The sequence below is a fragment of the Talpa europaea genome, assembly GCF_964194135.1.
Source record: "Talpa europaea genome assembly, chromosome: 10".
In the NCBI taxonomy this organism is placed as follows: Eukaryota; Metazoa; Chordata; class Mammalia; order Eulipotyphla; family Talpidae; genus Talpa; species Talpa europaea.
Genome location: NC_140077.1, coordinates 24377648 through 24521826, shown reverse-complemented (window position 1 = coordinate 24521826; position 144179 = coordinate 24377648). Strand labels below are relative to the sequence as shown.

At 42.3% G+C, this 144179-nt stretch overlaps 3 protein-coding genes and 2 pseudogenes across 6 annotated transcripts; 2 read left to right on the top strand and 3 right to left on the bottom strand.

The window, feature by feature from the left end:
• Nucleotides 1-30320: 30320 nt before the first annotated feature.
• Nucleotides 30321-44235, top strand: LOC311179108 (cytochrome P450 2C18-like; the record flags this gene model as incomplete). Of its 2 annotated transcripts, XM_084246038.1 has the most annotated exons (9): nt 30321-30488; nt 31656-31818; nt 31982-32131; nt 35456-35616; nt 36778-36954; nt 37471-37612; nt 39959-40146; nt 42886-43027; nt 44025-44235. In XM_084246038.1, the coding sequence occupies 9 exons, from the start codon at nt 30321-30323 to the stop codon at nt 44204-44206; spliced, it is 1473 nt and encodes a 490-aa protein (XP_084102164.1). In that variant the 3' UTR covers nt 44207-44235. The 2 variants fall into 2 exon arrangements, with proteins under 2 accessions (XP_084102164.1, XP_084102165.1); XM_084246039.1 differs by lacking the exon at nt 36778-36954.
• Nucleotides 44236-46754: 2519 nt separating this feature from the next.
• Nucleotides 46755-61718, top strand: LOC311178680 (cytochrome P450 2C9-like; annotated as a pseudogene). Its single transcript has 8 exons — nt 46755-46920; nt 48091-48253; nt 48423-48562; nt 52261-52431; nt 52548-52689; nt 55553-55608; nt 60658-60798; nt 61537-61718. The product of its transcript is annotated as a cytochrome P450 2C9-like (transcript).
• A 2068-nt stretch (nt 61719-63786) lies between these two features.
• On the bottom strand, nt 63787-89724 carry LOC311179134 (cytochrome P450 2C21-like; the record flags this gene model as incomplete). Its single annotated transcript, XM_084246101.1, has 9 exons — nt 63787-63968; nt 65537-65678; nt 68393-68580; nt 73694-73835; nt 75776-75952; nt 78373-78533; nt 81774-81923; nt 84211-84373; nt 89557-89724. The coding sequence occupies 9 exons, from the start codon at nt 89722-89724 to the stop codon at nt 63787-63789; spliced, it is 1473 nt and encodes a 490-aa protein (XP_084102227.1).
• LOC311179135 (small ribosomal subunit protein uS8-like) lies at nt 66648-67166 on the bottom strand (annotated as a pseudogene). The gene has a single exon. The product of its transcript is annotated as a small ribosomal subunit protein uS8-like (transcript).
• Nucleotides 89725-101166: 11442 nt separating the features above from the next.
• Nucleotides 101167-143713, bottom strand: PDLIM1 (PDZ and LIM domain 1; the record flags this gene model as incomplete). The annotated part of the gene is made up of 7 exons (XM_084246100.1): nt 101167-101353; nt 101715-101832; nt 109372-109523; nt 119111-119310; nt 123211-123295; nt 125461-125612; nt 143618-143713. The coding sequence occupies 7 exons, from the start codon at nt 143711-143713 to the stop codon at nt 101167-101169; spliced, it is 990 nt and encodes a 329-aa protein (XP_084102226.1).
• Nucleotides 143714-144179: the final 466 nt, after the last annotated feature.

The window sequence follows — 144179 nt, the reverse complement described above, 5'->3', positions numbered from 1 at the left end:
TTCACCAGAGACAAATAGGGAACACAACAGGCAGACAGACCGAAGAATACTGCTGAGGGGAGCAGCGGGTGAGACAGGAGAGGTCTGCCTCCCATGTGGGTATCTCCCTGACCGAGCGGGAATCGAACCGGCGCTGCAGGGCTGCAGACAGCTTCACAGTGCTGCACTGGGTGGCCCGAATTTGGATTTTTCTATGCCTTGCTCTGACTGGTTTCTTAGGCGTCGGTGTTTGAGTATGATGTGAGCTGTAGTTCTGTCTGAATCACTGATCAGTGGTTGTCAGAGTGAGATAGAGGAATGGTGAGAAATGGAGCCCAGGATTATTAGGACAGTGAACGTATTCTGTGTGATACTATAATGTTGGATACATGCCCTCCTATATTATCAAAATCCATAGAATATACAACACTTGAGGGAACACTATGCACTTTATATAAGGTCAGTGTTGTTACATCAGTTGTAACAAATGCATCACTCTGGAGGTGATCTTCCTAACGTTGGGAAGACGCATGTTGGTGGGGAGGGGTATGTGGGAACTGTACTTAATGTTTAGTTGTGCTTTGAAATTAAAACTTTAAAAAATATATAGTCCTTTTACAAAAAGAAAACCCTACATGACAAGTCTAAGCCAAGGTGAGGTTTACATTACTCTGTGACCACAGAAAGCTTAATGTCCTCTCGGTCATTGGATAGAGATGGGATGGCTATTTCATATGAGATGTCACTGAACTGGTAGGGGAAATCTGAAATTAGAAGAAAAGGTCTTGTACTGATAAAATGGTGATTCTTTTTTTCCTTTTATTTATTCACACGTACAAGAACTGGGGTATAGGCATGAGGTGCTGGGGGGTGAGAAGATTCACCAGAGACAGAGTGGGGAGCAGAACAGGAGAATGGACTGAAAGTCACTGCTGACAGGAACAGCAGGTGAGACAGGAGAGCTCTGCTGCGCCATGTGTTTCAGGTCCCTGGCTGGGATCAAACTCCTGCTGCAGCGGATTGCTTTATCCTGCTGAGACTTAAGCCCTGTGCCACCAGGGAGGCTCACAATGGTAATTCTTTATATCACTGTGTCTCCAAATGCTCATTTTAAAAAATAAAAGGTTAGGAGATTATAGAGATCCCCTGTATGTTTAAATTATGAATGACTCTCACTCAGTAAAATGAAGTGGTCAGTCAGGAGCTCCAGCAGAAGGTAAGTGGAATAGAGGAGGGAGCACTATGAGAAGAAGTCAGCAAATTGCTGATTTCCTAAGTTTTGGGCAAGATATGTTGAGTCTTAGACTTTCCCAGGTGAGCTGGGAAGTTCGCCCAGGCCCGGCCCCTTCTGGCCAGCAATCTGAGCCCAGAGAAGGAGCGGGCACCCACGGCTAGGGCCAACCGGGCACACAGGAGAGTGTGCCTGTCGCCAAATCGCCATTTTAGAATAGGGACCTTTCTTCAATTAAGACTCCCGGAAGAGCCAGAGGTGAGCTGGGAAGTTTGCCCACACCAGGACCCTTCTGACCAGCAGTCCAAGCCCAGAGGGGGAGTGGGCACCCAGGGCCGAGGCAGACCTGACACATGGAAGAGTGTGCCTATATCCAAATCGCCATTTTAGAACAGGGACCTTTCTTCAGTAAAGACTGCTTGAACTTGCAGAAGGCTCCGGGAGGAGTCAGAGGTGAGCTGGGAAGTTCGCCCAAGCCAGGCTCCTTCTGGCCAGCAATTCAAGCCCAGAGTGGGAGCAGGCACCTACGGCCAGGGCAGATCCAGCATGCTGGAAAGTGTGCCTGTCTCTGAATTACCATTTGAGAACAGGGACCTGTGGGGAATTGGGTACCCAAGGCCGGGGCAGACCGGGCACGCAGGGGAGAGCGTACCCACATCCCCTTTTTGGAACAGAGAACTTTCTTCAATAAAGACTACTTGAAACCAGCAGAAGGCTCCAGGAGGAGATGATATGATAATATACATAGAGAACCCCAAAAACTCCACAGAAAACCTAATTCGACTAATCAATATGTTCAGTAAAGTGGCAGGATACAAAATGAACATGCAAAAATCAGTGCCTTCCTATACACAAACACTAAATCTGAAGAAGAAGAAATGAAAAACCATCCCTTTTATTATCAAAACAAAAAATATCAAATACTCGGGAATAAATCTAACAAAAGAGGTAAAGGTAAAGGGCCTATACAAAGAAAACTATTAAACACTGTTAAAAGAAATAGAAGAAGACACAAAGAAATGGAAAGACATCTACTGCTCATGGATTGGAAGAAAAAACATTATTAAAATGGCCATACTACCAAAAGCAATATACAGGTTCAATGCTATTCCAATCAAAATCTCAATGTCATTCTTCAAAGAAATAGTACAATTATTGATGAAATTCATATGGAATCACAAAAAACCCCGAGTAGCCAAAGCTCTCCTGAAAAAAAAAGAAGGGAATGGAGGCATCACACTCCCAGAATTCAAACTGTACTACAAAGCCATAATCATCAAAACTGCATGGTATTGGAACAAGAACAGACACACAGACCAATGGAATGGAATAGAAAATCCAGAAATAAATCCACAGACTTATGGTCAACTAATCTTTGACAAAAGAGCAAAAACTATGCATTGGAGCAATAAAACTTTGTTCAATAAATGGTGCTGGGAAAATTGGGTCGCTACATGCAAAAGAATGAAGCTTGACTACTACCTTATACCATGCACAAACCAACACAAAATGGATTAAAGAACTAGATATAACACCTGAAACCATGAAATACATAGAAGGAAATATAGGCAAAACACTACATGACATGCACATCAAAGACATCTTTACAGACACATCACCCAAAGCAGTGATAGTGAAGGCAAAGATAGACAGCTGGGACTATATCAAACTAAATAGCTTCTGCACAGCAAAAGAGACAATAACCAAAACAAGAGAAACCCCACCGACTGGGAGAACATTTTTGCACACAACACTAATGATAAAGGACTGATCACAAAAATCTACAAAGAGCTGATGAGACTCAACAACAACAAAGAAAATAATCCAATCAAATAATGGGCAGAAGAGCTAAAAAGAAACTTCTCTGAAGAGGAAATGCAAATGGCCAACAGGCATATGAAAAAATGTTCAACATCACTTGTAATCAGGGAAATGCAAATCAAAACTACCATGAGATACCATCTTACACCAGTGAGAATGGCACATATTAAAAAAACTAGCCACAACAAATGTTGGCGAGGTTGTGGAGAAAAAGGAACTCTCCTGCACTGTTGGTGGGAGTGCAAACTGGTCCAACCACTATGGAGAGCTGTATGGAGATTTCTGGACCTACTGACCATAGAGCTTCCATATGATCCAGCAATTCCACTCCTAGGTATTTACCCAAAGGACACAGAAACATCTGTGTATAGTGCTGTATAGCAGCACTGTATAGCATAGCAGTGCTGTATAGCAGCACTGTTTACAATAGCTAAGCTTTGGAAACAACCCAAATGCCCAAAAATAGATGACTGGCTCAAGAAGATGTGCTACATATACACCATGGAATATTACTCAGCATTCAAAAAAGATAAACACATGCAATTTGCAAAACATGGATGGAGCTGGAAGGGATCATGCTCAGTGAAATAAGCCAGAAAGAAAAAGAAAAATACCAGATGGTCTCACTTATAGCAGGAATCTAGAAAACTGAAATAAGGGACCAGGGAAAAGAATAACTATAAGAAAGAAAAAATCAAAATCAACAAACAACTATGAACCAGAGACACTCTATTGGGTGGGGGGTGGGGAAAGGAGGTCTTGGGGTCAAAATAAGGGTGTTGTAATTGTATGGGGAGTGTAAAATATAAAATTTAAATAAAATGTGAAAAAAATAAATAAAATCAGACATAGAAACAAAAAAAAAATGAAAAGAAAATCTTACAGACATTAGTACATCGATTTGTTACCCTGAATATAAAGATCTTCCTCATTCATCATCCATGTAGAAGCTATTAACAAATCTGATGGAGGAGATGCTTTCTACACTCCTGTGTAATTTACACATGGAGAATGGGGAACCAGTGGTATAGTAGTACACAAATTAAGTCAGCTGGCATCACATTAGAAAGCGGACAAGGAAAATATTCTACTTGGTCAGATTTAAGAATCAAACATGACAGAACTGTGTACAAGACCAAGTCAGTAACTTTAGGACACTACAGATTATAATGGAGTAACAGGTTTGGGAGGCTGTCGTGCGGAGTACAATAAAATGGCAAGGAAGCGCTAACTATCTAGAAAGGCTGGAATGAGGGATTTTCACCAAAGGAAGTTAAATTCTTCACAACTTCCAAACAAAACAGCTTATGACAATAAATTGTAGACATGTTATGCCAGTTTTGATTTGAGATCCAAAAATGAAAAATAGCCATTTCTGTCAGTCTCTATGGGTTGATTCTGTGAAAGGCAATAGCCTCAGCATTCATCCTGTCTTGAGATTCTGGGAACTCTAAACCATTTTTCTTTTGGTGGATGCAATTTCTTTGCATCTGTGCATATGTTTTTATAATTAGTGAAGCTACTAGTTTATCAGGTGCTTATGATCTTCTGTTCTTTGTTATCTGGCTGCAGCACTGTAAGTTCAGATTACCCATGAATGAAATCATCCAGTATTTGTCTTTCTACTTACTTTGCGCAGCCCAGTCCCCTTTAGTTCTGTTCATATTGTTGCAGAATTTCAGCATTTTTTTTGTAGCTGAATATTATTCCATCATCACTTCTTTATCCATTGCTTTGTTGGCTTCCACTGTTGTTTTTATGTCTTGGTTACTATAAATTCTGCTGCAATGAACATAGCAGTGCATAATATCCCTTTAAATTAGTTTTCTTGCATTCTACGGGTAGATACCTAGGAGATACAATGCTGGATCATATGGTAGGTCTATTTTTTTAATAGAAACCTTTATACTATTTTACATGGAAGCTGTGTTAATCTACATCCCCTGATATGTTAATTTTATACATTTTGAATATACTGCTATTGGAGGAATTAATATGCTAGATATTGCTTTATTTTTTTCCTTGAATATAAATTTATTTTATTATTTTTTTAATTAATAAATTTTATTTTTATATTCCCCATACAATTGCAATCCTCCCATTCTGACCCCAATCCCTCCCCTCCCGCCCCCCACCCCCCAAAAAGTGTCTCTGGTTCATAGTTTTTGTTGATTTTGATTTTCACTTTCTTATAGTTATTCATTTTCCTGGTCCCTTATTTAAGTTTTCTAGATCCCTGCTATGAGTGAGACCATCCGGTATTTTTCTTTTTCTTTTTGGCTTATTTCACTGAGCATGATCCCTTCCAGCGCCATCCATGTTGCTGCAAATTGCATGTATTTATCTTTTTTGAATGCTGAGTAATATTCCATGGTATATATGTACCACATCTTCTTGATCCAGTCATCTATTTTTGGGCATTTGGGCTGTTTCCAAAGCTTAGCTATTGTAAACAGTGCTGCTATAAACATAGGGGTGCAGGTGTTCTTTGGAATTGATGTTTCTGTGTCCTTTGGGTAAATACCTAGGAGTGGAATTGCTGGATCCTGTGGAAGCTCTATGTTTAGTAGGTCCAGAAATCTCCACACAGCTTTCCATAGTGGTTGGACCAGTTTGCACTCCCACCAACAGTGCAGAAGAGTTCCTTTTTCTCCACAACCTCGCCAAGATTTGTTGTTGCTAGTTTTTTTAATATGTGCCATTCTCACTGGTGTAAGATGGTATCTCATGGTAGTTTTGATTTGCATTTCCCTGATTGCAAGTGATGTTGAACATTTTTTCATATGCCTGTTGGCCATTCGCATTTCCTCTCCAGAGAAGTTTCTTTTTAGTTCCTCTGTCCATTTTTTGACTGGATTATTTTCTTTGTTGTTGTTGAGTCTCATCAGCTCTTTGCAGATTTTTGTGATCAGTCCTTTATCATTAGTGTTGTGTGCAAAAATTTTCTCCCAGTTGGTGGGGTTTCTCTTTGTTTTTGTTATTGTCTCTTTTGCTGTGCAGAAGCTCTTTAATTTGATGTAGTCCCAGCTGTTGATCTTTGCCTTCACTATTACTGCTTTGGGTGATGTGTCTGTAAAGATGTCTTTGATATGCAAATCACGTAGTGTTTCGCCTATATTTCCTTCTATGTATTTTATGGTTTCAGGTCTTATGTCTAGTTCTTTAATCCATTTTGAGTTGATTTTTGTATATGGTGTGAGGTAGTGGTCAAGCTTCATTCTTTTGCATGTAGCGACCCAGTTTTCCCAGCACCATTTATTGAACAAACTTTCTTTGCTGCAATGCATAGCCTTTGCTCCTTTGTCAAAGATTAGTTGACCATAAATCTGTGGGTTTATTTCTGGATTTTCTATTCGATTCCATTGGTCTGTATGTCTGTTCTTGTTCCAATACCATGCAGTTTTGATGATTATGGCTTTGTAGTAGAGTTTGAAGTCTGGGAGTGTGATGCCTCCATTCCCTTCTTTTTTTTCAGGAGAGCTTTGGCTATTCGGGGTTTTTTGTGATTCCATATGAATTTCATCAATAATTGTTCTATTTCTTTGAAGAATGACATTGAAATTTTGATTGGAATAACATTGAATCTGTATATTGCTTTTGGTAGGATGGTCATTTTAATAATGATGGCCATTTTAATAATGTTTATTCTCCCAATCCATGAGCAGGGGATGTCTTTCCATTTCTTTGTGTCTTCTTCTATTTCTTTTAACAGTGTTTTATAGTTTTCTTTGTATAGGTCCTTTACCTCTTTTGTTAGATTTATTCCCAAATATTTGATTATTTTTGTTTCAATAATAAAAGGGATGGTTTTTTTGATTTCTTCTTCTTCAGATTTATTGTTTGTGTATAGGAAGGCTACTGACTTTTGCGTGTTGATTTTGTATCCTGCCACTTTACTGAACTGAATGATGAGTTGAATTAGTTTTTTGTGGAGTTTTTGGGGTTCTCTATGTATATTATCATATCATCTGCAAAGAGTGATAGTTTGACTTCTTCTTTTCCTATTTGGATTCCTTGGATGTCTTTCTCTTGTCTTATTGCTCTGGCTAGGACTTCCAGTATTATATTGAAAAGCAGTGGTGAGAGTGGACATCCTTGTCTTGTTCCAGATCTTAATGGAAATGCTTTCAGCTTTTCACCATTGAGAATGATACTGGCTGTTGGCTTGACATATATGGCCTTTATGATGTTGAGGTACGTTCCTTGTATCCCAAGAATTTCAAGGGCTTTTATCATGAATGGGTGTTGCACTTTGTCGAAAGCTTTCTCAGCATCTATTGATATTATCATATGGTTTTTATATTTCTTTTTGTTGATGTGTTGGATAACGTTGATTGATTTTCGGATGTTAAACCGTCCTTGTGTCCCTGGAATGAATCCTACTTGGTCGTGGTTAATTACCTTATGGATACACTGTTGGATTCTGATAGTTAAAATTTTATTGAGGATTTTTGCATCAGTGTTCATTAGGAAGATTGGCCTATAGTTTTCTTTTTTTGTGTTGTCCTTGTTCGGTTTTGGTATTAGTGTAATGTTGGCTTCATAGAACGTGTTAGGTATTATACCTTCCTTCTCAATTTTTTGGAAGAGTTTGTGAAGGATAGGTACCAATTCGTCTCTGAATGTTTGGTAGAATTCATTTGTAAATCCATCAGGTCCTGGGCTTTTGTTTTTGGGGAGGTTTTTGATTACCATTTCAATTTCGCTAATTGTAATTGGTCTGTTTAGGTGTTCTATTTCTTCTTTATCTAGCTTTGGGTGATTGTAGAGTTGTAGGAATTTGTCCATCTCCTCTAGATTGTTAAACTTGTTTCTATATAACTGTTCATAGTAGTTATTAATAATTCTTTTGATTTCTGCTGTGTCCGTTGTGATTTCTCTTCTTTCATTTATTATCCTATTTATTTGTGCTTTCTCCCTTTTTGCCCTTGTGAGCCTGGCTAGGGGTTTATCTATTTTATTTATTTTTTCGAAGAACCAGCTCTTGGTTTCATTGATCTTTTGGATTGTTTTTTTACTTTCGATTTCATTTATTTCTGCTTTGGTTTTTATTATTTCTTTTCTTCTACTGGTTTTGGGGCTTTTTTGTTGTTCTTTTTCTAGATCTTTGAGTTTCGAGATTAGGTTGTTTCTTTGAGTTCTTTCTTGTTTCTTGATGTGAGCATCTATTGCTATATATTTTCCTCTTATTACTGCTTTTGCTGCATCCCATACAGTTAGGATATTGGTGTCCTCTTTGTCATTCAATTCAAAGAATTTTTTAATTTCTTCTTTTATCTCCTCGTTAGTCCAGTGGACGTCCAGTAGTGTGGGTTTCAATCTCCACGAGGTAGGAGAATACCTTGCCTTCTCTTTATGGTTTATTTCTAGTTTGATGCCTTCATGGTCAGAAAAGATGGTTGGTATGATTTCAATCTTGGTGTATCTGTTGATGTTTGTCTTGTGCCCCAGTATATGATCGATCCTAGAGAATGATCCGTGTGCGCTTGAGAATAATGTATACTCAGATTTTTTTGGGTTTAGTGTTCTATATATGTCTGTTAAGCCCAAGCACTCTAGATCTTTATTTAGAGCTTTAGTGTCTTTACTTATTTTTTGTCTTGTTGATCTATCCATTGTTGATAGTGGTGTGTTGAAGTCTCCCACTACGTATGTGTTTTCTCTGATGTCTGTTTTCAGAGATGCCAATAGTTTTCTGATATATTTTGGTGCTCCTTCGTTTGGTGAATATATGTTAATGAGTGTTATTTCTTCTTGAAGTATTATCCCCTTGATCATAATGTAATGACCACTGGGGTCTCTTTTTATCTTTTTAAGTTTGAAATCTATTTTATCTGATATGAGTATAGCTGTTCCTGCCTTCTTTTTTGGTCCATTTGCTTGTAGAATTGTTTTCCATTAAATTTATATCTAAATTTAATCCATTTAGAGTTTTTTTTGGTGAAGTTATGTAATGAATGCAACTTCATCTTTTTTTTTAATATGGCTTTCCAGTTTTCTCATCACCATTTGTTCAAAAGCTGTCTTGTCCCTGTTTTATGGTCATGAGTGCTGAATCATAGATGTGGTGCTTGTTCCTCTATGGATTTATTTCTGGGCTTCCAAGTCTGTCTCATCAGTCTGTGTATCTGTTTTTGTACCAGTAACATCTTGTTTTTTGTTTGTTCGTTTTTAAGATTTATTTATTTATAGAAGCACTGGGTACAGTCAGAAGTACGGGAGGGTGAGAGAATTCACCAGAGCCAGAGTAGGGAACAGAACAGGCAGACTGATGAAAAACACAGCTGAGGGGTGCAGCGGGCATGGCAGGAGAGGTCTGTCGCGCCATGTGGGACTCTCGCTGGTGGCTGGGATTGAACCTGCGCTGCAGAGGCTGCAGGCAGCTTCGCACACCTGGAGCTCAACCACGGCACAATGGTGGGGAGGCACCAGTAACATCTTGTTTTTAATACTGTTGCTTTGTAGTATAGTTTGAAGTCAGAGAATGTGATGTCTCGATTTCGATCCTTTATTCTTAGGGTTACTTTTGACCTTTAGTGGTTACTTTAAGTTACTTTAGATTACTTTAGGTTACTTAGGGTTACTTTAGACCTTTCATGGTTCCACATAAATTTCACTATTTTTTGTTCCATTTCTTTGAGAAGTATTTCTGGTATTTTTATGGGGATTTCATTGAGTTTGTGTATCATTTTAGACATGACAGTCGCTTTGAATCTATTGATTGTCCCCATCCATAAGCATGGGGTATCCTTCTATATCCTTTTGTTGTTCTCTAAGTGCTTTAATAACATTTTCTCCTTCTCATTGTATTGGTCTTTTACCGCCTTTGTTAGGGTGATTCTGAGTTATTTTATTCTTTTTGAAGCAACTGTAAATGGAGTTATTGTCTTAGTTTCTTTTGCTACTCATTAATTATATATAAAAGGCCATTGTTTGTATATGTTGATTTCGTAACAGGTCACTTTGCTGTATTCACTTCATTGTTTCTAATAACTTTTTGATGGAGTTTTTTGAAGCTTTTATTTGTACATATATATAATAGTGTATATATATCATCTCCAAAAACTAATAATTTCACTTATTCTTTTCTGACTTGGATTCCTTTTGTTTCTTGTGCCTGATAGCTCTGACCAAAACCTTTTGTACCAAGTGAAACGGAAATGGTGACAATGGGCATCTTTGGCTTGTGCCAGAACTTATAGGGAAATCTTTCACATTTTCACCATTGATTTTTATATTGGCTGTTGATTTGTGATATATGTCCTTCAATATTGTTTTTAAAGATTTATGTCATTTATTTATGTATACAAGAACTGGGATGTAAGCCAGAGGTGTGGGGAGCATTGGGAGGAATCACCAGAGACAGAGTGGGGAGCAGAACAGGGGCTCTACTGAAATACACTGCTGAGGGGAACAGCAGGCTAGACTGGAGAGCAAACTCACACGCAATGGCTGGCTGACATAGCTTGATAGTGCTGACACTTTAATCTGTGCACCACCAGGGAGGCCCCATGGCCTTGGCTATTAAGAGTGTTTTCTCCTTGTTGTATTAGACCTTTTGTCACAATATAGTGACTATCTCTATCTCTTATTGCCTTAATGGAAGTATTTTATTGGGTGTAGGTATAGCTGCTCCTGAGTTAGTCTGCGACCACTTGCTTGTATAATTGCCTTCTAGTCTTTAACTCTGAAGTCTTTTCTTGTCTGTGTTATTAAGATGAATTTCCTGTAAAAGCAGAAGGTTGGTCTTTGTTTTGAAGTGACCCATTCAGCTCACCTTTTGCCTGGTATTGTTCAGGCCATTTACATTTAAGGTGATTATTGAGACTTAAGTGCCATTTTGTTGTGTTTGATTTTTGTTCTGGCTTATCTTGTCATTCTTATTTCTGAAGGATTCCTGTTGTATTTTCTTTAAGTTCCACTTCTCTGTCTTTATGTGTTACTCCTATTATTATTATTTTTTTTTTTTGAAGCTTCTACTGGGGAGAGTATATGACTGGCTATTTGTGTAACCCACTGGATGGTGGGAACTCTGGCTTGTTCTGATGGACCACGTTGTTGCTTTCCTTTTCCTCCTCCAGTGAAGTGACTAGGTGTCTCTTGCCTCAGTATTCATTGTTCTATTGCTGTATAATAATGCCTTTAGGCTTTCCTTCATTTGTAGCTTGGTGTTGATGAATTCTTTTAGTTTTTGCTTTTCAATGAAGCTCCTATCTCTTCCTTCTATCATGATTTTAATCTTGCTGAGAAAAAGATTTCGGCTGGCAATCTCTCTTTAAGCACTTTTTAGAAAAGATTTTATTTATTCATTTTTGTGTAGATGAACTCGGGTGTACACCAGAGGTGCAGGGAGTGAGAAGATACACCAGAGACAGAGTGGGGAACAGAGCAGGCCGATCTACTGAAATACACTGTTGAGGGGAGAAATGGGCCTAACACCGGGGATTGAAATCAGCCACCAGGGAGGCCCACTTTTCAGTCCTTTAATGCTTGTAATGTTACTGCTGACATCCAATGGCTGCTAACCTCCTATGTTACCCTCTTTCTCTTCAAGTTTTTAATATTTTGTCTTTGTCATTGGTTCTCAACAGGTTATTATTATGTGTCTTGTGGATGTAGGACTGGTATTATTTTGTTTGTAGTTCTTTGGCCTCTTGGATTACAGTGTCTGGTTCATTTCACAGGTTTAGATGGTTTTTTTGAGATTACTTCTTTAAGTATATTTTCTATGCCTTTCTGAAATGCGGCCATTGTAACAAATAGAGAGAAATCTTAAAGGATTTAATGCAGCAAAGAAAGTCAAAGTGATAAAAACAAATACTGGGCATTTACAAACCTGACAATTTGACAGCATAAAATACTCAAAAATCAGTGGCACTGATACACATTCTGAGGGCTCTGAAGGATGGGGTAGGGAAAGGGACAAGGCGACATGTGCAATGGTGGTAGGGGAATTAAAAAAGGAAAAAAATCACTTTTTTAAATTACAGAAAAATAAAGATGTATAATTATATTTTTTAAATGAGAATTAATAAGCTAGCCTGTATGAGTGCACCATATGTAAATGTTATAGGTTTAACTAGTTAAAGAAATAGGTATTAGTATGGGAAATGCGGTAGACATAAACTCATGAACTTCAATTGTCATGTTGGATTGTTTCTCCCAAAACAAATAGAAAAATGGTCTAACTACATAATTATTTCTCTGTATTTGAGGGTATTGTTACATACACTGTATGTGATTCAGAGGTATAGCATCTCAGCTTCTCAGATGCCTGTCCTCACACATACTGTGATATTGTTTGAACATTTCATCATTTCTCTTTGTATATCATGTATGCTAATTAATAGGTACATATAGATACACATTAATCCTAGCTTATGTGAGAGTTGTGTGTGTGTGTGTGTGTGTGTGTGTGTATATATATGTGATGCAATTACCTCTTTAGGTGTATTTCTTGGTACATATTGATGCTAATAATGATGTCGGGGGGACTGACATAATAGGTGTTCTCTTTTCTCATCAGTCTTACTTGTGTTTTGTCAGCTAAGGCGCAGGAGGAGATAGAACGAGTGATTTGCAGACACCGGAGCCCCAGCATGCAGGACAAGAGCCACATGCCCTACATGGAAGCCTTGGTGCACAAGGTGCAGAGATACACTGACCTGTTCCCCGGGAACCTGCCTCATGCAGTGAACCTTGACACCAGATTCAGGAACTATCTCATCCCCAAGGTAGGTTGGTTGTACCTTTACTGACATCATGTTTCTACTCAAAAGTTCCTCTTTTCACAGCATGGGTCCAGTCCTCCAGGCAAGTTGAGCAAAATACAAAAATCATGTATGTGACAAGTTGATGAGTTTTGTGTTGTTTCCACTTGAGACCACGAAGTTTGATATTACTTTTTGGGCACCGGCACTGTAAGTCTTTCACATTTGTTCTGTCTCTTTAATGAGTGGCTAATCTTACTATTTATATTACCAAATAATGTTAGCACCACTGAGTCAATATTCCAAAAGAGAGTTCTGGATTATATTAGATCAATTCAGAAAGAGTTAACATCTTGATATATTGAATTTTTTTTAATATTTTCTCTTTTTTTTTTTAGTACATTGGCTTTCAAATTTTGTGTTTGATTTTTCCTAAGTACTTAATGTTATTGTTGTCACAATAATCTTTAAGTGCCTTTTACATTACTTTTATCTGTCATATTGAAGTAAAATCACTTTCAAATTTTGATGACCTTACACGGAGAACCTTCTTTTTTTTTTTTTTAAAGATTTATTTATTTTTGCATACAAGAACTAGGGTATAGGCCAGAGGTGCAGGGGGTGAGAAGATTCACCAGAGATAGAGTGGGGAGCAGAACAGGCAGATTGACTGAAATGCACTGCTGAGGGGAGCAGCAGGTGAGACAGGAGAGGTCTGCTGTGCCATGGGGGTCACCTCCCTGGCCAGGGATCAAACTCATGCTGCAGAACTCGTGCTGCAGTAGCTGTGGATTGCTTCATTGTGCTGACACTTAACCACTTGCGCCACCAGGGAGGCCCAAGAACCTTTTGACTTTAGAGCCATTACTAATAATTTGTTTCTAGACGCTGCTATCTTTATTTCTTTTCTGATATGTAGGAGAGTGGAAGATTATCATCTCACTCTTGGAAAGACGGTCTTATGTATATCTTGGAAGAAACCCTTCATCAGATTAGGAACTGTATCCTCTTATTTTTTATCATTTTTTGTCAGAATGTATATCAAGTTTATCATATCAATTTCTGTCTCTATTGGTATAGCTTTCCATATTAGCTTCACTTTTCCTGGTAGATATCCTTCTTTTAAGTATACACATGGCTTGATTTGAGTTGCTACATTTTGTTCAGGACTTTCCTTTTTCCATTAGTAAGAGACTTCTGTGAGATGGTGGTCTACTTTCATTATTTTGCAGGGGGCTGTCCAGTGTTCCCAGGATTATTTACTGGAGAAATTTTGCTTGTTCTGTCATTTACTATTGGCTCCTTGGTCTTGATTAATTCTCCCTATGTGTTGGGGTGTATTTCAGGATTCTCAGTTTTCTCCCATTGGTCTGTGTGTTTTTGTTCCATCCAGTGCTTTCTAACACGTCATTTCTGTGTCTATTCACACCTCCCACTTGGTATTCTGCAAGCTACTGTTTAATTTGAAACCAGGATATTTGCTATTAAAATTTAAAAATCAGATAAATTGTAATTAGTATTTTGTTGGGGAAAGAATATAACAAGATGCAAGACTAATGCTCATCTTTGGAGAAGAGAGAATTAATGGCTTTGCTAGGAGGTCATGGGGCTTGCCTGATGATTGCAGCTTTGTTTCAAGGATTAGGATCACATTCACTGTTTTCACCAAAGGACATAATGAGGAAAATGCTTCCTGTGTTTATAGTTGGGTCAAAGAGTAATTGAACTCATTCTCCTATTTCAAGGTCAATAATAATAGGGCCTGGGGGTAAGTAGGATTGTCCATCTTTCCCATTTGCTCTGATTAGGAATGATCATTCCCCTCTGCTTGGGATACACTGACATAGAATATGCAATACTGCGCAGCTGAGTGTGCCTTCTACCATTACATAATGATTTCTGCTCTCAAACCTGGATCCGTGGACCAAGGTATGGTCTAAGACAGAAGTTGTTAAAAACTTTCTCTAGTGGGCCAGACTGTAACCATTTTAAATTTTATGGTGGTTGGAGCGTCTGACTCCAGTGTTGAAATCTGCCATTGTAGCGTGGAATCCATCAACATTTTAGCTCCTTTGTTTAGTATTGATCCGTTCAAGTAATTTTTACTTTGGTAAAAGTAGTGTTGAAACAGTGGTCATGATTCTGTATGAATAGCCATTGTTTGAACAACAGTTGATGAGAATATATTTGCTGTATCTTTTTTTTTTTTGAGGGAGAAAAGGTCTTTTTATTTAATGGGTATAGAATGTGTTTTACAAGATGAAAGAATTCTGGAGATGTTTTTCACAACAATGACATATTTTACACTACTGAACTGTACACTTACAGATGGCTAAGGTGGTAAGTTTTATGTTTTATGTGTATTATCATAATAAAAATAAAGTGCACTCAAAAAACATTTTTCATTGCTGATATGTTGATAGTAAATTTGGTGTTGTCCACAAATATGTTGACCTTGATCTGCAAAGATAGCAGGGACACTGATTATCTCTCACTTCCTCCCTGTCTTGTTTTTTTTTTTTTTTTTTTTTTTTTTTTTTTGGATAAGACAGTATAACTGTCTTTAATCTGCCAGGGGTTATTTTGCTGGCTTTTTAATTTTTTTTTTTAAATTTTCTTACATTGTTCTATTTTGTACCACTTTTTTTAAAAAGGGTTTATTTATTTATGCATACAAGAACTGGGGTACAGGCCAGAGAAGTGGGGAGGGAGGGTGTGTGTGAGAGGATTCACCAGAAACAGAACAGGGAACAGAACAGGCAGATTGACTGAAATAAACTGCTGAGGGGAGCAGTGGGCGAGACAGGAGAGGTCTGCCTCCCCATGTGGGTTGCTCCCTGTCTGGCCAGTGATCGAATTCATGCTGCAGAGGCTGCAGATTGCTTCTTAGTGTGGTGCTTAACCACTTGCGCCACCAGGGAGGCCCCGTACTGCATATTTTTATATTCCTACATTATTCATTTTCATACTATATTTGATTTCTCAGCTCAGGCCTAGTCCCCATAAATCTCCCACCACCACACCACCCATGAACCATCACTATAGTCCGTTGTGCTCTCCCCTCCCCTTATCTGAGCCATCTCTCTCCCCCTCCCTTGCTGCATCCCTAGATCTATAGTTTGCCTGCAAATTTTGCCTTTCTCTTTTTTCTGACCCTTAGTTTGGTTTCCCTATATTCTTCCTATAAATTGAAACTATCTGGTATTTTTCTTTTTCCTTCTTACTCATTTCACTGAGTATAATCCCTTCTTGTGCCATCCATGTTGCTGTGAATGGCATGAGTTTATCATTTTTGATTACTGAAAAGTATTCCATTGTATATACAGACCACATCTTGTTAATCCAGGAATCTGTTTGTGGCATTTAGGTTGTTTCCTATCTTACCTATTATAAATAATGCTGCAATAAACATAGGAATGCAGGGTTCCTTTTCAGTTAATGTTTAATGTTTTTGCATCCTTTGGTTAGATTCCTAGCAGTGGAATCTCTGGGTCATATGGTAGATTGATTGTTAGTAATTTGAGGAGCCTCCACACAGTTTTCTATAGCGATTGGACCAGTTTACATTTGCGCCAGCAGTGTAAGAGGGTTGCTTTTCTCCACATCCTTGCCAGCATTTGTTGTTGCCAGTTTTTTAATATAGGTCTTTGTCACTGGTGTGAGATGGTATTTCATTGTGGTTTTGATTTGCATATTCCTGATTATAAGTAATGTTGAGCATGTTTTCATGTATCTTTTGGCCATTTGCATTTCTTCTTTGGAGAATTGCCTTTTTAGTTGCCAAACCCATTTTTTTATTTATTTATTTTTAATGTGAAACATCCCAATTTTTATTTTAATAATTTATTTTTTTATATATTTTTTACATCTTTTTCATTTTTGCACAGTATGCAATATGCATTTTCATTGTGTTTATAGTCTCCATACAGTTCCCGCCCACCCTATTTTGACCATAATCCTTCCTACCACTGCAATCCCCCCACGTAGTGTGTCTCTGGTTTGTAGTTGCTTGTTGATTTTGATTTTTTTCTTTATTATAATTAGTCTTTTTCCTGGTCCCTTATTTAGGTTTTCTAAATTCCTGCTATGAGTGAGACCATTGGTATTTTTCTTTTTCTTTCTGGCTTATTTCGCTGAGCATGATCTCTTCCGCTCCATCCATGTCGCTGCAAATTGCATGCGCTTATCTTTTTTGATTGCTATATTCCATTGTGTATATGTACCACATCTCTTCATCAGTCATCTATTTTTGGGCATTTGGGTTTTTTCCATAGCTTAGCTACTGTAAATAGTGCTGCAATAAACATAGGGGTGCAGGTGCCCTTTTGAATGAATGATTCTGTGTCCTTTAGATAAATACCTAGAAGTGGAATTGCTGGATCATATGGAAGCTCCATCTTTAGCAGGTTGAGGAATCTCCACACAGCTTTCCATACTGGTTGGACCATTTTGCACTCACACCAACAGTGCAGGAGTGTTCCTTTTTTTCCGCATCCTCACCAACATTTTTTAACTAGGTTGTTTGCTTTGTTTTCCTAAGTTTTGTAAGCTCTTTGTAGATGTTTGATTTAAGTCCTTTATCGATTGTGTGGAGTACAGATATTTTGTAAAAATCTGTGGATTGTCTTTTTGTTTTGATATTGTCTCTTTTGCTGTACAGAAGTTTTTAATATGTAGTAGTCCCAGCTGTTTATCTTTTCCTTCATATTCTGTGCTTCTGGGATGAGTTCTGAAAGATGTTTCTGAGATGTATGTTGTGGAGTATTGTGCCTTTGTGTTTTATTCCATATATTTTTCTGGTTTCAGGTCTTACATTAAAGCCTTTTTTATAAAGAATTATTCCTTTATTGTAAGATTTTTATTTATTATATTTATTATGTGTAGAAGAACTGGGCTGTAGGCCAGAGGTTCGGTGGGGAGGGTGAGAGGATTCACCAGAAAGAGTGGCGAACAGAAAAGGGAGATCTACTAAGGGGAGCACTGGGTAAAACAGGAGATTTCTGCTGCTCCATGTGGGTTAGTTCCCTAGCTGGGGATCAAATTCAGGCTCTCTCCGTGGGCCTTCATGGTGGTAACGCTGAGACTTAACCACTAGGCCACCGTGGAGGACACTTTTCTCCAGTTTGAGTTGATTTTTTTTTATACCTTTTTTTCATGCATGTAAGAACAGGGCCATAGGCTAATGGGCAAGCAGATTAAGTAGAGTCATAGCAGGGAGCAGAGCAGGCAGATCTATTGAGGTACACTGCTGAGGGGAGCAGTGGGCGAGACAGGAGAGGTCTGCTGCAGGATGTGGGTTAGCTCCATGGCTGGGGATCAAGCTCACGCTGCAGTGGCTGGCAATAGCTTGATAGTCCTGAAACTTAAACCTCTACGCCACTGGGAGGCCCCATTTTAAGTAGAATTTTGTGTGTGTTGAGTGGTAATAATCTTGTTTCATTCTTTTGAATTTAGCGGTCCAGTTTTCCCAGCACTGTTCATTTAAAAGATTTTCCTTTTTCCACAGCGTAATCTTTGTTCTTTTGTCACAGATTAGTTGGCCATATATGTGTGGCTTTATTTCTGGGTTTTCAATTCAGTGCTATGTTTTCTAGATACTAGATTCCCATTATGATTTTGCCAAGAGAAGCACGTAAGTGCTCTGTATGGCTCACTGAAACCCAGTGAGGTAGCTGCGGGCACCTGAAGTCACTTATTCCATGATGGCCATGCTACGTTCCCCTCATGATAACATGGTGCTTTTCAGATCTCTCCTTGGCAACAGCTGTGGATTTTACATTCATTCATCAAAATCTATGTTGTGGTGCTTTAGGAATATGTGAGTATCGTGCTGCCTAACCGTTCCTCTAATACTAGAATCCCTTGATCACACTCGATTCAATTAGTGATCCTAATAGAATTGTTCAAAATGACTATATTTGTAATTTTGTCATTCTTTCAGCATTTGTGGCTGGGATCAATCTGTGATGAAATCTATGTCATATATTTTTTAAAGTTTTACTTATTCATACAAGAACTGGGGTACAGGCCAGAGATGTGGGGGGTGAGAGGATTCACCAGAGATACAGTGGGGAACAGAACGGGCAGATTGATACTGCTGAGGGGAGCAGCGGGTGAGTCAGGAGAGGTCTGCAGCACCATGTGGATTGCTCCCTGGCTAGGGATCAAACTTGTGCTGCAGTGGCTGCAGATAGCTTCATAGATTGCATCTTAACCCCTTGTGCCACCAGGGAGGTCCTATGCCATATTTTTGAATTAATACAAACAGCTTGCTGGGGCCATGATAAAAAAAGCAACGAGTTGTTACTGTACTTACTTTATTATCACATAAGTTATTTTTAATTTGATTGTCTATTTACAAAAGGTCTTCAACTCCAAACATTTCAAACTTGTATAAAGATTTCCATTTGCGAGCCTAATCCATATATGAGATGAGTAAACACTGAAATGATACAATCAAGGTACTGGCAAGGAAATACCCCCAGGTCTAAATGTGATGAGCAGGATGGCTTCAGAGGCCTGGCACCTGAGGGTCCGGGTACTCACTACTTCAGGTGCCACTTAGCAGCATCAATGCCACTGGTCATATGCTCGTTCTTGTTTATTACTTGTTCTTTCTGACTCAGAATGCCCTTTCCTTCGTGGTTAGGTTTTTTCATCTTTAAATGGTAAGATTTGACTGACTGATTTACACCTTTTTGTGGGCACAGTTTAAATAATTTTTTCCAGGGCACGACCATATTGACATCGCTGACTTCTGTGCTGCATAAGAACGAAGAATTCCCCAACCCAGAGGTGTTTGACCCTGGCGACTCCCTTGTCGAAAGTGGCAACTTTAAGAAGAGTGACTACTTCATGGCTTTCATGGCAGGTAGTGTAGCTTTTGTATTCTTTTGCATCAGAGGACAAAATACCTTGTGAGGATTGTTTGGAACTTCCATAGAACCCTCTCCAAGGCTGGTGCAGGTGCTCTTGTCCATCAGCAGGAGCACCGATCCCTGTGTCCATGCTCTTACCCTCCTCATGATGCAGTCTTCTTATTGGGCCAGATCACTACAGAACTGGGGAATTGGTCCATTTCTTCTAATTCATAACTGATTTAGAACGAAGTCCTGAAAATATAAGATTAGTGCATCTTGCGCAATGGAGCAGCATTACAGTATAAAACCTGAAATTTCACGGTGCGTTGGAGATTGCTAAAGAGCAGGTCTACTTGGAGTGGTGAACTGAGACTATGAAGACGAGGAAGATCATGAACACCAGATCCATGCAGCACAAAACAAAACAAAGTATGTGTTTCTAGAAAAATATTGATGGAAAATTGAAGTGTTCAACAGGTGATTGTAATGTGAGAACACTTAAGTGTTTGGCACAGGACTGATAATAAGTAAACATTTGTTGAAAGGAGGATACCTATTCATTAACTTTAGATGGATTGCATTCCTGTCCACCCTTTGTCCATCTATCTATCCAACCATCCTGCCTTCCATCATACCTCAGCTTTCATCAAATAGTTATTGCATATTCTCTCTTTTTTTTTTAAGATTTATCCATTTATTTGTACAACTGGGGTTCAGGCCAGATGCACAGGAAGGTGAGAGGATTCACCAGAGACAGAGCAGGGATCAGAACAGGTTGACTGAAGAAACACATTGCTTAAGGGAGCAGAGGGCGCAACAGGAGAGGTCCGCTGCACTATGTGGGATTCTCGCCCAGCCGGCCTGGATGGAACCAGCGTTACAGAGGCTGCAGCCAGCTTCACAGCCTGTGCTCAACCGTCTGCGCCACCAAGGCAGGCCCTGCATATTCTCTATCTGAGGCCAGAAACCAGTGTTCAAGGATCATCTCCTCTGTGTGCTTGTTATTTTCAGGAAAACGGGCATTGCAGGAGAGAGCCTGGCCCTCATGGAGCTGTTTTTATTCCTGACCACCATCTTCCAGAAGTTTACCTTGAAATCTGCCATTGACTCCAAGGACATTGACACCACCGCAGTTGTCAATGGATTTGTTTCTGTGCCTCCTCCTTACCAGATCTGCTTCATTCCTTTGTGAGGAAGGACAGACCATCAGGCTTCTGCTGTGATGTCCACAAGTCCCATTCACCTGACGCCCCTGTCATCTCCTTTTCTCTTCCTTCCCTTTCCGGGAAAGTCATCTCTGACCTCTCCTCTACTCATCGCCCCATTCTGTCAAGATCCAGGCAGGAACATCCCATCTCCACTAAAGGAGGATTTCCAGTTTCACTAAACAAATATATGTATAGCTTCTCCTCACTCTGTAACATTGTATTGGGTAGCTCATATGCCAATACTTATCTGGTATTGAGCAGTTAGTTCTGTGTCATCAGTGTGACAGAGTGAGATGGTTGGTGTATGTAATACAGACATTTCTCCTCTGCATGTTCTAAATAAAACTCACAATCTGATGAACCATTTCTCATGCTTTCATCCTTTGTGTGTAATGCAGATAACAAATGGAAGAAAATATTATAAATGGAGGCCCTGCACAGACAAAGACAAAAGGCTTGAGGGCAGACCAGCATGTGACCTAGAATTACTTGGGGTTTGGATTTGCAAGTGAGAGAAGTTGTGTTCGGGAGCAGCTTCATGTGAAGAAAAATACGACATCAGCGATTCAAAAGTGTCTATTTCTATTGCATTCTAGAAGAGGCAAAAGTAATCCGTCGTTCTAGAATCCAGAGCTGTGTTGATTCAGAGGACGGTGATTCTAGGCAAAGATCTGGGGCGCTTGTCGGGGTATTGTGATTTTTCTGTGCCTTGATATGATTCGTTACTTGATCGTTGGTGCTTTAGTATTATGTTAGCTGTAGTTTTGTCTCAACCGTTGATCAGTTGTCAGCGGTGAGATAGAAGAGATGAGAAATGGAGCACCGATTTTTAGGACAGTGAAATTATTCTTGTGATACTATGTTAAATGCGTGTCCTCCTCTATTTGTCTCTCACCCTCCCACATGTCTGGCCTGTACCCCAGCTATTGTATAAATACAAACTAAATCTTAAAAAAATAATCCATAGAATGTGCAACACTTGAGGGAATACTGATGTAATCTATGCACTTTATATATAAGGTCAGTGTTGTTACATCAGTTGTAACGAATGGAACACAACAGAAGGAGAGGTTCCTAATGGTAGTAGAGACTGCATGTGGGTGGGGAGGGGACACGTGGCAACATGTACTTAATGTTTAGTTTTTCTTTGACCCTAAAACTTAAAAAAAACTCAAAAACCTATTAACAAGAAGAAAACCCTTAAATCACAAGTCTAGCCAAGGTGAGGTTTACATTACTCTGTGACACCAGAAAGCTTAATGCCCTCTTGGTCATAGGATAGGGATTGGATGGCTATTTGATATGAGATATCACTGAACTGGGAGGGAAATCTGAGATTAGAAGAATAGGGTTTTTTTTTTTTTTTAGTAAATACGTTTATATATATATATATATATAGTTTATTTTTTATTTATTATTTTTTAAATTTTATTTTTATATTCCCCATACAATTGCAACCCCCTTATTTTAACCCCAATACCACCTTTCCCCGCACCACCCCCCCCAATAGTGTGTCTCTGCTTCATAGTTGTTGATTATGATATTTTCTTTCTTATAGCTATTCTTTTTCCTGGTCCCTTATTTAGGTTTTCTAGATTCCTGCTATGAGTGAGACCGTCCGTTATTTGTCTTTTTCTTTCTGGCTTATTTCTCTGAGCATGATCCCTTCCAGCTCCATCCATGGTGCTGCAAATTGCATGTGCTTATCTTTTTTGAATGCTGAGTAATATTCCATAGTGTGTATGTATCACATCTTCTTGATCCAGTCATCTATTTTTAGGCATTTGGGTCGTTTCCATAGCTTAGCTATTGAAAATAGTGCTCTATAAACATAAGGGTGCAGGTGCTCTTTGGAATAAATGTTTCTGTGTCCTGTAGGTAAATACCTAGGAGTGGAATTGCTGGATTATATGGAAGCTCTATCTTTAGTAGGTTGAGGAATCTCCACACAGCTCTCCATAGTGGTTGGACAAGTTTGCACTCCCACCAGCAGCCCAGGAGAGTTCATTTTTCTCCACATCCTCGCCAACATTTCTTGTTGTTAGTTTTTTTAATATGTGCCATTCTCATTGGTGTGAGATGGTATCTCATTGTAGTTTTGATCTGCATTTTCTGATTGCAAGTCATGTTGAATATTTTTTTCATATGCCTGTTGGCCTTTTGTATTTCCTCTTTGGAGAAGTTTCTTTTTAGCTCTTCTGCCCATTTTTTGACTGGATTATTTTCTTTGTTTTTGTTGAGTCTCATCAGCTCTTGGTAGATTTTTATGATCAGTCCTTTCTCATAAGTGTTGTGTGCAAAAATGTTCTCCCAGTCGGTGGGGTTTCTCTTTGTTTTGGTTATTGTCTCTTTTGCTGTGCAGAAGCTCTTTAATTTGATGTAGTCCCAGCTGTTTATCTTTGCCTTCACTATCACTGCTTTGGGTGATATGTCTGTAATGATGTCTTTGAGGTACATGTCATGTATTGTTTTGCCTATATTTCCTTCTATATATTTTATGGTTTCAGGTCTTATGTCTGGTTCTTTAATCCATTTTGAGTTGATTTTTGTGTATGGTGTGAGGTAGTTGTCAAGCTTCATTCTTTTGCATGTAGCGACCCAGTTTTCCCAGCACCATTTATTGAACAAACGTTCTTTGTTCCAATACATAGTCTTTGCTCTTTTGTCAAAGATTAGTTGACCATAGATCTGTGGGTTTATTTCTGGATTTTCTATTCGATTCTTTTTGTGTTGTGTCCTCCTGCTGGCTTGTTTGGTTATTTGTATTTTTTCTTCTCCCTGTTGTTTGCTTTCTAATTCGTTCTATGCGTTGGGACAGGACGTTGTGCCACTGGTGTTGGCGGGCATCTCTTTGGAGTGCTCCTTTAGGGGTGTCAGAAACTGTTTACCAGACTGAGACTGGCACTGGTAGGCCAAAACTCCACCAGGGTGTTGATGCTGTGTTGCTGGGCTCTGTCCCTTACAATTCCCTCCCTCTGTGTTTACTCAGTTCCAACAGGGAATCAGCTATTTGGTGATTTAGCTCTGGTCACGAGGTGGCGCCAGAGACCTGTACTTGCTGATCTGTGCTTTTTCCCAGTGGTTCTCTGAGTGTCGGAGGCGGGGAAAAGGAGAGCACCTCAACACAGGGGCTCTTATTCAAGCCTGGTGCTGAGTCTGCCCGTGTTCACCCAGTGTTGTGCCCGCAGCTGTATGGATCCCACACCCTGAATTCTGCACTCTAGGTCTCAGTTCCAGGGCTATCAGATCCAAAACACTGGCTGTCACCCTGTGCAGCGCCCGCTGTTATGGTGAGTCCCACGCCCCAGATCCTGTGCCTGGCTCTCAGTTCCAGGATTGGGTCTTGCTCCACGCCTTATTTTCCCCCTCACCTCCCTTTTGTGTGGCCCACCCTCTCTCAGCACCTGAGGGTGTTTTTGGGATCCCTGGTTTCCAACTACAGGGTGTTGGTGATTTTCTTCTGGTCGCTAGGTAGCGCCAGAGAACTTTCCTCTGTCCTTCGGGAACTGTTTTATTGTTTTAACCCTGTGGGTCGGGGTAAAAGAGTGGGAGTGACATAGAGAGCCTCAACGGTGTGGGGGTGCTGTGTCTGCCCTGTGCCCCTCCGTTGTGGGGATCCTACGTCCTGAATTTGGTACCCTGGGTCACAGTTCCAAAGCCCTAAGTTCCAAAGCAGGCTGTAGCCCAGTTCAGAGTCCGCAGAAATGGCGCCTTTTGCACCCTGCTCCCCTGTCCAGGTGCCTGATTTCTGATTACTCAGTAAGGGACATTCACCCCAGTCAGGGCCCCCGCACATCTCCCCGCAAGCCTAGGTCCCAGGTGCGGGGACCTGGGCAGCCACGATCCGCGTATGCTTTTCAAGCGCACTGCATTTCAGCACAAGCTTACCAGCTGGCCTTGGGCTGTTTGTAGGTATCCTGGGATCTTTGTTTTTCTCTATATATAATTTATTTATGTATAGTTTACATCATTCTTCATCTGTACAATGTTTGCTTTCTCCTCTCATTGTAGTCCCCGTATTCACCCACGCAACAGCACTATAGTCCTGTGTGCCTGACCTCCTCTGTTTTATTCCCTCTGCCTTCCCCTCCCCTGAAGAATGTCTGATTTATCATTGCCTATTAATTTTTTTAATTTATTGTTATGTTTTCCCCTGATCCATTACTTGGTTCCCCTATATTCTTCCTATATGCAAAACCATCCTATATTTTTCTTTTTCCTTCTGATTTATTTCACTGAATATAATACCTTCTAGCTCCATCCATGTTGCTGCGAATGGCATTAGTTTATGGTTTTTTATTACTGAATAGTATTCCATCATGTATGTATACCACGTCCTTGTGATCCAGCCATCTATTTTTGGGCATTTGGATGGTTTCCATATCTTTCCTATTATAGACAGTGGTGCGGTAAACAGGTGTGCAGGTATCCTTTTGAATTAATATTTTTGTGTTGTTTTGTTAGACTTCTAATAGTGGAATTGCTGGGTCATATGGTAGCTCCATTTTTAATAGTTTGATGAACCTCCACACAGCTTTCCCTAGTGGTGGACAAGTTTGTATTACCACCAGCAGTGTAGGAGAGGTCCTTTTTCCCCACATCCTCACCAACATTTACTGTTTCCTGTTTTTTTAATATATACCATTCTTACTGGTGTAAGGCGGTATCTCATTGTATTTTGATCTGTATTTCGCTTATTATAAGGGATGTTGAACACTTTTTTCACATACTTGGCCATTTGCATTTCCTCTTTGGGAAATTGTCCTTTTTGCTCTTCTGCCCATTTTTTTGACTGGATTGTTTACTTTGTTTTGGGTGAGTCATGTGAGTTCTTTGTAGATCTTTGTGATCAGTCCCTTTTCAGTGGTATAGAGTGCAAAATTTTCTCCCAAACAGTAGGCTGTTTCTTTGTTTCGGTTAAAGTCTCTTTTGTTGTACAGAGCTTTTTAGTTTGATGTACTCCCAACTGTTCATCTTTTTCTTCACTTTCTTTGTTTTGGGGGATAAGTCTTTAAAGATGTTACTGAGATGTATTCATGTAGTGTTTTACCTATATTTTCTTCTCTATATTTCATGGTTTCAGGTCTTATGTTTAATTCTTTTGCCATTTTGGGTTGATTTTTGTGCATGATATGAGGTAGTGGTCTAGTTTCAACTTTTGTATGTGGTGATCCAGTTTTCCCAGCACCATTTTTGAACAAACTGTCCTTGTTCCATTGCATAGTCTTTGCTCCCCTCCCAAAGATTAGTTGTCCATATATGTATGGCTTTATTTCTGCATTTTCTATTTGACTCCATTGGTCTTTGATTCTGTTTTTTTCCAGTATCATACTGTTTGAATTATTATGGCTTTGTAGTATAGTTTGAAGTTTGTGGTTCCATATGAATTTCATCAGTATTTGTTCTGAGATTTTTATCAGCATTGCGATGACTCTGTAAATTGCTTTCAGTAGGATGGCCATTTTAGTAATGTTACTTCTTCCAGTCATGAGCAGGAATGTCTTTCCATTTCTTTGTGTCTTCTTCTATTTCTTTTAACGATGTTTTATAATTTTCTTTGTTTAGGTCCTTCACCTCCTTCATAAAGTTTATTCCCAGGTATTTGTTATTTCTTGTTTCAATTGTAGATTGGATGGTTTCTTCATTTCTTTTTGTTCCAATGAATTGTTTGCATATAGGACAGCTACTGATTTCTGCGTGTTGATTTTGTATCCTGGTACTTTACTAAACTGGTTTATTATTTTAATTAGTTATTCAGTGGAGTTTTTAGATTTCTTCATTATCATATTGTCTGCATATAGTGATAATTTTACTTGTTCTTTCCCCATTTAAATTCCTTGTGTGTCTTTCTCTCGTCTTACTGCTCTGGCTAGCACTTCCAGCGTTATATTGAACAGTGGTGGTGAGAGTGGACACCTTTGTCTTGTTCCTGATCTTCAAGAGAAGGCTACTAGCTTTTCACCATTGAGAATCATATTGGATGTGACTTTGTCATATATAGCTTTTGTCATGTTAAGCTATGTTCCTTCTATCCCAAGAATTTCAAGGGTTTTACGTGTATATGGATGTTGAACTTTGTCAAATGCTTTCTCAGCATCTATTGATAATGATCATATGGTTTTTCTTTTTCTTTTTGTTGATGTGTTGGATTACATTAATTGATTGGTGGATTTTGTACCATGCATGTGCCCCTGGAATAAATCCCACTTGGTCATGGTGTATCATCCTTTTGATGCATTGCTGGATTCTGTTGGCAAGGATGGGTTTGAGAATTTTTGTCTAAGTGTTCATTAGGAAGATTGGCCTGTAGTTTTCTTTTTCGCGCGTTGTCTTTGTTCGGTTTTTGTGTTAGTGTAATGTTGACTTCATGAAACATATTTGGTGATACTCCTTTCTCAATTTAAAGAAAGAGTGTGTAGAATAGGCACATTCAGAATGTTCATTTCTGAATGTTTGGTAAAATTCATTTGTGAAGCAGATCTGGTCCCGGGCTTTTGTTTTGGGGGAGGGTTTGTACTGTTTCAATTTCACTGCTTGTAATTGCTATGTTTTGGTGATCTCTTTCTTCTTTATCTAGCTTTGGATGATTATATTATTCTAGGAATTTGTCCATCTCTTCTAGATTGTTGAACTTGTCTGCATATAACTGTTCACATTAACCTCTGATTATTTCTGTGAGGTTCTTTTAGACTATAGAACTATGTTAAGAAGCCATCAAATTGTTGCTTTTCTTTGTTCTGGGCAAGGTTACATTGAGTGTTGGACTTACTCAATTTGCAGGGTTTTATGGGTAAACTTCTCTGACCCCCATTTTAGTTAATAATGTAATTATTAACTAATTTAATACAACTGGAAGGTCACCATGAGGATGAATCATGCAATGTTGATTCATAGCACACATTCAGTAAATATGGTGACCTGATGAACTGCATGTTTGCTTGGAGGGGATTGTGCATGACAAGAGATGTGGGTTCTCCACTATGCACAGCTGTGTGGAGATTTCTTGACCTACTAAACCTAGAGCTTCCATATGATCCAGCAATTCCACTCCTACGTATTTACCCAAAGGACACAAAAACATTAATTCAAAAGAGCACCTGCACCCCAATGTTTATAGCAGCACTATTTACAATAGCTAAGCTTTGGAAACAACCCAAATGCCCCAAAATAGATGACTGGCTCAAGATGATGTGGTACATATACACCATGGAATATTACTCAGCATTCAAAAAGATAAACATATGCAATTGGCAGCAACATGGATGGAGCCGGAGGGGATCATGCTCAGCGAAATAAGCCAGAAAGAAAAAGAAAAATAGCGGTTGGCCTCACTCAATAGCAGGAATCTAGAAACTTAAATAAGGGACCAGGAAAAAGAATAACTCTAAGAAAGAAAATATCAATCAACAAACAACTATGAACCAGAGACACTCTATGGGGGTTGAGGGGCGGGGAAAGGAGGGCTTTGGGTCAAAATAAAGGGGTTGTAATTGTATGGGGAATATAAAAATATAATTTAAATTTAAAAAAAAAAAGAGATGTGGGTTCTAGTCTCAGACCACCACCTGTAGGTACTGTGCCCTGGTCCAAGTTTTGAAGTTTTCAGGCCAAGTTTCCTCATCCCTAAAATGGGACTAAGTTTATCTCAAGCAAGGTAATGAGAGAATCAAAAGAGATAAGGTGGGTATGAAAATTCATGAGCAATAAAATATTTTAATTTGGTCTTGAAAAAAAAACATTTTTCTTACCAATGGAGCTTAAAAACTGCACTAATCAAGTTTAAACAAATATGACCATATCCTTATAGAACTTAGGTTTGTAAAGCATTGTCATTAGTGACCTAGTAATGTATCATAGATATTCCACTGATATTTAGAGTCTTGTGACCACCACGTTCCATTTCTTATTAAGGTCTGCCTATGTGGTTTGTGCTGTGAGTTTGTTTAGTCAAGTCCCTGACTCTAGTCCTCCACTGGATGCATACCTCTTACTCTCCCTCCAGTCTCCTTTCCTTGATTGCACACTTCATTCTTTGTTTTCCACCATACAGATTGAAAAAGCCATTGAAAAAGCAGCTGTGCTTGGAGAAAGCAACTGGCAGATCAGGGAAGTCATCTTTTTTTAATCCTTACCCCTAAATTCTCTGCACTTGGCTCTTCCAATTTCTTATTGCTGAGCAAGTTTCATCACAGTGATACTGAGGGGAGAATCCTTTGTCCAATTTTAACTTACTTAACTTTATTCTTGGAATCAAGTGACAAGTAAGCCTGTTAATTTTGTGCCCACAATGGGGGATGGGAGGCAGAAGGGAATATTATATGACGAGTAATGATTTGGGGAGATTAGTTTTGCTCAAACTTTTCTTGACAGAGCTGGTGTGTGAGAGCATTCAATGAACCTCACATCTCTTTTTGAATCCTGGTTTAACCAATTTGAGCTGTGTGATAGGACACTGCACAGACAACCTTTTCCCCTGGAGACAGCATTCTCCCCTTTCAAATAATTTCTCTTTTATAGTGTTTTTCAGAGTTTGGGCAGTGAGAAATGAGTGCATGGTAAAAGACTTGGAAATTTATTTAGCTAATTATTTTGTTTTATTTTCAATTTTTTTTAGGTCACTTTAGTTTACATTGTTCTAGTATTTTGAAAATATGGGCTCCCCCTCCTAGAGCTGTCACCACAGTGCTCCCACCACCAAAGTACTCATCCTCCACCACCATAAATCATTGTGCTCCCTCCAGCTTCTACATCCCCATCCTCACCACTTCCCCATCCCCTCAACCTCCGAATGCCTCAGTTCTCTAGGGAGCTTCCAAGGGTTAATTCTTAAGTTTGAATCTTTAACCAAAGCTTTGGTTGGTTTCTCTGTATTCCACTTGTAAGTGACACCGTCTGGTATTTGTCTTTCTCCCTCTGACTTAGTTTACTTTAGTAGTTGTGTGCTTGGTCATTGAAGTTTAAGTTAACTATTTTCTATATAGGCAGCTGTAATAGAAATACAGTATTTCAAAATATTTAAGGGGCCTTCAGTTTCCACAGGAAAATATCCTATGTTAATATAGCTTGAACTTAGTTATTTTCAATATAAAGTTGTAGAACACCAGATTCTCCTCAAATTAAAATATTCCCAGTTTGAGATTGCCTTGAGTCCAGAGATTTGAGTCATTTTGGTATCAAATTATTTTCAACAGTGGCTTTGAACCCTGGCTGCACATTGGACCGGTTTTTCTTTCTTTCTTTCTTTCTTTTTTAAGTTTTCAATACAATCCTTAGTCCAATATAGTTGAAGTAAAGGTCCAGAGTGATGACTGGAGAGAAAGAAAACAAGACGAAAGAACAATTTTTTTTTATCTTTATCAGTGGACCAAAGGCCACTGAGAGGGGAATATGAGTAGATGTAGCTGATTGGCCTCTTTGTATCTCAGAGCAGCATAAGTTGAAGTAACAAGGGGTGTTGTTATAAAAGCTTTAGAATTCACCCTCAGTTTTCTGATAAGAAGAGAAAGCTACAATGGACCTGAGTGTGGCCCTAGTGCTCTGTCTCTCCTCTTTGCTCCTCCTTGCTCTCTGGAAACAGACTTCTGAGAGAGGGAAGCTCCCACCTGGCCCCTTGCCACTTCCCATTGTTGGAAATATCCTCCAGTTAGATGTTAAAGATATCAGGAAATCTCTAAGCAACGTGAGTATGTTTTATGTTCCTCTATGGCTTGCAAACGGTATGTAACTTAACTGCAATTTAAAAAAACGTTCTTGTTTGCCCATCCATTCTAATAATAAAAGATTAGCATGGTGGCATGCTAACCAAGTAGGTTTTGAAATTCAAATGCTCCCAGTCATTTTGATATTTCTCTGCATTTAGTGAGTAGACAAACAGGTTTTGGATGGTAGAATTGAAAATATAAAGTGACAGAAGGAAGGAGTGTTCTTTGTTCTGCTGCCATTTGCTCTGATTTTGGTGGATGCTGAATGGTAGAAGAAGTGTTTTGTGATTACAGATGTTATTCCAGAAGTCATCTACTACATGGCTGTGTGTTTTGTTGAGATTGTTACTAAATTTAACATCTCTGAAGAAACACATTCTGTCTGTATCAAGAGAGGACTCTGGGCTCAGGAAGAGCGTGAGTCAACCAAAAGACAAAAAGAAGTAACCAGGCAGGACCAAACTGTGGGAACATCATTCACTTGGGTCTACACAGCTGGTGTCTGATCTTAATGACTGTTTCGGGGTGGAAGAAATTATCCTTCCTACAGATGCCTTGGCTCTGACAATAACTCTACAGTGCCCACTCCATGTTAATAATACCAGCAGATGACAAGCTGGGCTGGGTATGAGAATTAGCTGAATTGATCTTTTGAAATACACATATCTAGGATTCATCATAGGGCTACTGTATCACACTCTCACAGGAGCACTCTGTAGGTGATCCTGAAGCAATGAGCTAGGTTTTGGTTGAAAGGTAGAATCTGAAGGTATTTGTCAAGGATCAGAGAACCATCATGAAGCTGAAATTTGAATCTTCTGTATAGTGGCCAAGGGATCCTAGAAATAAATTGAAATTGTCTGATCTTAGTTTCCTTATTTGTAAGCAGGGCAAATAAACTTGGTGAAGGTTCAAATGTGAGGGTAATAGTAAGCAATGTGTCAAATACTTAGGCTAGGCCAATCCTGGCACATCCCAGGCCATGCAGAAATGGCAACTCTAATAATCACCCATATTGATGTCTTAAATTCAGAAATACTGAGGCTGTGTGGGGCAGCCTACCCAATATGAAAGTAGTATTCTGAATTAGGCACAATACGTTATCAAGTAGTGACTTCTTTTGTCATCTGCACGTGCTTTCCCAGCTCTCCAAAGCCTATGGCCCTGTGTTCACTCTGTATTTGGGCATGAAGCCCACTGTGGTGTTGCACGGATATGAAGCAGTGAAGGAAGCGTTGGTTGATATGGGAGAGGACTTCGCTGGAAGAGGTGATTTCCCCGTCCTGGAAAGAGTTAGTAAAGGAGAAGGTATGTGTGGGTGTGACACGTGCACTATGGTTATTGTGATGGGGAGGACAGAAAACGGGGCTTGAAGATCTCCAAAATATTCTTTGTCCATCCCCTTAACTGTCAAGTGTCAGCTTTCTTCTTCCTTCAGACCCCACCCCAGTTTATATTTACCCTCTGTTAGGAGTTGTTTTCAGCAATGGAAAAAAATGGAAGGAGATGCGCCGCTTCTGCCTCATGACCCTGCGGCATTTTGGGATGGGGAAGAGGAGCATTGAGGACCGAGTTCAAGAGGAAGCCCGCTACCTCGTGGAGGAGTTGAGAAAAACCAGTGGTGGGTGATTCTCTGCTCAGTCGCTGTGACCTTAACATACTGTATTCTCTAGTGTCATCCTAGGGGACACATCAGGGTGGCCCAAATCTTCCATTAGGGGTGGTGGTTGTTAACCCTTGTGTGGAGACGGGGAGTTTGAAGCACAGAGTTTGATACACAGAAACTTTTGTGTATGTATGCTTGTGTGTGTGTGAGTGTGTGTATGTGTTCATTCATGATTGTGTGTACAGTGTAGGTATCAAAGGTCCTTTCATCTGTTTCTCTCCTGAGGTCTGTTTGTTTTTAAATGAGAAGTCACGAGGAATATTTTGAGTCATTTTCTGAATGAGTGAGAGAGCGGTGTTTCATACTGCAGCACATTTCACCAGGGCTGCCAGCCAAGCATGTAGTGGGAGTGACCTCTGGAAGCAAGTGACATGTGTTTTCACTTCACTGGATGTGTTTATATGGACAGAACTCACACCTATATGACAGTCACTGCCTCAGACCAGGTCTGTAGTTTTGGCCAGTAATAATGTCGTCTGTTGATAGATTTTAATCAGGTAGGCATGTCCTTGTGTTAATCTAAGCAATTATGGTTTCTCATTTCATTTCATTAGGAATTATTTTCTCACTTCTCAAAGTTCCTTATGCAGGTAATTGCTACTATCTCTCTAAGGGATCACTTTCTGATATTTCTTTCAGACCTGTTCTGGGAGATGTTTCCTGAATTCTTGCGTCTGTGTTTTTTTTTTTTTTTAATTTTATGTGGGATCCAACTTTTAAGTAAATGTATAATTTCCCTGTCTTTGTGGATTGCCTTTTTTTTAAGGCAAAGTCCTACCAAGTATTCCTAGTTAGATTTTACAGGGGAGGATGAATTTTCTTTATTTATACATGAAGTTTCTGTGTGACACTGTGTACACCTTCACAGTTAGTGAGGCTACGGATTTCGTTGTAATGGGTGCTTGAAATTTGTGCTCTCCTGTAGTACGGCAACTCCTTAGCTGGCTTCACAAAATGTGCTAGGAGATATCAGACTATCATGCTAAATCAGTGTTTTCATGAGAGAATAATGGCTGGCACTTTCTATTCTGCCAATTTCTTCATGTCACTGTTATGCAATACATGGATTCAAGTCTTTCGTAATGACATCTACAGGGGTGAATTTTAGACCTTTACCTTATACAATCTTTCAGGGGTGATTAAGTTGCCACAATGGGGTTTGCCGATCTCTTACCAAGGAAATAAACCCATTTTCCCTATATAATTTCTTTACTGAGTGTAGAATTGACTTAACCTAGATCTGGAAAAAAATTTAAAAATCAGTGAAAATACTACTATTTTTCTGCTTACTGAACATAATCCTACAAGTTTATGTAGCGTAACTTTTCTCAAGTAAATTAATTGTTTCTGGTGAGTAGAAATGATGGACATTTGATTTCTAGGTTGGAAAGTTTATTTCCAGTGATGTGAAAAAAATGAATACTAACCATCAATTTTCATTTATGGTTTGACTTACCTGGGATTTATTTTGGAAATGCAAATTTCTCTTTTGATTTCTGCTTTGAACAAAGTGTCTTATAATATTTTTTTTGAAAAATTTATTTATTTTTTATACAAGAACTGGAGTACAGGCCAGATGCGAGGGAGGGTGAGAGGATTCACCAGAGACAGAGCGGGGAACAGAACAGGCAGGCTGATGAAATACACTCCTGAAGGGAGCATTGGGCGGGACAGGAGAGGTCTGTTTTGAAATGTGGGATTCTGGCCAGGATCGAACCTGCACTGCAGAGGCTACGAACACCTTCATAGTGCGGCGCTCAACAGCCTACACCACCAGGGAGGCCCAGTGTCTTATAATTTCTATTCACTTGTTTAGTTTCTTGTTAGTCAGATAGATGTGTCCCACTCTTTTGTATTTATTCTTTCAAGTACATGATTTTACCCATAATCTTTCCCTCTCTTTTCTTTGCCCGCTGCTGATATTGCATATTTTGTGTATTTATTTATTAAACAAAAAGCTTTCAAGTCCTTTTCTATTCCCTCTATCTGTATGGAAGCTTAATCTCTGTAGACTTTGCATGCAAGTGAGGTTCAGCACTGATAACTTTATTAATAGTCATATAAAAATGGTTTTAAGGGCCTCACTGGTGGCTCAAGGGGTTAAGTTTCAGCACTACACTGTAGCCATTCCCAGCCAGGGAGTAACCTACATGGCTCAGCAGACCTCTCCTACCTTGTCCCCTGCTCCCCTCAGCAGTATATTTCAGTCAGTCTGCCAGTTCTGCTCCCCACTCTGTCTCTGCTAGATCCTCTTACCTGCCAAACCTCAGAACTTCACCCCAGCTCTTGTATGCATAAAGAAATAAAAAAAAATTAAAAATAAGTGTTTTCTGTTATTTTCTTTGTTTTTGCCTATTATTAAGTCAACCTGATTGGAAAGAGTATGAACAAAAACAATGGAAGTAAATTGAATATTCAAAATTAACCACTATTTAACTAGATAGGTTGAACCATATGTCCCAGGTTAATGCAAAAGTGATAGGTTGATTTCAACTTTTATGATCATTGTTATGGAGACCATGATTTAAAACACTGTGTATGCTTTAGGGCTATAGCTTCACAGTGCTGCCATCGTATGTTGCCACACCATGCTTCCCACCCAAGCACCCTTAATCCTTCACCATGTACATGAGCTCCTTCCTCCTTTCTTCCCCTCTTTTACCATACTTTCTGGTAGCCTCAGTTCTGCAATTAGATTTCAAGGGTGTGTTTGGGTCTGTTCCTTTGCTTTGTTTCTTTATATTCTCATATGCATGAAATCATCCAGTGGATCTTTTACATTGTGACTTCTTTTTTTAGCATAATCCTCTCCTTTCCACCTATGTTGTTGCATGTGACAAGATTTCAGACCTGAATACTAGCTGAGCAGTATTCCCTCGTGTATACATATCCCATTATCTTCATCAACTCATCTGGTGATTGATACTTAGGTTATTTCCATACCTTGACTATTGTAAATAGTGCTACAGTAAACATAGAATGCATATACCCCTTCCAATTAGGAAAGAGATTGCTGGATCATATGGTAGATCTATTATTCAACATTTGGAGAAACCTCCATGCTGTTTTCCATAGATCCTGCACTAGTCTACATTCACTGATATGTTCCTTTTATAAATGATGTCTCTTGCTATTAAAAGAATTTATATATAAGGCAATGAACTTTCTTAAATATTTTTCCTGTTATCTGAAAAACAAAGTGTTTCCCTATCTGTATAGATATATGCGTGTGTATGTATTTTGTTTAATAGTGTTTTCAAATTGTTTCTGTTTCTTTAGCTTCACCCTGTGATCCCACTTCTATCCTGTCCTGTGCACCCTGCAATATGATGTGCTCAATAATTTTCCAGACTCACTTTGATTATAAAGATCCAATGTTTTTAAACATAAAGGAAAGAATCAGTGAAAATATCTCGATTTTGAGCTCTCCCTGGATTCAGGTGAGGTCCTGATCTTTTTTTTCAGAGGAATCGTTTATGTTCTGTTGTCTAAGAAGTCCAAATCTCTGCGTGCACCAAGCTGTGAAATGCATGCGTGAGCACCACAGTCCTGCCTAGATAGATTCAGCCTCAGAGAGTGGTCATCTGGGAAAGATGGCCTAGACAATTAAAGATACAAAAGAAATCATATTCTCAGAACATAGACCTGAAATCCAATCTTATTGACCCTGTTTCATGTTATTTCTACTACACTCCAAAACCCAGATTCCATGTTCTTTGGGAACTTCCTCAAACCATGTCCAAAGAATGAAATAGACGCCAGGTCCTTGTTGAAAGACTTCCATTCCCCCAGAACTCTGTCATCCTGTTAACTCTTAAGAAATCTAATTCACATTGTTGGCAAAAATATGCAAATTTAGGAAGAAAAAGAGTATCTCTTTCAGGGAGGAAAAATAGTCAAGACAATAGAAGCTGCAAGGAACACATATTAGGGTTGGGGTGTTTGATGCATCAGATGGGATCCTACCTGTGAAAGTACTTGTTTTGGGGATGACAAATTGATTGGTTTTATGGTACCTAGCCCATAAGAAATCTCACAATTTCCCCTGTGCTGTTCCCATGTGTTTTGCAGTCTGGCTGGTACATAATGATATGTCTAGAAAATGTCACTTCACTACACTTGTGCAGTTACATAACACATAAAATGTTGAGGTGTGTTTCCTGGTATCTTCAGTACTGTCCTGGTCCTCAAGTACTGGTTCTGCGTTTGAGGCTTCTAAACGTATATAGAAATGGCAGAGACTAACTATTCCGAATTTTACATAAGGTTCCCCAAACTTCCTTCATCTCTGTTGTCTTAGTCATAGTAATTTATGCCATCTATATTTCCAGAATTGACATAAGCAAAAAGAGAATTGATATAAAATTAGTTTTACTATAAGTGTGATGTTTGAGAATGGAAAATGATACCCTGATCAGAAATGTCTCTCTCCAACACTCTTAGCAGCCTATAAAATTATACATGTGTAAGATAAAAATTTTCCTCAAGATAGAGACCACATTTAATGAGTATTTATAATGTAGTCTCTACCCAAGCCTTGTCTATATCATGTACGTCGTCAGTAATTTTTTTATTGAGTAAACTCTAATTTTCTCTTCTAGATCTGTAATATGTTCCCTGTTCTCCTTGACTTCTTTCCTGGGAGTCATAACAAAATATTTAAAAATATTACATATATAAATAGTTATATTTTGGAGAAAATATTGGAACACAAAGCATCTCTTGATATTAATAATCCTCGGGACTTTATTGATTGTTTCCTTATTGAAATGGAAAAGGTAAAAATTAATGACAGTTGTTTTTCTACTTAATTGCTTGTGTAAATTATGGTTCATGGAATTGTTCTGTATTTATCAGGGATGTTTCAATGGTCAGTGGCTAAGGCTTCCAAGCTATTTCTTATCTACATTGTATGTGCCTGTACACTAAGTATTATGGAAGTCATAAAATTAAACAGCTAATTAAGTGGAATACATTAATCTTGTTTCTAGATACCAATTTCAGTATTGTTTTGGCTGTTCTTGTTCTCTTGTATTTCATTATGAATTTAGCATAATGTAATTTCTGCAAACAAGCCAGTGAAGATTTTGATACGCCTTGCTTGCCTTAGATGTGAGACAGTAGAAAATGATACTTGAGTCTACTGACCTCCAGTGTTTTGAATACCATATGGGAATTTTTTTAGAACTGAACATGCAGTTTACTTTTGGTGAAAAATTCGTAACAGTCTGAATATTTTTGGACTAACTATAATTCTGGCAAATTAATTTGTCAAGTCATTTCATCTTTCCTAGGAAAAACACAATCAAGACTTGGAATTAACTTTAGAATCCTTGGCAGTTACTGTATTTGATCTATTTGGAGCCGGGACAGAGACTATGAGCACCACCCTGAGATATGCTCTCCTCCTGCTGCTGAAGCACCCAGAGGTCACAGGTATGACCAATGTGGTGGGCAGGGTGAGTTTCAGGGAAGTTGCTGAAAAACACTGCAAGTGCTGCATTGCCTCCTGTTTCTCTTAGAGAACCTTCATTATTTAATTATCTATCTGACAAGCTTAATGTTCCCAAGTGTAATGAAGATATAATAATGGGACATCTTTATATAATATGGGAGGATGAATAGGAGTGAAGTCTCCATGGGCAGTCAGAAAAGCCATCAGGTAGTGACTGCATTTCACGGGAGCTTATTTGTGGCAGGCACATCCATATAAATCAACAGGGACTGCATATTGGTTTTCCTAAGAATGTCCCTTTGAAAGTAGGTGTATTACCCGAGATCTCTCCTATTCTGAAAATGCATGTTCTAAAGCTAGGGGAGAAAAATGAAAATCTCCCTATTAAACATAAGTGGAAGGCTTTGAAATCTTGCTGTCTGCCTAAGATAATTTCTGCAGTCAAGGAAGTGGTCAAAAAATTAAATCACATATGTGTGTTTCTACCACTCAGGCTTAACATGTGCATGAAAGTTTTGAATCCAGAAGTCTGTTTCCAGTGAAGTGATATTTGCCAAAACAGAATATTGCAGGCCCATGCTTTTCTGTCTTTTACAAAGATCTTTACGTTTTATATTTAATAAGTTGCAGTTTTGCATTATGGATAGAAACATGCATTATATTATCCTGTGAGGAACCTGCTGAAATGACTATAGCCAATGAGAAATGAGACTGTGTCCTTGAAATCTGGACAGACTAACTCAGGAAACAATTTACAAATAGAGTTTCTAAAACACAAATAGCGGGCCTCCCCTGTGGCGCAGCGGTTGAGCGCTGGGTTGCGAGGCTGCCCGCAGCCTCTGCAGTGCCGGTTCGATCCCTGGCTCTCCCCGGCCACCAGAGGAGGGTCCCACATGGTGCGCAGACCTCTCCTGCCGCCCGCTGCTCCTCTTGGCAGTGTGCTTCTGTCCTTCTGCCTGCTCTGCTCCCCGCTCTGGCTCTGGTGAATTCTCTCACCCTCCCGCGCTTCTGACTGTGCCCAGTGCTTGTATAAACAAAACAAACAAATAAATAAATAAAACATGCCTCTATAAAAAATAAATAAAAAAAAATAAAACACAAATAGCATTTTGATCAGTGATGGTGACTTAGTAGAGAGGTGGAAGTTGTCATCTAAATGTCAGAAGAGGGGCCTCCCTGGTGGCGCAAGAGGTTAAGACACAGCCTATGAAGCTGTCCCCAGCCTCTGCAGCATGAGTTCGATCCTGGGCCAGCCAGGGGGCAACCCACATGGTGCAGCAGACCTCTCCTTACTCACCCACTGCTCCCCTCAGCAGTGTACTTCCATCGATCTGCCTGTTCTGTTCCCTCGTCTGTCTCTGGTGAATCCTCTCACCTCTGGCCTGTACTTCTGCTCTTATATGCATAAATAAATAAATCTTTTTTTTTAAATGTCAGAAGAGAGATATATAAAGATGTCATTTGTATCCCTCTTGGTGGTAGCATTTGGCAGTGTCAAAAAAGAATGAGGAGAAGTAGGCAGAAGGTAACTTTCCCTGCCCAGATTCCCTCCACACCTTGTTTTATTAGGTTTTTTTTTTTTTGATCCAATAGAATGAGAGAGGTTTAATATATAGAGAAGCTGAACCTAAAAGACCTTGCTCTCTGGACCTCCCCTGGTGGCACAGGCGGTTGAGCGCCACACTGTGAAGCTGTCTGCAGCCTCTGCAGCGCTGGTTCGATCCCAGCCAGCCGGAGAGGGTCCCACATGGCGCTGCAGACCACAGCCTTTGCGCCCGCTGCTCCCCTCAGCAGAGTATTTCATCAGTCTGCCTGTGCTGCTCTCAGCTCTGTCTCTGCTGAATCCTATCACCCTTGCACGCATCTGGTCTGTATCCTGGTTCTTGTATAAAAAATAAAAAAAATAAAAAATAAATAAAAAATAAAAGACCTTGCCCTCAGAGACACTGGCAGCTGGAAATAGGTTAAATAAGAAAATCTAATTCTTAAATTCAGAGAATCTTAGCTCCTTTGCTAGCTTGTTTCCTGAAATTCAGCAGTAGGAGAATAAAGTCCAGAGAGTGAACAGCTCTGGCATTATAGATAGGAAATTTGCCTTTGTGCTAATATATAAGTATTAAATTTGTATCTTAATTCTAGCTTATAAGAGAGTTAGATGTATCTATATTATGGCTATTATCTCTCTAGGTCTAGGTATGTTTCTTGGTGCAGGGCTGAGGTTTTTAATGATGTCGGGAGACTGATACAATGCTCCATGTATCCCTTAACTGATATGCAGATGTGATGGGTGTTCTCTTTTCTCATCAGTCTTACTTGTGTTTTGTCAGCTAAGGCGCAGGAGGAGATAGAACGTGTGATTGGCAGACACCGGAGCCCCAGCATGCAGGACAAGAGTCACATGCCCTACATGGAAGCCTTGGTGCATGAGGTCCAGAGATACATTGACATCGTCCCTGGGAACCTGCCCCATGCAGTGACCCGTGACATCAGATTCAGGAACTATCTCATCCCCAAGGTAGGTTGGTTGTGCTTTTACTGACATCATGATTCTACTGAGATGTTCCCCTTTTCACAGCATGGGTCCAATCCTCCGGACTAGATGAGCAAATTATAAAAATCATATATGTGGCAGGTTGATGGGTTTTGCGTTGTTTCTGTTTGAGACCAAATTTTGATAATAGCACCTTTCTATTTATATGGGTAAGAAACATTTGTGATTGGTGGTGTACTTTCCTGATGATTACAGTTTGTTCCAGGGGTTAGGATCAAATTCACTGTTTTTGGGCCTCCCCAGTGGCGTAGTGGTTGAGCGCTGGGTTGCAAAGCTGCCTGCAGCCTCTGCAGCGCCGGTTTGATCCCTGGTTGCTCCCGGCCACTGAAGGAGGGTCCCACATGGCGCGCAGACCTCTCCTGCCGCCCGCTGCTCCCGTCAGCAGTGTAATTCGGTCCTTCTGCCTGCTCTGCTCCCCGCTCTGGCTCTGGTGAATTCTCTCACCCTCCTGCGCTTCTGACTGTACCCAGTGCCTGTATGTCTAAATAAATAAATTAATTTTAAAAAAAAAATTCAGTGTTTTCACCAAATGAGGAGAAGAGTTCATTTCGAATATTGGGGTCAAAGAGCAATATTTAATTGAACTCATTCTGCTATTTCAAGGCCAATAACAATAGGGCACTGGGCTAAGTAGGATTGTACATGTTTCCCATCTGCCCCAATTGGGAATGATCATTCCCCTTTTCTTGGGATATACCGACATAGACTAGGCAGCACTGCAGGGCTGAGTGTGCCTTCTACCATTTACATAATGTTTTCTAATCCAAACCGGATCCATGGATCAAGGTACAGTCTAAGACAGAAGCTGGTTAAAAAAATCTTTCCCTAGTGGGCCAGATTTTAAACATTTCAAATTTTATGGGGTTTGGAGTATCTGATGCCAGTGTTGACATCTGTCATTGTAGCAGGGAATCCATCACAGACATTTGTAAACAAATGTGAGTGACAATTTCTCAATTTTATGAAAGCCCAAGTTTAGACTTCATACACTTTTCATGTGCCAAAGATATTTATTCTGCCTCAGTTTTTTTCAATGGAAAACGCTTACCTCCTGGGCTGACCCAAAACATAGCATAGACTTGATTGCAAATGGTTTATTTTTTTTCCGTGTCTGTATAACAGCACATTTTGAAATGATGTGAGGTGATTTGTGTTTTTTTTGGGACCCATCTGAAGGAAATTTTCCAGCCCAAGGTTCAAGGTTTACCTTCATCTATTTTTGAAACTTATCATTTTAGTTCCTATGTTTAGTACTGATCCATTCAACTTATTTTTACTTTTGTAAAAGCAGTGGTGAAGTAGTGGTCATGCTTCTGTATGAGTACCATTGTTTGAACAACATTTGATGAGATTATATTTGCTGTATTTTTTTTTTGCTTTTTTGTATTTTAAAAATGTTTTTCATATTTGATTATTTCAATATAAACAGAAATAATTTTTCCAATAGAGATATAGAATTTTTATATGGTAAACTTAGGGAATGGAATTTTCTCCAAATTTGCACTAAATTTTTAAAAATCTGAACACATGTATATATAATGGATGAAACCATCAACCCTGCATACCCCAGGTCTTCAAAGTGTATATCCAAAAAACGATTTTTAGACAGAAAAGCAGATTTCACAAGAGTTACCATTATGAAATAATGTTTAATGTGCAGCCTATGTAGTGTTCCCAGCTTTCATAAACTATCCCAGAAGAGCTTTTCTTTTTTTTGTATTCCATCAAGGAACCACATACAATTTGTTTGTGTTTTCTGTTTAGTCTCCTGGGATCAGTTGCCTTTGCACTGTTTGTTTCTTTCAGTTCATTCAGGTTTGTGAAGAGTCTGGCTGTGGTCATAAAAATATTCTTCAGATTTATGTTGTGCAAAGTTTCCTAGAGACTAGCTTCCCATTATGATTTTGCCCAGAGAAGTACATAGTGCTCTGAATGTCCCACTGAAACCCAGTGAGGCAGCTGAGGGCACATGAAGTCACTTATTCCATTATGGCCATGCTATGTTCCCCACATAATATCATAGACCTGCCAGATTGTGAGTATTGTGCTACCTAACCTTTCTTCCAATCCTAAATCCTTTGATAACAATCAATTGAATAATGATCATAAGATAGTTGTTGCAAAATGACTATATTTCTCCTTTTGTCATCCTTTCTGTTTGTGGCTAGGATCAATCTGTGATGAAATCTACCCCATGTTTTTGAATTAATAGAAACAACTTCCTGGGGCAGTGGTAAAAACACTAAGAGTTGTTACTGTACTTACTCTATTATCACTTAAGCCATTTTTAATTTGGTTGTCTGATTGCAAAATGTCTATGGATAACTTCAGACATATCAAGCTTAGATAGAGATTTCCATTTGTAAGCATAATCCATATATGAGATGCGTAAACACTGCAATGATAAAATCAAGGCACAGACGAGGAAATACCCTCAGATCTAGATGTCATGAACAGAATGGCTTCAGAGGCCTGACACTGAGGGTCTGGGCACTCACTACTTCAGGTGCCACTTAACAGCATTACAGCCACTGATCTTATGCTCATTCTTGTTATTACTTATTCTGGCTGACTTAGAAGGCCCTTTACCTTCATGGTGTCAGGTTTTTTTTTAATCTTTAGATGCTAAGATTGGACTAAATGATTTGTAGCTTTTCATGCAGCTACACGACTTCATAAGGCTGTTTAAATCTTTTCTTCCAGGGCACCACCATATTGACGTCACTGACTTCTGTGCTGCATGATAGCAAAGAATTCCCCAACCCAGAGGTGTTTGACCCTGGTCACTTCCTGGATGGGAGTGGCAACTTTAAGAAGAGTGACTACTTCATGGCTTTTTCAGCAGGTAGTGTAGCTTTTGTATTCTTTGTGCATCAGAGGACAAAATACCTTGTGAGGATTGTTAGGAACTTCCACAGTACCCTCTCCAAGGCTGGTGCAGGTGCTCTTGTCTGTTAGCAGGAGCACCGAACCCTGTGTCCATGCACTTTCCCTCCTCATGATGCAGTCTTCTCTTTGAGCCAGATCACTGCAGAACTGGGGAATTGATCCAGTTCTTCAAATTCAGAAATGATTTAGTGGGAGGTCCTGAAAATATGAGGGTCATGCATCTTACCAAAGGAACAACACTGCAAGGTAAAACCTGAAACTTCACTGTGCATTGAAGATTGGTAGAGAGCAGGTCTACTTGGAGTGCAGAACTGAGACAGTGAAGAATGAGAAGATCATGAACCACCAGATCCACGCAGAAGAAAGCACGACCAGAGTATGTGTTTCTAGAAAAATATGGCTGGAAAACTGAGGTGTCAAACAGGCAGTTATAATGGAGATCCTTAATGAACTATTCAGTACAGTGCTGATACTGAGTAAACATTTGTTGTAAGGAGGGTACCTGTTCCTTTAACATTCAAGTCAGAGCACATGTTTCAACCCTTTGTCCAGCTGTATCCAACCATCCCGTTCCATCCATCCATTCACCCTGTCATCAAATATTTATTGAAATTCCCTTTCTCTTTTTTCCATTTCCACTTGAAGCTTTATTTATTTTTCTTTTACATCATCGTATTCCCCATAGTTCTCCTGCCACTGTATCTCCCACCAGCCATCACCATATCCCTTGGATTCATCCCTCCCATTTTGCTCCTTCCCCAATTTCCCTCCCTTCCTTTGTTTTATGGCTCATTTCTGTGGTCAGCTGCTAGTTTTGACTTTTCTTGACCTTTTGTTTGGTTTCTCTATATTCTCCTTGCAAGTGATACCATCCGGTATGTTGCACATTCCTTTTCTGTCGTCAGAAACACAGTGTTCAAGGATCATTTCTTCTGTGTGCTTGTTATTTTCAGGAAAACGGGCATGTGTAGGAGAGGGCCTGGCCCGCATGGAGCTGTTTTTATTCCTGACCACCATCTTACAGAAGTTTACCTTGAAATCTGTTGTTGACCCCAAGGACATTGACCCCACTCCAGTTGCCAGTGGGTTGACTTCTCTGCCTCCTCCTTACCAGATCTGCTTCATTCCTTTGTGAGGCTTCTGCTGTGATGTGCACATCTCCCACTCACCTGATGCCCCTGTCATCTCCTTTTATCTTCCTTGTGAAAGCATTCTGTGTGATACTATAATGTTAAATACATGTCTTCCTATGCTTACAAAAATTCATAGAATGTGCAACACTTGAGGGAACACAGGTGTAATCTATGCACTTTATGTATAAAGTTAGTGTTGTTACATCAATTATAACAAATGGAACACAACAGGAGGTGAGGTTCCTAATGGTGGAAGAGACTGCATGTGGGTGGGGAGGAGATATGTTGGAACATGTACTTAATGTTTAGTTGGCTTTGAACCTAAAATTTTAATAAATATATAATCTATCAACAAAAAGAAAACCCCTAAATCACAAGTCTAGCCAAGGTGATTTTACATTATTCTGTGTCAGCAGAAAGCTTATGCCCTCTTGGTCATTGGATAGGTATGGGACAGCTATTTATATGAGATTTCACTGAACTTGAACAGGAAATCTGAGATTAGAAGATAAGGTCTTCTACTAATATAATGGTGTTTCATTATCTCACTGAGTCACCAACTGCTCATTTCAAAAAATAAAAGTTAGTTGGTTTTAGGGATCCTCTATATCTTTAAATTATGTTTGACTCTCACTCAATAAAAAGAAAGGGTCAATCAGGAGTCTCAGCAGAAGGTAAGTGGAATAGAGCAGGGACAGTAATTTCTCAAAGAATTAGGGCCTCTCTGGTGGTGCAATTGGTTAAGCCCAGTGCTGTGAAGTTATCCTCAGCCTCTGCAGCATGAGTTCGATCCCCAGCCAGCCAGGAAGCTACTCACATAGCACAGCAGACCTCTCCTGTCTCACCTGCTGCTTCCCTCAGCATGTATTTCAGTCAGTTCACCTGTTCTGCTCCCCACTCTGTCTCTGGTGAATCCTCTCAGCCCATGCAACTCTGGTCTGTACTCTGGTTCTTGAATGCATAAATAAATAAATAAATAAATAAATAAATAAATGCCAACAACAACCAAAAACCAACCAAACAAAAAAAATTCTCAAAGAATAAAAGAGATGTTCTAAAAATGTGAATTTTTTTAATCCAATATAAGTAGGTATGGTTCTTTTAGAGTATAGAACTATGTGAAAAATTCAGCAAATGCTGATTTCCTAAGTTCTGGGCAAGGTTACATTGGGTCTTAGATTTACCCAAGTTGCAAGATTATATAAGTAAACTTCTCTGCCCCCAATTTTAGTTAATAATGTAATTATTAACTAATTTAATACATTTGGAAAGTCATAGGAGAGGATAAATCATGCAATGTTGATTCACAGCACACATTAAGTAAATGTGGTGACCTGATGTACTAAATGTTTGCTTGGAAGGGATTGTGCATGAGTCAGGAGATGCAGGCTCTGGTGTCAGACTACCACCTGTAGGTATAATGCCCTTAGTCCAAGCATTGAATTTCCAGGGCAAGTTACCTCATCCTTGAAATGGGGCTAATTTTATCTCAGGCAAGATAATTGAAAGATCAAAGGAAATAAGATGGATGTGAAAATTCATGAGCAATAACACATTTTAGTTTGGTCTTGAAAAAAACTTATTTTTCCTTACCAATAGAGCTTAAAACTGCACTAATCAAGTTTGAACAAATATGACCGTGTCTTTCTGGAACTCATGTTTGTAAAGCATTGTCATTAGTGACCTAGTAATGTAGGATAGATATTCCACTGATATTTAGGGTCTTGTGACCACTAAGTAGTCATCGTCCACCACCATAAATCATTGTGCTCCCACCAACTATGTCCTCACCACTTCCCCATCCTAGCAACCTCAGAATGCCTCAGTTCTCTGGTCAGCTTTCAAGGGTTAGTTCTTACATTTAGATTTATCTTTAAACAAAGACTTGGTTGGTTTCTGTGTATTCCACTTGTAAGTGACACCTCTGGCATTTGTATTTCTCCTGACATAATTCACTTTAGCTAGTTATGTGCTTGGTCATTGAAGTTTAAGTTATGTTAACTATTTTATATATAGGCAGCTGTAATAGAAATACAATATTTAAAAATATTTAAAGACCTTTCATTTTCCACAGCAAAATACACTTTGTTAATATAGCTTTATACCTTACTTGTTTTCAATATAAATGTGTAAAATACAGATTCTCCCCAAATTAAAATATTCCTAACTGGTCATTGCCTTGAGCTCAGAGATTTGAGTCATTTTGGTATGAAATTATTTTCAACATTGGTGTTGAATCCTTGCTGCATTTGGAACCAGTTTTTCTTTCTTTCTTTTTTTTTTTTTTTTTAAAGTTATCAATACATGTCCGTTTCCAGTAGGATTGAACTAAAGGTCCAGAGTGATGACTGGAGAGAAAGAAAACAAAACTAAAGAACAATTTCTTTTTATCTTTATCAATGGACCAAAGGCCAAGGTGTGGAGAATATGAGTAGATGTAGCTGATTGGCCTCTTTGTATATCAGAGCAGCATAAGTTAAAATAACAAGGGGTGTTGTTATAAAAGCTTTAGAATTCACCCTCAGGTTCTGATAAGAAGAGAAAGCTACAATGGATCTGGCTGTGGCCCTAGTGCTCTCTCTCCTGTTTGCTCCTCCTTGCTCTCTGGAAACAGACTTCTGGGCAAGGGAAGCTCCCACCTGGCCCCTTGCCGCTTCCTGTTATTGGAAATATCCTCCAGTTAGATGTTAAGGATATCAGCAAATCTGTAAGCAACGTGAGTATGTTTTATGTTCCTCTGTGATTTGCAAATGGTAATTAAATTAACTACAATTTTCAAATAGTTCTTTATTTTCCCCTCAATTTTTATGATAAAATATGGCATGGTAGCATATTATTCAAGTAGGTCTTGAAAAATCAAATGCTCCAAGTTATTTTGATATTTCTCTGTGTTCAGTGAGTAAACAAACAGGTTTTGTGTGGCAGAATTAAAATATAAAGTGACAAAAGGGAGGAGTGTTGCTCCCTTCTTTATTTTACCTCCATTTGCTATGATTTTGGCAGAAGGTTACTTCTTGTTATGATTTTGTGATTATAGATTTTATTCCAGAAGTCATCTACTACATGGCTGTGTGTTTTGTTGAGATTGTACTAAATTTAACATCTCTGAATAAGCACACTGTGTCTATCTCAAGAAATGACTCTGGGCTCAGGAAGAAGCATGAGTCCCTGAAAAGACATAACCAGTCAGGACAAAACTGTGGGAACATCATTCACTTGGGTCTACACAGCTGGTGTCTGATCTCAACGAGTATTCTGGGTGGAAGAAATTGTTCTTCCTTGAGATGCCTTCGCCCTGACAATGCCTTTGTGGTGCCCACTCTGTCTGTGTTAGTAATACCAGCAGATCACAAGCTGGGCTGGCATTAGATTTACCTGAACCGATCTTTTAAAATACCAATTTCTAGGATTCATCACAACTTCCTGTGCTACTGTATCAAAACTTCCACAAGAGGACTCTGTAGGTGATCCTGAAGCAGTCAGCTGGGTTTTGGAACAAAGGTGGAATCTGAGGATATTCGTCAAGGATCAGAGAACAATTAAGAGGCTCAAATCTGAATCTTCTGTATAATGGCCAAGGGATACTAGAAATAAATTGAAATTGTCTGATCTTAATTTCCTTATTTGTAAGCAGGGCAAATAAACTTGGTGAAGGTTCAAATGTGAGGGTAATAGTGACCGATGATCAAATAGTTAGGCTAGGCCAATCCTGGTACATCCCAGGCCATCCATAAGTGGCAACTCTACAATCACCCATATTGATGTCTTAAGTACAGAAATACTGAGGCTGTGTGGGGCAGCCTACCAATATGAAAGTAGTATTCTGAATTAGGCAAAATACATTATTAAGCAATGACTTTTTTGTTATATGCACGTGCTTTCCCAGCTCTGCAAAGCCTATGGCCCTGTGTTCACTCTGTATTTTGGCACGAAGCCAACTGTGGTGTTGCACGGATATGAAGCAGTGAAGGAAGCGTTGATTGATATGGGAGAGGACTTTGCTGGAAGAGCCTATTCCCCAGTCTTTGAAAGAGTTCAAAGAGGAGATGGTAGGTGTGGGTGTGCAATCATGCACATGGGTTGTGGGGATGGGGAGGATAAAAAATGGAGACTGGAAGATCTATCTCCTCACGTTTTTTTCCCCATCCCCGTGGCTGTCAAGTGACAGCTTTCTTCTTCCCTTGGACCCCACTCCAGTTTATATTTACCCTCTGTTAGGAGTTGTTTTCAGCAATGGAAAGAAATGGAAGGAGATGCGCCGCTTCTGCCTCATGACCCTGCGGCATTTTGGGATGGGGAAGAGGAGCATTGAGGAACGAGTTCAAGAGGAAGCCCGCTGCCTCATGGAGGAGGCAATGGTGGGTGATTCTCTGTTCAGTCGCTGTGTCCTTAACACACTGTATTCTCTAGTGTCATCTTCGGGGACACATCAGGGTGGCCCAGATCTTCCATTAGGGGTGGTGGTTGTTAACCCTTGTGTGGAGACGGAGAGTTTGAAGCACAGAGTCAGGAGATTTTGTGTATGTATGCTGTGTGTGTGTGTGAGTGTGTGTGTATTCATTCATGATTGTGTGTAGAGTGTAGGTATAAAAGGCCATTTCATCTGTTTCTCTCCTGAGGTCTGTTTGTTTTTAAATGAGAAGTCATGAGGAATAGTTTGAGTCATTTTGAAAAGTGAGAGAGTTTCATACTGCAGCACATTTCACCAAGGTTGATAGATTTTAATCAGGTAGGCAAGTCCTCATGTTCTTCTATTGGGAGAGACCCCGCGCAGCAAGCAGAAGGGCCTTAACCTGAGTCCCAAAGGCATGTGAAAACACATGTGTCTTGGAGGAAAACCTCTGAGTGACCAGACCTGGTGTTGAGTGCCCAGAATGTGACCTGCATGGAGTCAGGCCCCTACATCTCCACAGTCTTAGAACAAGAAATGATGAGCGAAATTCCCATTCTCTAGCTAGGGGGCGATAAGATTAAGTGGGTGAGAATTAACCACTTGACACCCTGCTGTCTGAAATAAATAGATAATAGTAAGAAAGCAGAATAATCAAACATATGTGCTGTCATTATATGGTATGCTTTGCTGTTACACTTGCTGCACTTTAAGTAGTGTATAAAAGAGCTCTAAGAAAATAAAGATTCACTGCATGCTGGACATGACAGTCCCCCATATCTGATTTCCTTCACTGTCACATCCCACATCCAGGACTCACTAGAAGTCCACATTCTTCTAATCAGTTATGGTTTCTCTAGTTCTCATTTTATTGCATTTAAGAGATATTTTCTCATTTTTCAGACTTCTTTATTCAGGTAACTGCTATTACCCCTTTTCTGTGGGATCGTTCTGCATATTTATTTCAGACCTGTTCTGAGAGATGTTTCCTAAATTCTTGTGTTTTTTTAAATTTTGTGTTGGGATCCAACATTTAAGTAAACGTACAATCTCCCTGCCATTATGGATTGCCTTTTTGTAAGGCAAAGTCCTATCAAGTATGCCTGGTTAGATTTTCCAGGGGAGTCTGATTTTTATTTTTTTTTCCTGGTACATGAATTTCTGTGTGAATCTGTGTACACCTTCACAGTTAGTGAGGCTACTGATTTCTTTGTAATGGGAGCTTGAAATTGTGCTCTCTGTGACACTGTAATTCCTTATTGGCTTCACAAAATCTCCTAAGAGAATTTCAAACCCTATATCATTGTTTAATCAGTGTTTTCATGGGAGAACAATGGCTGGATTTCCTATTCTACCATCTTTTTGATGTCACTGTGCTACAATACATTGAGTCATTTGTAATGACCAACAAATGTGAATTTTAGATTTTTACCTATAACAATCTTTCAGTGATGATTCAGTTGCAACAATTGTATTTTACAGATCCCTTCCAATGGAAAATCCTTTTTCCTATGTAATTTCTTTACTGAGAATAGAACAGACCTAATCTAGATAGTAAATCATTTAAATATTAGAAAAATACTACTCTGTTTCTTCTTCTTTTTTTTTTCTTTTAAGATTCATTTATTTATTTATACAGGCAGTGGGTACAGTCAGAAGGGCGGGAAGGTGAGAGAATTCCCCAGAGCCAGAGCGGGGAACAGAACAGGCAGACCGACGAAGTACACTGCTGAGGGGAGCAGCGGAGGGCAGAAGAGGTCTGCGCACCATGTGGGATCCTCCCGGCAGCCGGGGATCAAACAGGTGTTGCAGAGGCTGCGAGCAGCTTCGCAACCCAGCACTCAACCGCTGCGCCACTCGGGAGGCCCTACTCTGTTTCTTCTTACTGAACATAATCCTGTAAGTTTATATAGGGTGACTTATCCCAAATTAATTAATTCTTTTTTTAAGATTTATTTATTTATGCATACAAGAGCTGGGTACGGGCCAGAGGTGCGGGAGGTGAGAGGATCCACCAGAGACGAGTGGGGAACAGAACAGGAGAACAGGCAGACTGAGTGAAACACACTGATAAGGGGAGCAGCGGGCAAGACAGGAGAGGTCTGCTGCGCCATGTGGGTTGCTCCCTGGCCAGCTGGGGGATTGAACCCGTGCTGCAGAGTCTGTGGATTGCTTCATAGTGCAGTGCTTAACTCCTTGCGCCACCAGGGATTCCCCCAATTAATTAATTCTTGAGGGTGCATGTAAATGATGGACATTTGATTCCCAAGGAGGAAAATCTTTTCCAGTGAGGTGAAAAAAAATAAAAACTGTCCATCAATTTACATTTTGGTAACTTACCTGGGATTTATGTAGGAAATGCAAATTTCCCTTTTGATTTCTACTTTGAACAAAGTATCATATTACTATTCACTTCTTTAGTTTCTCGTTATTCAACATAAATGTTTCCCATTCTTAGGCATTTATTCTTTCAAGTACGTGAATTCACCCATAATCTTTCTCTCTCTTTTGTTTGCCCTCTACCAATATTCCAGGTTTTTTATATATATATTTATTATACACAAAGCATTTTCAAGTCCTTAATTATCCCTTCTTTCTATATTTCAACTTCATTCTCTGGACACTTAGCAGACAAGTAAGGTTCAGCACTGATAACTTTATTAAATGATATATAAAATTGTTCTCTTTAAATGTTATTTTTTTCTTTTTCCCTCTAATTAAGTCAACCTGATTGGAAAGGAAATGAATTTAAGCAATGAAAGTAAATAAAATTCAAAAATATCCACTATTTAACTAGCTAGGTTAAACCATATCTCTGAGGTTAATGAAAAAGTGATACATTGATTTCAATGTTTATGATATTTATTGAGGTGATCATGATTTAAAACACTGTGTATGTTTTAAAGGAATAGATTCACACTGCTACAATTGTGTTACCACACCATGCTTCCCACCAAAGCTCCTTAATCCTTCACCATGTACATGAGCTCCTTCTTCCTTTCCTCCCATTTTTTACCTTACTATCTGGTAGCCTCAGTTCTGCAATTAGATTTCAAGTGTTGTTTTGGTCTGTTCCTTTGCTTTGTTTGCTTATTTTTCTCATATGAGCAAAATCATCCAGTGGTTGCATTTTACATTGTGACTTCTTTTTTAGCATAATCCTCTCCAGTTCCATCTGTGTTGTTGCAAATGGCAAGCTTTCATCTTTTATTTTTATCTGAGTAGTATTCCCTTGTGTATACATGCCCCATTTTTTTTATCCACTATTCTGGTGATAGATACTTAGGTTATTTCCATTACTTGGCTATTGTAAACATTGCTGCAATGAACATAAGAGTGCATATACCCCTTCAAATCAGTGGTCTTGCATTTTTTGGTGATACCTAGGAAAGGGACTGCTGGATATTATATAGATCTATTTTTAATACTGAAGAAATCTCCATATTGTTTTTAATAGAGCCTGCATTAGTCTACATTCACGGGTAGTTTCATTTTATAAATGATGTCTCTTTTGCTATTAAAGGAATTTATATATAAGGGAATAAACTTTCTTAAATTACCTTTCTGTTATAAAAAACCAAAATGTTTCCAAGACTGTATACAGTCTGTATACAACTATATGTTGTGTCTGTGTATTTTTTAAAATTTTATTTTGAAAATGTTTCTGATTCTTTAACTTCACCCTGTGATCCCACTTTTATCCTGGCCTGTGCACCCTGCAATGTGATCTGCTCAATTATTTTCCAGAACCATTTGATTATAAGGATCTAGTTTTTTTCAAATATAATAGAAAGATTTGATGAAAATATCTCAGTTTTGATCTCTGCATGGATGCAGGTGAGGTCCAGATCCTTTTCCAGAGGAATTTTTGGTGAAAAATTCGTAACAGTGAACACTTTGGACTAACTATAATTCTGGCAAATTAATTTGTCAAATCATTTCATCATTCCTAGGAAAAACACAATCAAGACTTGGAATTAACTCTGGAATCCTTGGCACTTACTGTATTTGATCTATTTGCAGTGGGGACAGAGACTACGAGCACCACCCTGAGATATGCTCTTCTCCTGCTGCTGAAGTACCCAGAGGTCACAGGTATGACCAATGTGGTGGGCAGTATGTTTCAGGGAAGTTACTGAAAGACATTACAAGTGTGGCATTGCCTCCTGTTTCTCTTAGAGAAGCTTCATTATTTAATTATCTATCTGATGAGCTTAATGTTTCCAAGTGTAATGAAGAGATAATAATGGGGCATCTTTATATAATACAGGAGGATGAATAGGAGTGAAGACCCCATGGGCAGTCAGAAAAGCCATCAGGTAGTGACAGTAATTCCCAGGAGCTTATTTGTGGCAGGCACGGCCAGTATTAATTGACCTGGGACTGCATATTAGTTTTACTATGAAAAGGTCCCTTTTGTTTTTTTTTTTTGTTTTTTTGTTTTTTTTTTTTTTTTAGAATATATCTTTTTTTTTTTAATATTTTTTATTTATTTATACAAGCACTGGGTACAGTCAGAAGCATGGGAGGGTGAGAGAATTCACCAGAGCCAGAGCGGGGAGCAGAACAGGCAGAAGGACCGAAGTACACTGCTGAGGGGAGCAGCGGGCAGAAGGAGAGGTCTGCGCGCCATGTGGGACCCTCCTCCAGTGGCCGGGGAGCAGCCGGGGATCGAACCAGCACTGCAGAGGCTGCAGGCAGCTTCGCAACCCAGGGCTCAACCGCTGCGCCACCCGGGAGGCCCTGAAAAGGTCCCTTTTGAAAGTAGGTATATTATCTGGAGATCTCTCTTATTCTGAAAATGAATGTTCTCAAGTGCGGTAAAGAAAATGAAAACTCTCCATATTAAACATAAGAGGAGGGCCTCCCTAGTGGCACAAGGGGTTAAGCACCACACTATGAAGCAATCCACATCCTCTGTAGCCCAAGTTGGATCCCTGGCCAGCCAGAGAGACACCCATATGGTGAAGCAGAACTCTGTTCCACCCACTGCTCCCCTCAGCAGTGTATTTCAGTCATATGTCTGTACTGTTTCCCACTGTGTCTCTGGTGAATCCTCTCACCCCCCACACTCTGGCCTGTACCCCAGCTTTTGTATGCATAAATAAATAAATCTGAAAAAAATAAAAAATAAACATAAGAGGAAACTGAGAAAGCTAGTGTCTCCCAGAGATAATTTCTGCAGTCAGGGGGCCTCCCTGGTGGCATAAGGAGTTAAGCACAGCACTGTGAAGTTATTAGCAGCCTCAGCAGCATGAGTTTGATCCCCTACCAGGCAGGGATCTACCCACATGGCGCAGCAGAACTCTCCTGTCTCACCTCCTGCTCCCCTCAGGAGTGTATTACAGTAGATCTGGCTGGTCTGCTCCCCACTCTGTCTCTGGTGAATCCTCTTACCCCCCACACCTCTGGCCTGTACCCCAGTTCTTATATGCATAAATAAATAAATCATTATATGCCTATTGGCCATTTTCATTTCCTCTTTGGAGCAATGTCCTTTTAAGTTCTTCTTTCTATTTCTTAACTGGATTGTTTACTTTATTTTGGCTGAGTCATATGAGTTCTTTGTATATTTTTATGATCAGTTCCTTATCAGTTCTATGGAGTGCAAAATTTTTTTCCCAATCAGTGGGGTGTCTCTTTGTTTTGGTTAATGTTTCTTTTGCTGTGCAGAAGCTTTTCAGTTTGATGTAATCCCAGGTGATTATCGTTTTCTTGACCTTCTTTGCTTTGGGTGAAGAAGTCTTTAAAAATGTTACTGAGATGTATGTCTTGTAGTGTTTCACCTATATTTTCTTCTATGTATTTTATGGTTTTATATCCAGTCTTATATCCAGTTCTTTTATCCATTGTGAGTTGATTTTTGTTCATGGTGAGAGGGTAGTGGTCTAGTTTCATGTTTTTGCATGTGATGGTCCAGTTTTCCCAGCACCATTTATTGAACAAACTGTCCATATTCCATCATTGCATATTCTTTGCTCCTTTGTCAAAGATTAGTTGTTCGTGTTAAGTGTATTTCTATGTGGTTTTGATTTGCATTTCCCGGATCTTCAACCCTTATAATGAGAGAAATGCAAATCAAAACCACATTGAGATACCACCTTACACCAGTCAGAATGGCACATATCAAAAAAACAAGCAACAACAAATGTTGGCGAGGATGTGGTGAAAAAGGAACTCTCCTGCATTGCTGGTGGAAGTGCAAACTGGTTCAACCATTATGGAAAGCTGTCTGGAGGGTCTTCAGACTACTAAAGATGGAGCTACCATATGACCCAGGAATTCCACTCCTAGGGATCTACCCAAAGGACACAAAAACATTTATTCAAAAGAACACCTGTACCCCTATGTTTACTGCAGCACTATTTACAATAGGTAAAACCTGGAAACAACCCAAATACCCAAAAGTAGATGTGGTGCATATATACAATGGAATATTATTTAGCAATCAGAGATGATAAACTCTTGCCATTTGCAGCAATGTGGATGGAGCTAGAAGGAATTATACTCAGGAAATAAGCCAGAAGGAAAAAGAAAAATATTGGATGGTTTCACTTATAGCAGAAATACAGGGGAACCAAATAAGACATCAGTGTAAAAAAATAATAACAGTACAAAACACAACAAAGCAAAAACAGACAATAATAAATCAGAGACATACTGCAGGGAAGGAAGAGGGAGATGGATTAGAGGGAGGAGCACAGGGGACTGAGGTGATGGTGCATGGGTGCATTGGAGAAGGAAATTCTATGGGGACTACACCTGAGCAAATATTGTTTAAAAATGAACAATTTTGTAAAAAACAAAAAAAAATTAAAAAATACAGGAGACCATCAAAACACACACACACACACAAATAAATCTTTAAAAAAAAAATTCTGCTGTCAGGAAAGTGGTCTAAAAAATCAAATTCACGAATAGTGTGTTACTAACACTCAGGCTTATGATATCCGTGAAGGTATTGACTATTTAGAAGTCTGTTTCCAGAAAAGTGGTATTGGCCAAAATTTGCGGGTCAGTGTTTTTCTGTCTTTTACAAAGACCTTTATGTTTTGTATTTAGTAAGTTGCATTACTGTTAGAACATGCATTATATTACCCTATGTGAGGAACCTGCTGAAAGACTGTAACCAATGAGAACTGAGAATTAGTCCTTGAAATCTGGACAGACTAACTCAGGAAGTAGTCACAACAAATCACCAATTTCTAAAACACAAATTGCAATTTTATGGGTGATGATAACTCATTGGAGAGGTGGAAGTTGTCATCTAAATGTCAGAAGAAAACATATGAAGAAGGGATTTGTATCCCTCTAGGTTGTAGCATTTGTAAGTGTCAAAAAAAAATGAGGGAGAAATAGGCTGAAGAAGGTAGCTTTTCCTACCCAGATTCCCTCCACACCTCCTTTTATCATGTAACTGTTTTGATTCAATAGAATGAGAGAGGTTTACTCTTTAGAGAAGCTGAACATAAAAGACCTTGTCCTCAGAGACACTGGCAGTTGGAAAGAGACTGTAAGAAAATCACATCTTGAATTCAGAGAATCAGCTCCTTTGCCACCCTGTTTCCTGAAATTCAGCAGTCAGAGAATAAAGTCCCGAGAGTGAGCACCTCGGGAGAAAAGAGCTGTTCCACATCTGGCAGTTCAGATACAAAAAGTACTCTCGAAGACAGAAATAAAAAGAACCAAAACAGAAAAGGAAAGAGAAGTACAAAGGGAAAAGAATGAAGAAAGACTTCGGGAACTATATGACTCCATGAGGAAAGGATATATAAGAGTTATACGAATCCTAGAAGGAGAGGAGAGAGACCTAGGAACAGAGAAAATATTCAAGGAAAAAATTGAAGAGAACTTCCCAAACATGAAGAAGGAGCTGAAAATAGACATAACAAGAAGCAAGAAGAACACCAAACTTCCATGATGAAAGGAAATATACAGCAGGACATATAATAGTAAAGCTTCCAAGAATCCAAGACAAGGAAAAAATAAATGAAGCTGACAAGAGGGAAGAAACAGGTAACATACAAAGGAAAACCAATCAGGCTGACATCAGACGTCTCTGAAGAAACACTACAGGCAAGGAGAGAGTGGAGGGGCATAGTCAACAGACTCCAAGACCACAAATGCCAACCAAGAATATTTTATCCCACAAAGTTCCTTCCTCTATGAAGAAAGAATAAAGACCTTCACAGACAAACAGAAACTCCAGAGTTTGATCACCAACTAAACCCCCACTCCAAAAAATACTTATAAGGAGTCTTAAAACCCAATCCAACAGAGGGATGAATATGAAGGAAACAAGAGAAAAAATAAAACCACAGAAAAGACAAAATGGCAAATACAGACACTAACATATCAATATAAAATGTAAATCTAAATGGACTAAACTCCTCAATGAAAAGGCACAGAGTTGCAGGCTGGATTAAGAAACAAAACCCGGGCCTCCCCTGGTGGCACAGGCAGTTGAGCGCCGCACTGTGAATCTGTCTGCAGACTCTACAGTGCTAGTTCCATCCCGGGCGGCAGGCAAAAGTCCCACATGGTGCAGCAGACCTCTCCTGTCTCGCCCGCGGCTCCCCTCAGTAGTGTATTTCATCAGTCTGCATGTTCTGTTCCCCACTCTGGCTCTGATGAATCCTCTCACCCTCCCATGCATCTGGCCTGTACCCCAGTTCTTATATAAATAAATAAATCTTAAAAAAGAAAGAAAGAAAGAAAGAAAGAAAGAAAGAAAGAAAGAAAGAAAGAAAGAAAGAAAGAAAGAAAGAAAGAAAGAAAGAAAACCCAACTTTTTGTTGTCTCCAGGAAACACATCTAACTACAAAAAATAAAAATAGACTGAAAGTATTAAAAAAAAACTAGAAACAACAAATGTTGGCGAGGTTGTGGAGAAAACGGAACTCTCCTGCATTGTTGGTGGGAGTACAAACTGGTGCAACCACTATGGAGAGCCGTGTGGAGATTTCTGGACCTACTAAACATAGAGCTTCCATATGATCCAGCAATTCCACTCCTAGGTATTTACCCAAAGGACACAGAAACATCAATTCCAAAGAGCACCTGCACCCCTATGTTTACAGCAGCACTGTTTACAATAGCTAAGCTTTGGAAACAGCCCAAATGCCCAAAAATAGATGACTGGTTCAAGAAGATGTGGTACATATACACCATGGAATATTACTCAGCATTCAAAAAAGATAAACACATGCAATTTGCAGCAACATGGATGGAGCTGGAAGGGATTATGCTCAGCGAAATAAGCCAGAAAGAAAAAAGAAAAATACCAGATGGTCTCACTCATAGCAGGAATTTAGAAAACCTAAATAAGGGACCGGGAAAAAGACTAATTAATATAAAGTAAAAATCAAAATCAACAAGCAACTATGAACCAGAGACACTCTATGGGGGTTGGGGGGTGGGGAAAGGAGGGCTTGGGGTCAAAATAAGGGGGTTACAATTGTATGGGGAATATAAAAATAAAATTTAAATGAAAAAAAAAGACTGAAAGTAAAAGGATGGAAAACAATCCTAAAATCAAATGGACCAAAAAAGAAGGCAGGAATAGTTATATCAGATAAAACAGATTTCAAACTCACAAAGGTAAAAAGAGACCCCGATGGTCACTTCATTGTGATCAAGGGGACAATACATCAAGAAGACATAACACTCATTAATATATACTCACCAAATGAAGGTGCACCCAAATACATCAGACAACTATTATCATCTCTGAAAACAGACATCAGAGAAAATACATATGTAGTAGGAGACTTCCAACACAACACTATCAACAATGGATAGATCAAGGAGACAAAAAATAAGTAAGGACACTAAAGCTCTAAACAAGGATCTAGACCTCTTAGGCTTAACAGACATCTATAGAACACTAAACCCCAAAAAATCTGAGTACACATTTTCCAAAGTGCACACAGATCATTCTCCAGGATTGATCACATACTGGGACACAAGACAAACATAAACAGATACACTAAGATTAAAATCATACCAACCATCTACTCTGACCATGAAGGCATCAAACTAGAAATAAACCATAAAAAGAAGGCAAGGATCTCTCCTACCTCCTGGAGATTGAAACCCACACTACTGGAAGACCACTGGACTAATGAGGAGATCAAAGAAGTGGGCAAAGATAAACAGCTGGAATTACATCAAATTAAAGAGCCTCTGTACAGCAAAAGAGATAGTAACCAAAACAAAGATCACCCCTCCCATTGGGAGAAAAATTTTGCACACAACACTAATGATAAAGGACTGATCACAAAAATCTAAAAGAGCTGATGAGATTCAACAAAAGCAAAGTAAATAACCCCGTCAAAAATTGGGCAGAAGAGCTAAAAAGAAACTTTTGCAAAGAGGAAATGCAAATGGCCAATAGGCGTATGAAATGATGTGAGGTGATTTGTGGTTTTTTAGGTCCCATCTAAAGAATATTGGTCAGAACAGGGTCCAAGATTTACCTTCACTTATTTTTGAAACTTATCATTTTGGTGTTTATTTTTAATACTAATCCATTAGTTAAGTTTTACCTTTGTAAAAGTAGTGGTGAAGTATAGTGGTCATGATTCTGAATGGATAACCATTGTTTGGATAATATTTGATGAGTATATATTTGCTGTGTCTTTTTTCCTTTCGTATCTTAAAAAATATTTTCTTATATAATTGTTTAAAATCAACAGTAATAATTTTGCAAAATGAAGATATGAAATTTTTATATGGTAAACTTAGGGGATAGAATTTTCCCCAAAATTTGTGTTAAACTTTAAAAAATCTAAGACATTAAAAGCATATATGTGTATATGTAATGGATGAAATCATCTAAGTGGCAACACCTCAGGTTCAGTATGTATATCCCAATAACGATTTCTAGACAGAAAAGCAGATTTCACAAGAAGAGCTACCATTATGCAATAATAGCTAATGCCAGCCTATATAGTGTTCTCAATTTTCCTAGACTATCCTAGAATAGCTTTTCTTTTCTTTGCAATACAGCATCCAGTCAAGCGTAAAATTTGGTTGTCTTGTCCTTTTAGTCTCCTGTGATCAGTTCCCTTTGCTCTGTTTGGTTTTTCAACTCACTCAACTTTGTGAAAAGTCCAACTGTGGTCATAAAAATATTCCTCAGAGTTATGTTGTGCAAAGTTTGTCACAGACTTAGATTACCATTATGACTTTGCCCAGAGAAGTACATAAGTGCTCTGAAGGTCCCACTGAAAACCAGTGAGGCAGCTGAGGGCACATGAAGTCACTTATTCCATTATTTATGTTCCCCACATAATAACGTGGTACATGCCAGTTCTCTGCTTGGCAGAGGTTGTGGATTTTACGTTCATTAATCAAAATATATGTTGTGGTACTTTAGGAATATGTGAGTATCGTGCTGCCTAACCGTTCTTCCACCACTAGAATCCCTTGATAACACTCGATTACATTAGTGATCCTAAGATAATTGTTCAAAATGACTGTATTTCTAATTTTGCCATTCTTTCTGTGTTTGTGGCTGGGATCAATCTGTGTGTGATGAAATCTACCCCTATTTTTGAATTAATACAAACAACATGCTGGGGCAGTGATAAAAATGCTAAGAGTTGTTACTGTACTTGCTTTATCATCACGTAAGTTATGTTTAATTTGATTGGCTATGTTTACAAAAGGTCTATGAATGGATATCTCCAGACACTTCAAGCTTGGATAGAGATTTCCATTTGCAAGCATAATCCATATATGAGCTGAGTGAACACTGAAATGATAAAATCAAGGTACAGACGAGGAAATCGCCCCAGAACTAAATGTGATGAGCAGGATGGCTTCAGAGGCCTGGCACTGAGGGTCCGGGTACTCACTACTTCAGGTGCCATTTAAGCAGCATCGCAGCCTCTGGTCTTATCCTGGTTCTTGTTATTACTTATTCTGTCTGACTTAGGATGCCCTTCCCTTCACAGTATTAGGTTTCTTCATATTTGCATGCTAAGATTGGAATAAATGATTTGTAGCTTTTCATGCAGCTCCACGACTTCATAAGGCAGTTTAAATCATTTTTTCCAGGGCACCACCATATTGACGTCGCTGACTACTGTGCTGCATGATAGCAAAGAACACCCAACCCAGAGGTGTTTGACCCTCACCACTCCCTGGTCGAAAGTGGCAACTTTAAGAAGAGTGACTACTTCATGGCTTTTTCAGCAGGTAGTGTAGCTTTTGTATTCTTTGTGCATCAGAGGACAAGACACCTTGTGAGGATTGTTAGGAGCTTCCATGGTACCCTCTCCAAGGCTGGTGCAGGTGCTCTTGTCCGTTAGCAGGAGCACCGAACCCTGTGTCCATGCACTTTCCCTCCTCATGATGCAGTCTTCTCGTTGAGCCAGATCACTGCAGCTTTGGGGAATTGATCCAGTTCTTCAAATTCAGAAATGATTTAGTACAAAGTCCTGAAAAATGTGAGAGGCATGCATCTTGCCAAAGGAACAGCACTGTAAGGGAAAACCTGAAACTTCACAGTGCTTTGGAGAGTGGTAGAGAGCAGGTCTACTTGGAGTACAGAACTGAGACTGTGAAGAATATTCTGTGAAGAATAGAAATATCATGAGCCATCAGATCTATGCAACAGAAAGCACAACCAGAGTATGTGTTTTTAGAAAATTGTTGAAGGAAAATTGAGGTCAAAGAAATGGTTATAATGTGGGAATACTTAATGAAGTATTGGCCACAATGCTGATAATAAGTACACATTTGTTGAAAGGAGGATACCTGTTCATTAACATTAGATGGATTCCATTCCTGTCTGCCCATTGTCCATCTATCTATCCAACCATCCTGCCTTCCATCATACCTCAGCTTTCATCAAATAGTTATTGCATATTCTCTTTCTGAGGTCAGAAACACAGTGTTCAAGGATCATCTCCTCTGTGCGCTTGTTATTTTCAGGAAAACGGGCATGTGCAGGAGAGGGCCTGGCCCGCATGGAGCTGTTTTTATTCCTGACCACCATCTTCCAGAAGTTTACCTTGAAATCTGCCATTGACTCCAAGGACATTGACACCACCGCAGTTGTCAATGGATTTGTTTCTGTGCCTCCTCCTTACCAGATCTGCTTCATTCCTTTGTGAGGAAGGACAGACCATCAGGCTTCTGCTGTGATGTCCACAAGTCCAATTCCCCTGACGCCCCTGTCATCTCCTTTTCTCTTCCTTCCCCTTCTGGTAATGTCGTCACCGACCTCTCCTCTCCTTGTCACCCCATTCTGTCAGGATCCAGGCACGAACATCCATCTCCAAAGTAGGATTTCCAAAGTTCCACGGTACAAATATATGTATAGCCTCTCCTTGCTCTGTAACATTGTATTGGGCATCTCATATGCTAACACTTCTCTGGTATTGAGTAGTTAGTTCTGTGTCATCAGTGTGACAGAGTGAGATGGTTGGTGAATGTAATACGACATTTCTCCTCTGCATGTTCTAAAAAAATCACAATCTGATGAACCAGTTCTCATGCTTTCATTCCTTTGTGTATAATGCAGAGAGCAAATGGAAGAAAATATTATCCGTAAGAGCTATTCCTTTTAATTGATAGACTATGTTTTTAGAGCAGTTTTAGGTTCACAACAAAATGGAGCAAGAAGTACACAAAGCTCCAACACATTCCTTTTCACACCCAGGCACAGCCTGTCCCGTCAACATCCCACAATGGAGAGGCACATTTGATACAAGCGGTCAGTCATCATCAATACATCACTATCAAAAAAGTTTACCGGGTCTTCCTGGTGGTGCAAGAGGTTAATATGCAGCACCGCGAAGCTATCCACAGCCACTGCAGCACCAATCCAATCCCTGCCCAGGGAGGTGACCCACATAGCACAGCAGATCTATCCTGTCTCGCCCGCTGCTCTCCTCAGCAGGGTCTTTCAGTCAGTCTGCCTGTTCTGTTCCCCACGCTGTCTCTGGTGAAGCCTCTCATCCCCCACATCTCTGGCCTGCACCCAGCTCTTGTATGTATAAAATAAATAAATCTTTAAAAACAAAAAAAAAACAGAGTTTACGGAAGTTCATTCTTTGTGTTCTATACTCTATGGGTTTTGCAACATGTATATTGGTGTGTATCCACCATTACAGTATTATCAGAAAAGTTTCTCGGTGTTCCGCCTATTCATTCTTTCCCTCAAATGCTTGGAAACCACCAATCTTTTTATTATTGCCGTACTTTTGTCTCTTCCAGAATCTCATATAGTGGTCTCAATGTGTAGTCTTGTCTTGGTGATGTTTTTCACTTAGTTGGTATGCCCTAAAGATTGCTCCGTGTCTTTTCATGACTTGATTGCTCAGTTCTTTTAGGTGTTGAAAATATTTCGTTGCATAGAATTACCACAGTTTATTTATGTGTGTGCAAATGTTTAAACCCTAAATGGACTGTGGATAAATAATTAATATCTTGGCTACTTCTAATTTTTGTTCATTGTAGATAAAGCTGCAATAAAAATCTATGTGCTGGTTTCTGTTTTTTTTTAAAGATTTATTCATTCATGCATATAAGAACTGGGGTACAGGTCAGAAGAGTGGGGGTGAGAGGATTCACCAGAGACAGAGTGGGGAGCAGAACAGGCAGATTTACTGAAATGCACTGCTGAGGGGAGCAGCGGGCAAGACAGGAGAGATCTGCTGCACCATGTGATTAGTTCCCTGGCCGGGGATTGAACTCATGCAGCAGTGACTGGTGATGACTCATAGTGCTGTGACTTAACCCCTTGTGCCACCAGGGAAGCCTGCAATTTTATTTTAATAAGATTTGGGAAAAAAACAGAAATTATACATGCCAAATAGTCAAGAAGTCATTCCACTGGAGAGCTAGATAAAAGAAAGTAATACATGGATTTCATATTTAAAAAATTTTAAAGTTATGAGATCATTTCCAATTTCTAATAAAACAAAAGACATATATAGGTGCCTTCCATTTGGTATACACTGCAGGTAGATAGAGCCAGAGTCCTCAAAACTGCATTACAAAAGGATTTTATTAGATATCAGACAGTGAGACTTAATTCGTGCAAGGAAATTTGAACTGAATCTTGACAGATGAGAAGAAACAGTTCAGGAAAATGTTATTCCTGCTGGTAAGCGGTGGGTATTGGCTAACACAGAGACCAGCAACAATTGCTCTGCCACATGGTAGCTTGTCTTTTTTTCACACTGGGATGAAGCAGAGCTCAAAGAAGGGCGGGATGGTGCTTATTCCATTGGCTATTGGCGTGGTATCAATGTCCTTTGGATCAACCAGAGGTTTCAAGGTAAAACGCTGTAAAATGGTGGTCAGAAATAAAAACAGCTGCATTCGGGCCAGGCCTTCTCCAAGACACACTCTCTTTCCTAAAAAGAAACATAAATTAAATGTTTACTTAATTCTCTAAGTTAGCACACAGGGAAACCTAAATAAATATGAAGTGAATAAATAAATATAAATTTTTAGAAAGTCTAATCAAATATGACTTCTTCTATCTACCCCCAAACATGGTTTTCTTCATTTCCTCAGCACAAATTTCTGTGTGCATACTGTGCAAAAAAAATCTTTTCTGTACACCCATGTTGGAATTGCTCTGCTACAGTTTGTCAGTGACATCTTTCTAGACATACACACACAAATTCCACACTCGCTTATCCCAGTTGGTATGAGACATGCACTGTACTTTTCCATCTACTTCAACCCAAGAGTCAACAATAGATTTACTTCTTATTTAGATAATCTTTTTTAAAAATATTTATTTATTTATGCACACGAGAACTGGGGTACATGCCAGAGGTGCGGGGGCTAAGAGGACCCACCAGAGAGTGGAGAACAGGACAGGCAGATTGACTGAAACACATTGCTGAGAGGAGCAGCGAGGTCTGCTGCACCATGTGGGTAACTCCCTGGCTGGGGATTAAACTCGTGCTGCAGTATCTGTGGACAGCTTCATAGGTTGCCTCCTAACCCCTCGCGCCACCAGGGAGGCCCTTATTTAGATAATCTTATCCTTGTCAGGTCCCTGCTTTAAAAAACAATTCAAGAACTTTCCATTGCATAGTATAAAAAATATTATGAACTGGCCACAAATCTTACTAGCTTTTCACTAGCCCCAGTAACACCAGTGATATTGCCTCAGATTCCAGCTCAGCCTGCAGATAATCCCATTCTTCTAGATCCACCTCAGATGTCTGTTATGTTCATGCAGACTTCTTTGACATGCACAGGGCATACAATTCACTCCCTTATCTGTTTTCTACAACACTCATTAATGACCTTATTGAAAATATAGCACGTTTCACATTTCACATAAAGTCACACGCAGCCTCATTATCATAGTAAAAATCATGCTCACCTGCACCAGGACAGATCTGGTCAAGACCAAACTTGGAATAAAAAGGGGTGTGAATGCAGTTTCTAGAAACCCCTGCTCTTTCTCCGAAATGCTGCCACCGTAGACTCTAGCTTCCCTCCTTAGCACTCCTCCAGGCAAGCCCTGCGTCTCCCCAGTTTGGGCTGAAGGCCTTTAGAGCATGAGTTCCTTTCTCCTTCCTTGACCAATGAATAAACCTCATTTCCTCCCATCGACTCTTGTGTCTCCAGTGTTGACTTTAAACCAGTGAGCAAGTAGTCTTGGCTCTGATAAAAAGGTCTGCGGTAAGCTCATTGAGCGACCTGGTTTCTCAGGTCAGGTGAAAAAAGGTCTTTATGGAATTACAGTTGTAGGAGGAGCCCTTTGGAACCAAAGTGGTAGGTTATGGGACGGTGAGTGCTGACTCCAATCTGATGAGAAACAACCTGGACTTTGGGACTGGTGCCTCTGACCCCACACAAAATAACAATTTACCCAGCCCAGAGCAACTTCCGTGCAAAGCCCTTCGTCATCTCACTTGACCCCTGATTACATGTATATAAATAAGTGAAGTTTGCTTGCCTGCTGAAAAAGGCATAAAGTAGTCACTCTTCTTAAAATTTTCACTTTCATCCAGGAAATGGCCAGGATCAAATGTCTCTGGTTTGGGAAACTCTTTGCCATCATGTAGCACAGAATTCAGAGATGTTAGTATGCTTGTGCCCTGATATAAAGGAAGCAGATATATTTGATTATTCAGAAGTAAGACTTTAAAAAAAAAAAAAAGTGAGACTTAAAAAAAATTATTATCTAATCTTTTCATTTTATAGGAGATTGAGGCATTTGCTTCCTGTCACAGAACAAATTAGAGACCAAGTCTAATGGGTATAAAATCATGCATGCCTGTCCATGTAGTGGTGAGAAATATCGGGGTGAAGCCAGAGGCATGGGGTGGAAGGATTCATTGGAGACAGAGGGGAGAACAGAAAAGGCGGATTTCTTGAAATATCCTGCAGGGGAGCAGGTCTGCGCACAAAGGAGGGTTTGAGGCTCTCTTGTATACTCTGTTTTTTGCGGGCTTTCTATCTTGGGGCGCCAGCTTGCACCAGTTATTTGCTGGGCTGTCTGGTGTCAGGCACTGGCTTTTGGACTTAAATCTTGTCCTGGCCCTACTTCTACATTCCTGGAACTAGTCTGATTTTTCTGGTCATTGTGGTCAATCTTATGGCCTTGTCTCCAAGGCAACCTCATTCAGTTCCCCTCTCTATTGAAATCTCCCAAATCTGCCTGCTGGGCCAGGAGTGGGGACTTGGTAACCTTATTAAATGATGCCCTGACAGTCCAGGGTGCTATTCATTGACTCCAAGGCCATTCTCATCAGTTTATAGCCTGACACCATCACTTTTTTTTTTCCTGAAAGATTTATTCATGCATACAAGAGTTGGGGTGTAGGCTGAGGTGCGGGGAGCAGGGAGGTGGAGATGAGGGCGGCGGGCAGGTGAGAGGATTCAGCAGAGAGGGAGTAAGGCACAGAAACAGGGAGGTTGGCTGAAATACACTGCTGAGGGGTGCAGTGGGCAAGACAGGAGAGGTCTGCTGTGCCACGTGGGTTAGGATCTAACCCCTGCTGCAGTGGCTGGCGACAGCTTCAAAGTGCTGAGACTTGACCCCTTGCACCACCAGGGAGGCCCACCATCACTTGCTTTTAAGAAAATTAAGGAAGTTCCTTGAAGTGCATTGTTTTTTTGTTTGTTTGTTTTGTTTTTGTCCATTGAGGCGTTTTATTTCCACATGTGTTTTACACCCCTAGAAAAAGAATCTCAAGATTTTCCTCCTGTGTGTTTTCGTCTTGCTTCTTCATGGTCCATGATGCCAGCTGAGGTTGTCAATACAATGAAACCAAACTGACGGGATGGAAGCAGATTATTCTGCCATTTTTCTAGATCTTTGAGTTGCACATCAAATCTGGGGCTGATCACTCCACACTTGTTTAACCTGCCTGTGAGGTTCACAACAATTTGCCCAGCTCTGTGATCATCAATGATTTCAAATTCGTAATGTAAGCATGCTTCATCATCCCAGTTAGAAACCGGACGATAACTTTGGAGCACGGTCTAATAAGAACCTGGCATTTGCCTCTCTTTTCGGCATCGTTGATGCTCTTGAGAGCATCAGCCAGGAGATTCATGAGCACCATGATGGCGGCACGGAAAGATGGTGCAAAGAAGTGCATTGTTTGTAACCAACTGTGGTCATCAGTTCATTTCCTTTAAAAACAATTATTAAGTCTTTCTGAGTTGCCATATTCTTGAAACTCTTTCACTTTTCCATCAAGATGAAAAACTGCTAAGATTCCCCTCCTCCTGCTGTGTTTTTTCTTTTGAATTGTTGTCTGTTCATGGGGAGATGAGACAGCATTTTGGACTTCTATCAAGGTTTTCTTCAACTCAGAGACATGGTGTAACATAATGATTTAGTTTAGTTTTCAGGATCAAATCTCAATTTCTATAAAATTAAACTCTATGATCATAGGTAAGTTTAAAATTTCAGTGCCTCCTTTTCAAAACTAGTAGAATGTAAACAACATATTTGCATTAGTGTATTGTAAAGATGAGATAAATTATGAAATATTTTTAGACATGCTAACATGCTCAATAAAGAGTTTGTAACTGTTACGATGATAATGATTTTATTCAGAATATTTGGCGACCTTAATAAAGGTTCGTAGGGTAAATAATTGTCAGGATTTTCTGCCCTCCCAGCCATAAGGACTGATGGATCCCTGCGGTCCTGAGTGCATGCCTGACGGCGGGCACCTGGAGTAGGGTGTGGGCATGCGTAGGTGGGTTCACCTGGGCTGAGCCTGGGCTTATAAGGGTGGCGTGACCGGCCGCAGGCGGAACAGCAGAGCGGAACCACCGGAAGGGGAGCCGAGAGAGCAGCACCAGCAGAGGCGCAGAGACCACGAGAGAACCCTGGAGAGCCCAGAAAGAGTGAAGACTTGCTGGGGGGTCGGGGGCAGGCCTCCCGGCACCCCTGCCTGCCCTGTACCTGGTAAATCCCAATAAAAGCCTGCAGAAGTGACTGAGCGCTCCTAGGATTCTCCTTTACCCCCTTCTGCCCCAATTATAGAAAACCTGCTCTGTGCCTTCCCGCTGCTACACCCACAAAGCAAGAATTGAAATTCTTTTTTTTTAATTACATCGTTGTTCATTTTTGTACAATAGTTGCTTTCTCCCCTCAGGTAGAGTCCCCACAGTTCTCAGCCACCCCGTCACCTGTGAACTGTCACCATAGTCCTTTGTTCTTCCCTCCCGGTTTGGACCCCTCTGGTCTCCCCCTCCCTTGCTCTACACCTCAGGTCTGTGGTCAGCTAGCTAGTTTGCCTTTTTTTGACCTGAGGTTTCTAAGAAGGATTACAGATGAAATATCTCTCACCTTGGGAATAAGGAATCCTCTGAACTTGATGTTCTGAGTCACTGCATGGGGCAGGCCACTGGGCGCGAGGTTAATGTATCTCTGGACCTCGTGCACCAAGGCGTCCATGTAGGGCATGTGGTTGCGGTCCTGCATGCTGGGGCTCCGGTGTCTGCCCACCACGTTCTGGATCTCCTTCTGGGCTTTCGCTGGCAATGTCAGAATGAGATTTGTGTGAAAAGAAAAAGACTTTTTACGTGTTCTTCTTGGGCCTGGTGATATGGTGGGGGAAGAGGTAAAGAAGGGAAAATGCTGGGTTGCTACCTGGGGGTGGGGAAAGAAGCAGAATTTGTGTTTCTGGGCATACTGGGGTCTCATGCAAGACATGAACATGTGTATATTATAGAACACGATTGTACTAAAAACACAGTTCTAATTCCTTGTTTTGTGTACTTTTCTTTAGTGAACTTCAGGATCTGGAATTATGAAGATTCACTAGAGGCCGTGGACTCGAACTATTTTGAGTAAGCCAGATTTTGTTTCAAATATGTTAAGTTCCAAGAGGGTAAGAGCTATCCAGTACATAAATGCCAACGAACTAGAACAATTGAAAGATGTTTAGTTGAATCAGCACAGAGCACAAAAGTAAATAAGTTAATAATTATTTAGACAGTAAACTATAACAGGCAAGCTGCACTATTATATTACTTTATAATTCCTCTCAGTAATCCTATGTGTTGGTATTATTTTGTGTGTTTTGCAAATAGGAAACAGACTTAGAACATTTTGTATATCCAGGTTTTCTGTGGTATTTTCCTTCCTCAAACCTACAATTTTAGAAATTGAGTAAGGTTAAAAAAAGGAATTTGTGTTCATGAAGCATATTTCCCTTTAATTGCAAAGTTAATAACATGTAACTAGTAATGCGTGGCTTAATTATGACTATTAATTATTAAAAACATTTAATAACGTTTTCTATGACTGTCAGGAAGTAAAATTTTCTCCTTTAAAACAGATGAAGGAGCGAAGTAGGGAGAGAATCATGAATCTGAGGTCACACAGCTACTTCCTAATACTCAGAATTCTAAGCCACTGTTGTTAGGTCTGTAAGTCATTTTCTCTAGGATCATATAGTGACTTTTTGGTTTTGTTTTGTCTGTATGTTTTCTTTTCTTTTTCTTTTATATATTTTTTACATCACTGTTCATTTTTGCACATTGTATGCATTTTCATCTTGGTTATAGTCCCCACACAATTCCCACCCACCCTTTGTTTTGATCCTACTCCCTTCTCCCCCCCGTAGTGTCTCTGGTTTATAGCTGCTTGTTGATTTTGATTTTTACCTTATTATAATTAGTATTGTTCCTGGTCCCATATTTATGTTGTGACTTTTGTCAAATGGCATTTACTTACTACCAGAAGAACATCTTTGTAAGGGAATATGTTAAAATTATATACTACTAGATATAAAGAAAAAAATTGGGCAGCTCTCCCAAAGGTTTATCGTGGAGGATGATGGATGTTTTGGTGGTGGGTGTGGCATGGTGATGTGCCTCTGAAGAGAGGTGGACCTATTCCCCTAGATCATGTACAGTGTTGTAAACCTATGTTACCTCAATTTTAAAAAAAGAACTTGGAGCAAGAAAAGAGAGTGTAAAATTATTTGACTGAAAGAATCTGTGTCATGTGAAAATAAGGCAGCTACATCCATATCCCACAATGTGTGTGAGCAAAGCAATTTCAAGACTCTACTTGTAAATTGCTCCATTTAGTCTTATATGTAATGGGAGGGTATTATAAATAAGTGGGAAAATCTGGTGCTGATGTCAGAGATAACTGCATGTGGTTTAATTGTGCTAAAACTGTCTTAATATGCACCAAAGCACAAGACATGATGTATTAGTGAAGAAAATATTCTCTTAGATGAGGACACAGTAAAAATGAAGAGGACAAAATGAAAAAGTTGGATTTGCAAAAGAAATTATGTTTGCAAGGGAATTTTTTTTTTTTTACCTAAAATGGTGCACTTGAAAAGATACAATTTTTATTGTGTACTACTTTGTTTTGGTTAGAGCGAGTCTCTGTGATCAAAAAATACTGTGATTTTCTCAAGTCACTTCTTAACATTCCAAAAAACTTCAGTAGAAATATCTTTTAACATGCTTTTCAATATAATACTAGAAGTCCTAGCCAGAGCAATAAGACAAGAGAAAGACATACAAGGAATCCAAATAGGAAAAGAAGAAGTCAAACTGTCACTATTTGCAGATGACATGATAATATACATAGAGAACCCCAAAAACTCCACAGAAAAACTAATTCAACTAATTAATCAGTTCAGTAAAATGGCAGGATACAAAATCAACACGCAAAAGTCAGTAGCCTTCCTATACACAAACAATAAATCTGAAGAAGAAGAAATCAAAAAAAATCCCTTTTATTATTGAAACAAAAAAAATCAAATACTTGGGAATAAATCTAACAAAAGATGTAAAGGACCTATACAAAGAAAACCATAAAACACTGTTAAAAGAAATAGAAGAAGATACAAAGAAATGGAAAGACATCCCCTGCTCATGGATTGGAAGAATAAACATTATTAAAATGGTCATCCTACCAAAAGCAATATACAGATTCAATGCTATTCCAATCAAAATTTCAATGTCATTCTTCAAAGAAATAGAACAATTATTGATGAAATTCATATGGAATCACCAAAAACCCCGAATAGCCAAAGCTCTCCTGAAAAAAACAGAAGAGAATGGAGGCATCACACGCCCAGACTTCAAACTATACTACAAAGCCATAATCATCAAAACTGCATGGTATTGGAACAAGACCAGACATGCAGACCAATGGAATCAAATAAAAAATCCAGAAATAAACCCGCAGATTTATGGTCAACTAATATTTGACAAAGGAGCAAAGAACATTCATTGGAGCAAAGAAAATTTGTTCAATAAATGGTGCTGGGAAAACTGGGTCGCTACATGCAAAAGAATGAAGCTTGACCACTACCTCACACCATACACAAAAATCAACTCAAAATGGATTAAAGAACTAGATATAAGACCTGAAACCATAAAATACATAGAAGGAAATATAGGTGAAACACTACGTGATTTGCATATCAAAGACATCTTTACAGACACATCACCCAAAGCAGTGATAGCGAAGGCAAAGATCAACAGCTGGGACTACATCAAATTAAAGAGCTTCTGCACAGCAAAAGAGACAATAACCAAAACAAAGAGAAGGGCCTCCCCTGTGGCGCAGCAGTTGAGCGCTGGGTTGGGAAGCTGCCCACAGCCTCTGCAGCGCCGGTTTGATCCCTGGCCACCAGGCGAGGGTCCCACATGGCGCTGCTCCCCTCAGCAGTGTATTTCGTCAATCTGCCTGTTCTGTTCCCCGCTTGGCTCTGGTGAATTCTCTCACCCGCCCGCGCTTCTGACTGTACCCAGTGCTTGTATAAATAAATAAATAAATCTTCAAAAAAAAAAAAAAACAAAGAGAAACCCCACCAACTGGGAGAACATTTTTGCACACAACACAAATGACAAAGGACTGATCACAAAAATCTGCAAAGAGGGCCTCCCCGGTGGCGCAGTGGTTGAGCGCTGGGTTGCCAAGCTGCCAGCAGCCTCTGCAGCGCCGGTTCAATTCCCGCTGCTCCCCGGCCACCGAAAGAGGGTCCCACATGGCGCGCAGACCTCTCCTGCCGCCCGCTGCTCCCCTCAGCAGTGTGCTTCGGTCCTTCTGCCTGCTCTGCTCCCCGCTCTGGCTCTGGTGAATTCTCTCACCCTCCCGCACTTCTGACTGTACCCAGTGCTTGTATAAATGAATAAAAATAAATCTTTCAAAAAAAGAAAATCTGCAAAGAGCTGATGAGACTCAACAATAACAAAGAAAATAATCCTGTCAAAAAATGGGCAGAAGAGCTAAAAAGAAACTTCTCTGAAGAGGAAATGCAAATGGCCAACAGACATATGAAAAAATGTTCAACATCACTTGTAATCAGGGAAATGCAAATCAAAACTACCATGAGATACCATCTTACACCAGTGAGAATGGCACATATTAAAAAAACTAGCAACAGCAAATGTTGGCGAGGTTGTGGAGAAAAAGGAACTCTTCTGCACTATCGGTGGGAGTGCAAACTGGTCCAACCACTATGGAGAGCTGTGTGGAGATTTCTGGACCTACTAAACATAGAGCTTCCATATGATCCAGCAATTCCACTCCTAGGGATTTACCCAAAGGACACAGAAACATCAATTCCAAAGAGCACCTGCACCTCTATGTTTATAGCAGCACTGTTTACAATAGCTAAGCTTTGGAAACAGCCCAAATGCCCCAAAATAGATGACCGGATCAAGAAGATGTGGTACATATAAATCATGGAATATTACTTAGCATTCAAAAAAGATAAACACATGCAATTTGCAGCAACATGGATGGCGCTGAAAGGGATCATGCTCAGCGAAATAAGCCAGAAAGAAAAAGAAAAATACCAGGGCCTCCCTGGTGGCACAGCGGTTGAGCACTGGGTTGTGAAGCTGCCCGCAGCCTCTGCAGTGCCAGTTCAATTCCCGCTGCTCCCCGGCCACCGGCCACCGGAGGAGGGTCCCACATGGCACGCAGACCTCTCCTGCCGCCCGCTGCTCCCCTCAGCAGTGTGCTTCGGTCCTTCTGCCTGCTCTGCTCCCCGCTCTGGCTCTGGTGAATTCTCTCACCCTCCCGCACTTCTGACTGTACCCAGTGCTTGTATAAATGAATAAAATAAATAAATAAATATTTAAAAAAAAAAAAGAAAAATACCAGATGGTCTCACTCATAGCAGGAATCTGGAAAACTTAAATAAGGGGCCAGGAAAATGAATAACTCTAAGAAAGTGAAAATCAAAATTAACAAAATCTATGAACCAGAGACACTCTATGAGGGGTGGAGGGCGGGGAGGGGAGGGATTGGGGTCAAAATAAGGGAGTTGCAATTGTATGGGGAATATAAAAATAAAATTTTAAAAAATTTAAAAAAAAGAAATATCTTTTAACAAAAATAATAATTTTCTGGACAAGTGAGATTTTTTAGAAAAAGGGGAAGGCAAATTCTATCCAGATCTTCACATAGCTGTGTTTACTGTATCTGTACTGACCCGTATCAAGGACACAAGGGAAAACAATCCCTTTTGCTCTTCAAATTTCTGCTGCTATTTAAACATTTTGTTCTCTTTTGGTACATTGATATAATCTAATTTGAATGTAATACATCCAATGGTAGTAAAAATTCCTGGAATTCCATCCTGCCTGTCACCTGTGATCGTACCTGTGACCTCTGGGTATTTCAGCAGCAGGAGGAGAGCATATCTCAGGGTGTTGCTCACAGTCTCTGACCCCCCAAAAAACAGATCCACCAAGGTAGCGATCAAGTTGTCCATGGTAAATTCAGACTGTTTGTTGTGTTTTTCCTAGCAACAATGTGTTAGAATTACTTGACAAAGAAGAAAGCCTTTGAGGGAACATAAGTCAATACAACATCATTATTAGCTTAATTTGCTTATTTGCAAATTAAGGCAGACATTAAAGAGTGCTATTGCTTCCTTAAAATTAGATGAATTGTTAGGATTCTGTCAAACACTTAAAACATAATCAGTCATGAATTTCCAACGTGTTGACAATTTCTTTCAAACAATCCTTTTCAAGTCATCACTGCTACTCATTGTCAGCTGTAGCATGTTAGCAATTTTATCATTTTTTAATGATAATTTTTTAAAATTTCCCAGTCAAGCCTTCAGTGCTACCCACCCCAAACTGTATCACTAGCATGAGCTCCTCAGCAATTATACCCACAACAGTTCCTCAGTTATTCTCAAGATAAACTGAAAATGTCACTGCCTTTATCATTTCCTGAAACTTTGTCATCTTTGTCCATCTCAGAGTTTTTGTCATCTTTGTCCATCTCAGAGCTTCCTCGAAACCTACTTCAGTCTGTGAAAATTTCCAACAAAATTTCCAAAGATAATGCTTTTTGTATCTCTATCCATTCCTGAATTCCCTCACTTCTTACATCTTCCATTCATGGGATTTAACTTTATGAAGGATGTGATCATTAATCTTTTTTTTTTATCAGTAATGAATTTATTTAAAAGTTCATTTGCCAAGAATCAATTCCTAGAAGGATACTTTTAATATGCTTGGACATTTTGAATGTGACTGGTTATCTGATTTCCCAGTTCACTGTAATTTGAAAGCATTAAACAAGAAGATAGCCAGGAATCTTCTCACTCTTACCCTACTCAAAATATAATTTCACTTTTTAAAATTTATAGTTTTTATATCATCCTGACAATGAGTGACATGGCAGAGAAATAACTAACATTGACATGAAAACTTAAATTTAAGAAATGGGAAGAGAGTTCGACTCGCTTAAGGAGACCCTAGGGTGTGATCACAGGATGCTGCATTATAATGGCAGGTTTTTGCGCTGATGATTAATCTTGAAGGCACGTATGCTGGTTTGTTTCAATGTGCATGTGAGTCTGCCCCCAGTAAAGAATCAGCTTTAACATGGTTAATATAAAAACTTCCAAGTCATTTTGATAAGATGTTTTGATGACAACACTGCACTGACAAATGGCAGTCGTGGAGCAAGCTGTAGGATACAGGATGCTGCCGAAGAGCAAGGTCCTGGCCTTTTTACTAATAGAATAATCCTATGGTATCAGTTGTGAGGGAAAGGAGGACAAAAAGAAAAGGGAGGGGCAAAACTAGAAAATGTGCTCTCTCAGCTGTGGCATCAGGGGTTGCAAGTCTGCCCTCCAGGCATCTGCTTGCTGACTTGGTATTGTAATTGAGATCAAGCCCTAGACCCCCAGCCATGGTTTCAATCTTATCAACAAGCCTTTCCACTCATCAGTTTCTAGGGTCCCTTGTCATACATCTGCCCTCAGACCCCAGGCGTTCCCGGTCATACTTCTTGATGTATAACTGGGAGTACGTTGATACATTTGTCCTCAGCACCACCACCCCCCCACACCCTCCAGGCATTCCTGGTTGTACCTCATGATGTATAGCTTTCCCAGAGTGATCAAGCTTTAAGCTCTTGGTTGATCTGAAAGGCACCTTGTAAGGTCTGGCTCCTATGACTGATTGACCCAGCTGTTCTGACCTTGTTTAAGAATGCAGAACTGCAGGTAACAAAAAAATGGTGGATGAACAGGCCACTTAGGACTAGCAGACCCACAGTAAGAAATATCTTAAGATACACAATGTGGTTTGCAGAAGGAAATAATACATCTTTAGGGAGGATGGTTTGGTTTAATATCTCAGCTTTACTGGGAAGAACTAAGAGAATCCATGAGTCACATCACCCACAAAGATGAAATAGGCTATGGAGGTCACATAGTACCTGTTCCATTTTGATCAGGAAGTAGTCAATAAAGTCTCGAGGGTTATTGAGGTCGAAGGATTCTTGGTGGTCTTTTATCTCTTCCAAAATAAACTTTTTTATCTCATTAATGTTTTTCATTAACTTGTTATGACTTCCTGGAAGATAATACACTAAGGAAGGGAAAGTGTTGTAGAGCTGAAAGAGGAAAGAATCACTTGTTAATTCACTTGGCAGACTCTTAGAGGTGCAGCTTATGTATCAGACATTTTGCTATATGATGAAAAGATAAATAAGACATGCTTCCTACACTAGAATGCACTTAGAATTTTAGGGAGAAAACTGATAAAATGACCAGAGTTACAGTATGCATGCATTACAATGTTATAACCAATTAAATTTTTTTTAAGAATTATTTATTTATGCATGTAAGACCTGGGGTACAGACAAGAGATGCAGGGGGTGACAGGATTCACCAGAGACAGAGTGGGGAGCAGAACAGGCAGACTGGCTGAAATACACTGCTGAGGGGAGTAGCAGGCAAGACAGGAGAGGTCTGCTGCACCATGTGGGTGGCTCCCTGGCCAGCTGGTGATCGAGCTCATGCTGCAGAGGCTGCCGATTGCTTCATAGTGGGGTGCTTAACCCCTTGTGCCACCAGGGAGGCCCAGAACCAATTAAATTTTAACTATGACCAAAGGAATTCAGGAGCATCCACCTCTTCCCAGATGAGATATGGAGGTTCAGAAGAGGTGGTCAAACAATCTAAGATGCCAAACTAGTAATAGAATCTGAAACCCCTCTTTATCCAGCTTATTTACCTCTACTTCTCCAGAGAATTGCCCAAAAACTGTGCATGGCTCATACCCTTTTTTTATATAATGAAGAAACAGTTCATTGTAGAGATCAAAGAAATCCCTGAATTATTATTATTTAGGCACTTTATATTCTGAGAAATGTGCATGTTGCTCTATTGATCTGGCCATTGCCAGTCCTGAGTTTCACTCGCTTACTTAAGACAGCATCTCAGGACTTACTAAACACTCTTGGTAGACAAGGAAGCAGTCTATTCAGTCTGGGATCTTGTATCAAACTTGATAGAGTATCAAGAAATCTAGATTCTAAGGGCCTCCCTGGTGGCACAAGGGGTTAAGCACAGCACTGTGAAGCTCTCAGCAGCCACTGCAGCACGAGCTCTGGCATAACAGACCTCTCCTGTCTGCTCAGCTGCTCCCCTCAGCAGTGTGTTTCAGTCAATCTGCCTGTTCTGTTCCCCACTCTGTCTCTGGTGAATCCTCTCACCCCCGCAACTCTGGCCTGTACCTCAGCTCTTGTATGCATAAATAAATAAACCTTTTTAAAAAAAAGAAATCTAGTTTCTAGACCTAGCACACCCCTTGCTTTAGCTTGGCTAAACATTTTTGGAAATGTGCTTAATATCTCAAATAAGTTGACTCTTAGTCCTGGAAAGTCTTTCCCAGAAGGAATCCATCACAACTTTATAATCTATCAAAATTTTTATTTGAATTTTTTTCTTTTATTAATTGAAAATATCTTCTCACATTGTTCATTTTTGTACAGTGTTTGATTTCCCCCAGGGTTGTAGTCCCTACGGCCATCACCAAGCTTCCTTGTGCCCTTCCCAGCCTGTTTTGACCCTTTCTCTCACCTTCCCTACACAAATTTTTAGTCATTAATGATTATAAACACATGAAATAGCATTTTCTGACACTGCACTGTAATTGGTACATTTTAGAGCACCACCCTGTTCATCTACAAATATAAAATCAGGGAAAATAATGTTTTTTTAAAAAAGGCAATGATTGATTCTGGTTTTTGTAAATTCACCTTTCTATGACTATATTCCATGTATTAAATTTCATTCCTTGGGCCTCTCCCGTGGCGCAGCAGTTGAGTGCTGGGTTGCGAAGCTGCCCACATCTTCTGTGGCGCCGGTTTGATCCCCGGCTGCTCCCCGGCCACCAGAGGAGGGTCCCACATGGCGCGCAGACCTCTCCTGCCGCCCGCTGCTCCCCTCAGCAGTGTACTTCGGTCCTTCTGCCTGCTCTGCTCCCCGGTCTGGCTCTGGTGAATTCTCTCACCCTCCCGCGCTTCTGACTATACCCAGTGCTTGTATAAATAAATAAATAAATCTTTTTTTAAAAAATTCATTTCTTCACATTAAATTGATTTGACAACTTACTAATTGGTTTTAAGTGATGGCCTGATAAACTTTAACTCTTTTGAAATAGGGCAAAGGGCTGTGGTGTGCATGAACGATAAATTAGCTAGAAATTTTTTATTTAAAAGAAAACGTGATCAGGCCTCCCCGGTGGTGCAACAGGTTGAGCCCAGCGCTGTGAAGCTGTCCGTAGCCTCTGCAGCATGGGTTCGATTCCCGTCCGGCCAGGGAGATACCCACATGGCGCGGCAGAGCTCTCCTGTCTCGCCCGCTGCTCCCCTCAGCAGTGCTTTCAGTCCCTCTGTCTGTTCTGCTCCCTACTCTGCCTCTGGTGAATTCTCTCAGCCCCCACACCTCTGGCCTGTAGCCCAGTTCTTGTATAAAGAAATAAATCTTTAAAAATAATAATTAAAAAATAAAAGAACCTTGATCTTACCTGTATCCAGGGGCTGCTTAAAATTTTGAGGCTTTCATGAAAAAGGCCTAACATAGTTGCCAACTTCTTATCACTGTACTCAAAACGATTCTGGAAAACAATGGAGCAGATCACATTGCAGGGAGCATAGCCCAAAAGTAAAGTAGGATCACAGGGAGATGCTGCAAAGAATAAGTTAAACATTACAATACAGTTTTCATATAAATCTGAAGCTGATGTTCACTATAATTGAGCAGGGTTGACTTCTAAGATTTTTGAAGTAGAAGAACTACGTGGACTTTCCATTATCAGTGTAAACTGCACATGCCTAAGCTAAAATTTAGTATCTTTTCTCAAAACTGTGCAATGCAGTCCAAATTATTTATTAATTTGCCTCAAGTATTCTCCCATTTATATCATTCTCCAAATAAGAGCCACTGGGAATTCACATGAAGGAAAATAAATAAGAGGTCATTCAAATACATATTTAAAGGTGTGAAATGTAGTTCTCAGGGGGACACTGCGTCATGGGGCCCAAAGAAAGCTGAGCAATGATGATCACATTTTATAAAACATAGTTGAAAAAAAACCCAGGTATTTCTTATAGAAAAGAAGAATAGAGCCTCCCTAGTCGTGCAGGGGTTAAAGTCTCAGCACTTTCAAGCTACCGCCAGGCACTGTAGCATGTTTTTGAGCCCCTGCCAGGGATCTGACCCACATGGCACAGCAGTCCTTTCCTGTCTCACCCACTGCTCCCCTCAGCAGTGCATTTCAGTCAGTCTGCCTGTTGTGCTCCCCATTCTGTCTCTGGTGAATGCTCTGTGCACCCCCTGCACCTCTTCGATGCATAAATAAATAAAATAAATCTTTAAAAAAATTGTGAAAGGAATTAAATTCACATATTGGAAACAGGCATCCCATCTGTAAGATTTTTTTTTAAAGATTTATTTATTTATTTATACAAGCACTGGGTACAGTCAGAAGCGCGGGAGGGTGAGAGAATTCACCAGAGCCAGAGCGGGGAGCAGAGCAGGCAGAAGGACCGAAGTACACTGCTGAGGGGAGCAGCGGGCGGCAGGAGAGGTCTGCGCGCCATGTGGGACCCTCCTCTGGTGGCCGGGGAGCAGCCGGGGATTGAACCGGCGCCACAGAGGCTGCGGGCAGCTTCACAACCCAGCGCTCAACCGCTGCGCCACCAGGGAGGCCCCCATCTGTAAGATTTTAACTAATTTTTAAATAGCTTTTTATTTTAATTTGGGGGTTATATTTTGACTTCTCCACATTTACCCCCAAATTGTAACAACTCAGTTGCTATCACTTCTCCTACAGGCCCTCCCATCCAGTCCTAGGTAATATGTATCAAAAGTCCAGTACATGTTCATTGGCACTCTCCTGCCTTTTTCAGAAATGTATTTATTCTAAGGAGCAAATCATAATCATGCAAATATTTGTAATATTTGCATTTTATATTAGTATCAGCAAAAAAGAGGAATCCGTCTATCTGGATAATGATACAACATTGATTTAAAACACAGTGGGAGCCTCCCTGGTGGCACAAGGTGTTAAGCACAGCACTGTGAAGCTGTCTGCAGCCTCTGCAGCAGACTTCGATCCCAGGCTGGCCAGGGAGCTACCCACATGGTACAGCAGACCTCTCCTGTCTCAACCCCTGCTCCCCTCTTCAGTGTATTTCAGTCAGTCTGCCTGTTCTGCTCCCCAGTTTGTCCCTGGTGAATCCTCTAACCTTCCACACCTCTGGCCTGTACCCCAGTTCTTGTATGCATAAATAAATAAATGTTTAAAAAACTAAAAACACAATAGCCCTCCACTGTATATAGTGTTGTTAGTTTTCTTGAAAAATATTTAATATTGAGGCTAGTAAACCCTATCTCATGACTCTGATCTTGCTCCTTTCCTGTCAAGTCTCCTACCCTCCTCTCTCCTCCACACTTCTTACCCCTGCATGTGATGTACACACACACACACACCCCAATATGCCCAGGAGCAGATGTGCTACTGAGCTCCCTCCCTTCCCTCTCACACCCATTGATTAGCTGTTATGCAGCCCTACACACTAAGAAGGATTTGATGTGACCCTTACTGCTGAACCACTAAGGCTCTTTTTTCAGTTTTGAGATATAATTAACATAAATATATATGAGATATAATTAAAATTTTCAGTTTTGAGATATAATCCAATACTGTATAAGTTTAAGGTATGCAGCATCATGACTTGATATATAAATTTTGTGAAAAGTTTGTGATGTTTCTCAAGAAGTTCCTAAAGAAATTACAGAGATTTTCAAGTCCTCAGGACCAAAATTACTAGCTATTATCAAATCCATGTTCTCTTTATTTCCCACTATATTTAAAGGAATTTTTTTTAAGATTTATTTATTTATACAAGCACTGGTTACAGTCAGAAGCATGGGAGGGTGAGAGAATTCACCAGAGCAGGGAACAGAACAGGCAGACTGATGAAATACACTGCTGAGGGGAGCAGCGGGTGTGGCAGGAGAGGTCTGCTGTGCCATGTGGGACCCTCGCCAGCGGCCAGGGATCGAACCGGCGCTGCAGAGGCTGCAGGCAGCTTCACAGCCCAGCACTCAAGCTGCACCACCAGGGGAGGCCCTAAAATTTTTTTTTTAATTGAGGTAACTTTGGTTAACATTATTGTTTGTATTTTGGAAGTATAGGATCCCCGCCTTCAGATACTGTTACTTTAGCCCTCTCACCACCCAGGTGCCCATAGTCCTTTGTTTTCTGGTCTGCTTTCCCACTTCCTCTTCCTTAACCTCCTCCCTTTAACCACCCCCCCACACACACACACCATAGCCAGCTTTTAAGGGTGAGTGTTGGTATTTGGCTTTATCTGATCCTATGTTTAGTTTCTCTATATTCCACATAAAAGTGACGCCATTGGGTATTAGTCTTTTTCCTTCTGATTATTTCCCTTAGCCTTATCCCTTCCAGCTCCAGTGATGGCAAGAGTTTATCTTTTCAGTCTCTGAGAGGTATCTGTTCCGCTTTCTCTCCTTTGGCGCAGACAGCCACATTTCCAGGCTTTGCTTATTTAGGCGTGGTCCTAAGTTATAGCCCATGCAATGTGAGAGAAATTCTGACTACCCCTGCCCTACCTGACCTGTTAAAACTAAGTTGCTCTTTTCCTTGTTTGTTGCTCTTTTTTGCTTTCATGCAAAGAAAGGAATCCTGGTGACAGTGGAAGCCACATGTTGAGATATCAAAGCCCACACCAAGCTGATGAATGAAAAAGCTGGTGCCAACTACTTCACTCTTACTACTGTTATGTGAACAAAAAAGTAAACTGTTGTATTTGATTCACCATATCTCCCTGTAATCTCTCTGTAGTAGCATTAAATCTCCCCAAAAGATCACTGTTGATTCCATAAAGAAATACACACCATTGGTTTTTTTTAATGCTTCCACCAGGCATGAGGCTTCCTCTTGAATTCTGTCTTCAATGGTCTTCTTCCCCATCCCCATTTTCCGCAAAATCATGAGGGAGAAATGCCGGGTTTGCTTCCATGTTTCTCCGTGGCTGAAAGCAACTCCTACCAGGACCAGAACAAACAGAGGAATCATCTACAGAATCATGAATTCTAGCCCAGAGTCTTTATCTCAGAAAATGATAATATCACTTTAGCAGGGATGTAAATAGAGAGGTGGCAGCCTAAGGAATCCCCACCCTCTCCTCACAACCCAGCAACTTCATCTGCTTCCTCTCATTGGGCTAATATCTTTCTGTCAACATTCTTGGTTTTACATATTCATCCACTAGCTCCTCTAAACCTCAGCATAACTCTGTGAACCAACAATTTTGTCCCCATTTTACTGATGCTGAAGACCAGGGAGGCAAAATGATTGCTCTAAGCTCTCACAGCCCATAAAGCATGGTGAGTCTCAGTCATAGGTTAAGCTTACAGTGCTGACTTTCATGCATTATGTGTGAATTTTATTTTTTTTATTTTTTTAAAGATTTATTTTTATTTATGCATATAAAAACTGGGCTACAGGCTTGAGGTGGGGGGGGAGGTTGAGAGGATTTACCGGAGAGAGCGGGGAGCAGAACAGGCGGATCCACTGAGATACTCTGCTGCGGGGAGCAGGGGAAGACAGGAGAGGTCAGCTGCTCCATGTGGCTAGCTCCCTGGCCAGACTCGAACTCTTGCTGCAGTGGCTGCTAATTGCTTGGTAGCACTGTCTTTAATCCCTGTGCCACCAGGGAGGCCCTATGTGTGAATTTTAGATGAAACAACAAAAGGAGTCAATTCTTAAGGGAATAGATAGCTCATGTGCATTGGATGGAAGCTCATGAAAACCTGTTCCTCAGACAATGGATACAGCCACAACCCTCGTCATTTTGTAAGACCCTTTAGTAGGAAACAGGAAAGATTTATTTGCTTAGCAGTTCCTTTTCAATTTTAACATTTCTCCTTTTATTTGTTAAATCTCTCCTATGAAATGTGGTCTTTGCACCAAGGAAATTCAACATCAGACTCACAGAACCAAGACAAGACCAAGGGAAAAAAATAATGCACATAGGGCTTCCCCAGTGGCACAGCGGTTGAGCGCTGGGTTGCGAAGCTGCCCGCAGCCTCTGTGGCGCCAGTTCAATCCCCGGCTGCTCCCTGGCCACGGGAGGAGGGTCCCACATGGCGCGCAGACCCCTCCTGCCGCCCGCTGCTCCCCTCAGCAGTGTACTTCGGTCCTTCTGCCTGCTCTGCTCCCCGCTCTGGCTCTGGTGAATTCTCTCACCCTCCTGCGCTTCTGACTGTACTCAGTGCATGTATAAATAAATAGATAGATAGATAAATAAGTAAAAATATTTTAAAATAAATAAATAAATAATGCACATAGGCAATTTGTCCAGACAGGTCTTGGAGAACAATGTCGGGGAGGAAGTGACACCATTTTGAGTCTTACCTCCTTTGGACTAGATGGTTCCAAAACCAAATGGAAGATGATCCAATACTTAATTTATAAAAACTTTTTAAAATATCAGTTCTAATCCACACTCACTATGCATATATGATCCTCCTGTTAGAATGTATTTGTGCTTTTTTCTTTGTATTCTAGTGGATTTAAATACTTCTTATGCTTTATTAGAAGAAAAGGGGATAGAAGGCAAGGTTGGAAATATTCTAAACCTATACTGACCCCATATATACTAGGCAAGCTCCCAAAGGAATCTTTGGAAACCATGACTCAGGCCATAAAGAAAATGTTCATTGAGGGCCTCCCTGCTGGTGCAAGAAGGTAAGATGCAACCTATGTCTGCAGCCTCTGCAGCACAAGTTCAATCCCCGGCCAGGGTGCTACCCACATGGCGCAGCAAACCTCTCCTGACTCATCCGCTGCTCCCCTCAGCAGTATATTTCAGTCAATCTGCCTATTCTGTTCCCCACTCTGTCTCTGGTAGGTCCTCTAACTCCCCCATACCTCTGGCCTGTGCCCCAGCTCTTGTATGCATAAATAAATAAATCATTTTAAAAAAGAAAATGTTCATTGAATAGGATAAATTTGTCATTTTCCTCCCTCTCTCTTTTTTGCCTTTTCCTCTTTATCTTAACTAAACACAATTTAAAAATGAAAATATGGTTTAGTCACACATTCATAGACCATTAGTGGTTGAGTGGTTTGCTTTCATTGCATCTATGTTTCACAGACATAGGCCACCTTCATAATTTTAAATATGGATTAATGAACCTTCATAGAAAATTGCTGGAATTATGATATTTTCATACACTTCCTTAAATACTTTTAATTTCTCAATGCCTTAGCCAACCGGAAGTCTTTGCAACTTACATATCCACACACATCCCCCAAATAGAAGCATACCTCGTCCTTGCAGGTTGTGGTCAAATGCTGGGATACTCCCCCTGCCAGAAAACACATCCCCATTATCAATCAGAGCTTCCTTGACCACTTCAAATCCGTGCAACACCACGGTGGGTTTTAAGCCAAAATATAGAGTGAACACAGGGCCATATTCTTCTGCTAACTGGAAAAGGAGTAAGAGATACATTATTGAGAATTTCACAAGTAAAATGTAGATCAGAGATAGAATTATTTTCTATTTAACTGAAGAAACATTTTTAAAAGATTTTATTTATTGGGCCTCCCCGGTGGCACAGGGGTTAAAGAAAGACATAGCGCTATCAAGCTATCCACAGCCACTGCAGCACAAATTCAATCCCCGGGCAGGGAGCTACCCACATGGCACAGCAGACCTCTCCTGCCTCTCCCACTGTGCCCCTCAGCAGTGTATTTCAGTCAGTCTATCTGTTCTGTTTCCCACTCTGTCTCTGGTGAATCCTCTCACCCACCCTCCTCTCTTGCACCTCTGTCCTACACCCCAGTTTTTGTATGCATAAATAAATAAATCTTTAAAAAATAAATAAAACATAAAGATTTTATTTTTGCATAGAAGAACTGGAGTATAGGCCAGAGTTGTGGGGGATGAGAGGATTCACCAGAGACAGAGTAGGGAACAGAACAGGCAGATTGACTGAAATATACTGCGGAGGGGAGCAGCGGATGAGACAGGACAGGTCTGCTCTACCATTTGTGGGCCAGCTCTCTGAGCAGGGATCCAACTCAGGCCCTAGAGGTGATAGTGCTGATACTTAACTCCTAGGTCACCAGGGAGGCCCTGAAGAAACATGTTAATATTCATTCTCCCATTATAGAAGATTTCAAATTCTAGACTCAGTAATCTAATGAGAAATCACAGTAGTTAAATGGTAATTATCATGGTATTTTTTGTTAATGTTGCTATTATAGTTATCCTTTATTCAGTTCCTACTGTGTGACGGAGCTATTTTATGGACTTTATTCATGCTTTATTTTTTAAAGATTTATTTATTTATGCATTCAAGAGCTGGGGTACAGGCAGAGATGTGAGGGGGTGACAGGATTCACCAGAGACAGAGCGGGGAACAGAACAGGCAGAGTGACTGAAATACACTGCTGAGGGTGTAACAGGGTGGTCCCCAGGAAAGGGGGAGGTTCCAGGTTCCCTGCTCCACCCAAGGGAGGGTGGAGCTGAGCAGGGAGAGGAGAAGCTGCAGAAGAGACTGAGGAAGGAAGCCGGATGGAGCCAGGGGACCTGGAGGAGGCACATGGAGCCTAGAGACACGTGAAGAAACTGTGCTTGTCTTTTGGTCGTGAACTGGGTGACGCAGATGTGGGTGAGACCCGTGGGGAGGTGACAATGGCAGCTTTTATCTTGATGTTGATTTTGCTCTTTTCCTTCCGGGCTTGTCTGGTTGTTTCTGACCCTTTGCTGTGGGTCCCCACTGGAAGATGCTTTAGACTTGTGGCAGGCTTTGGGGCCTTGTTCTGGGCCAATCCCATATGGATGGACTTTTACCCACGAGGGGACGGGTAACTTTGGGTGCTTGATTTAGAAACTAGATTCTTTGCCGTTCCTGTATTGTTTCCTAATTGTATTAAAGTTCCTTCCCATTAAAGTCTCATATGTTTTGTGTTGATGTGGCGGATGGCAGAACCCATTTAGAATAGGCAGGTTTGCAGGGTTTGGGCTGCCCCTCTCCCTGCCCTGTAACAAGGGGAGAAGTGGGCAAGACAGGAGAGGTCTGCTGCGCAACGTGGGTTGCTCCCTTGCAGGCCGGGGATCGAACTCATGCTGCAGAGGCTGTGGATTGCTTCATAGCCAGTGCTTAACCTCTTGCACCACCAGGGAGGCCTTTCATACTGTTTTATTAACTTTTTTTCTGATGAACTTAAAATCGCACCAAGTTTCTCTTCCTTCTTAGAATTACAATAAATGATTTATTTCTCCATCTGGAAAGGAAGTTGCTCCATCTTGTCTCAGGTGTAAACCAATCATCATCCTTCCTTTTCCTTTCTCTCTGTCTTCTTTTTAGCACCAGAGATCTCTAAGATTTATTTAAGTTTTATTGATTAGCCACAGGTTTACATAACTGTGCAGAGACCTCTAACATGATAGATATGCCCCAGCAATCTGGGGGACCATGTGATAAGCTTCCAGGAACTGATTTAATCAGAAGTGTTATGTGCAATCCTGCACTGTTGCATAAGTGACAATTGCATGCCCTACCTGTCCCCCCCTCCCCACGAAGTGGCAGCATGGAGATGGCCCCACTGTGACCAGGCCAATGAGAACAGGCGCCTAGGAGCACAGATGACAAAGGACAAGTTTGAGAAAAACTGGTTCTCGGGCCTCCTTGGTGGCACAAGAGGTTAAGCACGGTGCTGTGAAGCTATCCGTGGCCTCTGCAGCACCAGTTTGATCCCCGGCGGCCAGGAAGTAACCCACAAGGTGCAGCAGACCTCTCCTGTCGTGCCCGCTGCTCCCCTCAGCAGTGTACTTCAGTCAATCTGCCTGTTCTGCTCCCCACTCTGTCTCTGGTGAATCCTCTCACTTCCCTGTCCCCCAGTTCTTGTATGCATAAATAAATAAATCCTTAAAAAACAAACCTAGTTCTCTGAGTACCATGGTGGAAAAAGGAGGCAGTCTACCAGCACTCCCTCCATATCATAATGAGCGATAGAAATCAACTCCTGTGTTCCTTAAGCCATTGTACTACTGGGTCTTTCTGTCATGGCAATTTTTTTTTTAATTTTTTTTAAAGATTTATTTATGCATACAAGAGCTGGGGTAAAGGCCAGAGATGCAGCGGGATGAGAGGCTTCACCAGAGACAGAGTGGGGAACAGAACAGGCAGAATAACTGAAATACACTGCTGAGGGGAGCAGCGGGTGAGACAGGAGAGATCTGCTGCACCATGTGGGTTGCTCCCTGGCCATCCAGGGATTGAACTTGTGCTGCAGAGGCTGCGGATTGCTTCACAGTGCAGTGCTTAACCCCTTGCGCCAGCAGGGAGGCCTTGTCATGGCAATTTATTAGGTACTCTTTAAATGATATAGGACTTACACTCTTCCAACTTATCCAATGTTTGATTCTTCTGCATTCTCCAAAAAGCAACCAGGATGAAATTTTCAAAAGAAAACGTTAACATGAAGTCCTTGAAACCTGTTAATGGAATAGCCTTGCTCTTATAACAAAGGCTAGTATTTTTTAAAGATTTATTTATTCATACAAGAACTGGGGTGTAAGCCAGAGGTGCAGGTGGTGAGAGGATTCACCAGAGAGAGTGGGGAGCAGAACAGGCAGATCTACTGAAATACACTGCTGAGAGGAGCAACGGGGAGGCAGGAGAGGTCTCCATGTGGATTGCTCCCTGGCCCAGGGATCAAAATCTGGCTGTCAATGGCTTGATAGTGCTGTTTTTAACCCCTGTGCCACCAGGGAGGCCCCGAAGGCTAGTATTTTTTAACTCAATGTGAGACCTGCATGCTCCAACACTTGTTTCCCTCTCCAATCTCATCTCACACACGTTTTCACTTACTCTCTAAGCAACAACCAAAGTGGATGTCTTTCAGAGATTCCAGTAAGTAATTCTCCAAATTGAAAAGAACTGGTACAGACTTTTAACTGCATCTTGGTTAATGCCTGCTCCATCTCTAGATTTCACCTTCAACTTAACTTTCTCAGAGCCTTTCTTGCTGCCTTTTTTTCCCACCCCTAGTTCTCTAAGACACATGGTCTCTTCTAGTGGGTCCTGTTACGTGGTTTGTAACCATATACTTATCCGCATGATTATTTCATAAATGTATGTCTGCCCTCCTGAACATAAATTCCATGCTAGGGTCTTTCTTTTTAACTCGCCAATGACAATCCCAAGTATCTAACATAGTAAGCATTTCATAAATTGTTGACTCTATGGTATAATCAAGTACTCTGCACAAAAGAATTATTGCTCACATTTTAAGAAATAGATTCAAAACTCAGATTTTAAATACTCGTTGAAGGCTGTGTGCTAACAAATAGATTATTGAGGGGTGCTGACATATTATCTTCAAACTCAGAGGTCAAACATAGGAAAAGGAGCTTCTGTGGACAGTGTTCTGTAATTATTTCAGGGAAAACAGATTTCAGAAAATTACCTCAACCTTCAGAGAGCTATTGTCACATACATAGCTAGAACTAAGGTGACAAGAGTCACCTTAGTGTTGGTAAATATCTAAGTTTTTGTGGAAATCCCAACTGAAAAGTTACATATTTTTTTAGCAATGGCCGTATTTTTAATAGTGAAACTGAAAGCTATCATTTTTCAAAGTCCAAAGTCCAAAGTCTTGACAAACAATGAAAGTGAATAGCTCTTGTGGCAATATTCCTCACCTGAGCAGAAGGAAAAAAGCTCTTAGTGCCCTTTTCTAAAAGACCAAGGAAAAAGCCACCATGGGAACCAGCAAGGAGGCAGGATAAAAAGGTAACTAGAGTAGCTGCTCATTCAAAAAGTAAATAAGTAGAAACTGAAATTTCCTGAAACACTAGTTATATCCTTACCTTCAAATCAATGTGTACTTTTTTTTTAAATAATAAATTTTATTTTTATATTCCCCCATACAATTGCAAACGCCCCATTCTGACCCCAATCCTTCCCCTCCCGCCCCCCACCCCCCAAAAAGTGTCTCTGGTTCATAGTTTTCTGTTGATTTTGATTTTCACTTTCTTATATTCATTTTCCTGGTCCCTTATTTAAGTTCTCTAGATTCCTGCTATGAGTGAGACCATCCAGTATTTTTCTTTTTCTTTTTGGCTTATTTCGCTGAGCATGATCCCTTCCAGCGCCATCCATGTTGCTGCAAATTGCATGTGTTTATCTTTTTTGAATGCTGAGTAATATTCCATGGTATATATGGACCACATCTTCTTGATCCAGTCATCTATTTTTGGGCATTTGGGTTGTTTCCAAAGCTTAGCTATTGTAAACAGTGCTGCTATAAACATAGGGGTTCAATGTGTACTTTTATGTAAGTTTTGGTATCGTTACTCTCTAAATCAATAGGTTTTTAAAAATTGAACATAGTTTCATCTCCATTGGGGTTCACCAAAGAATAATTATGAAAAGGGGAAGCCAGCTCACCATATGGATAGGGAAATTCCTACTTCGGCATTTTCAGCAGTCACCCCGTGTATCTCATTCCCTTCTGGCAGCCTGAGCTGCAGATCATTTAAGCACGTCTAGCTATCCAGTGGACACTGCCCTTGAAAACCACTTCTTTGAAAGAAGGTGAGAACGAGCTAGCTTATTACACATTGCAAACAACGGAAGAAAAATTAATCATACCTACCTTGCTTAAAGATTTGCTGAGGTTTTTAGGATCCAACTGTAGGATATTTCCAAGGATTGGAAGAGGGGTTGGGCCAGGTGGCAGCCTTCCTGGGGTATTGTTTCGATTCCATAGAAAAAGAAGAATGAAACAAGAAAGACAAATCACCAGGACTGTGAAGAGAGCCATTGTTATGTGTTACATAGGCAATCGAGAGTTTCCAATCCAAATATTTTATCAGCGCTAAATATAATCTGGTCAAAGACTTTGAACTCTTAGATAAATATTATAATTTTACCTTCAGTGTACTTTCACCTATTGGTGCAATGACAACAAAAAAGAAAACAAGAGTGACAAAGAGACAAGAGTCACCTTAGTGTTGGTAAATATATAAGTTTTTGTGGAAAAGTTACTTATTTCTTTAGCGATGGCCATATTTTAAATAGTGAAACAGGGCCTCCCCGGTGGCGCAGCGGTTGAGCGCTGGGTTGCGAAGCTGCCTGCGGCCTCTGCGGCGCCGGTTCGATCCCCGGCTGCTCCCCGGCCACCGGAGGAGGGTCCCACATGGTGCGCAGACCTCTCCTGCCGCCCGCTGCTCCCCTCAGCAGTGTACTTCGGTCCTTCTGCCTTCTCTGCTCCCTGCTCTGGCTCTGGTGAATTCTCTCACCCTCCCGCGCTTCTGAGTGTACCCAGTGCATGTATAAACAAAACAAACAAACAAACAAATAAATAAAACATGCCTCTATAAAAAAATAAAAATAAAAAAATAAATAGTGAAACAGAATCTATCGTTTTCAAAGTCCAAAGTCCAAAGTCTTGACAAATAATGAAAGAGAATAGCTCTTGTGGCAATATTCATCACCTGAGCAGAAGGAAAAAAGCTCTTAGTGCCCTTTCCATAAATAAATAAATAAATAAATAAATAAATAAATAAACAAACAGACAGACAGACAAACAAACAAACAAACAAATAAATAAAAAGACCTAGGAAAACACAATGGGAAGCAGCAACGAGGCAGGATGAAAAAGAAGAGCACAGGGAGCTAGTCTATTTCAGAGAAAAAAGGAGACATCCCGATTCTCCCAGCACAGTGCTTTTCCAAATGTTTTGACACCAATTATCCCCAAAGGGAATGCAGGATCAAGAGACAGTAAACTGAAGACGGGGCTCTACCTAGCCCAGCAGTGAAATCATTCAAACACAGCAGCTGAATGTTCCACTTGTCATCAAGAAAATGCAAATCAAAAGCCAGAAGAGACATCACCTCACACCTGTGAGAACAGCCCATATTAAAAGACCTAGAAACAACAAATGTTGGGGAGGGTGTGGGGAAAAAGGAACCCTTAGGGCCTCCCTGCTGGCACAGGGGTTAAAATCTTAGCGCTATCAAGCTATTGCCAGCCACTGCAGCACAAGCTTGGACCTCAGCCACCAGGAAGCAACACACAGAGTGCAGCAAACCACTCCTGTCTTGCCCACTGCTCCCCTCAGCAGTGTATTTCAGCAGATCTGCCTGTTGTGCTCCCCACTCTCTCTAGTGAATCCTCTCACCTCCCACACCTCTGGTCTACACCCCAGTTCTTGTATGCATAAATATATAAATCTTTAAAGAAAACAACAGGAACACTTATTCACTATTGGTGGGAATGTAGAGTGGTCCAGCCCCTGTGGAGAGCAATATGGATGTTTCTCAAAATGTTAAAAATGATCTACCATATGATCTAGCCATTCTACTCCTACTGAAAGAATACAATCAATCAATCAATAATTCATAGGGATTTATGCACTCCTATGTTCACTGTAGCACTATTTATAAAAGTCTAGCTCTGGAAACAACCTCAGTGCCCACTGACAGATGAGTGGGTAAAGATGTAGTCTATATGGGCAATAGAAAACTACTCAACCAGGGGCCTCCCTGGTGGTGCCAGGGGTTAAGACACAACCTATGAAGCTGTTTTCAGCCTCTGCAGCATGAGTTTGATCCCCAGCCAGCCAAGGAGCTACCCACACGGCACAGCAGACCTCTCCTGACACCCGCTGCTCCCCTCAGCAGTATATTTCATTCAATCTGCCTGTTCTGCTCCCCACTCTATCTCTGGTGAATCCTCTCACCTCCCACACCTCTGCCTGTGCCCCAGCTCTTGTATGCATAAATAAATCAATCTTTAAAAAAAAAAAGAAAACTACTCAACCACACATGTATATGAAGGATGAAATTTTGCTATTCATGACACCATGGATGGAACTGGGGGGGGTGTTATGTTAAGCAAAATAAGTCAGAAAGAGAAAAACAAATACCAGATGATTTCACTTATAGGTGGAATATAAAGGGCATATCATCTGCAAATGATGTTAATTTTACTTCTTTCCCAATTTGCATTCCTTTTATGTCTTTCTCTTGCCTAATTGCCCTAGCAAGGACTTCTAGTTCTATATTGGAAAGCAGTGGTGAAAGTGAACTTTCTTGTCTTGTTGCAGACCTTAATGGGAAGGCTTTCAGTTTGTCATCATTGAGAATGATGTTAGCTGTGGGTTTGTGATAGGTGGCTTTTATTATGTAACGTCCCTTTTATCCTGAATTGTTTGAGTGCCTTCATCACAATGGATATTAGACTCCAGCAAATGATTTTTCAGTATCTATTGATATGCTCACCTGGTTTTTGTTTTTGTTGATGTGAATTAATTGATTTGGGGATGCTGAGCCTTCTTTGTACCCCTGGAATAAATCCCACTTGGTCATGGTGTGTAATCCTTCTGATGCATTGTTGGATTCACTTTGCTAAGATTTTATTGAGGATTTTTGCGCCTGCTTCATTAGGTGGCTTGGTCTGTAGTTTTCTTTTCGTGTGTTGTCTGTCTTTGGTTTCAGTATTAATGTAATGTTAGCTTTGTGAAATGTATTAGGTGATATTCATTCTTTCTCAATTTTTTTGATAGAGGTTTTGTAGGATAGGCATTTGTAGGATAGTTCACTTTTGATGGAACATGTGTGAAACCACCTGATCCTGGGCTTTTGTTTTTTGGAAGGATATTGATTACTGGTTCAGTTTCGCTGCTTGAAACTAGTTTGTTTTTTAAGGTTTCTATTTCTTCTTTTCCAGCTTTGGGTTCTTGTATAATTCTAAGAATTTGTCCATCTCATCTAGCTTGTTGAACTTATTTGCATATAAATGTTCATATCAATCTCTGATTATCCTGTGAATTTGTGCTCTATCTGTTGTAATTTCTTCTTTTTCATTTTTGAGCCTATTAATTTAAATGTTCTTCCTTTCTTTCTTTGTGAGCCTTGCTAGAGATTTGTCTATTTTGTTTAATTTTTTGATAACCAACTTTTGGTTTCATTGATCTTTTGGATTGTCTTCTTTATTTTTATTTCATTTATTTCTGCTTTAATTTTTAATGTTTCCTTTCTTCCACTGGCTTTTGGATTTTTTTTTTTTTGGTTATTCTTCCTCTAGTTCCTTGAGATGAGAGAGTAGGTTGTTTTGGGGGTTCTTTCTTACCTGTATTGCCTGTATTGCCTGTATTGCCTGTATTGGTGTGGGCCTATATTGCTATATACTTTCCTTTTAATACTGCTTTTCGTGTATCTCATATATTCTGGAAAGTTGTGTTCTCATTGTCATTTGTCTCAAGGTATTTTTTAATTTATTCCTTGATTTCCTCATTATCCCAATGGTCTTTCAGTAATTTGTTGTTCAGTCTCCTTGTAATAGGGGAGGTCCTTGATTTCTTTTTAGTTGATTTGTAGTTTGATGCCTTTAATAGTCAGGGAAGATACTTGGCATGATTTCAGTCTACACGTACTTGTTGATGTTTGTCTTGTGACTCAGTGTATGGTCAATCCTACTTGAGAAAAATGTGTATTTGAAAAATCACTATTAGATTTTTAAATGAAGTGCCTAGAATTTTAAGTGTTTCATAAAAACACTTTCCTTCATTCAGAAATAATTCTTATTTGTAGGATTCTGTGAAATTTTTGAAGCATTTTTTAAATATGTTTTTATTTATTTATGCATATAAGAACTAGTGTTTTGGCTAGAGGTGCAGGGGACGGGAGGGTTCACCGAGACAGAGTGGGGAGCAGAACAGGCGAATCTACTGAAATACACTGCTGAGGGGAGCAGCAGGTGAGAAAGAAGAGGTCTGCTGCACCTTTTGTGTTAGCTCCCTAGCTGGGGATTGAACTCATGATGCAGTGGCTGCAGATAGTTTGATGGAGTTGAGACTTTAACCACCTGCACCATGAGGGAGGCCCAAATTTATGAAGCATTTTGTGAATCTTATTATTTCACTCTCATAATTAAACCACCAAATTATTTTTATCTATTCTGCTGATGAAGAGACTCAGAACTGAAAGGATGTGCCCAAATTTCCACTATTGAGACAGGTAAAGAATTCTGGTTTTATAACTTGTGAACTCGGCAACAGAATAAACCCAATTCAGTTACATTCAAACATTGATTGAGTCATTCTTAGGTATCTTGCAATTCCTCTTTGCCGTTAAACTATTAATTTAAGCAGTTATCTGAGTGGATCATTTCACCATGGACAAACACAAATGAGAGTTCAGAAAAGTTTGTCCCTTTGTAATTTTTAGAAGTTCCAGAAATAGAAATTCAGAGAAATTGACCAAGGAAATATTAATTATTAACCTTAAAACTATCCCTGATGCATACTGCCTTAGGACATTTCTTTTCCAGGAAGCACAGATTTTAAAACAATCATATATAATACATATGCTATATGACATATTACCTATATAACTCTTTCCCTGTCTGTCTGTCTCTTTCAATCCCTTTGCCTGAGAAACTTGCGTCTTAGTTCTGACTACATGACTTTTCAGGGATTTTATTTGTCTGATCATTTTACTCTTCATAGAAGGAAGAAAACAGGAATAATTGAGCTGGTATAGATCTTAAAATCATCTAATGATATTCTTTATGTCCTTATTTCAGGAGCAATGTAATAATGGTTCAGAGAAGCAAAGATGTTTGCATGTTGTCACACAGGAGTTTAATATCAGAGCTGTAAGTTGAATGATCTTTGTTTCCTCAAGTATAAGATTGTTTTAATCACCTGATTCTGAAGAATTTCTTTATTTTTAAATTTTCTTACACTGTTGATCATTTTGGTACAGTATTTGGTTTCTCCCCTCACCAAATCACCTGTGAATTTTCACTGTATCTCATGCTCTTCCTTCCCCTATTTTCACCCCTCCCTCTCCCCTGCTATATGTCTCAGCTCTATAAGTTTGCTTGATAGTTCTCTCTTTTTTTCTGACCCTTCCTCTGGTTTCTCCATATATGCCCTTTAAGTGAAACCATCTGATATTTTTCTTTTTCTTTCTGACTTATTTCACTGAGCATAATCCCTTCCAGCTCCATCCATGTTGCTGCAAATGGCATGAGTTTATCATTTTTGATTGATGAGTATTATTATTTTATTAAATTTTTTTGTTTTTTTATTTTCCATATGTGCACATGTTCCACTCACCCTTCATCAAATCACCTGTGCCTATGCCCCACTGCCTCCTCCCCAATTCTGGTGACTCTGATACCACAGGGGCTTCCAGATCATCTGCCAAAGCGGAGGGGTCACTGGCACCAGAGCCTTGACCTGCTGCAGAGCATTCTCTGCTCTGGGCCTCATCAAATCTGTGTCTTTGCATCACTCAGTATAGGAATTGACACCTTGTTCTCAGATGTGGATATGCTGTGTCCACAACCCTAAAAAGTCTTCAAGGTGAGAGTGTAAGATGAAATAATTTGTCTTTCCCTGATCCTCTGCATCTATTGAATCAGTGATCAGCAGAATCTTGATACCACACATCTGGTGCAGCTGCTGTTATTGCTGCTGCTTCTTCATGAAATTTTTGAGAATTCACGGTCATGCTCCAGGGCACATTGGAGTTCACAGGGGCTAGACTGGAGGATTTTAAAAAGGAGTTATTATGGAGGACCACCTCTTTATTCTTTAGTATCTTCAGAGTGGCCATAATTACACCATCCGAGTCTCCTTCCTTCCCCTCAAATATGCCACTGTTGGGGAACAGTATACATTTATTTAGTATATGGAAGGGATAGAAGTTTCCCACCTGGGAATCACAGCTCTGTTCTCACTGCAGCTTCAATAGGGAATGAGGAACTCTAAAGCCAGGTCCAGGGCTCTTTCTACTCTGCATCACCAGCACTCCATGTGGCCACTCGGGAGAAGGGAATGGCATGAGCAATAAAGAAGAGGGCTGATAGCTTGGTTGGCGGCACCCCGGGACCTGGACAAGTCAACCTTTGGGTCCTGTCTACAGGTGGATTGGGGTAGCGTAATCCACCACCCACTGCAGCAACCTGCAAGCCCCCCAAGATCAGGTACCTGACTCTGTGTTGAAAGTTTCTCCATCTGTCCTCCCTGTCTTCACTTACTCTAAGCATTCAAACCTGTGGCTGAAACCCTCCAGCCCCAGAGCCCCTGTCCTTTCCCTTCTCTCTGCTTGGAACGATCCCTCCCCAGTAGTCCAGGTCCTCACAAGGCACTCAGGTCTCAGTGCAGATGCCACTCCTCAGTTACTCCCTGACCCTCCCCTTAAAACAGCCCACCCATCCCTGTGGCAGGCTGTGCCTCCCATGCTGTCTCTTGACATGGTCCAGGCATTGGGGGAGACTCCTGAGAAGCGGGGAGTTCCTGTGTTCCCCCGAAGAGGGAAAGTTGTACTTCCCAAAAGAGGGGAGTTCTTGCACTTCCCAAAGAAGATCTGAACTAGGGAGTCTCCATGGCAATGCCTGCTAAAGCTCTTCTCTTTGTTCTTGGTTAATGCAGAAGTTAGTCAGTCATTAATTGGCATATGAAAACCCAATTCGGACCTAGACATTAATTGATTTGTTATTCTTACACCTGAATTAGTATCAAAGAAAGTAAATAATGCAAAAGGTATAGCTATGAAAGAAATGTTCTGGCCCTGAGAACTATGGAGAACAAGCTGCCCTGAACCAACTGTGCTTGGAAGCCATAGCCTGACACGTGGGGTGGGGGGGGGGCGTGTGCATGTTTGCACCAGCAGTACATTTCCTGGTGTTTGCAAGAGGTCAATAATTCGCAGGCCGTGTGGAGGTTAGGAATTTCTAGTTAAGAGTTAGACTTCAGTAGAACTTACATAGATTTGATGAGTTGTTTTAGACCACTTTAAAGTAATTAATATATTAACCAAGTTAATTGAGTGCTAGGAGATAGATTGATTTTAGTAATTGAATATAGAATAGAAATTTTACACCCACTTTTGTAATTGGGAAAGTTTAATTGTTGCCAAATGTTGCGCTGTCTTTTTTTTTTAATAGAGGCATGTTTTATTTGTTTGTTTGTTTGTTTTGTTTATACATGCACTGGGTACAGTCAGAAGCGCGGGAGGTAAGAGAATTCACCAGAGCCAGAGCAGGGAGCAGAGCAGGCAGAAGGACCAAAGTACACTGCTGAGGGGAGCAGCGGGCGACAGGAGAGGTCTGTGCGCCATGTGGGACCCTCCTCTGGTGGCCGGGGAGCAGCCGGGGATCGAACCGGCGCCGCAGAGGCTGCGGGCAGCTTCGCAACCCAGCGCTCAACCGCTGCGCCACCGGGGAGGCCTGTTGCGCTATCTTGTATGATTGATTATGTTAGTAAATGAGCTGTACCTAGGAAACTAATTGTTCTTAGGTTACCAAAGAAATGGCCTACAGGTGTAAGGCCAAGGGAGTCTTTACATGATCATGAGAAAATATGTATTGATTGTCTTTGCTCTGTTTCAATGCTTATGCTGATGTAATCCCACCGTTCGCCTTAAGGTATAAATAAAGACCCGCTGAGACCCTCAGTAGGAGATACTTGCACGAAATAAGGTGTCTGTGTCTACCTCACTCCTACCTCGCTCCACTTCCCCTCAGCCCTGAGAGAGAGAAAAGATTTCACTGACTCCGACCTCTCCTTTCTGAGATCCCTGACACGACTTCTAGCTGGAGCTGGTCTCCAGTAGGTGGTGCCCGAACAGGGACCGGGAAGGTAAGTTTCTTTCCGTTTTGGGGACGGAGAGGCTTCTGCTTACAAGGTAGAGTATGTACCGGGGCAGCAATTCAGAACGGGTAAATCTAGTGGGTGTCTTATCCATTGAGAAGTTATGGGCCATACTGAGTCTAAGGAAAGAGGACTCTGTATTGATATGATTAAGCATACTCTTGCTAAGAGAGGCATTAAAACCTCTCATGCACAATTTGCTAACTTTTTAAATTTTGTTGAAATGTGTTGTCCTTGGTTTCCAAGGGATGGAACTCTGGATGCAAGAACTTGGACCAGAGTGGGAGAGGAAATGACGACCTATTATACTCTCCATGGACCCAAGAAGGTCCCCATAGATGCATTTTCACTGTGGGGGCTGCTACAGAACATGTTAGATCAAGGGTCTGAATTGGAAAAAACAACTCATCAAATCTATGTAAGTTCTACTGAAGTCTAACTCTTAACTAGAAATTCCTAACCTCCACACAGCCTGCGAACTATTGACCTCTTGCAAATATCAGGAAATGTACTGCTGATGCAAACATGCACAACACCCCACCCCACACCTGCCCCCACGCCCCTCACCCCCCGCCCCGTGTCAGGCTATGGCTTCCAAGCACAGCTGGTTCAGGGCAGCTTGTTCTGCATAGTTCTCAGGGCCAGAACATTTCTTTCATAGCTATACCTTTTGCATTATTTACTTTCTTTGATACTAATTCAGGTGTAAAATAACAAATCAATTAATGTCTAGGTCCGAATTGGGTTTTCATATGCCAATTAATGACTGACTAACTTCTGCATTAACCAAGAACAAAGAGAAGAGCTTAGCAGGCATTGCCATGGAGACTTCTTTGGGAAGTGTAAGAACTCCCCTCTTCTGGGAAGTACAACTTTCCCTCTTCGGGGGAACTCCCCGCTTCTCGGGAGTCTCCCCCTATGCCCGGACCATGTCAAGAGGCAGCATGGGAGGCGCAGCCTGCCACACATCCCTCACCACCCGCCTCTTCCACTGCACATTTCTCTGTGTTTCTTACCTTCTCACCATGGTAGTGTTTGCATTTATTCTTAGCTGTCTCCACAACTTGAAGCTAAGCCCTGTGAGGTAGGGAACTTGCTGGGTCTTGCTCACCACTGCATGCCTGCCCTGGAACAGTGCCCAGCCTGGCCCAAGCTCAGCAGGCCTCAGGGAGGTGAATCAAGATTGCTAGGTGGTCAAGTCCCTCTCTCCCACTTGCTGCATCCTCCCTTGCTGTTGTGGGTTTTAGGGCAGGGGTTTCTGAGGGTTAGGCCAGCCCAGCTTCCTGGTCCCAGATAGCCTCTTGCCTCAGGCTGGGCTGCTTTTTCAGAAGTCAGGGAGTTGGAGAGAAAATAACAAATGTGGTGCTATTTATCAACGTGGAGGGACAGATTTGTATATAAAGAGGTTACAAGTTGTGGGTGACAAAACTTCATGCTATCCAACCTGCTAGGCTGCCTCTCAGGTCTAAGGATGCATCAGTGGCCTATTAGCAAATCTAACTATTTTATCTTTAGGGATGAAGCCATTTTATCTTTAGGGATAAAGCCCTAAAGATGAACAGATGCACTACACCAATTGTGTTTGCTCCCTCACTTCCCACCTATTGTGTCATCATTTCACATTCCATTTTAGAAAGGAAATTAAGATATGTTTCCCTCGCAGCTCCAACAAACCCCAATGGATCGGAGGCCGAGCCTGGCATTATGGGACATGTGGACGGCTCCAGGCAAAAGAGCGGCGTAGGTGAAGGTCACAAGGCCACGGAGGATGGAGGATGGCCTGCTCCGTGGCTCTGGAACCTGAGCCAGCTCGACACCCTCATGAAGGCAGGAAGGAAGACACTGGGGGCCAGGGTGAGTTGGGAGACCCAAAAGAAAAGGCTAAGCATGTGCTACCCCTGGGGTGGGGTCAGGGGTGGAAGGAATTGACTAGAAAGGGGCATAAGGAAAGTTTATTATGAGGGTGATGGAAATATTCTATATCTTGACTGAGGTGTACACAATGACCAATACTCAAAGAAAAAGGCATGAATTTTATTGCTTATAATTATACTTCAATTAAGAAATTTTTATTGAAAGAACATCGGTTTATAACATCATACAGGTTCTAGGTATACAACACTTTAGTTTGACATCTGTATATGCTACATTATGCACCGAAAGTCTATTTCCACGCACCATGATAGAGCTGAGCCCCTTTCCCGACTTCCACGTCCCATCCTCCTAACACTCTGGCAGCCACCATTTTGTTCTCAATGTAAGAGCTGGTTTTGTTTTGCTTTGTTCGTACACTTGTATTTAAAAAATTATTCCAGTGCACACCAACAGTGAAATGAATTGCAGTATTGTAGCCAAATTACCCCCAAGTATGGCAAAGCCAGTGTTCTAGAAAACTTGCCTCTTAAAATGTGATTCATGGACCAATATCATCAGCATTGGGACCTTTCCAGGACACGGTGTCTCAGGCCTCGTGCATCCAAATCTGCATCTTAACAGGGTTCCCAAGGTGATGCCCATAGTCATGTAAGATTGCTCTAGAAGTCTTGAAAAATTCCTTCTATAACCAGGATTCTTTAACTAGGCCGTGGGGAAAGTAGTTACTATTGTTCCTAAAACAAAGAATGTTTAGTGCTCCAATGTATCCTCCCAAATTGCATGTATTGCTACAAGAGGCTGTTTCAGTTTTGCAAATGTCCTTTAAGAACTGTGTCTAAAAAGCACTTTTGCTTTCTGCTTAATGCCTATTAGTGAAATCTAGTCCCTAATATTGCCCATGAGGTAAGAGAACTGTGGATGGCTGCCACCCTCACCAATGTTTTCTCACTACAAGAGGGAGGGAGGACACCTCTCCTTCATAAGCCTTGATCACCCAGCCACCGTGGCTCTGGCAGGCATGCTCCCCGGAGCTACCCTCTTCAACTTGGGGAAACTCAGAACAGCCTAGCCATCTGCCATGCAGCCTAAAGAGGACACACTCAGTAGTAATTGAAGCCACGGGCATCTATTATTTAGAAATCATTCCTTTGCTCTGATAAGCCCCCGAACAGCCAGATAGAAAGAAAACTTCATTTCAACATAACTACGTATCCTATATTAGCATCAGAGGGAGCTGATTTGGAGCAAACTTCAAAGAAGTAAAAGAATATGGCTTGTTCTGTCACCAGTGTTCTCACTGTTGGAGAAAAGGCTTGCAAATCTCCGAGCAATGGAAAACCCTTGCAAGAGGGGGGCCTCTTGAGACAGGAAATAGGACTTGTGACCAAATGATATGCAGACACCGTGCTGCCTTGCAGTCCATACATTTATTGAGTAAAAACAAAATCAAGATCGGATATTGAATTCAGTTGGGTTCATTGGGCTGGTGTCCATCTGCAGAAGAGATGAATCGAGGTAAAGACGCGGTGTTGCTGGCAGGACACTGAACACAACCTTCCATTCCTTGTCAAAGCAGGCATCGCACGGCCAGTGGGAGTCGGTTAGCAAAGGCAGGGGGACGTGGCCTTTAACAGGGAGGGATAAGTACGAACCTTCCAGAGAGGACAGAGCGTCAGAGAGCAAGGTGAGTCGGGAGGACAGTGCTCGGTGACCCTGGCTCACTTGGGGAACACGGTGACCACATCATAGCCCTCCGGAGGCGTGACCCGCTCCCGGGCGTGCTTTTCACAGTAAATTTGATCCTCCACAAAGAAGTGGCCCTTCTGTTTCAGGTTGATGCCACAGTCGGTGCACACGTAACACTCAGGGTGGCGGTGACGTTCCCGCAGCTTCACAAACACACCCCTGCAGGAGGGAGGGAGAGGAGGCTCCATAAGAGACAAGCACCTCAGGGTGGCACCAAGCTCTTCCCAGGACGCCCCAAAGGGCAGATGGAGCATCCCAAACGGCCTTCAGTCACAAAGGGGCTGCACATCCCTGGGGTCCAGAGACTGCCCCTGAAGCCCTCCAGGAACCCCTCCCGCCTCCACACAACAGCCCTGCTGTTTCTGGGTCACATGCTCCTCATCTAAGGGTACCACGGCGAGGGACGCCTTCAGCACCTGGCTCTGGTTTGCCAGCACTTTCCCTCTCATAGCTATCACGTGCAATATCCGGCACTTTCCAGTTTCACGCTTCGCCCCAGGTCTGAGGGGCAGGTACTCACACGATGCCGGTGCCACATTTGTCACACAAGGGCAGCTTCTGGGCATTTCCAATTGATGCAGCTACTTTGGTGACCGGAGCCTTGACACTTCTGAATCCTGATGGCTTGTTAGGATCCCCTAAAATGAGGAAAACACATGGGTTGCTCAGCAAGGTTGTGACTACAAATGTGACTGCTCTGTGTGACACCAAACAAGTTTTTAACCTCTCTGGTCTCCAGTTTTCTTGTCTATAAAGCAGAACTTTATTTTTCCCCTCATAGTGCCACAGAAAAGATTTTTAAAGTATATATAAAACTTCCCATTGTACCTGTAATATGGTCAGCTCTCAAAACACAAATTATATTACATTTGAGGACATAGAAGCAAACATTGACATGGGAAGCTAAAATGCCTCACGTGGGCTAAATGAATGAGTAAATGAACGAATGAACATTTTACTTTATTAATAAAAAGCATTATCAAAAAATAATGGGGCAGTCTCTCTGAATTCACGATTTCTCTCTCAGATCACAAGGAGAACATGCTACTAGCAGCGAGATGAAAATCACCTGCCACCCAACAGAATAAGGAGCCTTTCTGCAGGCAGCTTTTTGCAGATAAAACAAGCTCCTGCTGCTGGATGTGGAATGGCCACAGCTCAGCTCATCACAGCTTCAGAAGCCTGAGCCAGGTAGCTATTGATGGCGGTAAGCTGTTAATAGCACTAGTACTGAAACTGGAGACCACCTCTCACCCCTCGGGGCTCCGATCCTAGAAGCTGCTTTCAGGCAGTGCAAGTGGCAGTGGGTGGCGGGCCTTTTACCACCTGCGACCAGTGGCCAGCCATAGTGGTGATGATGGCAGTGGTTCCCCCACCACGCGGCCCCTGGTCCAGTGCAGCAGCGAGGAGCATGGGGCCCCGCCGGGCTAGTTCCGGTGCTGTGGCTCCCTCCAGCTGCAGCAGTAGAGAGCCCATGGATTTGGTGCCTGCCTCATAGACTTGACGGATCAGGTGTGAGCTGTGAGCTAAATGGTGAATGGTCCAATCAGCCAAAGGATTGAAAGCAGGCCAATCAGACTTGTAGATACAAGGCCGGGCAGGAGCCAGCTTGGACGCTCAGACTCCCACTGACTCGGACTCTGTTCCTGACCTCCAAAGAAGAAAGACGCATCATCCCGCAGGGAATCTCTAAAGGAAGAAGAGAAGCCAAAGAGCTCTGCTGAGGCCAGGCCTGGCCCTCCCTGCCTCTGGTCTGCCTCTGGTACTGCCTGAAAGGAGCACCCAAGGCCCCAGGACTGGCGTCTCAAAGAGCTGTAATGCCAGAGCCCAGACCTTCAGACTGTTGCTGTGGCTGCTGCAGCGTCATCTCAGCAGGCCCCGCCTGTGAGCGTCTCCACTGCGGTGAGTTGGGGCCTAGCCTGCTGCTTGCTGGTGTTCCAGAAGCTTCAGGCTGTTAGTGGGCCAGCGCCATCTTGGATGCGTGGCCTTTTGTTTAGGGCTTCTGGGCGCCATGGACCCTCCAGGGTGAGCTAGCCAGACACTGTGGTCTTGAAAACTCCTTGTTTCCATTGTTTAAGTAAACCCCATTGTTAATGTTCCCTGAGCCTCCGCGATCTTGCAATTGTGCATGCAGGTGAGAACCCACAGATGGTAACCTGTCCTCTAGGGGGCACTGTCCCTTTGAGACCACAGCACCCCTCTAGCTCTGCTTCAGTATTGCTGTATTTATTATGTATTTGTCTGTGTTTCCACATTATTTTTTTACTGTGATGTCACCAAACAGTATTGCTGTTTGTCAATTATTTACACATCTCTCCATCTGGACTACAAATAATTTGAGTACCAGAACCCTGTGTATAAGACAGGGTTCAATTCTCCACAGAACCTATAGCAAATAACAGCTCACTAAATGCACAGGCCTGAGTATAGGAGCAGGAAATACCTATGTCCTGCAGCCCATGGCTAAGACAAGGGGAGGGCAAGACTGGATGCTTGCTGCCTTGTGGAGAACAGACAGGGATGATTTCCAAGTGGCCTGGGATTTTTGAAGTTCTCAGTCTGGGCGTCTGTGGCACAGGGTCCCCCCTCGGGGCTGGGAACCTGATGAGCACAGAAGTCCATCTGACAACAGGTCAGAAAGGGCAGAGATTGGGGGTCGCCAGGGTTTCCACTGTTTCCAGTTGTGAGCCTACATACAGATGGAAGAGCTTGGTGCTGCTCCCACCTCAGGCCATTAGGTGAATCCGCGCTGGTCTTTGGTATTCCTTGGGCCCAGGGTACCCCTCCTGCATCTGCCAAACCTCTCTGCCCAATTTGAACATACCCCCAACTTTGTTCATTGCAGAATTTGCAGTAATTTGTTTTTGTTTTTTGTGGGACCCTCGCCGGTGGCCGGGGAATGAACCAGTGCTGCAGAGGCTGCAGGCAGTCTCGCAGCCCAGCGCTCAACCACTGAGCCACCAGGGGAGGCCCTGAAGTAATTTTTAAAAAATCTATATATTTATGCATACAACTGGGGTGGGCTTCCCCTGGTGGTGCAGGCGGTTGAGCACCATGCTGTGAAGCTGTCCGCAGCCTCTGCAGTGCCGGTTCGATCCTGGCCGGCCAGCGAGGGTCCCACATGGCAAGCAGACTTCTCCTGTCTCGCCTGCCGCTCCCCTCAGCAGTGTATTTCATCAGTCTGCCTGTTCTGTTCCCCACTCTGTCTCTGGTGAATCCTCTCACCCTCCTGTGCATCTGGACTGTACCCCGGTTCTTGTATAAATCTTTAAAAAAAAAAAAAAAACTGGGGTGTAGGCCAGAGGTGTGGGGGGAGGGTGAGAGAATTCACCAGAGACAGAGTGGGGAGAACAGGCAGACTGACTGAAATTCACTGCTCAGGGGAGCAGCAGGAGAGACAGGAGAGGTCTTCTGATGCACCATGTGGGTGGCTCCCTGGCCGGGGATTGAACTCATGTTGTAGGGCTGGTGACAGCTTCATAGTGGTGTGTCTTTAACCCCTGTGCCACCAGGGAGGCCCCAGGATTTGCATTAATTTTGATTTTTTTAAGATTTTTATTTATGCATATAAAAAGCTGGGGTGCTAGTGAGATGTGGGGGGGTTGAAGATTTTTCAGGGACAAAGTGGGGAGTAGAATAGGCAGACACACTGAAACACACTGCTGAGGGGAGCAGTGGGTGAGACAGGAGAGGTCTGCTGCACCAAGTATCACCTCCCTGGCCGTGAATAGCTTCATAGTGCTGAGCTTAGTTAGCCCTTTACACCACCAGGGAGGCTCAATTTTGATTTTTTGAAAAATATTGCATTAACATTTTTGTGTTGATTATTGACTTTTGTGTGTCCCCTTTTATTTTGTGCCCAAGGTGAAAAGTGGGCAGAGGTCAGGAGTGTGTGCTGAGAGTGGAAACTTGTGCAGTCCTGCAGCGCCACCTGCTGGACCACTTTTCCTCTCAATCCCAACACTACACATTCAATGAAATTTCCCTCTCCCCTCAAGTGGCTTGCAGTAAAAACACTAGTATATACAGAGTTGTAAACTAATGTAACTGCAATACAAAAAAACACACTTAAACTATTTTAAAATAACTACTCATGTCATATTTTTCTCTTTGAAAGTAAAATTTTAATTGAAAAAATTAGGTTCCTTCAGACCCAAGACAACGACAGAATTTTCCAAATTTCTTCTAGTGACCCTACATCTCAAAACTTTCTGGAAAAAAGTGAGATTTCAGCATGGCTTTCTTCTATCAATTTAGGCTTGACCTTCCATGGCTCCACATTGTGTATGGAACCACTGCACCATCCGGGGACTCTCCTGGAAACCAAGGACCAGCCAAAAGGAACCTCTCTATTTCCTGGGCCAGTCTCCAGCTTTCTTCTCTTGGACTGTCTCATCCCACCATATTCTCAGTCCATGATGTCTCCCACCAAGTCTCCACTCATTAAGAGCCTCCTCCGATGGACAGACAGATAAACAAGGTGTTGTATTTAAGTATAACTTATTTATATTTATGTAAATATTTCATTTACACTCATTTAGTTTGAAAAAAGAAAATTCTGACTCTACTGCTACAACAGGGATGAAGCTGAAGACATTATGCTAAGTGAAATTACCGGCTAAAGGAGGAAAATAGTGTATGAGTCCATTCAAATGAACTACCTGAAGTGTTCCGATCCATTGACACAAAGTAGAATAGTGGCTGCCAGGGGCTGGGGAGTTGGGGCAAATGAGGACTTGGTGCTTAATGGGTACAGAGTTTATTTTGTGTGAGGAACAGTTCTGGAGATGGTTATAGAATGATGTGAATGTCTTCATCTCACTAAAGAGGAGACTTAAATGGTTAAGATGGTAACTTTTATGTTATATATATTTCATGACAAGCTTTTTAACATTTCCTTTTCCCAGCCAAGCTGGAATTTGATTCAGAGAAAGATGAAGTTTTAAGGAAGGCAGTACCTTTCTCCTCGTCCAGGGGCTGGATTTCATCCAAAATGAGTAGACCAATGGAGACTTATCACCTAACCCTGCAATCAGCCAGACCTCCTGCCAGGCCTTACTGACAGTACACCTGGGACAAAGACTTTCCCTAAGTATTTTATTTTATCTTTAGGATTTGGGCTGTGGAGCTTTTCTTAGTCTCTTCTGGCTTCTATTCAAAGCACAGGAATACATCTTCCATTTTCTCTCCAGAAATACTATATTTATGTACACATATTCATATCCATACACATATCTACACATCTATATATGCATACATATATATTGCCAGAACACTACATCTCTATTTTTTTATGATTGACTGATTTATACAAGCACTGGGATATAGGCCAGGGGCATGGGAGGGTAAGAGAATTCACCAGGGACAGCAAGAAGCAGAGCAACCCGAAAGCTGCTTTGGGGGGCAGCAGGCGAGGTCTGCCGTGCTATCTCCCTGGATCAAAGGCTTTTGGGGGGGCAGGGACTGAGGACTGCTGGAGGTGGCAGCGGTCTCCCTGGCTGGCCAGGAATCGAGCCGCCTGTGGAGGGCTCTCTGGCAGGCCGGGAATCGAACCGGTGTGGTTGAGGACTGTGGGCCTTCGCTGCTGTGCTCAGCCCATGGCACCACGGCAGGGGCCCTCTGCCCCTTGGGCCTTTAAGGCACCTATTAGTTCGCTGTTGATGAGCCCGGATCAGGTGGTGGCCCAGATCGGGCATGGGGGACTGCAGGGCGGGGTGGCCGGGCGGGCGGGGGGGGGGAGATTGTTGGGGGAAAATGGGGGTGGCCGAGCCAGCACCGTTGTGGGTCTGCTCCTGTGGATGTCGGGCTGGGGGTCCGGCTGGCCCGGGGTGGTCTTCTCCCAGGCCGGCTGGGAATCGAACCGGTGTGGTGGAGGACTGTGGACGGCATCACGGTGCGCTCAGCCCACCGCGCCACCCGGGGGGCCCCCCACCGCCTGAGGTTTTACACCAGCTATAAACCACCTATTAGTTCACCGTGATTAGCCCGGACACAAGCAGAAGCTAGCTCCTAGAGAGAAGAGCAACTTGCTGGAGATCTCACTGTAGGTCAGGGCAGATCTTGGGTGCAGTGCTCTTTCCACTATGCAGTTCTGCCACAGGAACCTTCCTGAATGACGGTCACCATCATCGAGCACTGTCACTGAGTGCCAAGGCAGTGCCATGATCATTTCATCTCAAGTAAAAACAGGTATTTGGGTTCCCACCTCTGAGAGCCTTCAGTATATGGTGAAGGTTTGGTGTTCATGCTATTTCATTCAGTGAAAATATAATGCATCTTAAGAGATAAGGGACCTTCTAGATTTTATATGTCTCCTTGGTTTTTGTAGTAAAATCTTGATTTTCTTTGGGTCAAGAAGACATCAACTTGGGAGGAAGGGAAACTACACTCTTGCAACTAGATGTGGTTGTGTGACTAAACTTTGGTCACTGAATGTAAATTGATAACAGTATGGGACTTCTGGGAAATTGAAGACTGGCTCATTTAACTCCATTTCTTTCCCCCTTTTTCCTGCTGTGGTGTCTGGAAGTAGGCGAGGTGGCTGGAGCACTGGTTGCCAACTTGGACCATGTGGTAACCTTGGAATGGAAGCCATAGGCTTGCTAGATGGAGCACAGGGTGGAAGGGACCTGGAGGAGCTTAGTAACCCTGGGTCTCAGGTCCATGCCATGAGGGGATTTGATCGAATGAGCTCTGCCTGCGTCCTAGTGTAGCCTGGGGTAGACTAACTTTTCCTTAATTTTTTTGTTTTGAACCCACTTAATGTAGAATAAGTGATTTCTCATGTCTTGACTAAACTGTCACCTTCAAGAGTTGACCTTCAAATCCTGTCAGTTGGGGCAAATAAACACAGTATGGCTTATTACTTCCAACCTGCACAGGTAATCCAAGCCCAGGTGGAAATTGTTGGCAGAACAATGCCCTGTTAGTATAATAGAACACTTGTCCTAATTTCATATACTTGTAAAGCTACTACTTTCTCTAAAGAATCCACACAAATGGGGAGCAAGCTGGGGCACTGGGTGTGTTCAGTCAGGAACTTCCAGTTCAGGAAGGACCCCAAATCTGCAGCTGGGGGCCTTGAGGAGAGGTCAGTCTCACAGAGGGTGCTCGGCTCTGATCCTTACTGGCTGCCCTGAGAAAACACGTTAGTCCCTGGGAAGCTGGGCGGAAGCATGTGTCCCTGCCAGGAGCACCAACTCCTCACAGGCAGGCAGGGGAGGGGAGGAGAGGGAAAGGTGGAGAGGCAGCAAAAACTCCCCAGAAAAATCACGGGTAGCTAGGCTGATCCTGAGTTTGCCAGAAGAGGTGGGCTAGCTGAGGGCTGCTGCTCCCAGGTGACCTTTGTGAGAACGAGGAAAAGGCATGCTTTCTTCAACACGCCATCTGTCAAACACCTCTCCTACAGTTAAGACAGCTTTACTGCTAGCCATTTGAAAGCGCTCCCAGTAAATACACAGGATGTGATGTCTACAAGGCAAGGACTAACTCCTGACAGCTACAGGGTGGCTCAGGGGGCCTCGGACATCACAGCTCACACCACGGACAAGCTTGCTGGGCCTAGGGCCTCTTGATGAGCTTTCAAATATGGTGACCGTGGTGAAGCACCTACTCTGCGCCAATCATGCAAAGGGTGTTTTCGCAATTGATGACGTGCTTGCTCCTCTTGACAATTTTAGGGGAAAAGATTTTTATCCCTGATTGACAAACGAAAGAACAGGTCTGAGAAGGAAGTTTCAGAGGCTTGCCTTAGGTCACCGGGAGGAGCCTTCTACCCCTAGAGTGGGAACAAATGCCTGGCCCCCAAGTGCAGCTGCGGCTGCTCTCACCGAGCTGCTGCTTCACTGCCCTCCTGCTCCTTCATTGCCCGTGGCCTTCACCTGCTCACACTTGCCAAACACCAGTGGGATGTGGGCACCAAGCAAATAAATAGCTCAGGACAGACAGAACCCACACCAGTGACACTCACCGACCTCAGCTCCCACTGACCACAGGGCAGGAAACCACTCGACAGCTGTTTCGCTCTCATTTTTTGGAAGAGTTTTTAGCATTTAAAAGTCATGACTTGCAAAACACAGGGGCTCTTCCTGCCTACTCGGAGTTGGAGCTGCATCTTAGCAACCACCAGTCCTCACCCCGCCTGGAACAAGGGCCCCCCACCACACACAGCTCATTACCTTTCTCCTCCGACTCCAAGATTTCCTGCAAAACCAGGAATGAAGTGGACTGTTTCGGGGGCTCATTTAACTCCTGCTTCTCCTGCAGCATTTTGTAAACTTCAGATTCTTTGTCAATGACGAGTCCACTTGTAGGTTGAGGATGTTCTAAACTGTAAAGAATATAGATTGATTAGGAATGTCAGAAGTTAGAAAAATTCACGAGACACCCCCTTCTAAGCCAAGACACCTCTGCATCAAAGAGTGAGTAGAAATTATCCCAATGGATAAAGCCCTCTCTTAACTCTGCCACAGACCTGCCAGTATTGTGAGGTGTCTGTACTGGCAGCTGCCTGCTGCTTCAATGCACTAATTTTCCAGTTTCATTAATTCAATTACTTTTTTGGCCTCATCCCATGGGGTAGGAGTGAAACCAGAGACCCCCACTTTTGAGCTATGGAGCTTGGCCCCAGAGCACTGCTCACAGGCAGTGCAAGTGGCAGCGGTGGTGGGCATTTTACCGCCCACCAGTGGCTCAGGCTACAGGCAGAGGCCAGCAGTGCTGGCGGGTGGCAGTGGTTCCTCTACCAGATAGCCCCAGAGCATGCAGCCCTGGTTCGGGGCGGGGCAGGGAGGAGCATGAGGCCCACTGGGCCAGCTCCAGTGCTGTGGGTCCCTTCAGCTGCAGGCAGTAGAGGGCCCCATGGGTTTGGTGCCTTCATTGCAGAATAGACAGGTCAGATGTGAGCTATGGGCTGACAGGTGAATGGTCTATCAGATTTGTAGGTGGAAGACCCGGAAGAAAAATAAGGCAGAGCAGGAGCCAGCTTGGGATGCCTGAGGTGCTCAGATACTCGGATTCTCTCACAGAAGGACTCTCCTGACCCCCACAGAAGGCGGCTCCAGCTGCTGACCTCTGAAGAAGAGCAGCCAAAGAGCTTTGCAGAGACAGAGCCCAACACACCTGCCTCTGACACTGCCTGAAAGAAGCACCCAAGGCCCTGGGCCTAGTATCTCAAAGAGCCATTTGTTGTTGATATGGACCAACAACTCACAAAAAGCGGTAATGCTAGTGACCAGCTGTGTCCAGGTCACCTCTGAGAGCTCTTAACCGTTCCTGATCATCCGGCACCATCCATCCCAGCTTCAGACGGCTGCTGTGGCGTCATCTGAGCAGACCTGCCTGTGAGCGCCCCCAGCTACAATGAGTTGGATCCTGGCCCTTGTTGACAGGACGGCACCATCTTGGACGAGCAGCCTTTTGGGCCTTCTAGGTGAGACAGCCGGCCACCTGTGGCCTTAGGAACTCTTTCCTGTTTGTAACATAAACCTCATTGTTATTTCCTGAGCCTGAGTGATCCTGCAATTGTGGGAGCAGGTGAGAACCCACAGACAGTGATCTGTCCTCTGTTGGACCTGCTATAGCACCCCCAATAGCTCTGTTTCAGGAATTCTTTCTTTTTAAATTACATCAATAATATTATGTCCAGAGAAAGTTTAGAGAGGGAGAGGGATCAACCACAACCTGAACACTAAGATCTAAGCTAGGTGCCCTCAGAACAGGCCGCATGTCTTCCTATCAGAGCAGAAATTACATTATTTACTCCTGATAGAACCAAAGTGCTTCCTACCTCTGGACACTGGTGTCCCCCACAGCAGGGAGTTCTGGTCTCAGCTACAACACACAGGTAATAAACAGCATCTGCTTTGCCTGGTTCACAGGGATGGCGGGCAAGATAAAAGGTGCGGCTACTTTGTAAACTGAGAAAGGGAGCAGAGTCCTCAGTTCAGGCCTAGGGACTGGGCAATCCAGGCCTTGACTTCCCACTTTTGTTCTGGGTTCCCCAGAACAGGAAAATATGGGGAGAGATTTGAGGGCTTTTCCCCATGGTCCATTTTCCAGGGACAAGTGGCTTTGCTGCCTCTCGAGGAAGGAAGAAGGTGAAGAGAGGGAGAGCTTTTCCCATAAAGCCCATCCTGAAGCCCCTTCTCACCACCCACCTGCACTTTGTTTCCCAGCCATGCCATCACAGAGCCTGGTGCCGGCCTCCAGCGGCCCCTCGGCGGCCTCCTCTACCTCAGGGCAATCTTTTCAGCCAGAGGCCAGGGTGATCTTTTAAACACAAGAATCACTGCGTCACGTGTCCTGACATGGATCAGGGTATTCTGATCTGACTAACAAATACTTAAATATTTGTGTCTTCTGAAGTAAATATTCATGATAAAAAGTAGAAAGATTCCAACAAATATGCCTTTGCTTCCTTCTTTGAACACATCAACAATTGTTTCTTGCTTACTCCACTCTAGTCAGACTAGCCTGCATACCGTTTCTAGAACATTCCAGCCTTAGACTAGCCTTTGCACGTACTCTGCCTGTAACGACCCCTCCAACTCAGGCATCAGCACAGATGTCACTCCTCAGTGACTCCCTGACCCTTCTCTTAAAAGGCTCCACCCATCTGCCTCCCCACTTTACCAAAGGTTTTCAGTCTGATGTAGTTCCATTTATTTCTTGCTTTCATTTCCCTTGTGGCTGGGGTTAAATATTCAAAGATGTCTCTCTGGTTGATGCCCAGGAGTAGATTTCCTATATTTTCTCCAATATACTTTATGGGTTCAGGCTTTATATCCAAGTTGTTAATCCATTTCAAGTTAATTTTATATGGTGTTAATTAATTATCTTGTTTCTTTTCTTGCTTGCAGCTGTCCAGGCTTCCCAGGGCCATTTGTTGAAGAGGTTTCCTTCCTTCATTGTATGGTCTTTACTCATTCTTGAACACTAACTGTCCATATACATGGTGGTTTATTTCTGTACTCTCAATTCTATTCCATTGACCTGTGTGTCTGTTTTTGTTCCAATACCATACTGTTTTTTATCATTATCACTTTACAGTGTAATGTGAAGTCAGGAAATTAGTAGCATCAGAATAATAAAATAGTTAGGAATAAACTTAACCAAGGAGGTGAAAGATCTATATACCCTGAAAACTACAAGACATGATAAAAGGAATTAAAGACATAAACAGACATCTGTTCATGGATTGAAAATTGTCCATATTACCCAAAAAAAATCTACAGATTCAATGTAATCCCAATGGCACTTTTTGTAGACATGGGGGGAAAAAGTCTAAAATTCATACGGAATCTCAAAGGAACCTGTAAAGCCAAAGCAATCTTGAGAAAAAAAGAGTAAACTTGGAGACACTGCACTTCCTGATTTGAAAACATGTTACAAAGCTACAGTAATTAACAGTATGGTACTGGCATCAAGACAGATATATAGACGAATAGAATAGAGATCTCAGAAATAAACCCACACCTAAACAGTCAAGTGATCTTTGACAAAGGAGCCAAGAATAAACAATGGGGGAAAAGATAATCTCTTCAACAAATGGTACTGAAGAAGCTGAACTAAACAAACACGCACCATAATGAGACTGGGCTGTTATGCTATACATAAAAGTCAATTCAAAATAGATTAAAGATTTAAAGGCCTGAAACTATAAAACTCCTACAAGAACACATAGGGAAAAGCTTCACCACCTCAGATTTGGCAATGATCTTGAATATGACATTAAAGTGGTGGCAATAAAAGCAAAAATAAGCAAATAGGAACACACCAATCTTAAAAATTTTTGCACAGCAAATAAGCAATTGATGGAATGAAAGGCAATCTTTGGAATGGGAGAAGCTATTTGCAAACCATATATTTAGTAAGAGGTTAACATCTAGAATATGCAAAGAACTCAACTTAAGGGCAAAAAGCAACCCAGTTTTAAAAATGAGCAAGGAACTTGAACAGACCTTTCTCCAAAAATAATATACAGGGCCTCCTTGGCTGTGCAGGGGTTAAAGTCTCAGTACTATCAAGCTATGACTAGCCACTGTGGCATGAGTTTGATCCCTAGCCAGGGCACTAACCCATATGGCACAGCAGACCTCTTCTGTTTCACCTGCTGCTCCCCTCTGCTGTGTATTTCAGTAGATCCACCTGTTTTGCTCCCCACTCTGGTGAATCACTCCCTCAACCTCTGGCTTACACCCCTGTTCTTCTATGCATAAATAAATAAAACTAAAATCTTTTTAAAAATGATATACAAATAGATTATAACCACATGAAAAGATGCTCAGCATTACTGATCATCGGGGAAATGCTAATGAAGGTCACAATTAGATATCATCTCATACAAGATGACGACTATCAAAACAAACAAACAGAAAACAATATGTTGCCCAGGGTGGAGAAATAGAACCCTCTGTGCTGCTGGTGGGAATGTAAAATGGTGCAATTGCTCTGGAAAACAGTGTGGTGGTTTCTTAAACAAACTGAAAATAAAACTACCACATGACCAGTAATTCTACTTCTGGGTACAGACTCAAAAGAATTGGAATGAGGATCTCAGAGAGAGCTTTGCACACTCATTCACTGCGGCAGTAGTCACAACAGCCCAGGGGAAAGCAAGCTAAATGGCCAGCAGATAAAGAAAACACAGTGCATACACATGCCACGGAATATCAATCAGCCTCGAAAAATCAAGGAAATCCTGTCATGTGCACATAAATAAGCCTTGTAGACATTACGCTAAGGAAAATAATCCAGCCAGTCACCAAAAGACAAATGTTGCATAATTCCACTTACATGAGGTATCTGAAGGAGTCACTCTCAGAAGCAGAAGGCAGAATGGTGGTCGCAAGGAGCTGGGGCAAGGAGCAACGAGGGACTTTTTTTTTTTTTTTAATACACTGCTGAGGGGAGCAGCGGGCGGCAGGAGAGGTCTGCGCGCCATGTGGGACCCTCGCTGGCAGCCGGGGATCGAACCGGCGCTGCAGACGCTGCGGGCAGCTTCGCAGCCCAGCGCTCAATGGCTGCGCCACCAGGGGAGGCCCCGGGACTTGTTTTTAATAGGCAGGGCGTTTCAGTTTTGCAAGGTGAACAATTTCTAGAAATCTGAAGCACAACTATGTGCCTGTATTTACCACAATTGTATTCTACACTTAAAAATAGTTGAGCTGGAATATTTAATGCTCTGTGGTCTTTTCACCAGATGGAAAAAAAATAAATCCTTAGACCAGAAAAGCACAAGGAATTATTTGGTACATTTCAAAAACAAAACCAAAAAACAAAAAAACTGAACAAATCTCCAGTGAATTATACTGAGTAAAAAAAGCCAATTCCAAAAATATTACGTACTGTATGATTCCATTAATATAACATTCTTGAAATTACAAAATTCTAGAAATGGAGAGCAGATTGGTAGGTTGCCAGGGGTTAAGGGGGGGGTGTGGGAATAGGAGGCAACCTGCAGAACCCCTGTGGTGATGGAAGCACCCTGTCTCTTGACTGCTTTGGCGGCAATGTCCTGATTTTGAGGCTGCTCTACAGTTTTCAGATGTTACCACTGAGAAGATCCAAGCCCCTGAGCCCTGCTTCCCAGGAACATCCCAGCAAGGGACGGCTTCACACCAAGCATGACCACAACTGTCCCTCTGCCATGGGCCATCTACCCTGGGACCTCATTGACGTGCTGAGGGAGCTCAGCAAGGCTGCATCCTTCATCTGGGCTTCAGGTGCCACTGGGGGTAGGCCAGGAAGGAACACAGGGATCTGCTGTTGCCAAGTTATTGAAGGAAGGAGGGACGAAGGAGCAACGTTACTGGCTGTGGTGAGGGCAGGAGGCTATAACGTCATGTGAAGCTACAACTATATCAAGATAGAAAGGGCAATTGATTTTAAGAAATCTTCTCCCCAAATGATGGAAGTTAAGCCATAGCAGGAAAATGATCTGAGGAGGTTTCAGTGCCTGGTTTTATATAGGCAGGGCTAAGGGAGGTGGGCTGACCCCCAAGAACTCTGTATGTCCAAGACACCACAACTGTTCACTGCAGTGTTCACATACACACTAAATGCAATTCTAGGAAGACTCAGGTGACTGTCTTAGACTTAGGTGCCTGGCCAGAGCATGTCTTAAGTGTTGGTCTTCAAAGGGTTCGAAGTTGGAACTGTAACAAGAAACCTGGGAGATTTCTGGGTACCAGGAAGGAGGGAGGGACACCCAGGCTCCAGAACTGTTCCCTGCAGACTGCAGGCTGGTTTGGCTGGAAGGTCAAGCAGCCACCTTCAGGATAGAGGTTTTCTTCTGGTCCAGCTGCATATGAATCAGGGTTAATAGAATCCCTCTGACATCATCTGACTAGAGAACAATGGACCTTTTTACTGCACTGCACCTGCTGAGAAATGTGTCAGAATACATGGGGTGGGGGAGGGCACCATTTTGAAGAGGCGGCATCTTGGGACAATGTTGGGGAGAGGAATTCAACTGACTGTCCCATGAAGAGGTCACTTCTCCATCAGGAAGGTGACTAACTGGCCAGCTGTTCAAAGCGGTAGCTGGGGAGACAGAAGATTACTGCAAGTCATCGCAGAATCTTCCCATGACATTTGTCTACATGTTTCCATCCTTCCGGAGCCCCCAGTACTGGGCAGAGTTGGGTACAGAGTGCCTCGCAGACAGTGAAATCAGAAACAACCGGCATTTACTGAGCACCTACCAGGGCCCAGGCACCATGCTGGGGCTTTATGCATCCCACCCCCTTCTCTCACCCTGGGGCGAGCCAGCCATCCAGGATTATCTGCACTCTGGAGATGAGGAGACTGAGTTTCGGAAGAGTTACACGGTGTGCCCAGTGTCACACAGTTGCATTCAAGCTCAGACCCCTCTACCTATGAAGCAGGCACCCTTAGGAATGTGCCAAGCAGCATCCCATAGGTAATGAAATCCAAGCACTGACTTAACAGAAAATGACCGGAACTCAGAAGCTCAGTGGAAGTTGTCAGAGGGCAGGTGAAAGCTTTTTGTTGAATAGAGCATCGTTTGAGGTGATGTAAGCTGAGCTGGCCCAGAGGCCCCCCACTAGGCTGTGTGTGTGCTGAGAGCCAGTCAGCAGATGGTACTCTCTCGCCTGACTCCCCCGTTTAACTAAAAAGGGGCAGTGCCGCCGTCTGTGTCCTTGTCTGATGGGGACACAGCTCTGGGAAATCCTACAAGACAGGCAGCCCACACACACCAGGCTGCTTTGAAGTGCATGGGACAAAGAAACTCAGAGTGAGCCCCAGGGAATCGGTGATGACCTCAGATGCAAAGTATGAAGTGAGCCAATTCTGGAACCTCAGCAAATTTCACAGACTAAACAGTGGGAGTGAGAGAGCACTTGGGACTTGTGCTGACTGGGCAGGCAAGGTGCCCTGGGGCTGCCGGGCTCACAGGAGTATCTTCCCTTGCTGAGCATGCACAGGGGGTCTCTCTAGGAACAGACCAGTAAGCAGAGCCATCACAGGCAGTACAGCCTGTCGGGCACTTTCTCTGCACAGAATGTGGGTATTCCATGGGCCATTTACAGTAGCATCAAAATAATAAAATACTTAGGAATAAACTTAACCAAGGAGATGAAACACTTGCATACTGAAAACTACAAGACGTGGGTGAAAGGAATCAAAGAAGAACTAAATGAAAGACACTATGTCCGTGGGTTGGAAGATTTAATATTGTTAAAATGTCAGTACTACTCAAGCGATGTGCAGATTTAATGCAGCCCCTAAAAAAATCCCAATGACATTTTTTTCAGAAATAGAAAAAAAAATTCCTATGGAATCTCCACTGATTGTGGATTCATCTTCATCCTCAAAGAGTTTGGGAGGGAACAGAAGCAAGGGTCCCTCTGGTGAGAAAATCTGGAAGGGGATTTTTGATAAAGACACAGAAGCCACTGAAGCGAAAAAAAAAAAATCTATGACAGGCGGGAACAGGGCCTACAAGAAAGGCTTGCACAGCAACCAGACATTTTCAGATTTAATTGTTTCAGACTGAGGGGAGGGAACAGGCTGGGAGCGCAAGAGAAGAAAGAAGACATTAATGAAGGAATAACAGCCAAGGCCATACTAAAAATACTTCCCAGGCGCATATTTCTCCCAATGCATAGCAGCTCTTTCAATTAAGGATGTGTCATTTCCTGGGTTATTAAATCCAGATCACGGAACATTCCACTCTGGGACAGTAAAAGAGGGTCACGTTCACAGCCTCCCCTGACACCAAAGCGGCAAAAAACACAGATCACAGTCCTTGGTGTTGCTACCACACGGATCCTCACTCTGCCATCTGAGAGAAAGCTCTTCCCAGGAGAACTGAGGAGGCCCCTCATGGCAGCCTCAGGTACACCAAGTGCCCCCACAGTCACCTCAAAATGCATCATCCTCTCAACATAGCAAGACCTTGCTGGAACCAGAATTTGGGGGCAGAAGAAGCATTAGTAGCCTCTTTGCCTTAATTAACACAATCAATGCCAGAGACCCTTACCTCTTTGCAAGCCAAATTCACATAGCAAAAAGTCTCCCCTACTGACTGAGAAACTTAAAAGGAAATTAGGGTCGTCTCAGTGCTGGAACTCCAATGCAGTGGGGGCCCAACAGTATCCTGACGAAAGAGAACTAAATACAGGGGCCAGTCAAGGAGCCCTGGAGAGGGGCCCCGTGATGGCCCTTTGCACACATTTAGTGGTTTGGAGTCTCTGGAGTTTTAAGCAATCCTAACCTGCATTTGAAAATTAGTTTACAATTAAACCACCTTGGGAGCTGGGCAGATTCTTGTTAGAAATGAAATGGGGAACAACTGCACAGCAAAATGGGCTTCAGAGTTACTATAAGAACAGAGGATTCCAAGCAGGAGTGATTATTAGTGATCATCCAAGTTTGGACCACATAGTATTTTCCAACACATTTGAAAGTCACCAACATTTTGAAATCCGATTTCAAATAAAAGCTTTCTGATTTCCCTCTGAATGAAATTTATCAGCAAAAGGCCTGTTTGTCTTATGACCAGAGCCAAAGAGCAGCCCCCTCTGGACATACCAGCTGTCATGCCCCTCTGCTCCCCTCTGCTGCATGCACAGCTCAGCCTTTGGGCCCTAATCCTCCCTGCCACCCTTGGGGCACTTGAAGTGGCAACATGTGATCCTGCCCATTCCCTTTCCACCCATGGAGTACTGGCCCCACCTCTGACTCTCCACCCTCAGTCTAGTTCTGTGGCTCAGGCTGAGATATTCTCAGTCTCAGAATTCATCTTTGAGGAATTTGGGATGGGACAGACACTGGGGCTCCTCTGCAGGAAAGCTCTGGAAGATATTTTGGATAAAAACTTAGAGGCAGCTGTAGTCAAGTGACCTGGAACCGAAGGGGACAGCCCTCCCCTCTCTTGAGCAAGATATACCCCCTTAAGCCCCTGCACCCCATGCACCTGCAGCACCTCCCCTCCCCCAGGCAAGCCTGATTCTGCCACCAGATACAAACACACATTCAAGCCTCAAGTGCCACTGGACCACTTTGGGGGGCAAAGCAAATACTATTTCACCAGATCAGATGGTGATCTGGTGAAATTATAAATATAGAAAAGCTTCTCAGGGCTCGAAGGAAAGGCACAGGATCTCTTACAAGATGATGACCACAGAAACCAGGACAGTGCATGGGTCCCCAGGAATGATCCATGAATTAGCGCCAGACATATGACTTCTTTTTACAACAGCCCTAAAAGACAGGTGGTAGTACCCCCTTTTTAGAAATGAGTAGCTGAATGGAGAAAGTATGTGTCATTGGAGACATTTTTCTCCCTGGGCTAGTGGCTGAACCTTGTACCACCTGCCTGGACTGGCCCAGGCTGGCTGAAGAGCCTCTTCCGGGGCGGACCTGGAAGAGTGCAGAAGGCTGACTTACACTCTGCCGTTGGCCTCCTCCCCACTAGCTGCAGTCTTTGACTCCAAGGCATTGTTGAAGTTGGAGATGTTTTCTGAGGAGTAGAGGCCAGCTGGGTTGTTGTACTGGTGTGTGATGACCCTGGGAGCAGAGCTGGAGGCCGACGAGGCAGAGAAGGGCATGGCACTCCGGTTGTGGGCGCTTCCTATGTGCAGGACCTCCTGTAGGGAAGGTCAGAGGAGTGATCAGGGGGTGTCCCACGCACACTTGGATGGATGGAGCAGGCTGAGCTGCAGGAGGGAGCCCCACCTGAGCTGCAGTGGCAGTGGCCCAGCACCAGGCCTTACCTGTGGGGCTCTGACAGACAACCTGACACGGGGCAGTGGGCAGGGAAGAGTTGATGGACACATGTGTGGGTTCTGATCCTCCCCGGAGGCCCAGGAAAGCCCAATGGCCATGCTGATGGATACCCCTGATCAGGACACCCCTAGAGGCCCTGGGCTGTCAGAATGCAAGTCAGAGCTGAAACACCCTTTTTCAGGAAACCTTTCTGAGGAATGAAGGTACTGGGGAGAGAACAGGCAATCACTTCGGTGTGTGCAAAGCAGAGACCCAGAAGGAAGCAGGCTAAACAAGTCAGATAAGAGGGCTGAGGTGTCCTTGGCCAAACAGCTGCTGACTAGGCAGAGAGCTCAGGGCCGGGTGCTGGGCCTGAGGGAATTCAGAATCTGTTGTTTCTTGGGGAGAAAGACTAGGCTGATGCAACGGAAGAGAGGACCCAGGGGAGCTGCTGAAAGAACTGTGAGTTCCTCCAGGTTCATTCCCCTTCTCCTGGAATTTAAGAAGGTGCCCTCACCCCCGCCCCAGACCCCAAAATCATGGCTGATCTTCATGCTTCTTTACAAACACTCAAAGCAACTAACTCTTCTTTTTTCTTTTTTCTTTTTTGATAATCATGGCTTTTCTGATGCTTAGTTAGCAAGGTGCTTTCCACAGGGAAAAGTCCAGGGGTGCTATGGACCAACCAAGGGCCCCAGGGCCCTGCATGCTCTATGCAGCCCACCAGCCTCAAGGTGTACCCTATTTTCTGGGTTCTCCAGAAGGCTTTCTGAATCCTCTTTTCTTTCATCACACCCAGACTCAGAATAACCATCCCCAAAAGAAATCCTGTCTTTCACTACTTTTCCTATTTTTTTCACTAAACCTTCAAATCTTGGGCCTTCCTGGTGGTGCAAGGGGTTAAGCACCACACTATGAAGCAATCCACAGCCTCTGCAGCACAAGTTCGAGCCCCAGCTGGCCAAGGAGCAACCCACATGGCGCAGTAGACCTCTCCTATCTCGCCCGCTGCTCCCCTCAGCAGTGTATTTCAGTCAGTCTGCCTGTTCTGTTCCCCACTCTGCCTCTGGTGGAGCCTCTCACCCCCTGCATCTCTGGCCTGTACCCCAGCTCTTGTATGCATAAATAAATAAATTTTTAAAAAATAAGCCTTCAAATCTTTTACTTTCTTAGGAAACATGATGATGAAAAATAACAGCTTAATTCACTGTGTACTGATTTAAAATAAAAGATAACATGAAAATAATTTTATGACTGAGATTACCTTTTCACTCTTTAGATAGGCTTCCTCTTCAAAAAGTTGGAAGAGAGAGATATTAATGTAAAAATTATGCTGAGCTGACTTTGTCCACATTGGGGGAAAAGGTAAACACACAGGTAATTTGCAAAAGGGGAAGTATGGTGAGCTAAGAAAGTAACTTCAGCAGGAACCACAGACACGGTTAAATAAATTTTATGGCACAACTACTCCGAGAAATGATGTGGAGTCGCTAACGGCAGCAGGCCTGCAGATGGTGCCTGCCCACTGTGGGAACACCCCAGCTGCAGAGTCCCCCCCCCACCCCCCTCCACAACACGTCTTGGGAGAGCACAGAATCCTGAGCACTAGGCAAGAGCCCTTATTCTCTGATCTTGGCTTAACTTTTCCCTATCACTTCCTGTTCAGCTTTGGGAGCGAGTTATACCTCTCGGAGCCATTTTCTCATCTTTAGCAGGATGTAAAGAAAGCCCTCTTTCACAAGCACTTGGAATGAAAGATGAGTGTGCCAAGTACAGTGCCTGGCACACTGTAGACATTCCACCAGCCTGCGTTCCCTTCTCCACAGAAACACCTTTCCCATCAGAATGGAAGTCAGTAGGACATTCTGATTTTCAATTTATAGAGAACCTTCCAAGAATATATCTGTTTTGTACATAAAAGGAATATCTCTAATCCCATGTGAAAACTGGTCTTTCCAGAAGTCAGGCGGTTAATTCAGGGCCTGCCTGTTGGAAGGGATGATGTAATTGTTTGGGCTTTGTATTTATCAGTCTCCAAGGAAACTCAATAATGAGGAAATATAAACTAGGTGTGTAACTACACTGACCTCAGATAAGCTGGGGTGTTGGTTGGCATGACATGAACTAACAGATCTTTTAATTATAAATGAACTCTGCTCTTACTCATTCCTTTATTTTAGAATGACTGGAAGTGAAAGATTTAGGAAAAATGAGAGGTGGGGAAATTTTTCATATGAACAAAGAATTACTGGCATCAACAGAAAAACTACTCAAGTTAGATGTGAAAGTATGAGAGAAAGCTTTCAATCTGAAGAGAACTACCTTCAGAATATTAAGACAGGTTATGTGTTTATGATGAAAATTCAAGTATAAGACATAAGTGCTAACTAGGATTTTAGATAGATCAAAATGAAACAAAAATCACTCTTTACGATAACACATGAGAATTTACATTAAAACTTAATCATCAAAAATTTAATAAAGTGGCTAACAGCTCCCTGGGAAATTAGAATTAAGGGTGGCATATTTTAAATTACAACTACCTGTTTGTAGCCTGAACGTTATTTTATGAGCTTTTCTTAGAGGAACTACTTAGAATAAGATGTCTGTCATTTTGAAACAGCCGATACAAAATGACTCTTAGGATTCTTAAAGTATGACTTTTATCACATTAATTAGAAAAAAAAGTGATTGTATTTCTGACATCTCACTGGAAGCCTTTTGAGAAAATATGAGTGATATGTAAACCACCTGATTTACCCACATCAATTTATCCAAAGGAGTTCAATCTTTTATAAGATTCTGTTATATATATAGAAGATAGCTATATGTTCTCTTTTAATTATATCTCAATTCACCATAAAAACTAAGAAGTATCCCCAAATTCAGAAAAAAAATTACAGCTCAAATCTTCAATTGGGGCTAAACATGTAATAATCATAAACCAACCCTAAAAGAAGACTTAAATGCCATTATCAGTTTACTTATTAACTTTTCACTAATAATTTATTAATTTTTCCAATACATGTATCTCTTGAAAAGCAGCATATTAGATATCAGTAATTTTATAAGTGTTCTAACGATGCTTCCTTAAACTTTCCTCCTATTTCAAAAGACTACCATTCACTATAGATTATTCAGAAGATGCAATTAAGAACAAGAGAAAACAATCTATTCAGACATTTATTTACAAATATGGGATTTTAGTACAGAAAATTCTATTTGGCCAACAAATTAGGCATTGACGCCCTGCCACATCTTTCAATATGAATCACCACTGTATTTTAGTAATATTAAGGTCTCACTAGAAGTCTCACTGTGGCAAAACTAGAGATTTCCACCTGAAAGCTCATGGAAAACAGATACCAGGAAGAGAAGCAGAGATTACAATTAAATTGCCCCTTAGTTCCGCTAGCCTCTACGCCTCGGGACCCACACTGATTTTCATTCCTGTCTGAATCTGAAATCATGATGAGCTGCGTCAGCTCCTTATGTGACAGGGTCCAGCCACTCTAAGTGGACAGGAAGTTTTCCGCCCTCTTCCTGTAGCACCTCCTGCCCCCAGCTTCCAGCCCAGGCCACAGTGTCACAGCCACGGGGTTTTCCAGCCTTTCCTCCTGCAGTTCCCTTACGGGAAGAGTAGAACGAGAGCCAGGTTCCAAGTGTCCAGGGAGGGCTCTCCTGGGCTTCCAGGGCAGGAAAAACCATGAACATGCTGAGCTGTGTCAATGCAGAAATGAGATTGGGGGACAAGAGGAGTGCAATGGGGAGCAAGTACTCACTTGGGGTTCAGAGGCTAAATTCATCTTGTATGGATGACGTTTCCCTTCTTCGGTCACCAAAGGAGACCAGACTTTAAGTTCAGATCTGCAATAGATTGACAAAGCTGTTGTTTCGTTCATGCCAGACAAGGAATATATACCAAAAACAGAGTAGGGTAACACGCCCTCTTCTCTGACCAGTAGCCTCTGCGCTAGCACTCAGCCACTGCCTTCCCCTCTGTTTTGCCACCAGCATGATTTTTGAAAACATCAATCTGATCAGGTCCAGCTGGCTGCCCAGGCTCAGCCCAAGGGGTTGCCCAGGCTGCTGGGACATCCAGCTTCACCCTCCTCCCTGTGTCCTGACACCCAGCCACACTGCCCGCTGGGCTGGGCTTGCTCAGAATGGAACAAGCTTCTCCTCTCTCCCCTCAGTGCTCTTGATCCAGAGCAGATAACCACTGATTCCTAGAGCCTGTCTGTTCCATAGCAAAGTGATGCTTCCCTTTTGAAATGTGCAAAGGATTTCCTGCATTACTCATCCAGCAAAATCTAGTCTCACTTTTTGTTCTTATGCATAGAGAGTATTTGTACTTATCTGTATGTTAAGAGATCACCTGGCACTGTGCTAGATACACAGAAATGTACCTGCTTGATCTGTAAATGAATGATGAATGAATGAATGAATGAATGAAGTCAAGCCCTGTTCTTGACTAGGGCTTATGGGAGAGGATTTGGACTGAGACAAAAATAGGAGCCAACAATGAGGGGTAAATGTGTTTTTTGACAATAAGCACAATAAGTGTCAATAAGTAACAGTAAGGGCCTCCCCGGTGGCGCAGCAGTTGAGCGCTGGGTTGCGAAGCTGCCCGCGGCCTCTGCGGCACCGGTTCGATCCCCGGCTGCTCCCCGGCCACCGGAGGAGGGTCCCACATGGCGCGCAGACCTCTCCTGCCACCCGCTGCTCCCCTCAGCAGTGTACTTTGGTCCTTCTGCCTGCTCTGCTCCCCTCTCTGGCTCTGGTGAATTCTCTCACCCTCCCGCGCTTCTGACTGTACCCAGTGCATGTATGAACAAAAAAACAAACAAACAAACCAGCAAACAAATAAATAAAGCATGCCTCTATAAAAAAAAAAAAATAAGTAACAGTAAGATTGTGTACTTCCTCTGAAGGTCTGAAATGTACAAAATATTTTGATATCCTGCCCCTTCGTTGGCCCTCCCTCCAGTCCTGTGGCAGAAGGTAGAAGAGAGAGCTATTTCACAATGAGGACCTGGACAGAGCTTCATGATGAAGAATTGTGAAAGCTAAGATGATTGAGACATTCAAGGGCAGGTTCATGAAGATCAGAATGAAAAATGTGAACTTGATCCAACAGGAAATAGGGAGCCATAAAGGTTGAATCAGATGGCTCCTGAATCACGCCCCTGCAGAACCCCTTCCAGGACTAAATGAAAGAAGAACAGGAATTCTATCCCATTACAACTCCCCACTCGCTTTCCTCACTCAGCAACCTGTTGAGAACATTCAACTCAGTCCTCCTATATTCCAGGACACTTAAAGCTGCACTCAGTGTAGTCTAACGTGAAGTCTTTCTTTGTGATAGGACTTGTCTGGCAGAGCACCCTCTGCTCAGCCTTGTATAACAGGAGCAGCACCCTAAGGAGATTCTCTGTGGTTTCCAGGAAGAATTTTTAATTTCCTTTCACCTGACAGCAGGTAAGTGATTTTACTTCCCAGAAATGTTGGTCAGTTATTTTGCATCAAGCAAAAGTGCCATTTATCTTAGAGAAAGATGTCTGTGCTATGAAGAGCTCTGTGAAAATGAGGAAAATTTCCCAATTCCACAGATGTCTGGCCTGCCTACAGGACCCAGGGAACCTGGCAAGGGGCTGGGATTCTGAGATCAATGAGGCAGCCCCTGCCCACAAGTGGCTTCCTGGGGATCAGAAATGAATGAGCAGGGACCTCCCTGGTGGTGCAGGGTTAAAGTTTCAGTGCTGTCAAGATATCACCAGCCACTGCAGTATAAGTTCGATCCCCAGCCAGGGAGCTGACAAACATGGTGCAGCAGACCTCTCCTGTCTCTCCTGCTGCTCCACTCAGCAGTATATTTCAGTACATCCACCTGTTCTGCTCCCCACTCTGTCTTTGGTGAATCCTCTCGCTCCCCACATCTCTGGCCTACACCCTAGTTCTAGTATGCATAAATAAATAAATCTTTTTAAAAAAAAAAAAAAGAAATGAATGAGCATTGCCACAGGTGTTACCTGGTTACTGTGAGAGTCATGTTGTCTCCACAACCCTTAATTTTGTTCTGAGCTTCCAAGTGAGTCATACTGCTGGCATTTTCCCCATCGATGGCTGTGATTATATCTCCAATACATAAATTAGCTATCGCAGCCTTGCTTCCAGGAGTGACCTGGAGAAAGGAGAGAGCAAACTAGTTATTATTTGTCTTCAAGGAAACCAAGTTACCCAGGGTGAAGTATTTCTTTTTTTTTTTTTAAGATTTATTTATTTATTTATACAAGCACTGGGTACAGTCAGAAGTGCGGGAGGGTGAGAGAATTCACCAGAGCCAGAGAGGGGAGCAGAGCAGGCAGAAGGACCGAAGTACACTGCTGAGGGGAGCAGCGGGCGGCAGGAGAGGTCTGCGCGCCATGTGGGACCCTCCTCCGGTGGCCGGGGAGCAGCCGGGGATCGAACCGGCGCTGCAGAGGCCGCGGGCAGCTTCGCAACCCAGCGCTCAACCGCTGCGCCACCGGAGAGTCCCAGGGTGAAGTGTTTCTGATGAACAAAGCATTTAAAAAGATATGAGGGGGCTGAAGTCATTCATTTCCATAACTATCATTTATATTTACATAATATGTAGGGTTTACACAGTCCTTTTCTATGTAACATCTTGTTGCATCCTTCCAACAACCTATGAGAAAGGAGGACAAGTATCAGTTCCATTTTAGAGACCAGGAATCTGAGACTTACAGAGATCTGTGACTTTCCAGGACCACCCAGCTGGTCTATTACTAGATGTTACTAGTCATGCAATTATGTGTTACTATACATTCTAGAGCCAGGACTGGACCCCTGAACCAGACCTCCTACTAACCCTCTTGATTCCCTAAAGTAACTCAGCAGTTACATTTTTAAAAACACACTTAGAAAACATTCTGTACAGTAACATCCTAGTTCTATAAAAATCTTAACATGTATTTTTCATGCACAAAAAAAAATTGCAAGGCACACCAAACTGTTCACAGTTACATGTTTCTGTAATGTTTTTGTTTTTTTGAAGGAACTTGAACTCCTTTTGTAATTGAAAAAAGCAATTAACAATATTTTAAATATGATAGTTGGGCCTCCCCGGTGGTGCAGCAGTTGAGCACTGGGTTGCGAAGCTGCCAGCAGCCTCTGCAGCGCCGGTTCAATCCCCGGCTACCAGGTGAGGGTCCCACATGGCACGCAGACCTCTCCTGCCGCCCACTGCTCCCCTCAGCAGTGTACTTCATCAGTCTGCCTGTTCTGTTCCCCGCTCTGGCTCTGGTGAATCCTCTCACCCTCCCATGCTTCTGACTGTACCCAGTGCTTGTATAAATAAATCTTAAAAAAAATAAAATAAAATATGATAGTTGGGGTTTATGTTGGTTCATTTCCTGCCACCAGAGAAGTTGACTATGACCAGGGACCCCCAGCAGGCAGCTGGCTTTCCCAGACTGATGTTTCTAAACCAGTAGCTCCCACTGATGGGAGCAATGCTTGGGCACTGTAGTCCCCGGGTAGCCCGTTCCTCTGCTCACGGAACATGACATGTGGACTGAATGAATCTCCAGCCTCACACACGGATGCACAGCTGTTTTTCAAGTGACTACAGATGCTCCAAGATAGACAAAGTACTGACTCCTTTTGTAACAGTCCTAACCTCAAGGTAGCTTTTTACCATCAGGTATTTCTTAAACCAAGATCTACCAAAGATATTACTATCATCCTGGTCAGTCCACGACTTTGACATTAAAAGACCTCCCTTGATAGGAACTGCAGGTCGCCCAGGAGCAGAATGGTGAGTCAGATTTGTCAAGTTATAGGAATAGCGTGTAGAGCGGCCTGGCAGACTCTCAGCACCAAAGGGTCTGGCCTCTCCTTGGAGAAGGCCCTTGACTCCTGAGAGACCGCAAAGGAAGAGCTCCCGAAAACACGAGTGCCTCCATAAGCTGAAGCATGGGTAAAGGGGCTCTTCAAGGCACCAAGCAGTGCTCAAGAGTGTGCCCCACATCTCTGCCTCTGGTGGAGACACAGCCTCCAACTGACCCTCGCCAAAATGAAATGAAAGCACACAGACCCTCCTGCCATAGCTGGAGTGATGCGTCCGTCCCTGTCCATCCCCCCATCAGGACCCTGTGAGATAAGGGGTGGATGACTCAATCCTTGCGGTTCCTTTGGGCTCAAACATGCTCTGACTTTATCACATATAACTCTCCTGGAATGTAGCAGGATGTGGAAACTAGTGCAGAGATCCTGACCCTCTAACCTTCCTTTCTGGCTTTCCCATCATCTGTTTACCAGAGATCTGGCTTTTAGAAAAGGAAAGCCCTTGGGCCAAGGACCCGACCTTCTTGTCCAGTCACTGGGAAAAGGCATATTTCTATGGCGAAGCGTAGGCTGCTCCCCTTTCAGACACTGGGGAGTTAGCCTCTGAGTCACCTAGTATCTGCAATCAAACCCAATTCCTCTCACTTTCTGCCCATCTCCCTGAGAACACTGATCTGGTATGCCAGTATGCCTACTTCACTTTTTCTAAAGAATACAATCCTCTGTTTCAACAGGGGCCCTGAGGACCATTTTTTTCAGAACTGGCAATGGTTGTGGGTTGGCAAACCCTGTCTCTAGGGAGAGCAGCCTGATTGAACTCATTTATCATGACCAAACCTAACAGCGTTAAAGGATCAAATCCAGGGCTTCCCTGATGGTGCAAGGGTTTAAGCACCACACTGTGAAGCAGTTCGCAACCTCTGCAGCACGAGGTCGGTCCCTGGCTGGCCAGGGACAGCCCATATGGTGCAGCAGACCTCTCTTGCCTCGCCCGCTGCTCCCCTCAGCAGTGTATTTCAGTCAGTCTGCCTGTTCTGTTCCCCACTCTGTCTCTGGTGAATCCTCTCACCTCCTGTATCTCTGGCCTATACCCCAGCTCTTGTATGCATAAATAAATAAATCTTTAAAAAAAAAAAAGGATCAAATCCAAATCAGCAATAAAGTTTCTAAGGACCATACCCCTATCTCTGCCCTCATTATGCGACTCACTGCACTGACCTCAGGACTTTCACACCTGCTGGAACCTCTGCCTGAGAAACTTCCCAGCCTTCAGGTCTCCGCTAAATGACCTTTCTCAGAAAAGGCTTCCCTATTTCCAACCCAAGTCAGATCCCCTGTCATTCTTTCAACACACTCTGTTCTTCACAGCAGCTGTCATCTTAGGGGTGTAGCTCTGTTTTGTGGGTTTATTTAATGCCCAAGGGTCATCTAATTGGCAAGGCATATAAGGGTAGGATTTTGTCTGCCTTTTGCGCATTGTCCCTAGCGCCTACCACAGTGACTGGCATATAGTAGGTGCTCAACAAATGTGTCCAATGAATGACTGCATCTAGAATACTTAGTGATGCTGAACGTGATCATGTGGCTTTTTTTTAATCCTGTAAAAACTGACAATTATAAAAGGAATCAAACAAGCATTTCCCTCAACATGATTACTCTGGAATGTGACCACTCATAAAACTAAAATGATGACATGGAGAGCTGGGTGGAAAGTTTAAAAAGATGAAAATAGCAGTTATCTTCCTAATTTCATGCACTCAGCTGCTAAGAACTCAGGAATTTCTAGCATTTGGTTCAAACAGCCTTGTGGGAGAGGCATTTCTGCTCAGCATATCCGGACAGGTCCCAGACAAGCTAGAACCAGTCTTAAGAGCTCAGAGCCTGAGTAATGGAGGCCTGGCATCCTATCTTTCAGTCTGATTGTTTTTAAGGTAAACAACTGGGAAGCCAAGGGAAATCTCAGAAAGTTACAAGACAACATCATCTGAGGGAGCTCAGACGGAAGCACACAAACAGATTACATTCATGTTCTTTTTTCCCTTTTGGGGAAAAAAAGGATTCAAATAAATGATCAGATTTGCCTTTTACAAAGTCCATTCACATACACTCTATGTGAGAGAACAGTGATGATAATCCCCACCATATATACGACAATTTTGTAGATGAGGAAAATGAGACTTAGAACTGTAGCTGATTCAAGTTCACACAGCTACAGGTTTAAGCCTAAATTTGAAACCAGGTCTCCTCATTCCAAATTCCAAACCCTCTTGGCTTTGCCACGATGCAACAAGCAGAGATTTCAAAGCCAACTGTCAGAGCCAAAGAGAAATCCAGCACTATTTAAAATAGGTAAAACCTGGAAACAACCCAAAGGCCCCAAAATGGATGACTAGATCAAGAAGATGTGGCATATATACACAATGGAATATTAATCAGCAATCAAAAAAGATAAACTCATGCCATTTGCAGCAATGTGGATGGAGCTAGAAGGAATTATGCTCAGTGAAATAAGCCAGAAGGAAAAAGAAAAATATCAGATGGTTTCACTTACAGCAGGAATATAGGGGAACCAAATAAGACATAGTGTAAAAAAAAATAATAACAGTACAAAATACAACAAAGCAAAACCAGATAATTATAAATTAGAGACATACTGCAGGGGAGGAGGAGGGAGAAGGATCAGAGGGAGGGAGGGAGGAGCACAGGGGACTGAGGTGATGGTGCACGGGTGCACTGGTGAAGGAAACTATGGGGACTACCAGCTGAGGTTATGGGGGGAAACAAATATTGTTTAAAAATGAACAATGACTACTGGGCCTCCCTGGTGGTGCAGGCAGTTGAGCGTCGCACTGTGAAGCTGTCCGCGGCCTCTGCAGTGCGGGTTCGATCCCGGCCGACCAGTGAGAATCCCACATGGCACGGCAGATCGCGCCTGTCTCGCCCACTGCTCCCCTCGGCAGTGTGTTTTGGCAGTCTGCCTGTTCTGTTCCCTGCTCTGGCTCTGGTGAATCCTCTCACCCTCCTGCGCATCTGGCCTGTACCCCAGCACTTGTATAAATAAATCTTTAAAAAATAAAAATAAAAATGGACAATAATGTAAAAATTTTTTTAAAAATGAAAAAAAGAGAAGTCCAGAATTAAGGCGGCTCATCGCTGTGGCCTTCTACACAAGACTTGTGATTCTAACATTGGTTAGCTCACACTTTAAACGGTGGACTCCAACCCTCGCGCCACACTAACTGTTCATCAGAAGTGTGATCATGACCACAGCCATCAGTTAGTGGGTGCTTTTAGGTGCCAAGCACAGTTTAAGTATTTGCAAGGGTTAGCTTACAGTCCTCATGCAGCACTATCAGGTAGGCAATATTATTTGCATCATTACAGATGAGGCAATAGAGGAACTGGGGTGAAGGCGTTTGCCTGAGATTGCACAGTTGGTGAGTGGCAGGCCATGGGGCTCTGTAACCCAGTAAACCACACAGCCTATTTTAATTTCCTCCAGACAATCACATGTCCATCAAAAGCAGCTCATAATGGAGTCAGCTTTAATTTCTGAAAAAAAGAAATCCTGTACTCCCCTCCAAAGAAACAGGCCCACAAGTTGAATGGATGTCCTCAAAAATCGTTCAGCTTTCTTCCCCAGAGACCATACTCCAAACCACAGAACTCTTGCTGCACAAGAGGCACAGTACTCGTCTCCCTCCTGGCCCCCTGCATGCCCCAAAGACGCTCAGTTCAGGGGTTAGCCTCAACAGCCACCCAATACTGCAAGTTCCTACCGCATCTTTTAAAGCCTGAGCATTGTTGCCAGGCTCCTGAGCACATGAGAAGTTTTTGAAGAAAATTTCACTTTGAAGTGATACAGGACTATGATGTAGCTCTCCTGCTTTCTCCAACTTACCTCTAAAAAACTAAAGGTTGCTAGAATGCAGAACTGGAAGGCTACTCACGGGCCATGACAAATGAAAAGATAAGCTTCCTCCTTTGTGATAGTGGCATGGTTCTATTTTATCCCTCTTCTGTTTCCTCCTTCTTGCTCACATGCTCTCCTCAGTTTTTCTCAACTATGCTGAGAGTGACTGCTACTTGTGGATTAAGATGTGGTTTCTGGGCCTCCCTGGTAGAGCAGGGGTTAAAGTCTCAGTGCTATCAAGCTATCATCAGCCACCACGGCATGAGTTCGAGCCCCAGCCAGGGAGCTACCCACATGGCGCAGCAGACCTCTCTTGTCTTGCCCGCTGCTCCCCTCAGCAGTGTATTTCAGTCAATCTGACTGTTCTTCGCCCTACTTCGTCTCTGGTGAATCCTCTCACTCCCAACACCTCTGGCCTATACCTCAGCTCTTATTTACATAAATAAATATTAAAAAATAAAAGTGGAATCAGGGAAGAATCCCTGGAGGAGGTGGTGTTGCTTAAAACTGCAAAGGCACCTCAGAAGATGAGAAAGAGCAAACCAAATTATAGGAAGAGCATATAGACAAGCATGCAGAAACACAAGTAAAGGGGGTAGAAGGGGATGGGACTGGATAGTAAACACAGCCCAGGCCCTAGGAGTCCTGTTATTTTCTTATTGTAAAGATTTTAGCTGAAAACCAATGGGGAACAACAAAAACATTTAAATGTAGCAGCTGACTCAAATGAGTCAGCTTACTACCAAGAAACAACCACTAAAAGAAACAACCATTTACCAAGAAACAACCACTAAAACTTAGTTGTACTAAAGTTAAGGAGACTATATTTGACAGCCAGCTCCTTTAAAGGCAGTTCAAGGAAGTAGACCCATTTAAAGGGGTCCCCTTATCAGTCTCTAGGCCAACCATTGTGAGACTGGTATACCCATTTACCTTTTAAAATCACGTTTTATTGACAGTCAAATGGGGTTCCTTTAACTTGCTAGGATCACGCTTGAAAGCTAGAGACCTAAGAAATAAATTCAACCCACAACCCTGGCTTTTTTTAAATATTTAAATTATTTGTCAATATTTACATGATGGTAAATTTCACACAAACCCCCTAGATCTCAGTTTGTGAAAAAGCAGAAATCTGGCAACTATGGAACTATATTCCCTTAGGGCAACAATTAGCACCAACTAATGAGCCTCTATCATCTCTACATGAGGAATATGCCCTCCATTTAGCCATAGTCCCCACCACAACCTATTGCTCCAACACAGAAACCTAGTACCAGTTGTCAGTTACCATTCTTGAAGCTACTAATTTTACTACTACCTCACCCTCAAGTCAAATTTATGTTGCCTCCTGACCCTTTCATGCAAATGCATTTGTGACCACTGTTTTATTGTAAAAGTTATATAGAACAAAATTATATGTAGAAAAATTTTATGACTAGGATTATTTGCCCAGGACACTTATGTTCCCAGGTTAATTATCAAAAACACCCATTTTACTCTCAACAGTGTTCCAGTCTGGATGATAAATTATGTTGTCTTTGATGGAGATGGGGGTTTTGACAAAATACTTAGTAGCATAAAAAGATGCTGATTTTTTTTTTCTTTTTTACTAAGGGAAAAACTGTCTCGAAAGTTTCTCCAACTTTTACCCATGGACAAGAACACAGTAATTTCCTGAATGTTCACTGAACATTGTTAACCTTGCACCTTGGAATTGGCATCTAAACTTCAGGGCAGAAATTGAACCAGCTCATCAGTAACTCAGAGGGAAATGCTCATATTTGTAAGGATGAGGCAACTGTTCTCAAACCAGTTGGTCATCAGATTCCCTGGAGGTTTTTTAAAAGTATAAATAGATCTCCACATGGGACCCAGGGGTCTATATATTTGTTAAAATTTCCAGAAAATTCAGGTTTGGAAACATCCAGAGTATGTTCACTATCCTATCCCCCAAAGCTCTTTCCCTGAATGAAGTTGGCATTAGGTAAAGGAAAAAATACTTAGACCCTACATTTTTAGTAACTCTGGAAACAACTTCAAGGACTTATGCTCCTATTAAAGTACACAGAAGGCCCTGGAAAGAAAAGTCCATTAGAATAGTATTCCTGTATTTTTTACATCATTTTTCATTTTCACACAATGTATGCATTTTCATCTTGGTTATAGTCCCCATACAATTCCCACCCCCCTTGTTTTGCTCCCACTCCCTCCTTCCCCCCCCCCCATAGTGTGTCTCTTGTTTATAGTTGCTTGTTGATTTTGATTTTTACTTTATTATAATTAGTCTTTTTCCTGGTCCCTTATTTAGGTTTTCTAAATTCCTGTTGTAAAAAATATATAAAATTTAAGGGCCTCCCTGGTGGTGGAAGGGGTTATTATTAAAAAACTAATAATAATAGGGCCTCCCCTGGTGGCACAGCGGTTGAGCGCTGGGCTGCGAAGCTGCCTGCAGCCTCTGCAGCGCTGGTTCGATCCCTGGCCGTGAGGCGAGGGACCCACATGGCGCGTAGACCTCTCCTGCCATGTCCGCTGCTCCCCTCAGCAGTGTGTTTTGTCAGTCTGCTTGTTCTGCTCCCCGCTCTGGCTCTGGTGAATTCTCTCACCCTCCTACACTTCTGACTGTACCCAAATTTAAAAAAAAAAAAAAAACTAATAATAAGAAATAAATAAATAATAATTTTTTAAAAAGGTGCTCCTGGAAAAAAAATGAAATAAAAAACAGGAAAAAAAATAGTATTCCTAGATAAACTCATGCCATTTGCAGCATCATGGATGGAACTGGAAGGGATTATCCTAAGTGATGTGAACCAGGCAAAGAAAGGTAAATACCGGATGTTTTAACTTATATGTGGAATATAGAGAAACCAAACAAAGGATCAGACAAGGATAACCTTTAAAACAGACCCTTGAAAGCTAACCAGAGACTGAAACATCAAGGAGGGGATGGGAAGGTGGTGGGAGATTGAGAAGGTGGGGGACTGTGGGTGCTGTGGTGGTGGGAAAACTATGGCAATCACACCTGAGGGAAGAAAATCCACATTGTGAAAAAACAACAAGGGTGTAAAATAATGGTATGTCATTAAAAAAATAAATTTCCTTCTCTTACCAGAATAGTGTTAAAAAAAAATAGAGCCCCAATATTCTTAGTCCACATCCTTGAAGATGCTATCCAAATGGAGTATTGTAGAACTAACTCAACAGGGTTATTCCTTGTCGCAGCCAGAAATCTCAGAACTAAAAGTAGTCTATTACAGAAACCACCTGCTTTAAGGTCCTGGCATCTCTCCTCCTGTGTTCTTTAAGATAAATCTTATTCTGTCTGTGGGGCCTCCCTGCTGGCCTGGGGTTTAAGTCTCAGCGCTATCACCAAGACCTCACTCCCTGGCCTGGGACACACTCACATGCGCAGCAGACTCTCCTGTCTCACCTACTGCTCCCCTCAGCAGTGTATTTCAGTAGATCTGCTGTTTTACTCCCCATTCTGTCTGTGGTGAATCCTCTCACCCCCGCCCCCCACACCGACACCTCTGGCCTATACCCCCGGTTCTTGCATTTGCAGAAATAAAAAATAAACTCTCTCTCTCTCTCTCTCTCTATATATATATATATATCTTTTCCTGTGTGTTCTTATGTTCTAAATATTGTAAATATCTGTTTTGGGTAAGCACCTGAAATTTTTTTCACAAGCAGGTGATAGAGCATAAATAATAACAGTTATAATTCAGCATTATATAGAGCAAGGCTGCAAAAGACATTTGGAATTCAAGTTCAACCTCAGTGCCACATGCCTTTACTTTAACCTAATGGCAGTGTCAACATAAGAATAAATTTAAAAGATGCTCAGCTGGGCAACAAAGCAGGACCCAGCCTTGAAGGGTGCCTTTTAGATGTCAAATATGAAACCCAAACTTTCAACTCAGTTTGTTGTGGTCCAGGCAGTGGCACCGCCTTCTATTACACATTACAGCCACAGAAGCTGTATGAGATTATGCATGTTGACCTGAAAACCCCAAAGATATTTCAAACGTTCTTGGTTACTCTGTAACCATTTTCTAAGGAAATAAGGCAATAAAACAAGGTTAAGGTACTTGTAGACAAGTTGTGCCTTCATCCGGCTTTACCTCCTGCTTCATGCGTGGTGTAACAGGAAGCTATTAACACTCAGGGTGGCAGTTCAAAGAGACCCAGTGCTCTCTTAGTCCGAAACCACTTTTTCTTAGGTAGGAATATAATTGTAAAGCAGGTAGCAAAACAGTATAGACTAATTTATTAAGAAGTCATTGAGTCTCGGCCTCCTTGGTGACGCAAGGGGTTGAAATGCAACCTATGAAGCAATCTACAGCCACTGCAGCACAAGTTCGATCCCCGGCCAAGGAGATACACACATGACACAGCAGACCCCTCCTATCTCGCCCACTGCTCCCCTCAGCAGTGTATTTCAGTAAATCCGCCTGTTCCATTCCCTACCCTGTCTCTGGTGACTCCTCTCACTCCCTATACCTCTGGCTTGTACCCACCCCAGTTCTTGTATGCATAAATAAATCTTAAAAAAAAAAAAAAAAGGTCATTGAGTCTCTAAAGTTTCCAGCAAGCCCTTGCTTTTAAATAGTTCCAAAAATGGGGGCCTCCCTGGTGGCGCAAGGGGTTAAGCATAGCACTTTGAAGCTATCCACAGCCTCTGTGGCATGAGTTTGATCCTCACATGGTACAGCAGACCTCTCCTGTCGTGCCCACTGCTCTCCTCAGCAGTGTATTTCAGTCAGTCTGCCTGTTCTGCTCCCCACTCTGTCTCTGGTGAATCCTCTCACCCCCCGCACCTCTGGCCTATACCCCAGTTCTTGTATGCATAAATAAATAAATCTTTAAAAATAAATAAATGAATGGAAAATAGTCTGGAAAGTTTTGCAGCAAACTTGTTAACAGGGTTTGCCTCTGGGAAGTAACATTGGGGAGGAACGTGGGGAAGCTTATTACCTTACGCTTTTCATATTTTATGTGATTTGATCTTTAATGACAACACCAGGGGTTTATATCAACATTTTACTGAAGTATAACATGCAGACAGAAAAGTACATATCATATCTATGCAGCTAGGTGGATTCTCACAAAGACGCACCTAGGGAACCAGCACCAGGTAAAGAAAGAACATTACCTGGACTTCCACAGCCCCTACCTGCTTCTTTCCTGTCACTGATTTCTTTGCTATCAAGATCCTAACTTCTAACACTATAGATTAATTTTGCCTGATTAATTTATTATAACCGGATTATATAGTATTTACCCTTTCATGTCTGGCTTCTTTTTCTCAATTCTGAGTGTGTGTATCTCATCTAAATATTGTGAAGAGTTGTGATTCCCCACTCTGCAGTGGTGTTTTAGATCATGGAACTAACGCACCATTTATCCATTTTACTGTTGTTAGACATTTGAATTGTTTCAAGTCTTGGGCTATCAAGAATAATGCTGCTTTGAAAAATTCTTAACATAGCTTTTGATGCTATGTGGACACATTTTTGTTGAGTATTTAACCAAGAAGATGGTAGGGTCTTAAGGTCTGGATATGTTTAGCTTTAGGAGCATGAGTATTTTTTATAATTTTTAAAAAAGAAATGAATGTAAATCATTACTTAATCACCTAAAATTTAATCTAACTATATACATTTTTAACATCTTTTTCTCACACAGGTCATGCTTAAGTTTAATTGTCTTATCTGATGTGATAAAAAGTCCTATCTATAGGGCCTCCCCAGTGGCACAGCGGTTGAGCGCTGGGTTGCGAAGCTGCACACAGCCTCTGCAGCGCTGGTTCGATCCCCGGCTGCTCCCCGGCCACCGGAGGAGGGTCCTGCATGGCGCGCAGACCTCTCCTGCCGCCCGCTGCTCCCCTCAGCAGTGTACTTCGGTCCTTCTGCCTGCTCTCCTCCCCGCTCTGGCTCTGGTGAATTCTCTCACCCTCCCACGCTTCTGACTGTACCCAGTGCTTGTATAAATAAATAAATATTTTTTTAAAAAGTCATATCTATAAAAATTAGGTCCTGAGTCATTAGTCAAGAAACTGGGCTCCAACAAGACCAGTGTTTTTTCAGAAATCATTTTTAGGGCCTCCCTGGTGGTACAGGGGTTAAAGTCTCAGCACTATGAAGTAATCGCCAGCCACTGAAGCACAAGTTCTGTCCCCGGCCAGGAAGCTGACCCACATGACACAGCAGACCTCTCCTATCTCACCCATTGCTACCCTGAGCAGTGTATTTCAGTCAATCCTCCTGTTCTGCTCCCCACTCTGTCGCTGGTGAATCCTCTCACCACCCACACCTCTGGCCTACACCCAGTTATCATATGCATTAATAAATAAGAATAAATCTTAAAAAAAAAGAAATCATTAATGTTTATGGCATTTACCAAGAATGCAAGGTACTCTATATGTGGAGTACACCACAGGCCTCAGCTACAAATGAGCATTCCAGCTCACCCACGATGAGGCTAATAATACCCTCAATCATGCAGGAGGTTGAGTGCCATGCAGAAGTGACCTTTTTGGCCCACGCTTGCATGGGTACATTTCCTTTTGGCCTTGGCTTGGCTGCCACTTTCTGATCCAGCATTGGCTGGGCAAGGTATCCATTACCAGGCCATCTTCATTTGCCACAAAAACTGCTTCCAAATCCTCCTCCTCTCTACCTAGGCAGGCTTTTCTCTCTGGCCAAACCTTCAATTCCTCAGCTCCTCACTGTCCACATGAGCTTGGAATCCCACAGCTGTGCTGTCAGTTCTCCCAGATGGGGCCATGGCTTCTGACTTTTAGGATAAACGGTGCTGCTCTCTGAGATGCTCTGAGCTCCAGGAGCACTCAGGCCGAGGCGAACGCAGCGGCAAGGCCACCCGGCAAACTCTCATCAGCTCCAGAGGCTCTGGCTTGAGGAGCCCAGGGGGGTACTCCCCTCCCTCCCATTATGCTTGCACTGCCATTAGTACTTCTTGGAGCTGTGTGCTAGGAAATAACATTACCAGCGAAGACTTATCAGGAGGCAGAATATAGCAGTTAATGCTGGCTGGGAGTTAGTCTGCCTGATTTCAAATCCCAGCTCTGCAGCTTACCAGCTACGTATCCTGTGTGCTATGGCATGGGTTTATAGGGAGTTCGGGAGATAAGAGTGCATACCTAGCACAAAGCAGACATTCAAAAAATATTAGCTGCTAGTAACATAGTGTGGCATAGAGATTAGGGCTATGGGCTTTAAAGCCAATATTAAGCCAAAGTCCAGCTCTACCACTCACTACTCTATGACATGAACAAAATGCTTAACATTTCCATGCCTCGGTTTCCTCATCTGTAAAATGGGTATCTTAGGAGTATCTACCTCATAAGATACTTGTGAAGGCTACTGAGAATACATGATGCACTTAGAACATTGCCTGGCATATTAAAAAAAAAATCACACATACATTTTAATTATACTTATTAACACAGGTAGAGTATTTCTCACACAAATCTTTCAAGTATAAACATAGGCTCTTATGATTAACATGATTCATTTGGACACAGATATTTATAAAACACAAATATGTGAAAACATTACCGTATTTGTTTTCTCAGTCATATTGGGAACACTCAATCAGATTGAATCAACCAATGATTGATGGTATAACTAATGCCATATGAGAAGCGGGATACTTTTTAATAATTAAAAAAAGAGAGTTCTCCTACCCACTAGGTTTGCTTATTTATTTATTTTTAACTCATCAGAGAACTGAACCCCAGAGAAGGCATGTGACTGGCCCAGAGTTGCCAAGTCTGAGCTCAGGACTGGAGCTCAGCTTGAGTCGCTGAGGTAGATACCTGAGCAGACAGATACCTGACCATGCAGAGTTCTGCCAGTGTCCCAGGCTTTCTTCTGAGAGAGATTGAAAATGAAATCATCCTTTAAAAATTAATTTTCTGGGCCTCCCTGGTGGTGCAAGGGGTTAAGACGCAACCTATGAAGCTATCTGCACACACTGCAGCATGAGTTCGATCCACGGCCAGGGAGCTACCCACATAGCCCAACAGACCTCTCCTGTTAGCCTGGGAGAGTGTGATCTCAAGGGTTAGCCTCCTCTTAGCCATCTGCCAGGCCTAAAAACCCTTCTGCCTGCTTCTTCCTCAAAGATCAACCAACAAGGCTGGCATCCAGGAGGTTGGGGTGAAGAGTATCTTCGCAGACTCAAGCACTCACTCATGAATCCCTTTAATTCATTCTCTTCCCCCTCTTTTCTTGTATCAGCTATGATCAGCTGGAGCAGCTAAATATTTCCCAGGTGCATGATTTCACTGAGCAGGGGAGGGCAAAGCAACAGCCATTAATGCATAATCAGCCTTCATGTGCTTTTCTTGCTTTTCATAACGGACCCACAAGTCCTGCTCTTTTGACCTTTAGGATATGATGAGTCTGGAAATAATTCTCTTACAAAATCAGAAAAAATCCTCTGGGCATGGAGTATCCATAACTAAGCTCCCATTAGGACAAAGGACACAAATACCATAAAACTAGGTGGGTCTTGGTCTTGGAGAGAGGGGGAGTCAAAGGGCAAAAAGCAGCTCTGCCCACCAAGAGCATCTTATCTCTGGCCCCACCCCTTCCTGTCTTTTGTCAGTTGCTGGGAGAGAAAAACAGTCAACATAAACTGAGCAGCAGTTTTGGGTGTGCTTCATTCTCTGAGGGTTTCCCTTGAAAGCCACTAAAAATAAATATATAAAAAATTGACATGGGGGAACTCAAGGAGATAGACAACTGTAGATTTCCAGCAGGAACTGACAGAAAAAAAAAAATCTCAGGACAGCAGCAGATGTATGGCTGAATCACCAGAATTCAAAATATCTTTTACAACAAGATAGTAAATCATCAGAATTCAAAATTATCAGAATTCAAGATGGAAAAAGTCAGTGTATGTCCATTTAAAGTTGACAATCCGGATTGAAATTTTAAGTTTATCACTAACATAAATGAAAACATTTAGGAGCAAAAGCAACTATGTGCACTCACACATACACACACAAATGTGTTCAGCATGATTCTGTTCAAAACAGGCAATATTGAGACATGGTGTGGAGGATGCATATTTAGGTGGTAAAACTAGAGAAAAAAAAAACACAAGCAAATGAGGAGGTGATTACTTTAAGTCAGGATAGGATTACGTGTAGCAAATTTCTGGGGTGGTCAAGAAATATAGAGCATTTGCTCTATAATCACTTGCTATTCACTTCTACTTTATGACATTTTATTTCACAATAAAAATAAGTTAAAAAAGAAAAGGAAATAATTTCAAGTACACAAGATTACAACGTTACATTCAGAAGCTTTAGCAATTTAACAAAAGACTGGAGCCAATACCAGAAAAATTCATGCAAGAGAAAGCAAACATAGTTATTTAAACAAAAGGCAGTCCTCTCCCAGTCTAATTTTATGGTTTGCCTTGGTGTGGAGACTCAGAATCTACACAGGCAAAACCATATTAGAAAACCTTATATGCTCAAGATGATAAACGTAGCACACCTACAACAGAAGCTGTGCTTGTCACTGCTCACACCTCCTCACCATTACCACTGTTTACAGAGCACACACATACCTTAACTCCTGGCACTGGCTGATCTCCACGGCAGAGACAAAGAAAGCAACCTCAGAGAACAGAAGGCTCACCTCAGCACCAGCTCAAGAAAGCAAAAACCAAACCAGTACCAGATCTCAGAAGGCCACTTAAGGGCCACTTGATGACAACTTTCTCATTTCCAGGAGACCCACTTTTTTTTTTTTTAAGATTGATTGATTGATTGATTGATTGATTGATTGATTGATTGATTTATGCAAGCACTGGGTACAGTTAGAAGCGCAGGAAGGTGAGAGAATTCACCAGAGCCAGAGCGGGGAGCAGAGCAGGCAGAAGGACCGAAGTCCACTGCTGAGGGGAGCAGCGGGCGGCAGGAGAGGTCTGCGCGCCATGTGGGACCCTCCCCAGGTGGCTGGGGAGCAGCCAGGGATCGAACCGGCGCTGCAGAGGCTGTGGGCAGCTTCGCAACCCAGCGCTCAACCGCTGCGCCACCAGGGAGGCCGAGACCCACATTTTTTAACATGGTAATAATGAGATGAAACAAATGACTGTCAACATGAGAGGGTCACCTCCTCTGACTCACTTTCAATTTTCAATTAGGCACCTAACCAGGGCATTATCAAGACTGGCTTCTCTAGACCATGATACCTTGAGAATGGAGTTATATCCTCTCCTTTCAGGGACCCGAAGGCTTTGCACACTTTCTGGAATTTGGTATGTTCATTAAACATATGCTAATGGATGAGTAAATGAATGAATGAGTGAAGGAATGACTATATGAAGATACAGACTAGTGAATTTACAGTATTATATCTTCCATCCCAACCATCATTTCTGCATGGTGCCACTTGCATTAAGACTTCTAAGCTGGGCCTCCCCAGTGGTACAGGGGTTAAGTCTCAGCATTATTAAGCTATCACCAGCCACTGCTGCATGAGTTCAAACCCTGGCCAGGAAGGTAATCCACATGGCGCAGCAGACCTCTCCTGTCTTGCCTCCTGCTCCCCTCAACAGTGTATTTCAGTAGATCCACCTGTTCTGATCCCCACTCTGTCTCCGGTGAATCCTCTCACCCTCTGCACCCTTGACCTAAACCCCACTTCTTGTATGCATAAATAAAATTAAATCTTAAAAAAAAAAAGACGACTTTCAAAAGCTGCTAAAATGACAGGTGGTAACCACCCTATTAACAGAGTGCCAATATGTCCTCTTTTAAAAAAAAAAGTTTCACATCATATATAAATTCAGCAGTGGAGTGGAGAGGTTAATTATAGACACAAAGAGCAGGGATAAATGGACTATGAGGTAAGCGAGTCTAAATGTGCCTTCCTGGGCAAGCATTTATTAATAAGCCTGCAAAGATTTACTGGGCACAGCCAGGTTCAGCTCTGTGCCAGGTTTGGGGGCAGGGGCCCAGATGAGGGGAAGGCACAGTTCCTATGCTTGAGGAATTCCATGGGGGCTGGGGAAACTGTGTCTGCCTACAAGGATAAACAGAAGGGCCCTGAGGATGGCAGGTGGAAGAGGAAATGAAGACCTAAAATATGCACCTGCCCTTTGTGGGGATGAGATTGTCAGAGAATCTCCTACAACTCCACTAGGCCCAGCTGGAAGGCAAGGTCGTTAGGACTGCAGCGGGCAGCGAAGCCAAGAGGGGCCCCCCAATTCTTTTTCCTCCTGCACCTCTCACCACACTTCTTCAACCGCTGGAAACAGGAACTTAAAATCAAAATGGCCCATAGGGATCTTCCTGCGCCCTCTCCACCCTCCCCAAGAAAAAAAGGATGTTCAGAAAGCGCAGGGGCAAGTTTAGAGTCAGCTGAAGCAAGCAGATGCGCCCAGAATGGAATGTGAGGTGAGGAGTTTAGGGTGTGCTTTTTGCTCCCTATTCTCAGCCAGTCAAATAAGATTTACTGGCTGCCTTCTAGGTGCAGACAGTGAAGGTAGCACTCTCAGCAGGTCATGAAGCATGCTTGTGGCCAGGCTCACTGCCCTGGTTCTCCAAACACTCAGGCTGGGTTTTCCTCCCGGTTCCGCTTCTTTTGAGATGAGGCTCTTGGAAGAAGTTTTCAAGCACAAACCTCTTCTCCCGACACACACACACTAGGTGGAAACCCCAGTGCACCCCAGCATTCCGGAGAGGAAAACGGTCGAGGGGTTGATAATGCGGGAAACGCAAGCACGGCCACCACCCACAGGGCAGAACTGTCCTAGGGTGTCTATCGCCTTTGTTTCCAAACAGCCAACCTTAATTCCAACAGGCGCAAGGGAGGAGAGGACTGGCCATGGATCAGGTCGAAAGGAGTAAAAATTAGCTGTTTCGGTTGTTTTTAAAGTAAATCTCACTAGGTCTCCCCCCACCCCGTATCGTCCGACCCACTTCACCTCCTTCCCCAGGTCTCTCCCGCAGCTTCCAAACTGCTCTGCAGCACCCTCGGCTTATGAAAAACAGGGAAGTGGTATCGCCCAGCGTGCGGGATCTGGGGGGGCGGAGGGGCTCACCCCTCGCCGGCGAGGTACGCCCACACCCCGGGCAGCGCTCTCGGGGTGACCTAAAACTGTCTCCCCCACCCTCGAGCGCTGGTTAAGGGACCCCCCGGCCGGCCGCCGTCTGGCCCCGCAGCGCGCGCCTGGGAAGCGCAGAAGCGGCCGGCGGGGCCTCCGCGCGCCGCTCACCTGGATGCGCCCGGGCTCCCCGCTCCGTCCCGCGCTCCCCGCTCCGCCCCGCGCCCCCCGCTCCGTCCCGCGCTCCCGACACCGCCGCCTCGGGCAGCGCCCGCGGGGCCCCAGCCCTCCCGCCCCGCTCCGGGACGCGCCGCTCCCCGTGCGCCCCAGGCTGCGCTCACCCGGGAAATGGAGAGCGGCTGCTCGAAGTCCTTGCCCCCCACGAGGCGGAAGCCCCACGGCCCCGGGCCCTGGAGAACGATCTGCTGGGTGGTCATGGCGCGGCGACAGCGGGCGGCGACTCGCGGGGACCGGCCGGGCAGACGGCGCACTGGGCAACTCGGGCCGCGTCCAGAGACAGAGCGCGCGGCGCGGGCCCGGGAGCTGGGGCGGGCGGCGGAGGGCGGGGGCGGCTCCGCCCAGGTCACGGCGAGGCAGCCACGCCCGTCCTCCCGCCCGCGGCCCGCAGCTGCTCCCCGCCCAGCGGGTCCCGGGCGTCCCGCGGGAGGGACCGTGGAGTGAGGCCCGGGGGCCGGGTTCTCTGCAGCTCCTGGCCGGACCCCACCCCCGTCCGGGTCCCATTCTCTGCCCGCCGGCTGCTCCCGGCCCGACGAGGGCGCTAGCTGCGGAGAAGCCGGTTCCGACCCAAAGAGGTGGTGGTTAAAAGTTAAGAAGTTGGGTGCCGGGGCCTCCCTCGTGGCGCAAGGGGTTAAGCACCGCACTATGGAGGAATCCGCAGCCTCT